Source organism: Gadus morhua, chromosome 20 (assembly GCF_902167405.1).
Source record: "Gadus morhua chromosome 20, gadMor3.0, whole genome shotgun sequence".
Lineage (NCBI taxonomy): Eukaryota > Metazoa > Chordata > Actinopteri > Gadiformes > Gadidae > Gadus > Gadus morhua.
The window spans coordinates 22,995,413-23,102,100 of NC_044067.1; the positions used below are offsets into that span (position 1 = coordinate 22,995,413).

The following is a 106,688-nucleotide window of genomic DNA, read 5'->3' on the forward strand; positions in this document are numbered from 1 at the left end:
GTGACAGAAAATGTAAGAGCCATTTTCCTGTTTTCCATTTATGTTGTAATGTCTGTGTTGACCACTGAGTGTTGCTGCCTTATTGCGGGCACAGGTATAAAGGTCCTTTGGGATAACTCTGTTGTTTGACCCGGATAGGCATACGGTTTTTGACCGCTAGAAGTACCATATTTACAGTTGTTATGTCACTGAGGATCTATCTGAATGTATTCCGTATTCACATGCAATTGGTGTCATGGTGAGGAAATAAACGAGTTGCAAACCGGAGACGATTGCACGGATCATTCATTGCTTCACGCAGCTGCATAGTACTGTAATGACCTCGCCGGTGACATAACAATGTCCAGTCATAAGTACTTGCAGGAACTTTAATGTCACAAATCTGGTCACTGTAACCCGTAACCAACGGCAAAAATCCACACCAACAACAACCGGTTACCCGGGCAACCCTCAACCCGGTCCCTTCAACGTGCAAGCCCCCACCATCCTGTTCTCCCAAGCCCCTCCCCCAGCTGACCTGATGATTCGCCCCCCACACTGGTTGACAAATAGAACATTCCAATTCATGCACATAGAACAACTGGCATAACGGACAACGAAATACAATGCAACACATGATACACAAACTCTTTAAAGGGACACTAATATTTTAAGTAATTTATTACCTCAAATCAACGTATTCATTCATAAATAAGTCCTCATTGGTTTAAAATTATCCCTGCCAAAAATCTCACTTATCCTCCTGAGCGAAGAATAATTAATATGTAGTTACATAGGACGGGTAAGCTTCATGGAGGCTTCCATGTTCTTCCGGTCTATGAACTGCCGAGAGGGACAAAAAGCACTACGTGGTACAGGAAATGCAAACGCATTTTCACTCTGAGCCAGCGTGAATGATGACTGAAATAATTCACTATCTTGCTCGAGGAATAATTACTCATGCATCATTAGCTTACACTAAGGATTCAATGCAGTTTGAAATTTGTTTGAAATAACAAACCTCATCATCACTCGAATGACTCGATGAGGTAGTATTGGATGTCATGACACAGCTTCTTGGAACATACTGCCGACCGTATTTTTTGAACAAGCGAGCACTAGGCCCCGTCCACACGAAGCCGATTTCATGGCGAAACCGCAAAGGTCTTGTACGGTTCGGCCTTCCGTCCACACGAAGCCGGCGAATCCGCTGACCGAAACCGCAAACTTCTGAAACCCCCCTCGGAGGTGGTTTCAAATCTATCCGGTTTCGTTTTGGTTTCGTGTGGACGCCTGAAACCGACTGAAACCGCCAACCATGACGTCATCGCCCCACCCCTCGACCTCCTAGCCAATGGCTCTTAAGCCCGCAGAGTCTCAGAAATCACAACAAAAATGATGATGGCGGACTACAAGCTTGTAATCGTTCTGCAGCATATCATGTCCCTTGTTGGGTTGCTAAGCCATTATTTATTGAGAATCTAGTTCGCCATCGTAGAAAAGCTGTTTGTTTGTGTTGCTAGTGGTTCGGGGGGCAGCCTTTATGCGCATGCTCGCCTCTTCTTCTTCTGGATTTGTGTACCAGAAGCAGCGCCCCTTATGGGCCTGGAATGTTTACTACAGCGTTTCTACAGATCTATCCGGTTTCGCTTGGCTTCGTCTTTACGGAGATACTTCGAAACCGGATAGATCGAAACCGTAACGGTTTCGCCCGTTTCGGCTTCGTGTGGACGGGGCCTTAGTTTGAATGCAATATACAATTGTACCACCTTTAAATGTCCCAGGGTCGCTACATTACCTCCCCCCTTCAAAGTTCCTCGTCCTCGAGGAAACAAACAAAGTCCCGGAAGTGACCCGGCGCTCTCCCCTCCCTACGAGGCCGTGTTGGGCCTCCGGGGGGCTGGGGAGAAGCGCCTGGAGGCGAGAGGGGCCCACGAGTGTCTGGCCCGGGGGAGGGTAGGGGAAAAGGAAGGGGCGGGGCTGGGGGCCAAGTTGCTGACTGTGGTGATTGACAGGGAGGGAAGACAGGGATAGGGTTAGGTTGGGGCCTAGGGCCAGAACACTGAGGTGTGCGTGTCTGGAGCCCATTCGCACTGGTGCGGGGAGCCACAGGGCTCGCTGGAGCAGGTTGCGGGCTGTAGGACCAGACCAGCTCCCCAGCCTCAAAGTGCCTGCCATGAGGACGCACATCATAGTTCCTTTTCTGCCTCACCCCTACCCTCAGCAGCTGTCCCCTGGCAAAGGAGTGAGCCGTCTCCAGGCGGTCCTGGAGTCTCCTGGCATACTCTGGGCTGGGAGGAACAGGGGGAGAATCGGGCGGCCGGCCAAACGCCAGGTCAGCTTGGGTGCGAAGCTCCCTGCCCAACATCAGCAGAGCAGGCATGCAGGACGTCGACTCCTGTACAGCTGACCTGTAGGCCATGAGCACTAGAGGCAGATTAGTGTCCCAGTCCAGCTGATGCTCAGCCGAGACAATGGCCAGCTGCTGCTCCATACAGCGATGAGATCGCTCCACCAAGCCGCCACTCTGTGGGTGCAGGGGGGTAGTACGGGGCTTCTGCATGTCCAGCCTGCTACATAAAGCCGCAAAGACACGGTATTCTAAATTTATAACCTGGTCGCTGTGGATGAACTCCGCTGCCCCAAAATGGCTAATCATCCCCCCGACTAAAGCGCCCACTATGGTCTGTGCCCCCTGGTCAGGCAGGGGGCAGAGACCCCTGGTCAGGCAGAGCGGTCACTCTGTAAAATAGTCCATGGCCGTGAGGACATACTTGTTTCCCATCTCTGTACAGGGTAGCGGGCCCTCCACATCCACCCCAACCCTCTTCATAGGGAACCCCACAGCGCACTGCTGTAACTGGGCATGGGACCTTTCAGCGGGGCATTTGCGAGCTGTGCAGCCATCACAGTGGCGACAGAAGTCCTCGACTTCCCTCTTTTGCTGCCCCCAGTAGAAGCCAAGGCGGAGGCGACGCAGGGTCTTTGTCACCCAAAATTGTCCCGAGCCCACAGCATCATGGACTGCAGCTCCTCGATCAACCGTACGACCTGCCCTTCTGGCTCCTTGAAAGTCATCAGCCACTGCAGCGTGGAGTGGTCAGTTCTTACGGGGAAGCGCAGGCATCAGAGGTAGTATTTGAAGTGCCGTACAGCTCTTACAATGGCCAGCAGCTCGCGACGAGTGACGCAGTAGTGGCGATCAGCCTTGTTAAATGTCCTGCTGTAATACGCCAACACCCGATTCCCTTCCGGCCCCTCCTGTGTCAGCACGGTGCCATTGCCGACGTTACTAGCGTCCATGTCCAGGATGAAGGGCAGGGCAGGATCAGGAGGGGAGAGCACCGGGGCTTTGGTGAGAGCTCCCTTGAGGGTCTCTCGAAGGCAGACTGGCAATCCTCTGCCCACACAAACTCCCTGTCCTTCTGGAGCAGGCGGAACAGGGGAGCAGCCACGCAGGAGAATCTCCTCACAAAGCGCCTGTAGTAAGACGCCAGTCCGAGGAAGCATTTCAGCTGTCTGGTGTCAGTGGGGGTGGGCCAGTCCTGGACAGCTTGCACTTTGTCCTCCATGGTGCTAATGCCTTCTCCCCCCACCTTGTGGCCAAGGAAAGGTACCTCTCTCCTCAGGAAATGGCACTTATAAGGAAGGAGCTTTAACTTTACCATGGGTTTCTGCAAGTTATATTTGGGTTCTAGGGATATTGTAAGACATATTTATTATATAAAAAGTCAATTGTTAGGCCTAATTTCTCTGATATAAAGGAAATTACAAAAATAAGCCAACGGCAAGAAACCATTGACGCGCCCAGGACACGAACTCCGGTAGCCCGTACTCCAGGGCAGATGCTAGACCACTCACCCAACTGCCGGTTGGCAAGTTTGATAGATTGCATAAATTTGTCAAAAAATGTGTTTAGAAAATATCCACGATTACAATAGATAGCAATTCATTCAATTATTTTATTTGCATAATTTAATCGTAGACCCTTAGTGAAAATATATGTTGTTTGTACTTCATATATGTACATTTATGACAAAATCGTGAGGACTAGGCTTGGTGGAACCTTCAGATGGTACACTTCTTTCCGACAGATGGAACTTCTCTGAAACATCGTTCAAGTAAGCCCGACAGTTAGCAAGGTTAATTTGGTCGGATAAATTGCCATGGTTACCTAGCGGAGATTCCCTTAAGTCACGTTGATGAACGCAACTCTAGCTTAAAGTAGAGCGGCTAAGCGAAATAAGCCCGGCTTTGCCTTTAGCTTGGTTGATGGAATACCCCCCAGGTCACCCGGGAGTCAAACCACACGGAGAATACACATCGGATGTGGCTCCTATAAGAATCAACCATCATATCTATCGTTGATTGACGTTGTAACCGTCTGTTGGCATCGACTTTGCTCAGTTGTAAACGTTGTATACTGGTAAACCAGCTCTAGATAAGGGCAAGTGTTGCCTTCCATACAGTGGCAATACTGTATGTGCTTCTCATAAATAAAAGCAAAAGGATAGTAAGTGATAGGCTTACTATCACTTACTAGTTTAGTAAGTTATAGTTCTGTTTAGTTCTGACTGTTTTTTATCGGATAAAAAAACCCTGCTGACTATGAAGAACTTTTAGATTCCCAAAGCATTGCACATCGCTGTCAGGAACATGCGTAAATGTGAGCGTCATCACTGTCGAGCCGTCTCGTTATCACCAGGACAGTGAACACGCCTTTTGTCCTCAGGGCTGATTGTCTTTGAGCCCATGACAATTCTGTGTGCAAAACGAGGCAGGTAACTTTTTAATCATTCCCTTCGTCTAATTGTGAAATCATCATCAAACAATCTACTCATTGAGCCAACAAGGCAAGTAATGTACAGGTTTATCCAGACAACAATGTCTGCATGTTACCTCAGCCCAAACCTAACTTCTGTTAGGTTCACAAAGAAAGTAACAGGGTAAAGTCATTGACATGAGCACACACTGCAGTATCATGACATAAGCTTTATTTTAGTACGAGCCAAGAGACAAAGAGACTGTGACAAGCCTCAGAGTGATAGTCGCAGCCTCTAAAATATAGGATATTGCATTAGTAGAATAATAAATAACATCATACAAAATAAGTGGTTTATTGCGTTAAGATCATTATGCTTACTATTCCTCTTGTTTAATATATTACCTATTAGAAGTTTATTCAATAATCAATGAAAGCCCAGCCATAATAATGCACAATTATTGTTAGGATATAATCCATGTATAAGTGTGAGTACGATAAGCACCACTAGAGGGCAGCCTCTGCATTCTAATGCAGGTTTAACTAAGATCTTGGCCCATCATGGGCATCTAATTAATGATGGAGAAACATGACTTATGTCAAGCAGAGATGCCTTCTGAGTGTGTGTTTCAGATCAATGTCGTATCTGGCTGCAGGATTCCTCTTGTTGTGATCGTAGATCAGCCCATTCAGTTCAGTGTGAATATCAACCAGATTGGTTTTCCTGTCAAAGAACAAAACGAGGGATTAGCGTGAACAATACAACGTTTATTTATATTTTTTATTTTTCCTTTATTTAACTAGGTGAAGTCCCATTGAGATATTGAAATCTCTTTAACAAGGGATTGGGGAATGTTTACATTTTATGATTGAGGTTGAGAACATGAAGCGACCCTCACAGACGTGTTATCAGATCCAATAACCAGCTGCTCTCTCTTACCTCCTCCTCCCCCTGAGCAGGCCGTCAGTGAGTGCCTCCAGGTAGACCGAACGGTGGTTCCCCTGCTCCAACTGACACTCGCTGGTCCAGCAGTGGCTCCAGAACACGTCCGCGTCCGTTGGGACCGCCGGCCCCCTGCCACACGCCACCCCGTCTGTCTCCAGGTCCGAGTCCCGGTGAGTGGGCGCGCCGCCGGGGCAGGCCCCGGGTTGCGGGACCGAGGGCTGCTGGATGCCGTACCTCTGGATGAAGAACAGCTTGGGTTTGCCAGCAAGCATGGGGCAGTTATTCCCTGAGAACAGGTGTCTGACGAGGTCCAGGTCCAGGCCAGCGCCTCGCTGGGCGGGGTCCGTGGCCAGCAGGCGGGTGGAGGTCCCCCGGCTGATGATGCAGCAGACGAAGGCGTCAGCGCAATGCTGCGCCCCCACCCGCAGGGACTCCTCCCTCAGAAGGGATTCCGTGGTGTGGGCGCTCAGCAACTGGTGGAGCTCCACCCGGAAATGGAGCTCTCTGAATGCTTGCTCCAACCTCTCTGAGCGGGTTGAGAGACCAACAGTTAGAGGGTTGGGATGGGATACTGGTACACTTTATTAGTTAGGGAGCGATGGTTCATGGATGGGGTGTTGACTCCCAGTCAAAGTTACTGGGTTTGATCCGAAAGTATCCACAATCCACTTTTAGGCATCCTGCTGCTTAATGACAGTGGATCACTTTGGACAAAAGTCCACATTTTGACCGTACAGAGCTATGCTTAGACAGGCATACTAGAAGCTGGTGTGATGCATAATATGGACACATCCAAAGGCCAAACTACAACTAGTATGAGAAACTATTGAGGGCCATTTTCACGGTCTTTATTGGAGGGGAAAAGCCTGCACATCCTCACCTCCGTCAGCTCCAACGCAGTCGATGATGAGACAGAATCCTCTCTGCTCCGCTTTCAGACTGTACTCCTCGATCACACTCTACAAGACAGTGAGGGGATTAACCCAGATGCACCTCACATCACTCTTCTTGTGTTATTTATATTTTATATATATATATATATATATATATATATATATATATATAATATATATATATATATATATATAATATATATATGTATATCAGTGGCGGCTGGTGGTTTTTAAAGTGAGGGAGGAAGGACTGCGCGCTTGGTTGCCATTGGCCTGCTTGCACTGTTGGTGTATGGTGGCATAAGAATGTGAGACTCAAGTTGTTTCAGGGTGTTTTGGTGAACTACAAAATAGCAGGGAGGGAGTTATGTGAACAAAATGTATACAAAGCCACCAGTGGCATCACTGTCATTTGAGAAGGAAAGGATGCAAAGCATATTATTCAAATCAGGCCTACTATTGATTTGTAAAAGTAAATTGAAAAATCTGGGCCTATTATTGGGCCTATTTTTGCCCTCACTGACTGAAGTTATTTAGCTATGTTTATTTTCAGTTACAATTGCTTGTAATGCTACCAGTAAGTCATGCGTACCTAGCAAACCATGTAGCACTCACAACACTGACGTTGCCATTACTTCTGATGACCTTGATTTTGGGAAGTGGTCTACCTCTTTCTGAATGAATGGAATGGTTTTTGTAATAAGACGTTAACAATGTCCTCCGTTTCCAATGTTTCCATTGTACATTTAGGATCTCGCTATCGCAGATTTCACTTGCTCTGCGTCTCTCAGACTGAGCACCGCGGCAATGCAGACCGGGTTTGTTATCGACAGCGTTGCCAGATTGGGCAGATTTCCCGCCCAATTATAATTTTTCCAGCCTAACATGGTTAAAAGTAGCCCAATTGGGTGGGAAATCGGACCAATCTGGCAACACTGCTCAACATCCAGGGATCCTGCTTATTGGTTCATAGCGCAGACGGATAGATTTTTGCGCGAATCAGACCCCTTAAGGTCCCACCCACTCAGAGGAGGATTTTCCTCCTCTCTCCCATTGAAACCCATGTTATCCACCGGCCGCCAGTACTTTCGGGAAAATGAATGGGAGTGGACGGCGGCGGAGGGAGGACGTTCCTCCCTGAAGTAATTGTCAATAGGCGATAGGGGGTGCTAATGTCCCTTTACCCAGGGAAACGAACATTATATATTCAAAGGCAATAAAGTAGTCATATTTAAGGGCATTAATTCATTACAATAGTCGGGGCAATCTACATTTTTTATTCTCAACAATGTTAGGGAGGATCTTCTTCCCTCTCCTCAATGGAGAAGCCTCCACTGATGTGTATATATATATATATATATATCAGGGGAGGCTTCTCCAGTGAGGAGAGGGAGGAAGATCCTCCTTAACATCGTTGTAGAATAAAAAAATGTAGATTGCCCTGACTACAAATTAATTAATGCCATTAAATATGACTACTTTAATGCCTTTGTATATGTAATGTTCGTTTCCCTCGGTAAAGGAACATTAGCATCCCCTATTGCCTATTGACAATTAGTAATTGAGTAATTGTAATGAGTAATTGTCAACAAGTCAAATAATCCCTGCCTCCATTGACTCCCATTAATTTCCCCGAAAGTGTTGGCGGCCGGTGAATAACATGGGGTTCAATGGGAGAGAGGAGGAAAGTCCTCCTCTGAGTGGGTGTGACTAGCTAAGGGATCTTGAACTCGCCTATGTCTGTTCATAGCGCATGGCTGTGCTATGAACCAATGAGCAGGAGCCCAGGCTGTGGAGCAGCCTGGAGGGAGGGGTTATCCCCTCAAGTTTAGGCTACGAGAATCAACGAACCCGCTCAGTCGTATGCCTCGCTCCCACAGAACGGTGTGCTACTGTTCGTTGCGGTACAGTGCGTCTCGGTTCGGTTATATTGGCGTTTCTGTAGCCTGCGGAAGGGCTGCGGAGCCCGCGGCCGGGCAGGGCTGCCCGCGGCCGGGATGCGGATCCCGCGGCCGGGCAGGGCTGCCCGCAGCCGGGCTGCGGAGCCTGCTGCCGGGCTGACCGTGACCGATCTGCGGAGCCCGCGGGGAGGATTGACTTGATGTATAATTGAAGTCCCTCAATCTTAATTGGCTTAACACCATGACCAAAATTCTGAAACATCCATTAACATCCGCTTTTGCCTCAAACAATGTTAGGCTTACAGCCCATGCAAATAGTGGTGAAATAAAGTTATTTGAATTGTTTGTTACTCTGACCATTCTGTTTGATATTGTGGAAAGGATGTTAGTGAATGATTCAGAGCATGATGCATTTTATACGGCATCACTTTTGGTCTTCTGTCTTCATTTTTCTTAAAACAATTGTAGCTGAAAATAAACATAGGCAAATTACGACCAATAGCTTCAGTTGTTGAAGGCAAAAATAGGCACAATGGTAGGCCCCGATTTTTTTATCGAGTTTTACAAATTAAGAGTAGGCCTGATTTGACTAATTGGCATTGCATCCTTTCCTTCTGCCCTTATAGTCCAAGATATGCTGCCCACCAGCTTTCAAAGTGCAATGCTGCCACTAGTGGATTTTATCAATAATTATCCCACCCTAATATTTTGTAGTTCCCCAAAACACCCTGAAACAACTTGAGCCTCACATACTTATGCCACCATACGCAGGCAAGCAGGCCAATGGCAATCAAGCACGCAGTCCTTTCTCCCTCACTTTAAAAACCACCAGCCGCCACTGATATATATATATATACAATTTGTCCTGTCTGGATGTTATTTAAAATCCTGTGCAGAAATAATGTTATTTAATTAACAGTATTGCACATGCAAGCAAAAAGATAACAATAGAGTTGTTTTGAATCTATCAGTATCAATGTATAGGTCGTCTGATGGTGGATGTTTTTCTCCATTATAACTGTGCCAAAAAGATGTGTCTTCACAGCAATTTGTATCCTCAAGATGAGATCGACCAATGCATGAAAGCAGATCCCACCTCACAACAAACGGTTCACAGTTGTGACACAAGTCAACGTGCATTTGTGGATATTCACAGATGTGAATAGGATTTGCTGTTCACAAAACTTAACTTACAAGTGTATCGTTTATGTATACACGTCACAAAACCATATTTAGATGTGTGGATTTCGGCACTAAATACACTCCATAAATTACCTCCTGGCTGACTGGCGTTGACACCGGTACTGTGGAGATTTGTGGAGCTGAAAACAAGAAGGGATGAGAAGATGAAAGTCAATGGAGATTAGTCAACGGACGGAGGTAGTGGGCACGGGGCGTTAAGGCCGATCCATACCTCCGGATCCTGACGAAAATCGTCCGTCGCCCCAAACGTTGCCCCCGGAACTACCCTTCATACCTCCGTCTGGTTTCAGCATTGTTATGGATGTTACGCAATAAATCCTCTAGAGGGCAGTGACTGTCATTTCACAAATGAACGGCATCGACAATCGCAAACATAACATCTGTAGAGATGATTTTGCTTTGCGTCATCCGAAATCGGCAAAAGAAAGTGCAAAAAGTGTGTGGTGGCATGTGACACCCCTCACCAACCCGCAGATTATCTCCTCAAAATGTTGTTAAATGACCAGTTACAACTCATTGCCAAAATAGGGGAAAAATGAAATAAAAAGGTCAGGTTTATAGTATAATATAAGTATAAAAAGTTAAATACAATATATACATATCAGATATTATACTGCTCTATCTGTTTTCGCGAATGGTCTGACTTTTGACTCTATACTGCTGCCTCGATTTCCGGTGGTATTGCTCCGGTTCTCCCGGAGCACTCCGGATTCGTAAGTTCAGAGGCGACGGACCCATTTACGGACGAAACACCTCCGGGACCGGACGAAACGGCCCGTATCCGTATTTACCGTAGGGTGTGAATGGGCCTTTACGCCTCGTGCCCACTGCCTCCGTCCGTTGACTGATCCCCATTCTTTGAATGGGGACGGACGCGCAATGCATTGTGGATCCGTGCGCTGAAGGCTCTGTCAAAACGGTGAAAAATTGTCTACTTTTTCGGCAGCGACGGATCCGTCATCCAATCAGATCACGTATGTAAATTTAAGCACTGTGACACTACTCGGGCTCTGACAACCCTGGAAACCTCCCCCATCCGTCAGCCACACCTTCCCAGTCCTTTGACTGACGGTGCAGTGGGCACGAGGCGTTACTCTTTTCATTTATAATAGATGACGGATGGCAATGGCATTTCTATCAAATAACACTGACCCCACCTTTCGTGCCCACTGCACCGTCAATCAAAGGACGTCGGAAGGCGTGGCTGACGGATGGGGGAGCTTTCCAGGGTCGTCAGAGCCCGAGTAGTGTCACAGTGCTAACATTTGAATACGCGATCTGATTTGATGACGGATCCGCCGCTGCCGAAAAAGTTTACACTTTTCAACTTTTTGATGGAGCCGAAGGCTCCAACGGGGCGCACGGATCCACAATGCATTGCGCGTCCGTCGATCAGTCAACGGACGTACTCGGTACGGTACAGATGGCCTAGTGTTAGTGCGCCCTAACAGTAAGGTATGCGTGTGTATGTCCAAGACCATTTTACATATAAACTTACCATTGTGTAAGGTCTGTGTGTGGTTTAGTTGTTGGAGAGGATAAGAATGAGTTTGAGTTGGACACTGAAAAGAGAGGTGAAAAAAAGGTAAAAAAATGGTTCGGTGGATTGAGATGAGGGTCCAAAAACAAGTTTCTTTCAAGCTTTCTACTTACATGAGCTGCAGTACTCTGCTGTGGAGCTGTCGGGTGAGGGAGTGACTGTATCTGAAGGGCTCCATCTATTTGGTTGTGATGCAAATATTAGCATTTATTTAAATATTCAGCGCTGTATCAATATGACAGGTGTATAGCAAGTTACACTAGCGCTTCACAGTGGCTTTGATAGTATATGGCGATATAAATATAAAACAATAATATATTTTGACATTACGACAGTCTTTTATTGGAACCATCTTATAGCAATATGTAACATACAAAAATACAACCCACAATTATTTGTTTGTTGCCGTTTAAAAAGCCAATTAAAAAAAACCTAGGAAAATTTATAGTTATAATTGAAATCCACTCCCACCTGATTGCTTATACAGACAAACTTTTTTTGCTAGATCAATCCTGTCAATATTTCTCAGACACTTTTCAATGAAGTCCAAGTGTTCAGGGGAACATTTATCCAGTTTCTCCAGTTCAACCACCACATCCAGGAAATACTATAAAGAAGAACAATAACATCCATGCATATGATTTGTCTATTTTGTATTTTTTTATAAGTGATCTAAAATGATGCATTATAAATCGAATGGTAATTCTACAATCGCTGGGGAAAATATTAAACCTCAAAGACTAATAGTCTTTGAGGCCATGCATGGTCGAGGCCAAACCTCAAAGAGTAATAGTCTTTGAGGTTTAACCACACTTTTATTATTCATACATTTGTGGAATCCTGTGCATCATTGGAATGTGAACAGCCATCAGATGTGCCATTATGCGGCATAGATCTGTTCCTAAAAATGTGATCCGAATGTAGGCCTACTGTATACATGGCAGTAACAAAAGTGTCTGTTATGTCTCTCGCGCACACCTGAGTCTGACACATCTCTGGACCGGCGGCGACATAATGGATGTCTTATCACTATCGGGGATTTTAAATTTGATTTTAATGAAAGCACAGCAGGAGAGAGCTTTTCTGTCTGCTCCTTCAATTAAGAAGGAGGAGGACAGCGCAGCTACGTCAATTTCTCGATAGATCTTTATATTTACCCCCAGCTCCGCCGCAAACAAGAGGAATTTGGATGGGAGTCCGCAGCCAAGACTGGTGGGAGAGAGTGGTCTCTCTAAGTTAAGAAGTATTTTAACGTTCAGCCTGCAAAAGTACTAGTAGTAGCCTACTCATTTACAGTTATCCCGGACGCGCGCGGACACTACGATACGCGTACACGTCATTAATAAACAAGCACCCATGTGCCGTCGCTTAGCAACCGGACACGCTTACCGGACTACTTTTACGGAGTGGTAACAAAGACGTGAATCAGGCAATAAATCCACTTTCCTTGACAGCGGTCGAGTTCGGTGTGCTTAAAAGTACCGACGGAGCTCAGTGGACCAATTGCGAACTAATGCAGCTGCAGCCTAATCTATTCGGAATAAGTGTATACATGGCGATTAAAACGGACTACACCACCTCTTCTATTCGGCATAGAATCTATGCCGAACAGCTAATTGTATTCCGAATGAGGCCTATATATTGTAGCGACCCTGGGACAGTTAAATAGTTTGTGTGTTATGTGTTGCATTGTATTTCGTTGTCCGTTATGCCAGTTGTTCCATGTGCATGTATTGTAATGTTCTTCTTGTCAATCAGTGTGGGGGCGAATCATTAGGTCAGCTGGGGGAGGGCCTTGGAAGAACAGGAAGGTGGGGGCCTGCACGTGAGTGAGACCGTGTTGGGGGTTGCCGGGGTAACCGGGTTTGTTTTGGTGTGGGTTCTCTTCTCTGCCGTTGTTTACGGGTTTCAGTGATCTGGTTTTGGTTCATTAAAAGTTCCTTCAATTACTAATGACTCGACATCGTTATGTCACCGGCGAGGTCATTACAATATGATCATTTTCTGTTCCGCATAGAAATCTATGCGGAACAGATGTGTCCATGTAAACGCGGCAGTGTCTTGGCCGATACTTCCTTCATTCCAGATATTGCCATTTCTACGTCGAATGTATAGCTTACCTTAACTTTGTCAATTTTTTCTCTTGGTACCGTTCTACTTAATAAGAATATTAAGTTTTTTATATCTCCATTTGTTATATTCTCATTTATGTTCACCATCAGCACCCTGTGCAAATCAAACACATTTAATTTGGTTTAAGCTTTAACACTTGACTGTGGTAACTTTCCATGGATCTAAAGAGAGGTAGGCTACTCAGTTCTCACCTGTATCGGGACAACACATGCCTGTTCCCCAGGGCGCTCTCGACGTCATGAGCTTTGGTGCTGAACAACTTCCACAGAATGTCAAAGCGTTTTACCTCAAACAATAGTTCGACCAGAAACAGGTCATTCATCTGCCCCTGAATGACCCCCGACCTCAGGAACTCTCCAAGGCCCTCTTCGTTACTGTCCAGATCGAGGCGTCCACAGAGGTACAGCATGGTCCTGCACTCCCCCGAATCCAGGGCTCCGGCCATCTCGTTCACGGTCTTGAGCAGCTGCATGGTCGAGGCCATGGTGAGGGTTTATCCAGAATCAAAAGCGCTGTGAAGCAGAGGCTACCATGAAGGTCTGCATGTAGTTGCGTTTTAACCCCTTGGCTAACGTTACGGGTTCAATTCCCGCTTCGGAGCGTTATTCAAATTAAATCACAAAATACGACACTGGCCTCACGATGCTCACATGTGTTTTTTTTAAGTTTGCAATATTTAGATGTTTCAGAAATTAAATTTCACTTTAATGTAGGCTATTGCATGCCTTGCGCCCCTCTGTCCCCGTCTCTATGAGTAAAGTATCGACTGAGTGGTAACGTTGCGTATTTTACATACTTCTCGGAACATTTAAAAAATCCCTGGCGGTTTCTACGCAGCGCCAGCGGCTATTGCGAAAGAGAAACGAAACTAAAGATATGTGATAACTTCTGATATGCGTCACAATTTCGTCCTGTATGTGTTCATCTGGATTCCTTAACACATTAACAACTCCGGCTTGTACTGATATAGCAATTTTCTGAATTGGTAAACTCACTCAAAGATACACAGGCCAACAATACAAACGGACAACTACACATCATCCTAAAATAGAGGCCTTAGGTTATAAAGCATACCTTACCCTGTCAGTAGCCTACATGTCCCCGTACACGACCAACTCCATCACTAATCACTCACAATTTACATCACTAATTACCTACTAATTACTTCTAGAAGCTCACTGTGAAACACGGGATTAGCCCACAGTGCTGTACAGATGAATCTACATTACTGAAGTGATCCGGGTGAGCTTCCTGGATCATCTAACCCCTCAGACACACCTCTATCCGAGCGCAGAAGGCGCACAGCGGCCAATAGCGGCGGCTCTCCACCAGTGGCTCACTGTTCTCCAGCAGTGGCTCTCTCCAGCCCCAGTGGTCGCAGTGTGTCGGGATACCACATGAAGAAGGTGCTCCCGGTCCAGGGATCTTCCTAAGGGAATAGTCCCACTCTTGTCTCTCGGACGTACCGATAGTCGTCCTGCGTTGTTGATGCAGTCCCTGGATGAGCGTTCACCGTTCAGCGACGTTCCTACAACGGGTGAGTGTCGGCTGTCCTAGCAGCCATCAGGGGTAATGCGTCTCCCAGGTAGTCGCAGTCCGGAACACCGCTACATGTGTGGCTGTGGATCCGAGTGTCCGATTCCCCGGTGTCCCAAATCACGACCCCCCCGGACTGCGACCACATGGGCGATACATAACGGAACGGATCGGCTCACTCACACCACAAACCGGTATTTGTAACGCACCGATTGACCATCGACGTGTCATCGATGAGCTAGAATCGGATGTGTGAGTGACCAGGCATGGAGGTAGCTAGGGCTGGGTGCAGGTTGCTAGCAGGCTGCTGTCGCTAGCCCTAGCTACCTCCATGCCTGCTGGAGCTACTTAGCTGCTAAAGCTAGCCGTGGTCGTGCTTAAGCCTTCGTGGCATCCCCGGTGTTTTGGTTTTAATGTGGTTCACGTTTTCATAACACCCAGGGTGAACGCCATCCGAGCGCCGATGGTGCTCGGAGGTGGGGTGCTGAAGTTAACGCACGGCACGACAGTCGATTGTCATGACTTTGGGTTGAATGATTGACCCAACGTCCTCGGATATCAGGGATAAACAGTGTAGGATTCAGTGGGTGGCCTGTGGGACCTGTGATTGTGATCAAAGGATGCCTTTATTGTTCTCTAAAGCAGCACCATCGTTTTGCCACACCGTGTGTTATGGTGGCGATCATATCACAGACAGATGAGCTATTCAAAATCCACATAATTCCATGCCATCTGCTGCCCATTTTCTATTATCATCATCCTCATCCCTCCACCTCCTCCCTCTTCATCGTTTCCACTGTGTGCTCAGGCTGTCCATCAGAACTACATTCTATTTTAGAAACTCTGCTTACCCACTCTGGGTCTCCTGCTCTCACAGAAGGGCCTTTTTAGTTTCTGCTTGCCTGTAAAGGCGTTTATTATGTTACACCTTCGTTTCTTGTCTGAAGGTTGTTGATAGCTGCGAGGCGCAAGCATTGAAATATGTTGCTGTGGATCATATGTATTGCTAAAAACATTCTTGTGAGTCAGAGCTCTTACGCAAGGGCTCCGAAGTAGTTTTTTTTTTTTATAATGCTGCATCTTTCGATGATCATTTGTACAGTATTATCTGATTGGAACATGCAATCAGGCGGTCAATGTATTATTGACGGTCTGTTATTGACTGTGTGTGCACTATGTGGAATATATGTTGACTATGCAGCCAAACAATATAATCCAGCTTTCACCCCCTTACTTCTGCTTTGAGCAGCTGGGGCTATGGTACTCTGATTGAACGTATTTACCAGGGGTCTGACATGAGTGCACAATGCCTGTCCACTGCTGTCTCTGTGCCCCATGGAGGGATTCACAGCCTGGAAGATCAGGGGCCAAAAATCCTAACTTCTCACCCTAACTCAAGTTAGGCACTCAAAGATAGGAAAAATCCTAACTTCCTATTACAGAAGCAGTCCCTAACCTGTTGGCCATTTCCTATCTTATCTTTGGCCTCCTATCTTATCTTAACTTGGGTAATCCTAACTGTTATGTAAATCAGATTTTTGATCTGCAATCGTCAGTTTCTATGCATGAGATTGATAGAACGAGTTACTTTTAACATTAACAGAGACTGTTGATAAAGGATCTTTGTTAATAACGGCAAGATAGTTGCACTAGTACGACGTCATGGCGGGTATCGAAACAGGGAACAAGAAGAGGAGTTATAAAGTAGTAAAGTAATTCTTCCACCAAATTCAAAATGTAATGTCTTTGCAGGCGTTTAAATTAAATTAAAATATTGTCAGGAAAATTTAAGAAATCATTATGCGGCCCCGGTAGCCTTTCAGACATCACGTTTCTGTTGTGTTGATCCTCGTCATCATTGTCAAGCAGACCCACTAGCAGTGCTGCTGCCATTTTTTTCAGTTATTGACAGTTATTTTGAATTTAGGACAGGGTGTATGGCCACCTAACTTAGGGATCCTAACTTAAGAAATTCCTCACTTAGGATAGTTCTGTAATCAATAAATTCCTATCTTAAGATAAGATAGGATTTCTTCCTAAGTTAAGTTAGGAAACCTCCTTCTGTAATACCAAAACCTCTAAATGCTTTCCTATATCAAGATAGGATAGGATTTCAGAGTTAGGAAGTTTCTGTAATACGGCCCCAGAGCTCTAATTAGCCTGACGTGGATTAGCAGCAGTGGGGACTGTCCTCCACGACGCTCGCTCCCTTAGCGCCCGTGTATCACACAAGCAGCTTTACACAACGTCGGCAGCAATAGGAAAACAGGTTTGCTGCATTTGTAGTTCCCCCCCTCCGCCATAGGCAATGGCAGGGGGGAGAGGGCCCACGGGCTCTTTGATGATGCTAATCCTGCAGAGGATTCATATTGACTCAAGGTATATGAATAACTGTAAAAACCTTGAGCATAGCCCTACTGTTACAGAGCAGTCTAACATGTTTCTGTACTTCACAGAGACTGAGGCTGGGCTGTGAGGCCGGGCAGGTGGGCTGCATGCTTTCGTCAAGTCAAAGACGATCTCATGTCAGACTTCAGGCTTGTTTAATCATGATACACACCTGGGGCCTCATTACAGAAACTTCCTAACTCTGAAATCCTATCCTATCGTAAGATAGGAAGACATTTAGGGGTTTTGATATTACAGAAGGAGGTTTCCTAACTTAACTTAGGATGAAAACCTATCTTATCTTAAGATAGGAATTTAACCATTACAGAACTATCCTAAATTAGGATTTTCTTAAATTAGGCTCCCTAAATTAGGTGGCCATACACCCTGTCCTAAATTCAAAATAACTGTCAATAACTGAAAAAAATGGCAGCAGCACTGCTAGTGGGTCTATGACAATGAAGACGAGGAACATCAACACAGAAATGTGATGGCTAAAAGGCTACCGAGAACGCATAATGATTTGTTACATTTGTATTTTAATTTCATTTTATCGCCTGCAAAGACATTTAATTTTGAATTTGGTGGAAGAATTACTTTACTACTTAATTACTACCTCTTCTTGTTCTCTCTACCAATACCCGCCATGACCGTAGTACTAGTACTGCTAGCTTGCCGTTATTAACAAAGATCCTCAACAGTCTTTGTTAACGTTAAAAGTAACTCATTCTATCAATCTCATGCCTCATGCACACTCTGAGTGCAGAAACTGACATAAACTGACGATTGCCGATCGAAAAATCGGATTGAAAGAACAGTTAGGATTGCCTAAATTAAGATAAAATAGGATGCCAAAAATAAGATGGGGAAACGGCCAACAGGTTAGGGACTGCTTCTGTAATAGGAAATTAGGATTTTTCCTATCTTTGAGTCTCAAATTTAAATTAGGTTGAGAAGTTAGGATTTTTCTGTAATGAGGGCCCTGGGGCCGTATTACAGAAACCTCCTAACTCGAAAATCCTAGTCCTATCGGGTTTGGTAACTATGGTAACAAGGCTTAGGACCGGATTTAGGAAAAAAGTCATTACAGAACGGCAGATCCTATAGTCAGTCCTTATCTTAACTCCAGATAGGAAATGTGTATTACAGAAATATCCTAAATTACCAAAATCCCAAATAAACGGTCCTATCTTTAGGATGACCCATCAGCTCTCCTAACTGTTATTTACGTTACAAATTAGCGAGATGGCAGCTCTTTTATTACATGTAGTGCTGCAAAAGTGTAGACGTAGGCCTAATGGTGATCGACGAAATATGTTTGTTGAAAGGCTTAATCCGTAATCCGACTCCGTAACTACGGAGACCCCTTGAGCATTCGAAGTTCTCCGTTGGGATGTCGGATACGCAATGCGATTCGCCGCACGATCTATCCTTTATGTTGACTACAAACCATGTAAATATACTTCCAAAGCTTTTCAAAACTTATTTGGTGTTTGATTAGTCCTTAATGTGCAAAGTAAACAATGTACGAAGTAAATAAGGTGCAAAGTCAAACCGGAGAAGTGATTCCGGAAATGATTGTGTTAGAGGACCAATCACAAGGCTGGCTGTCTCCGTTGCGTCGATGGATAGTAAAAAAATATTGGATGCGCACGTAAGCTTCATCTGTTGCTAGGTAACAGACATAAAAGCTGAATGTCGATGCTAGATCGACTACTTAGGATATCTTAACCTGAGATACACACACAATCATATCCTATCTTAATTTAGGAATCCCATCTTATCTCAGGTTAAGATATCCTAAGTAGGCGATCTAGCATCGACATTCTTGAAGCTTACGTGCACATTCAATATTTTTCAACTATCCGTCGACGCAACGGTGACGGTAAGCGCTGAGATTGGTCCTCTAACTAAATCATTTCCGGAATCACTTTTCCAGTTTGATTCCGGTTCCTGTTCGACTGAGAACTTTGAATGCCCAAGGGGTCTCTGTAGTTAGGGAATCTGATTACGGATTAAGCCTTTCAACAAACATATTTCGTGGATCACCATTATGCCTACGTCTACAATTTTGCTTCGCTACATGTAATAAAAGTGCTGCCATCTCGCTAATTTGTAACAGTAAAGACATTTAGGAGAGCTGATGGGTCATCCTAAAATTAGGACAGTTTATTTGGGATTTTGGTAATGTAGGATATTTCTGTAATACACATTTCCTATCTGGAGTTAAGTTAAGACCCTGACTTTAGGATTGGCCGTTCTGTAATGACTTTTTTCCTAAATCCGATCCTTAACCTTGTTACCATAGTTACCAAACCCGATAGGACTAGGATTTTCGAGTTAGGAAGTTTCTGTAATACGTTCCCATATCCCCAACTTTGCTCGGCGAAGAAGCGGTTCAGGAATATATTATCAAGGAGGTGCATGTGCACCAGCAGTATGTTGTACCACCCAGGATACGCTCTAGTTTACAGTCAGAATGCACACACTGGAAAATAATGAATTTACCGGTAGTTTATTTTGGTCAGCAGCAGAAGACTGGGGCTTGTTCTAGCGGTCTACTAGGCTTGCCATGTTCTTTTTGATAGCCTAAGTTTGGAATAGTGAAGGCTATCCGTTGTTTGTGCTGCAATTTTAGAGCAACTAAATACATTTTTTTTTCCATTGTGCAACAGACTAGAAGGTGACCAAGAAAGTGCTGTAGTAGTAACAGCTCTGTTAACATCGTGAAGGAGTCTAGCTCTAATCTGCTACCCTTGAACGGACAGATAAAGGTTAACCCCATTGCAAGTGTGGTCAGAGCCCTGGTTGATAATTAATAGTTTGAAGTTGGCCTCTTCCCTCTCGGCCAGTGTTACATGTATTGAATGGGGAATAGGGCCGCTATAAGGGCTCCTGCACACAATCAGCTGAGCTCATTTGCTGGGCGGATGGGAAAAATCGGGTCGCTGGATCTGTGATTGCCTTTAATGGGGATTTGTGAAGTCTATCTTAGATGCTGTAGTATCGACTGAATATGATCCCCACTATTGACGTGCACCTATGCTGCAGGGCTGATGACACACAGCCCACACCCCAGCTTCTCTTTCCATTGGACCCCTGTCCTGGACTTCTGTGTGTGTGTGTGTGTGTGTGTGTGTGTGTGTGTGTGTGTGTGTGTGTGTGTGTGTGTGTGTGTGTGTGTGTGTGTGTGTGTGTGTGTGTGTGTGTGTGCACACTCGTATCTGTGTGTGTGGCGTGTGTGTACTAAGCATGCCTTTGTGTGCACGTGAGGAACACACACAACATTAAATACAAGACTTAAGCACCACAGCTGTAGCACAAGTTGACTGGCTGGATTCAGAGTTTAGCACTAAGCAGGGATGCAGCATTGTCGTGCAGCGTCCCAAAAGCAAGCTAAACCTGGGCGTGCAGTGTCAGGCAATCTGACCCTTAGATCCATTCGATGTTGTTGAATGCATCTACAGGGAAACTGTTGGGATGACATGAAAACATCATCATCATCCTTATCTGCTAGACCCAAGGTGTGTGCAGATATTATACGTGTGTTGCGTTTCCTTTAAGCTGATCCATCAATAGTGCCTGTATGATTTCCCTTTGGGTGAATGTTGCTCCTACTGCCTAGTCTGCAGTGCAACTCACCAAAGCTTTGCACAATGTTCAAACCACCTTTCTGCTTTGTGATGATTGGAAGTAGGCCTTCTCTCCTTTTATGGAAATGTTAACCTCCACAGACTGATGCCTTAAAACAGCAATCCTTCCTGATATTGCTGTTTACGGTTAGCTTGATTAGTCCCATTAGAAGTGCAAAGAAAACTTAACAGTAATCGGCAGCTGGAAGGGATGATTTACCAGGGCCCACCCTGGGCCCACCCTGGTAGATGAACAACAAGCCAAATGTTGTTCACAGGCACCCCCTACCGCTTTTTGGAACGGAGATGGTAGCGTGTGAACACGGAGCTAATTTTGAGAGGGGGACTCAGCCGCAGCTCTGCCTGATGTTCAAAACCTTTTTGAATGTGGCTCATACATAGCTGGTCTGAGTGAGCAGTTCTCCAAAAAGAGAATAATTCTGCATAATTCTGGATTCATCCTCTACTACCTCGTCCCGTTTGCGGAATGGATACATGGTGTACAGGCCTTATTTTGCATGCTTAAAATGTTGGACCCATAATCTCTGTCAGGATTTTCATTTTCATCAACTATCAACAATTTGGGAGTTTGATTAAATTATTGGCCAAGTTATGTGGAAATCTAAATATTTAAATGAGCGAACAGTTTCAAACAACTCCACTTCAGCATGTGCCTGAACCTTGAAACCAGTTATGCTGGAGAAGGGCGGCAAAGCCAAATGGAGCAATACTTTTATTACATTTTATAGTAGTTGTAGTTTGATCTTTTTAATAGTTCACTTTTTGTATGAGACGTGACCAACTGTTGCTCTTCAACAAGAGGAAGTGACACATCCTGTTTTTTTTACCAGAGCTGTTGTTCCAAATGAATAACCAGTAACTAGTAGGTTATCCAGATGGTACGCCGACCTGAGCCTACCCTGAGCCGAGCCTACCCTGACCTGACCTGATCCTACCTTATCCTGACCTGGGCCTACCCTGAGCTGGGCCTACCCGTACCTGAACTGATCCTACCCTGACCTGAGGGTAGGCTAGAGTGAAAGTATCTGATGCCATAACCCAACAATGACTTTCTTTAAACCAGATTGTTTCTATGTCTGGTAGCACGAGCCCGACATGTCAGCATAATCTTCTTTGGTGTCATGGCTACTGTACAATTAGCGTTTTTTTGTGGAAACATACTACAGGGCTTCCAGCGTCCATCAATCCATGATGTGTGAGAACGGACTAATCACAATGGCTATGGACTGAACGCTGAACATTAGGGGCAAAACTGAACACAATGATATCTAAAGCAGCTGTTTTCCCTGCCCTCTTCAGCTTTTATTTGGTGTACGACAACATGTCGGACTCAAGGGGGGGGACAGAAAACAAGCTGTTCATCATTTACAACACACACGCATACACTCACACAGGAAGCTGCTTGACCGGGTGGTTGCCTGTGTGTCCAGGCCAAGCTAATTGTCCATTGTTATTCCCAGCCGTGCTGCAGTTACCTGCCAGTCTGTCTGTCCGTTCTCACCCTGCTCCCTTGTGGAACGAGCCACGGCTCACCCCTGCTACCAAGTTGAGCAGAGGCCACAGGCCGGCTCATTCCAGGAGCCACTATCTGGCTCATTCCAGGGGCTATGAGCTGGGCCCGGTGAATGATGGGAATCGGGCTCTGTGGTGATCTGAATGAGGAGGATCGGGAAGAAGAAGAGTGCCTTAAGCCAATTGGATGTTTGGTACAGAGAGGTTTGCTTGTGTTTGGAGCAGTGATGTTCTGACTGGGATGTCCAGAAAAAAGGCCATGTGACAGTAGGCATTTTTACACTGCCAAGCCGGTACGGTCGCGTCTTGGCACTCTCTGCAATTTCACTGTCTTGCCTGTGTAAAACCGAGGGGGTTAAATCCCCCGTTGTCGCTGAGCTGGCTTTCTTGGTTCGTTGGAGAAGGCGGGGCTACGCACAGAGATTAGACCTCTTTAGAATTATTTGCATACTACGAATGTTTTATGATTCAAGACACTTTCATGCAAGAATGAGTATACATCCGAGTTTAGGCTACAAACGCGATTAACTATTTACAAGTGCTAAAACCCCCACATATTCTTTATTTTGATGACCACTTTTTCATCCCGACAAAAGCCTCATGAGGAAATTCCCTCTGCCTTCCTGTTCCTCTCTTAATTCGCACCATCTTTCCCCGTCTTCGTTAAATGTGACTGCATGACCTTCTCTCACATGATCAGTAGCTGGCGGATTAAACCATCTCTCCAGTTAGAACTACTCATGTTGATATTGCTGCATTGCTCTGTTGTAGAGACACCGTAGCAATACCTCTAACACCCAAGTCCCGCCCCTGGAACCATGGAGCCATCTAATCGCATTTATATCAAAATGAAACCGCCAATATGTGTAGGGTCCGAGAGGGTAAATTGAGGTGCGAACTCAGAGCGGTATATAACCTCGTTCGTGCGGACCATGCCGAGAAAAAGGCGTGCATAAGACAGGCATATTTGGCAGTGTAAAAACGTTTAGTAATTCTGGAGAATATCACATTAGCATATTCGATTATTAATTTGGATAATCCTGCAATTTTTTCTAAATAATGGCATTTCAATTGAAGGGAAAACTGTGTGTGTGTGTGTGTGTGTCTCTCTCTCCTGGCTGTTGGAGGCCTCGCGGTCCCTCCACTCCACGGGCCATCGCTCTCCCCCGTGCTGGTGGCTGTTTGTTCATAGCGTTTTGTCTTATACTTGCACATAGCACAAACTGGGGTTGGGACAAAATATCGATACGCCGATATAACGTGGCCCTTCTTCGTGCGATACTAGAATCAATACACTGGTACCAAATATCAATATTATATTTGTATAATACAGTACGGGAGCAATACAGAAGGAATAAGGATACAACAGGGAGCCTTTTAATTCATATATTGAAAGCATGTCTCCTCAATCAATCAATGGCTCCCTTTAAAAGTGTGTGTGCCTGTGGTTATTGGGACATTATCACAGCATCGTGTTCCTTTAATACTATTATCATATTTTTTATATGACAATCCAAATCATCTCCATATCTTTAACTACTCTTCTGGAGCGCAGAACAAAGTTCTTGAGAGCAGCAGACATGTGGAGGCGGAGATGAAGGGTGTCAGATCCACAGAGATGGCTGGGTTGAACAGTTACTCCTGCTGGTGAGCAGGGACGGCTGCTCCACACGTGTGTGTGTGTGTGTGTGTGTGTGTGTGTGTGTGTGTGTGTGTGTGTGTGTGTGTGTGTGTGTGTGTGTGTGTGTGTGTGTGTGTGTGTGTGTGTGTGTGTGTGTGTGTGTGTGTGTGTGTGTGTGTGTGTGTGTGTGAGTGATCAGGACACTGTACCCCAGTCAGCCCCCCCCGTCTGGCCGCAGCCCTCGAGGTTGGCCTTCGTGGATGGATTTGAGAGCACTACATATAGTGCTCAGTGCACCATACCCCCCTTCTCCAGAGTCTTGATAAGTGCTTGGCCACACACACACACACACACTGTTGCATCCATCAGCGCTAAACACAGAGGAATTAGCGGTCATGTGTGTTATGTGTGACCCAGTGTTTCGTAACAATATAAATCATAAACCACTCCAACCCCTCTAGACCTTTGTATATGGCAGTCATTATGCGGTCAATGTTATGAGGCTGAAAGTAATTTCTCTTGTAATTTGTTGCTCGAAAAATGTGTTAATGCTGCGTTGCTTTAATGTGTATTCGGTATCGGTACTGAACCATAGGGGTGTTCCCACTGACTCTATCGTAAATGTTTATTTAAATCTGCTTAACAAAATACAAATGTACTCTTGTTTCCAGTTCACTGCTGTTATGTGAATATTAGTGGTTGGTTTATCTAAATAAGCAGTCGGGACCAATTCTGCAATCAGGGGCCATTATATCACCTCAGAAGAAGAGGGTCAACGAGATGACGGAATTAAAATGGTGGCGGTCAAGCGAAGGAAGCGGAGGCTTGATGGAGCGAGCGTCAGAGGAGTTCTGCTACGGCCCTGTGCGTACCAGCGGAGCTTCAATGACATTTTAGTCACCCGATTTCTGTAGCCTACCTCATTATTAATTCATATTTCTTGGCTGAATCTGTTTCAGTTGTACCTAGTCGCATTTACCTTTTATCGATACTCTAACGTTTCCACCTCGACCCTCATGGAGAAAACATTATTCTCGATTTTGATACATCTTTTCAAATGTTCAGTGTTTCCACTTCCAACGTTTTCTTTATGCAAATTGCAAATGCTGATAAAAGCAGCTGAATGGAAACACACCCGAGGCCTCACCAGAGCTCAGGGCTCATTTGTTTGTGGTGATCCCCGGCGGTGCTGTAGGAGAGATGGGAGGAAGGGAGGGGCGTAGGCTGGGCGCTAGAGAGATACTAGGCTGGGGATCTGCTGGCCCATCACCTGCAGCGCTCACCTGTCGGGCTGAAGCAGGCGGAGCAGCGTGGGGGACAATCTGTGTGCTGGCTCCGGGCTCCGGGCCCAACCCAACATGTCTGGCCCTGCAGCTGCGGCAGAGCTAATTTTAGCCTGTTCACCAGACCAACCATATATGAGAGAGGGAGACTCTCTCTCCCTTACCTCTGGTGTGCTGTGCTAACCAACTCTTATAATGGGGCCCACAAAACATAAAGTCCTGCATTATTGTTTGTGCTAAAGCAGTCAGCAGTGGTTTTGCTTGCGTCTCCATTTTGTTTGCCTCCCTGACCACAAGGGGGACAATAATTGTCTGTTACGTCTTGCCTCTAGCTTATCTAGTCCAGAAGACGACAGGTCTACTCTTTTCACCTTACCTCCTGGGTCCGAGGCCCCTGTGGACCATTGTCTCGTTGAGAACACAACATGTCATGTCTTGCTCGATGCTCGGGAACCCTAGTAACCAACCAACCGGAGCCGGAGGGATTCAAACCGCAGGTCTCCATAGCACACCACGCCCAACTGCCGTCGCCGTGCCGACCCCAACCACCAACACACCCGCGTCAAAACAAACGCTGATGTTGGTAGAATGGTTCCCGGGGACAGTCGGGACACGTCACCCGATCGGGGGCCGGAGCGGGCTGCGGTCCGTCCTCTCGGCCGACCCAGCCCGGTGTCACCCAGTAGACGATGATCGCCCCGCTACAGCAGCACTCTGTGTGTGTACAGGGGTGACTTTTCCTAACCAACATAAACGACTCTTTGGCTGTCGAGGAACATATTGTCATAATCACTGTTGTTGTAGTAGTTTCCATGGCTGGTGCTTACTGCTCGGAATAGTCAGAAGATGTCCTGTCACAGGCTGGAGAGAGGGAGGGAGAGAGAGGGAGAGAGGGAGAGAGGGAGAGATAATTAATTTAGGGTTGGCTGAGCCGCGCTGACCTTGGAAAAAGGGCCGGACTGTTGGAATCTGCCACTGGTTATGTAGGACAGAGGGGGAAAAACACACGCGTATGCACGCTTATCTTATAGTTTTTTTTTTATTCATTAACTGATATTTTTTTTGTTTAACTGGCTGAGTTTCAATATAAGTCGCGGGGAGACGAAGCTCAGTTCGTTTGTATATTTTATTTACGTGACCATATTTTTGGTTTATGTTTAAAAAAAAGAATCAAAGAACCAGTTCTTCTTGTTTTGGGGAACCAGTTCTTGTCGTTCACGTTCGGGATTCGTTCGTTGTAACGAATCGGTCGCGACCGACACATCCCTTGTGTGTATGTGTTTTCAACAACAGATTAACATGTAATAGGCAAACCAGTGCTAATTTGTTGGTTTAACTGGACGAGTAAACATCTATGTTGATATTCATGCAGGTTTCTTCCTGAAAAGTAATTGAAGGAAGCCTTTTGCTAACGTTAAATTGGCAAAGAGCAGATGTTGGTCTGATCTTCCTCCTCGTGTGTGGGTGTGGGTGTGGGTGTCATGCTGTAATTCAGTTAATGAAGGTGGTTCAGTCAAGGGTACTAAAGCACTTGTGGGAAGCTGTTCAGCTGTCTACGGGCCACTACACAGACCGAACCAGTCCATGCTGGGGCCTCCATTCTGGGGCCTCCAGTCTCTTGGGCCTCCAGGCTATGGGGCTTCTGGGCTCTGGAGCATATGGGCTCTGGGGACGGGGCTTTGCCTGGCTTAAAGGCTGATGTTTCCAGGTTATAACCATGTAATGAGACGTTGGAGGCTGGAGGAGAAGAACCACTGGGACAAACGTGACCCGACTCTTTTTCCAGTGTGGTCTCAATAGGTGTATTTCAAAACAATGGCCAGAGGAACATGAATGTCTCTCTTGGATTATGTGAATTCACATAATCCCAGTGTCGTGTACATTCTCCACAGCATATCATCTTTTACTAATCTTTATTATTATTTTTCACCTCAATGGAGTCAACACCAGGGAAAGCCCTGTGTTAACCCAGAACGCCGCTATTATTAAGGCTAGGTGTCACTTCTGAGCTAAAACGTGTCACCTTTCAGAGAGGAGAGACACCCGTCTGTCCTTTCTGCTCAGCCGACAGGTGTGTTTGTGTGTGTGTGTGTGTTCCTCTGTGCAGTACTTCCCTGTTGTGGGCGCGGTTCTATCAGGGTTGGAACCTGTGGGTTTGTTTGCATGAGGTCATAAATGCTGCTGGTCTGACTCATCCTACCACGAGGGATGAATGTTCCCTCATCCCAGGAAAAACACTAACGCCTCTTGAAGACAGCTCTAGTACCCAGTGGTACATAAGGCGAGCAGACGGGTACCGAGTGTAATGAACACTGTTTGTCCTGGGATGCCTCTGTCAAAGGATGTTATCGGGTCAGCACTACGTGTTGAACGCAGTGTGTTTAGAGGTTTACCTACAGCCGCTTGGGAAGGAAGAGGACCCCCCCCCCCCCTCCTTACTGCAGTAATCATTATTGAGACCCTTAAAGTGGAGCCGCCGCTTAAATGGATTCAGTCCAGAAGGCCAAAGGAGCTGCAATGATGATACGTACACGAGGCAGGCACAAACAGACACACACGTACATTCAACAGCATACAGGCACACACGAAGCAGGCAAAAACAGACACACACAGCAACAAAACAGGCATGCACACATCAGAAACCAGCAGCAGGCAGGGGATTCGGCCTTGAGTGTGTTGCCAGCAGCTTGTTTGATCTGACGGCGTGTTGTCGTTGTGAGAGGAATGCTATGTTGTAACGTAGCGTGTGGGGTGTAACGGTACACAAAAGTCACGGTTCGGTTCGTACCTCGGTTTTTAAGTCACGGTATGGTACGGTTCATAGGGGAAAATTAAAAAAAAACTGCTTGTTTGTCAACAACAGAGAATGGCCGTAGATCGGCAGCAATGAAAACACCAATAAACTTGGTTATGGCATTTGCATTTCTGAGTTGCCAGACAGGGGTTGTTGAAATAGTGTCGTGAGCTGGGTTTGCACAACTCGTTTTTTTTTCCACAGCAACAGTGATAGTAACAGCTGGATGGTCCCTTTCAAATGCATGTGCTAGGGATGTGCATTTCTGGCAAAAATACTATTTGATAGTATTCGAAAATCGCTCAATCAAGAATCCCCCACGCACGCACGCACCTCGGATACAAATACGTGTACAGTTACACCCCTAGTAGCGTGCAATGCTGCCAGTGTTCCACGTCCCAGCATGCTTTGGGATGCAGGCAAGAACAACACTCGTCAGTCCCCACAGCAGGAAGACCCAAATATGGCGGTGGACATCACCCCACCTGCATATCATGTCACCGAAAGACAAACAAGCTCTGTCGTCTTCTATACACAGATAGCGCGTTAGGGCTTGAATGAGACGTCCTGTTCACGGTGGTCACCACAGAACCCCCTGTAGCGGCTAGGCATTCCAACTATGTTGCGAAACCAGTATAGTTCAAAGAATTAAGTTCCACTTCTTGTATGTGTTTGATCCTTTATTCTTTCTCTTCGTAAACACGTTGGAATACAAACTTGTGCCAGTGACCGAATCTTTAATTGTCGTACGTAAGTGCAGTCAACGGAAATGAATCCCTCCCTAGCTCGCTCTCGCTCTCTCTCTCCCTCTCTCTGTCTCTGTCTATATGAACAGGAGAATGCAATCACACATAACCACCATTACTACGGCCAAACCCTCGGTGAACACGGCCACCACCTACAGTGAGAGTGCGGTGTAAAACCACAGGACGTACAGAACGCAGGAGACCCATGTGGCTCCCGCACCCGCTATGATGTTCCAGGCGTCCTTCTGCTTTTTCCTGAAGCATCATGTTAGTGATGGGCTTCATGGTTTGAGGTTTCCCTCCTAATCATAACATGATGACGGCGCGTCATGTGGCTCAGGAGGTAGAGTGGGTTGGCTGCTGGTAACCGGAAGGTTGGCTGGTAACCGGGAAGATTGGCTGGTAACCGGGAAGGTTGGCTGGTAACCGGGAAGGTTGGCTGGTAACCGGGAAGGTTGGCTGGTTACCGGAAAGGTTGCCAGTTCGAGTGTCAAGGTGTCCCTGAGCGAGACACCTCATCCTGACTGCTCCTGACGTGCTGTCTGTCGCCTTGCATGGTCGACAACGCAGCCGGTCGTGTGAATGGGTGCATGAATGGGTGAATGTTAGAGAATATTGTGAAGCGCTTTGAGGTGCAACTGGTTAAATAGAGACCATTTACCATGTTTCCTTTGTGATCATAACACTGACACAGGCAGCTGGAGAAAAGCTGATGGAAAACATGGATTCATGTTGGTCGTCATGGTCCTATCATTTAATACGTGGAGATTCAGGCCTTCCTTGGCGCCCGTGGGCAGGGAGGGCTGTGTATCAGAAAGGATATCTATTACAATACAGAATTCAAAATTGCAATCGATAAGGAAAAGTGGGTATATCTTCAAACAAGAGGCGGAGGATTAAAAAAGATTGGACACAACACTGCATTGTTTGTTGTGCAATACTGCAGGGTTGAAACTGAGACGATAATCCACAACTTTTCTACCCCATAGTGTTACGGTTGTTCTAAGAACAAATTAAGTTGAATGTCTGCCAGAATGTGTAGCGCCAGACGTTGTGCGCTGTGCCTTGTCCACAGTGCACACCCAGTCTCCTCACCTGGGCAGGGAAACTACAAGGTTGGCTAAAAACTTCAGATGGATTCTTGAGGACTGCGTCTTAAATTTATCATCCTGTATACTTTGCATTTTTATATTAATCACCTGGCTGATTTATCTTTCTCTTTATAGGGGTCCTACGAAATCCGTAAGACAATGACGTTCGCCTTCTTAATGATATGAACAAACTCATAACGCATCAATCAACATATATTTTGTACAATTTCCAACAGTTGGAAGCAATTCAATATATTCGGTATTCTTTACTTATTTTACATAATATGCACAATCAGAACAGTTTTATTTCACTACGATGGTGCTCATGACGTCTTCTATCTGGCGGCACTGGATGGCAATCCTGCGGCCCTCGTTGGCATGTCATCTCGGGTCTTTTATCTTGCAGAATGGGCGCTCTCGCCTTCTTTACCGCAAGTCGTTTTCGGACAGGTTGGAGAGGATACACAGACTTGGCAGGCCGATGTAAAGCATTTTTCAGAAACAACACTGCCTCAAAAGGCTATTAGCTTAAGCAACGCCAGTAGAGGGCTATAGGCATATACTTTTCCCTGAACATTTAAAGGTTGCAAATGTGCAAAAACATTCAGTCCAATGCTTAAAATATATCTGTGACATTCAGTAGGCCAATGCTGTGTAAAGTGTGTAAAGTAGTGTTTCTTTCTGTTCAATAGATAGAACTTTATCAATCCCCTGTAGGAGATATTTGTTAATGTTTGTCCCTATAAAACAATAATGGTAGAAAATAAATACAAAGCAGACTGACTGTACAAAATGTCGACTGAAAAATTTATCGCGGCTGTAACTGGGCACCCGGTGTTGTACGATCCTTGCCTTTTTCATTTCCGAGATCGCAACAAAAAAGCTCTGGCCTGGGCGGAGGTGTCACGCGTGGTTGTTTGGTCTGGTGTGTGAGTTAATGAAACGTTTGAGATTATTGTCAAATAGGCGCGATACATGCCTGCTAACCGAGATCCTAGCATATTAATCTTCCTTGCTCTGAATGGGACGATGTCGTTTTCAAATATCGAAAATGCATACGTTGTGCAAAAGAATAATGCGCGCATGATAATGCAATAATAATGCAAATGACTAATGCACGGAACAAACGTGTCACTACGTGGCAGTTTAATTGAGGATAGACAGCTGACAAATGACCATTTAGCAGACGCTTTTATCCAAAGCGACTTACAATAAGTACATTTGTCATAAGAAGTGAAACAATATATCGCTGTCAGTGACAGTGATAATGACAGCTGTGTTTTCTGTTTTGTGTTCAATAGTTAATGAGTGCAACATCCATAGTGATTTTGATAGGGTTAGTGATGATAAGCGGGAGTATTTATGGAAAATATTTGCGATCTAGAACGTTTGTATTTAAGCGGGAATCATTTGCTCTCCATGCCACCAATCTATGGAAGTATATCTGTGCCATCGGATTTTGAAAATAAAAAGCCATTGAATTTTAAGCACTGAATATTTATGCATTGAAATAATGCATCTGGATTTTTTACCTCTGAACTTAAAGGTTGGGTATTGGATTTGCGGAACGCCAGCAGATTTAGAAAATACACAACTCAAATGGTCCTACCCCCTCTCCTTCAACGGGACTCTCTAAATCGACGCCACTTGTCCCGGGGTGGGCCTTTACGTCCTACGTCACTCGCTATGGGTGTGCATGTGTGCGCGTAGCCGTTTGTCTCAGGGATCTGTGCACGAACTCCCTTACACTACAGGATTACGAGCGTCAGTGTCGTTCGCGATGGAGGGTGGGTGACATTCCTACAGTCTGTGATGATAGGCTATATTTCTACAAATGACTTACTATTACTCAAGGTAGGGCTGGGCGATATGGACAAAATCTTATATCACGATATGAGTAATTTTATATCACGATATGGATATATATCACGATATGGTATGTTTGAAGTAAATTAAAATAATAAATGGCTTAAAATAACCATACTTCACATTTGATCAGTTTTTTATTTTATTTTGAACTTGAATTTCCATGCTTACAAAGGAGTAAGTAGCGAACAATCTCTCAGACAGATTAATATAAAATAAAAATCACAGCATCACACAAATATTTTAAATACTAATTATACACTTATAAAATAAAGTTATGTGCTGTGCAAATAGCTGGTGGTAAAAATATAACTGTTTCTTCAATACAAATGAGATTTTTTTTCAAGTGAGTCTCACACCTGCCTTGCTTCAGTCAGTGCAGTGCAATATAAAAAAAAATTATTTTTTTTTTTTTTTTTTCTCTCTCAGTATAAACGATATGGCCAAATCTCTCCCGGTAGACACTTTCATATCGTCCACGGTATGATATCGTCATATCGCCCAGCCCTAACTCAAGGTATCTTAAGTTTCCTACTGGAGTCATCAAAACTTTGGACTTTGTGTAATTTGTAAGAAATATTGTGTTGCAAAAAACACTTTGTGTCTTACCCTTACCGTTACCCTAACCTTAACCCCAGTAACATTTCTTCATCATAAACTACAAGTTACGCAAAAGGGCATACAAACATCCAGTCCAATATGAAAGAAAAAAGCTAGCTTCATTAAGGAATCGAACCACTTAACCCCCGCGTTAATGAGTTGTTCTCTGACCACTAACCCATCAGGTCTTAGTACATGTGATTCAAGAGTTAACCACTTGACAATCTTTAAACTTCGGTTGCCTACAAATTGTAAAGACAGTGATGTGTGTACAATACATTGTGCGCATATCCGTCACTCGCGATGTGTGTGCAGTCCAAAATGAAAGAAAAAACCTTGCATCACTAGGGAATCGAACCCCCAATCATCAGTCTTTAAACGTTGGTCGTTGGTAACTGTAAACAAAGAGATCGCATTTTGTTTAACTGCTAACTAACAAACGGGTTTATGCGTTCACTGAACAAAGATTATGGAAATAAAAGACCACTTTTCCATCAGAAAAATCCTCAGAACCGTTATTACCAACCCATAGACACTAAAAGCCAAAACCTTTCTCACATGCGCACCCATCGCGAGTGACGGCTACGCACACACATGCACACCCATAGCGAGTGACGTAGGACGTAAATTCCCGCCCCGGGCGAAGTGGTGTCGATTTAGAGAGTCCCCTCCTTCAACGCAGACTCTGACTCCACCCATACCAAGTACATGGACGCGCAATCATGCACGAGCGCGAACACAGATGCGCGAGAGCGAACACAGATGCGCGAGAGCGAACACAGATGCGCGAGAGCGAACACAGATGCGCGAGAGCGAGCCAGGCTAGCTAGGTTGGAGTTTAGGGTTGTCTACTAGTGCTAGGTCCAAATTAGGGATGGGCGTGAGGAATCGATTACTCGAGTACTTCTCGTTACTAGGGGTGGGAAAAATAATCGATTCTTTGATGCATCGCGATTCTCGCTAGAACGATTCTGTCTCGATGCAGATAAATTAATAATCGGAATAAAAAATAAATAGAAAAAAACATTTTTTTTTTTTTTCTTTTTTGCCTGCTGTAACATTCTGTTCGCCAGAGAGGGATCATTTTTGTCATTTTAAAATCATTGAATTCATCTTCAGTTTGTATTGGCCAATCTGATTTGTCGTGACACGATTGCGATTCAGCCTACGCATAGCATGCGTGCAAACTCACAGCCAGACACAAGAACTCCTTCTAATTCAAGAGCAGCTTTTCCTTTAATGACATGGAAAAGAAAGATTAGAAATAAAATAAAACTGAAACCTGTTTTTTGCATGCTTCCATATTCTGTTATAATGCAAGCTGCATTGATTATTGCATTGTTCATAGAAAGTCATATTTGTGACAAAGCTTTCTCTCTTATGGACTATTAGATAAGTTAATTCATCTGTTGATGTCTTTAATGATCATCACAAAAGTAGGAAGTGATTAGACAACTCTGAGTAGCAAACCCAGATGTATAGATATTTTTTTGAAAATCACGCATGGAAATGTACATAAAAAAAATTGTTGCATCGAGATGCATCGATAATCGCTTCAGAATCGAATCGTTGACCTCCATAATCGGAATCTAATCTAATCGTGAGGTGCCAAGAGATTCCCACCCCTACTCGTTACAAATGAACTCGGTTGTTGGACAGGCAAACTCGAGTTTGCATATACACACACAAACAAAGTTTTCTGAAGCTAATGTATATATTTTCTGTGCGGCGCCACTAACGCATGCCGTGGGCACAAAGCAAATGAAATGCACGGCGCGTGCCGTTCCGTGTGCAGGCACGCCAGATTTAAAAAAGTTAAGAGATGGCGGTTAAAGCAAAGCGCAGCGAAGAATTTAAATATTTTAAGAAATAGTAGATCATAAGGTGAAATGTAAAATATGCCAAGCGAAATCGAGCTACCAGAGTACTACAAGTACTATACGGCAACATATGCTCCTGAAACACAACGGTGAGTTCGGGAAAGAAAACCCGCAGCAACCAAGTGTGTCGGCTATTTTCACCGCCGCAAGACGCAGCTGTAATCCCGGTCGTGTAGAGAAGATCACAACGCTGAGTATTTCCATAGTCCATTTGCTGCCGTTTTATTTGCAGCTTTCAATTATTTGCAATGGTTAGGCTACTTGTTTAGTTTTTGTTTTTTTTAAACCGTTACAGGCCTTGGTTCGACGTGATTTAAATTGTGAGACGCATATTTATCTTTGTAAGGGAAATGTGTTTTGAACGTTTGCAAAAATAAAAATGAATACTCTGATAACTCTGACTGTTTTGATGGAGAATAAGCATTACATGTTTGGTTGGTAATAAAATTTGCAGTTCATCATTAGGCCTATTCCTGCTGCAGTTGCGTTGCATTCTAAAAGTAGATTCGATTAAACAAGTACTCGATTGATCCTCGAGGAATTCCTTCGATCACTCGAGTTTGGAATTTACTACTCGTGCCCATCCCTAGTCCAAATGTGGATTAGCTAGTTAGCTAGCTCCAGTAGCTACCGCAGGATAACAACAAACAGAAGCTTGCTCTGGGTCACGAGCTTTGAGTACATGCACGAAGGGGTCATGTGTGGGGAGTGGGGGAGGGGGAGTGCAGTACGACCGTTTGATTGACGTACTTACTGTCCAATGCCACTCGGTGGTTCTGGAGGTGGTTCTGGAGTTTTTCGAGCCCTGCCCGTTCCACAGATGATTGACTTGTTTAATTTTCATGTCAGTACTTCTAACTCAGTGGCTGTAAGTGGGTTATGATAAGGATTTCAAGTAATTTTGCAAAAATGGCCAAAAAAGAAAATTCCATACCCAACCTTTAACTCTTACATTTTTCAATAAATCATTTTCAGCTTTATTTTTCAATGTTAAAATATTCAAAATCAAATATTCAACATTAAAAAATTCCACTTAAATATTTTCAACATCCCCAATTCAACATGCCAAATTCACCTGCAAAATTCAATGTCTGAAATTTCAGTATTAACATCCGGGGACCCAAGAAAGCAATCGATCCTAGATGCTAGATCACGGTCATCAAGCTACAGATAGCTGTAATGTTTTTTCCTTCGATGAGAGCAAGGAAAAGTTTTACCTTTTCATCGGTCCGCACGTAGGCTATCTATTATTCACAGGTATGGACGAATTTAAAGGATACATTGTACATATTTTTTATTCGAAATTCGTCCCAGCCTTTATACCACAGATACTCTAGGGTCTAAAGCAGATAACCTTGTTGTCTGATTACAGTTTAATTCATTTTTCACAACCTACCAGCTCTCGTTCTGAAAAGTAGTCACCGTGCCATTAGTTTCAATGGGAATCGCGACGGTCCATACTTTCAACATAAAGTGTACATATTTGTAATTTGAAATTCGTACCAGCCTTTACAATATACTTGAGTCCACATCTCTGATGGTTGTTGTTGGTCGACTTTAAGGTCTTGGGTATTGTCTATAAGTAGCACCGGTGCCAAGACAAATCCAACTGTGTGTTTTAGTGCTTGGTTCTGGCCCTGTTGTAACGGAGCTCAGAGTCTGTGTGCATTCCTCTGCTCCTCATGTTTTTGCCTCTTGAGGGACTCTCTGATCTGGGGAAGCAAAGCTAGACCCAGACCTCAGTCCCCTCTCTGACCTGGGGACACGAAGCTAGACCCAGACCTCAGTCCCCTCTCTGTCTGACCTGGGGACTCGAAGCTAGACCCAGACCTCAGTCCCCTCTCTGACCTGGGGACACGAAGCTAGACCCAGACCTTAGTCCCCTCTCTCACCTGGGGACACAAGGCTAGACCCGGACCTCAGTCCCCTCTCTGACCTGGCGACACAAGGCTAGACCCGGACCTCAGTCCCCTCTCTGACCTGGGGACACAAGGCTAGAAGGGGCCCTCAGTCTCCTCTCTGACCTGGGGACATGAGGCTAGACCTGGCCCTCAGTCCCTTATCGCTCTCTAACCTGGGGACACAAGGCTAGAAGGGGCCCTCAGTCCCTTATTGCTCTCTGACCTGGGGACACAAGTCTAGAAGGGGCCCTGAGTCCCTTATCGCTCTCTGACATGGGGACACAAGGCTAGATGGGGCCCTCAGTCCCCTCTCTGACCTGGGGATACGAGGCTAAACGGGGCCCCCCACGCAGGAGGAGGGGCCCCAGCTCATAGCTTATCCAGAGACCATCATCGCTGTTTTTCTCCAGATGGTTGCTCACACAGCAAAATGTATTTATGACTGTACGATAGGGGTGTGACGAGATCTCGTGCCACGAGATCTCGCGAGATTAAACTCGACGATATTACCCGTCGCGTTAAAAATCTGTCTCGCGAGATTTGTGATTTATCCAAACTTCTATTTGTCGCCTGTGGGGGCAGTAATGCGCCTTTGCTACATCTAGGCTGCCATAACCTAAAGAAGGAGAAGGAAAAGAAGAGGAGGAGAAGGAGAAGGAGGGAAAGCACGGGAAGCATCGAAAGCAGCCATAAGCTGTGTTCGAAATCGTTCCCTATCACGGATATAGTGTACTATATAGGGTGCTCGCTTTTGTAGTGGTGTTCGAATTCTCAGTGGTTAATTTCATGCACTATATAGTGCACTTAAAATACCCAAAATTTGAGTGTACATACGATGTAGCCTACATGTTACGCCCGTATACCACAATGCAATGTGGCCGTGTTTTCCAGAGGAGAAGAAGAGGCTGAATAACCGCGAAAACGAATACATTTAATCAAAGTACATTTTGGGTACTTTGATTTGGTTTTGCACATAATATTGTTTGCAAAAAAAAAAGAAGAGAATTATTTAATTTAATTTATTTTAATTTAACTTTTATAAATTGTAGTTTTAGTTTCAATTTCATGCATGTAAAGAGTTATAATAAAACATTTCAAAATGCATGCGCGTCTTGGTTAAATAAAAGTCTGTTGGTCCAGTCATATAATTTGTCATTGGAGTTTTCTTAAAATCTCGTCTCGTCTCGTTCTCGTGACACACCGAAATGTTGACTATACCTCAGGTATTTGGCTCATTTCGATTCGCCCCTGCCTGCTTCAGAATGTCTGGCTTTGGGCATTCACAAAACTGTCCTTAAAACAACCCTAAATGTTCGTTTTCAGAAATGTGCAACTTACCGAGTGGTTAGTGGTGTTCGTTGATGTTCCTAATCAAGTATCGTAGCGAAATACAGTTTCTGTCGTCTTTTATTTGGCGTTTCGTAAATCCCATTGAAACGGAAACCGGACCGGAACCGGAGGCGGAATGGGGCTGTTGTTTTGTTGTAGTCTTTTCGCTCGGTTCTCCGTGTCAACAGTAGGGCTTGAACCAAGCGAGAAGACTACAACCAGCCCCCCTTTCTGTTTCCGGTCAACGAGCAATGCATTCATTTCTTTCCAACAGAAATCAATGGATTTACAAAATGCCAAATAAAACAAGACAGAAACTGCATTTCGCTACCATACTTTATGAAAAAAAAAAAGAAGACGCGGATGTCTGCATTGCCTTGGGAGAGTGTAGACTCTAAACTCTCCCCAGGCAATGTAGACATCCTGAATTTAAAGTTGTAAATTCAGGTCTGCTGTGCTTCCTTTGCTTCCTTCTGCTTCCTTTGGACACAGTTTTTATTTTATTTTATTTACTATCTTTTTTTGTTGATTGATCCGAAAATGATCCAACCCGTGACTCAAAAACCTTGAAATGATCCGAACCATGAGTTTTGTGATCCGTAGCACCCCTACACACTATTAAGTTATTTTTATTGCAATTATATTATATTTATTTTTTCTGTTATTGACACAAACAGGTTTAAGTGACGGTAAGAGGACTTACAAGCTTCTAAAAAGGGCCAAGTAGCTTTATAATTTAAAGTTGAAGTGATGTTATGTTGAACTTGTTCATTCAGCTGTTGTAATCTTGAATGTCCTGGTTGTATCAGAAGAGCTTGTCTGAGGGGAGGGGATCCCTCCACTGTCGAGGTGTAGGGGGTTGTAATACTGTCCTCTTCTTACTAGAAGAAATGGTTGACCTCCTGTGAAGCTTGTGAACGTAATGATCAAGATGACCTGTTGGAGTCCGTTTGTTTCTTCCTCTCCCTCTGAGCCTGATTTTACAAGTTTGTAGTTCAACTTAATGCATAAAGAGGAAGGCCTATTTATTATAATAATAATAATAATAATAATAATAATAATATTATTATTATTTTATTTAAAGGCGCCTTTGCGGAACCCTACGGAACCCGTAAAGGGACATGGAAAAAAAAAAAAAGTAAACGTTTCTCGTGAGCACGAGATAGTATTGATTGATCAGCATGATGCAGTGTCCCTACCAAAGCTGAGACAAAACTTACGCCCATGGAATAAAGTACCGAGCCTGTCAAGAATCGGCGGCCGCTTTATTCCGACCATATTCCGACCTATACGGCACACTAACCATCTCGTAGTTGGAGGTAAAAGAGTATACGCGCTCCAATAGTGCGAGATAAAAATATAGCACATTCATTTTAATGATTTTAGCTTGTGTGTGCCCGTGCCCGCGATAAATCACACACAAGCTAAAATCATTCAAATTAATGTGCTTTATTATCATCTCCAATTATTGAATCACGTATACTCCCTTGCGCTCCACCTCCAACTACGGTTAGTTACATATTTCCTGCTGTCGGCTCCCAGACCGAGGAGCACAGGTGATACGTTCCCTCCAGGGCCGATGCGCTCTCGGGGGCAACACCCTTCACTTTGACCGACAGTGAGTCTGCTTATAGGTCGGAATATGATGGAATGAAGCGGCCACCGATTCTTGACAGGCTGGGTACTTTATTCTTACACACAACCAGACTCGTTCATTACTTCACTAGACTGACACGCACGCTATCGCTCACTCTCCTCGCTCGTCCACCTACTCGCTGACGTCACACATTAACACACACACAGACACAGACACAGACAGCACACAGACACAGACATACACACACTGCCAGTGATATGCGCACGATATTTCCCGGTGCTCATGAGCTACTTTCTCGTGCTCATGAGCTACTTTCTCGTGCGCACAAGATACTTTCTCGTGCGCACGAGAAACGTTTTTATTTAATTTTTTTCATGTCCCTTTACGGGTTCCGTACACGGTGACATAGAGCCCTCACCCCATGGCCCTCACACACCACACATGTCTGTAAGACCAATACTTCCTTGTTTACAAGCCTTACGCCCCGTGCCCACTACATGCGTCCGTCGACTGATCCCCATTGACTTTCAATGGGGACGGACACGCAATGCATTGTGGATCCGTCCGTTCCGTTGGAGCCGGTCATGGCTCAGTCAAAAAGTTGAAAAATGTTCAACTTTTTCGGCAGCGACGGTTCCGTCATCCAATCAGATCGCGTATGCAAATTTAAGCACTGTGACGCGACTCGGGCTCTTGCATCGCAAAAAGCAGGAAGTAGCGGGAAGAACCCGGCGAAGCGATTTGATTGGCTGACGGATGCCTCTGCAAAGACTACTCCCCCATCAGTCAGCCACGCCTTCCCACATCAGTCAACGGACGCATGTAGTGGGCATGTAGGGTTACGCCTCGTGCCCACTGCACCGTCAGTCAACGGACGTGGGAAGGGCGTGGCTTTCGGATGGGGGAGTAGTCTTTGCAGAGGCGTCAGCCAATCAAATCGCTTCGCCGGGTTCTTCCCGCTTCTTCCTGCTTGTTGCGATGCAAGATTATCCGCTTTCCCGCTTTCCAGTATCGTCAGAGCCCGAGTCGCGTCGCAGTGCTTACATTTGCATACGCGATCTGATTGGATGACGGAACCGTCGCTGCCGAAAAAGTTGAACATTTTTCAACTTTCTGACGGTGGCGAACGCTCCAACTGAACGGACGGATCCACAATGCATTGCGCGTCCGTCCCCATTCAAAGTCAATGGGCAACGGTCAACTGACGGAGGTAGTGGGCACGGGGCGATCCAATAAGGCGATCCCTATCAAAACGGGGCATGTATACTTTGATTGACAGCTACACCAGCAGACAGCGAGGGTCGGGACGGGCCTTCTAATAGCCAATGAAAATACCTTTCTGACGATATCCAGCATGTCAAACACCGTCTCACGTGTGGTTGAGAAAACAAATGCGCAAGGGGTGTGCGTAAACTAGCAGGCTCTTCCCCAGAGTGCGAGTGTGAAGCAAGTGGTTGATTTGCGCGCTCGTGTGTGGTTTTATTTTTATTTACTTTTGTGAGTTTGGTTTTATGAACATTTTGAAACATGCCTAAACGCCCGGAGAAGGAGGGAGGGAGGGAGGGAGGGGGGGAGGGAGGGAGGGAATCATATAAATAGTTATCTTTGTTTATTTTCACATTGTTATTGTAATTTAACTTATTTTTGTTTATTTGTACATACTTATTTATAGAATTTTTACTATTTCAGTTTTGGTGTTTATACCGTTGCAGTTTTCACTTTTTAGTTAAAGATAATAGCCAAAACACTTTGTTTTTGCTTTTTTTTGTCCGTCGTGGCTCTGCGTGTAACCAGAGCGTGTAACCAATCAGATGGTGCTGTGGGTTGGACAATGCTGGAGGCAGCGTAGTGACGGCAGACAGAGAGGCGCGGCTGCATCAGAATAACCCAGTTTTAAATTGATCTATTATCGGCCGTCGGATCAAAAAAAAAGGCTGGTGCCGATATGCGTCAAAATGCCGAATATCGGCGCCGATAATCGGTCGATCCCTAGCAATTAGTGTGGGAGGAGGGCGGAAAAGTGGACGAGGGTTTAGTGGTGAGGTAAAGCTGGGTGTCGTCAGCATAACAGTGGAATTGAATCTTAAATTTACGGAAGATATTGCCGAGAGGAAGGAGTTAGATGATGAAGAGGAGGGGTCCCAGGACAGAGCCCTGGGGCCCACCTGAAGTGACGGAGGAGGAGATGGATTTGAACGACTTCAGTTGGATGAACTGAGTGCGGCCAGATAAGTATGATTTGAACCACTCTAACGGAGTGTGGGTGATGGCAATGGAAGCTAGTCTGTTGAGGAGGATGGTGTGACAGAGTGTATCAAAGGCTGAACTGAGGTCGAGGAGGATGAGGATGGTGAGGAGTCCAGAATCAGCTGCCATTAGGAGGTTGTCGGTTATCTTGATGAGTGCTGTTTCAGTGCTATGGAGTGGGCGGAAACCGGACTGGAACTGATCATATAGGTTATTGTCGGATAAGTGAAAATGGAGTTGGGAGGCAACTGTTTTTTCAAGGATTTTAGAGATGAATGGAAGATTGGAAATTGGACGGAAGTTGTTGAAGTTGGAGGGGTCGGCACCAGGTTTTTTCAGTTTTGGTGTAATAGCCGCGGTTTTGAAGGTTGTAGGGAAAGTTCCAGTGGTGAGAGAGGAGTGGATGATGGCAGAAATGAGGGGGGCCAGAGAAGGGAGGCAGGCTTTAGCTAGTTGTGTTGGGAGGGGGTCCAGTTGACAAGTGGATGGTTTGGATTTATGGATGAGTTCTGTGATTTCTGAGAGCGTGGGGAGCTGGAAGGAGGAGAGTGAGAGTGACGAAGGGTGAAAGTCTGTCGAGAGGCTGAGGTGAGGGATTAATTCAAGGTGCTGGTGGATATTCTTGATTTTAGAAGTGAAAAAGGACATAATGGAGTTGCAGAAGGAGGTTGTGTACAGGTGAGGGGGGAGAGAGTCCTGGGGTTTAGTGATATTATTGAGTAGGGAGAACAGTGACTTGGAGTTTCCTTTATTGGCAGTGATTATGCTGGAGTAGTAGTGGGTTTTAGTGCTGGCAATGGAGTCCTTATAGTCTAAGATGTGGCTATTGTACATTTCTTTGTGAATGGTTAGGCCGGTTTTTTCATGGAGCCGTTCAAGTGGCCGACCTTTGGCTTTCATCAGACGAATGTTGGGGGTGAACCAAGGGGCGGAGACAGAGAAAGAAACAGATCTGTTTTTCAACGGAGCAAGAGAATTGAGAATATTGTGGAGACGAGTGTTGTAATGAGAGACCAGATCATCAGGGCTGGATAGATTGTGGATGCAATTCAAATATTGAGCAATTGCCGCAAGGCACCAAGGAACCATTAAAGGGAAACTTCACCCATTTCGATTAAGCTTTGTATCGTTAGAAATCCACTCATATTTTTGAATGGTCGTGCATCATTCCCTTATTTTCTGGAGAGACTGGAGAGATCCGTATCGATCTCCAACACTTCCTGTTTAAGATGACGCAATATGACGATTTTTGCGTAGAAGTAAATAGGAAGTGTGAGAGGGGAGGATTCTCGTAGGACTACAAGCACAAGGGGGTGGGACCCGCTCTAGATCAGCGGGAGTGGCCAGCAAAGCTGTGCATCGTGGTGTAGGGCTGGGCGATACGACGATATCATACCGTGGACGATATGAAAGTGTCCACCGGGAGAGATTTGGCCATATCGTTTATACCGAGAGAGAAAAAAAAAATATATATTTTTTTTTATATTGCACTGCACTGCACTGCACTGACTGAAGCAAGGCACGTGTGAGACTCACCTGTTAACTTGAAAAAAAATCTCATTTGTATTGAAGGAACAGTTCTATTTTTACCACCAGCTATTTGCACAGCACATAACTTTATTTTATGAGTGTATAATTAGTATTTAAAATATTTGTGTGATGCTGTGATTTTTATTTTATATTACACTGCACTGACTGACAGCCAGGCAGGTGTGAAGCACACCTTTAAAAAAAAAATGTTATTTGTATTGAAAAAACAGTTAAATGTTTACAAGATGTTTGCACTATATGACACTGCAGTTAATGACAGATTTTTCGCTACTTACTCCTTTGTAAGCATGGAAATTCAAGTTGAAAATAAAATAAAAAACGGATCAAATGTGAAGTATGGTTATTTTAAGCCATTAATTATTTTAATTTACTTCAAAAATACCATATTGTGATATAAAATTACTCATATCGTGATATAAGATTTTGTCCATATCGCCCAGCCCTATTGTGGTGCATGGTGGGAGTTGTTGTCTTCAATCCACAAGCGCCAAAAAGTCACTTTCTGCCTTTTATCGGTCAAGACGGCACCAAATTAGAATTCATTTTATTATTCGCCTACATAAAGGACCCAATTTCAATACATATTCATGACTCCACCGGTGAAATGCTCCTTTAAACCAGGATCATTTCAACCTCTTGGTTATTTCTAAAATCTTTACCACCTTTTCGATGTTCTTCAGCTTAACTTTGCGTGACTCTTTGCCCCATGGTGTGTACGGGCGGAGTTATCACCACATGATCAGTACATGATGTGTACAGGCCTGTTATCAGGCGAAGGAAAGGGCAATCGTGGCGCCAATGAGCTTGACAGATAGCGCTGGTTGTTCCTGGCCGATGGGCGCAATGTGAGACGATTTCCTTGATAAACTGCTAATTCGAAGCGTCCCTTAAGATAAATGCAACAAGGACGCGCCCAACATTATCTGGCTCATTCAGCGACCTCATAAAGGTTACTCACCCTGCCTACGCTCTGGCTTTCGTTAGTTCTCCATATAACATTGAATTCTTAAGAAGACTTCTGGAGTCAAAAAGAATGTGGAACCAAAGTCATGGGGAATGCCGCAATCTGTATCAAAGTGCTGTGTATTTTTCTTTTAAAAAGCCACATATTTCCTGGGTTGATGTCAGGGGATTAACCTGTTGCTACATCAGTACACACATGAGTGAATTTATCACTTTCAGGGTGTCATAGTCGACCTTACCCGAACCCAGCTTCTACAGGGTCTTAAGCAGGGTACACCCTCTTCTCTCCTAACCTCCCTAAGGACACCTCCTCCTATCCTAGCCTCCATATGTACACCTCCTCCTCCTAGCCTCCATAAGTAATAATAATAATAATACATTTAATTTAGAGGCGCCTTTCAAGACACCCAAGGTCACCTTACAGAGCATATAGTCATCATAAATCATTTAAAAAACAAGACATTGTGGAAAAAATAAATAAATAAACATAATAAATAAAACAAAAACAAGACAAAACAAAACAAACAAACAATCAAAACAGTGATCAGTTAGACGTTGTGTGCGAGTTTGAACAGGTGAGTTTTGAGTTGTGACTTGAAGGTTGTAATGGTGTCTGACTGTTTTACGTGTGGGGGGAGGGAGTTCCAGAGCCTGGGTGCTGAACAGCTGAATGACCGGGCACCCATTGTAGTGAGTCGTGATGTGGGGATACATAGTAGTCCAGCAGAGGTTGAGCGGAGGGAGCAGGAGGGAGTGTATTCTTGGAGGAGGTCGCAGAGGTAACTGGGGGCTAGGTTGTGGAGAGCTTTGTAGGTGAGGAGTAGGGTTTTGTATTGGATGCGGTAGTGTACTGGGAGCCAGTGAAGTTGGATGAGGACAGGGGTGATTTGGTCAGATGATTTGGTGCGGGTGATGATCCGGGCGGCTGAGTTCTGAATGATCTGCAGTCTGTTGATGAGTTTGGTGGGGAGTCCGGTGAGGAGGGCGTTGCAGTAGTCTATGCGTGATGTGACAAATGAGTGAACTAGGATTTCAGTGCTGGATTGGGTCAGTGATGGGCGGAGTCTGGCGATGTTGCGGAGGTGGAAGAATGCAGTCCGGGTGATGTTGTGAATATGGGGTGCGAATGAGAGGGTGTTGAGAGCCTAAGTACACCTCCTAGGCTCCATAAGTACAACTCCTAGCCTCCATAAGTACACCTCCTCCTCTCCTAGCTTCCATAAGTACACCCTCTTCCCCTCATAGCCCGCCATAAGGTCACCCTCTCCTCTCCCAGCCTCTGTAGGCCCATGAGTATACCTCCTCCTCCTCACAAACCAGCCTCATGCCTGGCTCTTGCCTTGTTCAGGTGAGGCCATTGGTTGACCGATGAGCAGCAGCAGACGTCCTTCTCCCATTGAGGATTTGACTGCTGGGTCAGCCAGGTGAGAACATGGCAGGGAAACACTCACTCCCAGTGGTCTTTCTGGTTTCTGTTGGTGAGAGGATGTTGCAATAATCCATAGATATTTCAATAATTTACAGATGAAAACAAACACATTTGTGTTTGGGAATGGCTAAACATTGTATTTGCTGTAAGAGTGCACAAGGCGTAAGCAATATCGCATCACATAGTCCAGAAGTTTCAGTCAATGTTCTTTACAAGCAGTTTATTTCATGTTATTAGTCCTTAGATTTTTAGTGCTAGCACTTCTAATACAGGATAGTATTTCCCCATTATTTTAAATGATTATATCTACTTTCAGCACAAAATTTCACAGTGGCATATGCCATTCAGGCCTTTGAACAATATATAGCTGTAAAGAATAAATGTCCAGAGGATGAAGCAGGGACATTGTCTAGAATTCATGAGAGCAGTTACGGTAAAAAGTGACCTTTTAAGTTCAGGTTTTAACTAAGCTTAAGTTTTTAAAGCCTCAGAATTTACATATCTATGAAAGCATACTCCTGATATGACTAGGACTTGCCGTCATCTTTCGCTTTAGCTTGAAGGGGATTGCCTGTGACTGTTGGACAGTTAGACAGGGGAAAGGAGAACAGATTTTTGTTTTCCGAGGCAAACGGGGCCACGGTAGTGACGCAAGGAGCTGGTTAATTTATCACCTTAACTCACACACACACGTTTCATGTTCTTGAATGCTTGTATCGGCGGAAGTGGCTGCGTAGGAAACGTACACACAGACACACCCACACAGCGTTTTTTTATTCAGTCTGTGAATATGCTGCCTCACCATGGAAAATATTGTCTTTGCATGGTATTATTGCGTCATTAAATGAAGATATAAACTTACCATTATACCACTTTAATAGTCTACATTATACCATTAAAATAATATTTAATATGATTTCCATATTATACTTTACATTTCCATACTCTTCAATTGAATGGCCCACAGTTAGAATGTTTAGAATGGCATTTTGAATTTGTAAGCAAATCTGGATATTTATTGGAATTCCCCATAAATATCTTGACAATAAATCGTTCCATATTATTGCAGAGGCCTAGAGCTGGACGTGTCAGAAGTAATGTTTCATGCAAACCACGTCAGCGATTTCTCATCCCTCGCTAATTTTAGCTGTTGTCATGATGCTGTAGTGTGATGAATTGGGCGTTTCTAAATGTGTTCTGCAGTGCCTCTGAAGGGGCTGTAGTATAAACACAAGGCTGGGTCTTCAATCCTACAAAGGCTGACTTTGCGCTCATTGGGCAGAGCTGCTAATAGCTTGCTGCGGATCAGCACAATTTCATAAGGGGGATTTGGATAATGATCACATGCTCATAAGCAGTGTGTACTACGAGCTGATCCTGCTCGGACTCTTGTGGACGTTCGTAACTCCAGAACCCTGGGCCGTGGTGTTCTCCATGGCTAGGTTTGGGACCCATCAGCGTGCTAAGACCGGAGGCAGGTCTGCTGTCTGTCAGGGCGGCTGGGCGCTGTTGAACGTGTGCTGCTCTTTAAATTGCCCAGTAACCTGCTCTGGGATTATACCTGACACTGCTAACACGCCCGAATGGAAATATATGCATTCATCTTCTAAATCCCTAATCCTATCAAGTGAAAACCACAACAAGCTGCCGAGTTGTTTTTGGAGGGCGAGGGGCTCAGTGGCTTAGCATATGAGAACCCCCCGCACCTCAGCCCAGCAAACATGTGCCTGTGATGGAAGGCAAAACATATCTTAGGTCTTCTTCTACTTCAGTTGTTCCAGAGGAGCATCGAAACCCTTGGAAGGAGCTGGCAGAAAGGCTTTGATCTGCAGACCAGCCTCCAGGCCTGTGGTGTGTTTGTAAGACCTTCTAGATCTGCTGGTTTGGTTTCAGGGACCACTTGGTCACGTTGTTGTTGCCGGGCAATTCTTGAAGGTAAATTAAATGTCGACACTGAGTGGTCCAACCAAATGCATTTCTTGCCTTTGGATTATGACATTTTTACGGTGATAATTTTTGCTTTTCTACATCATCGAGAGGATTCTATAGTTCTCTAGAATGGTTGTCTGCTAAATTAAATCAGAGAGGCGTGTGTTTCTCTGTCCGGCGTAATGCTCCTTGATCAATACTCCATACCTCCAGATGGATTCTGTATGAATGTGATGATGAAGACACTCCTTCTGAATTATGTAGGCTTCAATAAAGGAAGAAAAACATTTCTATACTTGTGAAGATATAGACTCACCCTGGTATGTATGGTATGGGTTCACGACACAGTATATCTGTTTATAGAGCAGACAGACTCCAGGACATCAAACACAACTGCAGTTTTACGAGGACCAGCTAACTATAGTTGGTTGCTAAGGAACCAGCTATCGGGATAGGCCTATCTTTATCAAAAATAAAGTACTAATTAAACTATTAAAATAGTTATCTTCTGTTAACTTTCTCTCTATGCCAAGACAACGTTTGCTATTTTTATTTTTTTTTTGAAAAGTGAGAACATTCTTGAGCGTGCCTCCCCATGTCTAGTGAGTTTACCTGTCGAATGCCCCGCAGTCATGCATTCTCAGTTACACTGTCAGGGAAGGGTTAATAATTAGGGGACAGTGGAGCTCTTGTGTTCCGATAACCTACAGTCCCAATATTTGCCATGTTTGGTAACTTGTTTGAGTGCACAAACACTCCATTGTGCCCAGTACAATCGACACACACATTCACACAACTCTAACTTCTCAAATACTGTCATTCTTTGATGAGTAGAGAGAGACACATGCTCTTTGATAGCAGCTCGTATAAACATGGTCTATTATGGTAGAGTTAATGATCAATCAGTTCTGTTGGAGAAAATTTTGCTTTTCACTCTCTCTAAACTGCTGATTTTAATTTCCACACTCAGAATTAGTCAGAATTAGCAATTTGTGACACGCGCATCTCTTAACGTCTAATATCCTTAAGCAAGGTGGCATTGGAATAGATAACATGTGTATTAAGAAAAAATATATACAGAATATACAGTATGTTAATCCTATAAATTCATCATCTATACACATTCAATGTCATCATTTCTGGATTGACGGTGTGGGCGGCCATCTTGAGAAAGACAGAGCATTCTTTGGCCAGTGTTGTGGCGTCCATACCCTTGAGCACTTAATGACTGTTGCCCGTTAGTAAAGACCCGAGGTTGATGGTTGACCTTGTCTATGTTGAGATGTGAATCAGCCATGATGTTTGGTCACTCACCCCCTCACCAGGAGGACTCGCTAATCCTTCCTTAGCAAGGCATAGGAACCACCCTGTCGATTTCTCCATAAAAAAATCGACTGTTTGGATTCTGTGTTTGCATCCCACTGTGTATGCTCAGAATTTGAAAAGCTATACTGTACGTACGTTCATACAAACGGATCCAAGGTCTTTATTTATATTCAGAAGAAGTGAGCTGCCCTTCCTGCACCGACCAGAGCTTCTTATTCAGAGAACATCTCCATTCCGATGTGGATCTGAGTCCTGAGTCCTGAGCCTCCCAGTGGCCTGTCATCCCGACATCCAACGCAAGGTTTTGTTGGTTGGCGGGAACAATTTGAGAGAGAGACCTAGCGAGGGTGGTTTGTGTGCGCCCACTTGTGTTGGACAAACCAAGATACAGCTCTGGGAGAAGCTAAACACAAGTTTGAAATAGGCCGTGAATGTCTCGCCAGCTCCCCAATTTGGAAATGCATGTCCACTGGATGAGTTACATCTCCAACAGGGTCAGCATTAGCCTGGGGTCTGAACTATACAAATCCTTTCACGATTTCACTGTCTCAGGAACGTCAGGTGGCCAGATAATGACACATGTTGTCGGTTGCTCCTGGTACTTCAAGCAACCATTTTATTCCCTCTCTCTGTCCCTCTCTCCCTGTCCCTCTGTCTTTCTCCAGGAGGCTGCGGGAAGGGGGTATTCTGAGAAAGATGCTGGGGTCAGAGCGCGGCGTCGTGGAGGAGTGGCTCTCAGAATTCAAGGTAACCTGTCAAAATTATAATCCAGTGTGAACAATACATTTATTTGAGTGGAGATTTGACAATATGCCAATTTTTCTGTATACGTTACAGCTGTTGTTATAACTGCTGGCTGGCTGCCATACCAATCTGTCCAATGGACTTTCATTGTTGTCAACTATTTATATGAAACCTGGGATGCAGGAGGAAGGGAACTGCAGCATAGACATGATGACACACCAGGAGGAGAGGTGTGTGTGTGTGTGTGTGTGTGTGTGTGTGTGTGTGTGTGTGTGTGTGTGTGTGTGTGTGTGTGTGTGTGTGTGTGTGTGTGTGTGTGTGTGTGTGTGTGTGTGTGTGTGTGTGTGTGTGTGTGTTGCTCTGACCGAGCACACAGTGCTCACCCCTAAGCCAATAGGAGTTCACGTTTGTATTTTTAGGCAAGGGATGACATCCAATGAACACAACAGTTTGCGTTGTCTGGATCCTACTGTGATTACATCCCGGTCATAAGCTGCTCTTCAGAAGAGGATCTTTCCTAATGTGTGACTCAAAATTGCAATTGTCCACAATGTATATTATCACATCACAACGCACTCCTACTCTTTCCCCTTGAGTGGGGGACTCTTCTGTCTACAGTGACTGGACTGGAGTGTAGTGTGTGGAAGGCTGAGGAGGCCTCTGGGACCCACAACCTACCAGCTGTGTGTTGACTGCAGTGTCGTGATGCTGTTGTCATCCTTTCAGACCTTACCAGAAACCCGCATCCCCAGCTACGCAGGCAGCCTGCACCTGAAGAAGACCCTGGTGCCAGCGCTGTACCGGGTCATCCAAGACCCCAACAATGAGGTGGCACACACAAGCACACATTCATCAACATTCGAACACACACAAACACATTCATACCCATGCACATGCACACACATCCACATGCACTGTTGGCTCAGGAAAGAGGTTTGTGATTGAGGGGATATCCCGGTCCAGGCCATCCAAGTCCTCCCCGGTGTTTCCATCAAAAGTGATTGGCTGATGCTAACCCTATCCTATGCATGGGTTGAGCCAACACGGGAGGGACTCTTGAGTCCGTCATCATTGGTTATGTGGCCGTGTCCACATGTGGGCATGTGTGTCTTTGTGTATGTGTGAGTCACTAAACAATGAAGGATGCTTGTAGGCCCTGACTTTATCTGCGAGTCGTGTGACGCCGGTCTGCGTGTCGTGTGACGTCGACCTGCGAGTCATGTGACGCTGGGCTGGGGTAAGGGTCAAAGCAAGTTAACGTAACTGCACACAATGAGGTCGGTTTTGTGTATCGCCAAACGTTAAAAACATGCAGACAGACTTTCCATCCAGACGGGGGAGGGGAGGGCAGCATCATGTTGCCTGCATCTCGCCCGCTGTCTGCCTATTTCCCCGGCAAACATGTTTCCATGCTCTCCAGTGACTGGATTATTTTAGTCCAAGGGAAAAATAAATAAAAGGTCACAGCGTCTGCGCCGCCAGCCTTTAGGCGCCCAATGAAACGCCACTTCAATTGCTGTCTTGTGTGTGTGTCTTGTCCTCTCCCCAAGCTAAATGAGAGTGTGTGCTGTTAATCATCGCAGGTCAACAGTGTTGTGGGCGGCAGTAGCTCAGGAGGTAGAGCGTGTTAGGACCACTTGGCTCGAGTAGAGCTGACATAAGAAAGGGAGGCCACGCTGATTATAAAGATGGAACAATTATTTATTTAAAGTGCTAAATGCAAAACCTTATCAGTAAGGGGAAGCCAAACCAAAAGTGTAGTGCATATCAGTAGATGTAATATAAAGCAAAGTGAGGTAAAGATGAGGAGCGAAGCTGCAGCCAGCCCTTCCCCATCTGGCCATAGCAGTAGTGAGAGAGTCCGAGCCGACGGGAAAGGCGTCTTTTATCTCCAGCTCAATCAGCCCAGTCATTAGCCTGGCACGGCCCATAGAGACAGCTCCCCCTAGTGGCGATAGAAGGAACACGGACACGGAACACGGATAATCATGACACGCCAAGCAAGGCAGGTAGAGAGGCACATCCAGCACGGCAAAGCTGGGCGTGACATCACTCCCCCCTAAAATACAGAGGCCCATATTAACGGGACTCTGTAACTACCCAACGATCCCAAATCACCAAAACACAATGAGTGAATTCTAACCAAATAATAAATTCACACTGGAAGACTCATACACTCTATTGTGCACATTCACCCATTTAACCGTGCGGTCACAACTGTTACAACCCATCACCAACACCGGCCATTCTCACCACCCGATCGTCACCCCATCATACCACCAAGCAGAACCTGCGGAAGCTACTTAAGGGGGACAGACAAGACAAAGAAACGGATGGAACAATATTGCATTGACTCATCCGGTGCCCGACAAACTCAGAAATTAAAGACTTCAACTCAACACTTTGCCCCTTGTCCAAATTTCTGTCCAATTGTTCATTGGCTGTCCAACTTAGCCAATGTCTCTGTGTTGTTTAACCGAGCCCGTAGGACCGCATCATCTGGACCTCGCACCCCATCCTCAGCTGCCACCTGCGAAACATCAGGCACGCCCACCCCAAAAGCGCGCGCCACAGGACTAGCCGCAGTTATCTCACCCACCACCTGCAATGGCGAGGAATAATACGGCTCTAGTAGGTTGACATGACAGTGTTGTTTTTTCTTCCTGCGCTCAGGAGTAGACACCACATAGTTACTCTCCGAGATTTTACGCAGGCCAGTGAAAGGACCGGAGTATTTCGCCCCAAATGGCGAACCCAGATTGGGCAGCAGTGCAAGCACTTGTTCACCAGGGCTGAACACTCTATATGATCGTAGCCACCGCCTTACGATCATACAATCGTTTCATTTTTGTTTGAGCCACACACACATGTTCAGTAGCCAATTTCCCAGCCAACAACAATCTCCGGCGAAAACCATATACATAGTCAGCCAAATTCCCAGGTGGCTCCTCACCACCATCCAAATCACTGCCCAACACTGACAAAAATGTGCGTACTTTGTGACCAAAAACCAATTCATGTGGGCTAAAACCCGTGCTGTCCTGTACGAGTGCACGCACCGCCAGTAACAACCAAGGCAACCCATCCTCCCAATCAATCTCGTTTAAGTTCCACACAATAAGCGCGCAACAACGCTTTCAGGGTGCCATGGAAACGTTCACGAACCCCCTGGCTTTGGGCATGATACGCGCTACTCAGATTGTGCTCTATGCGCAGTTGTTTTAATGCCGCTCGGAACGTCTGGGAAGTAAAGTTTGACCCTCGATCACTTTGAATTACTTTGGGTAACCCAAAAATGGATATGAACTGAGACAAAGATTTAACAACTGATCTCGTTGTTATTGTTCGTAAAGCATAGGCCGCAGGGTAACGCGTGGCTTGGCACATCACAGTGAACAGATACACATTTCCAGACTTAGACGGGGGCAACTGACCCACACAATCGATAACCAAGTGTTCAAACGGCGTGCCCACGGACTGGATGGGTTGTAGCGGCACAGGTTTAATTGACACATTTGGTTTACCTGCCAGTTGACAAGCATGACAAGCTTTAACGTACCCCGCTACATCTCTTTTAATACGTGGCCAATATAAATGCTGTAACACACGATTGTAGGTCTTTCTCACCCCAAAATGTCCAGACGCGTCCCCGTGCGCAGTTTTCAACACTACATCACGGTACTCTACAGGCATCACCACCTGCAACACCTGATCTGCCACACCCGTGTCTCCATGAGGTGACCACCTACGCACCAATAATCCCTTCTGGATCGAATACCCATGCTTGGCTTGATCAGTACCAGAGACGAATGCAAAATACTTCTCAAGACTTGAATCATTCTTCTGTGCTCCAATTATCTCACTGGAAGACAATGGTGCTGGTAACTCTGGGACAAACACTTTACCTGCACCAGTCTTGGACACATCAGACGACTTCTCTGTCTGCGCACGAGCCATCGCTCGCGTCACAGCGCAGGCAGTGAACACCTCTGGGAAATCCAGAAGACATTAGTCCGGCTTTGCTGATGCTGTAGTTACTGATTTTACCACCGGAAAAGGACATGACTCCTCAGGCCATACGCAATCCCCCCCCAAATTATTTCCAATAATCAGGTCAATATCATCTACAGGCAGTCGGACGTACAGCGATAATCACTTCGCCATTCACAAATCCAGAATGTAACTTAATTTTGTGCAATGGCACTGGAAACGGATGAAAGCCAATTCCCCGAATCAAAACACGGCTCCCAGTGTCTGATAAAGAGGAGTAAGGCAAAGACGATTGACATATAAAACTCTCAGATGATCCTGTGTCACGCAGTATTTTTACTGGCACTATACGATCATCTCCCATCATTGACACAAACCCTTCTGTAATGAAAGGAGCATAGTTAGACATGGTTGTTCCTTTAGGTTTATCATCCATCCTTTTTACATCCTGTACATTAGACTGCTCGTGAACAGTCTTCGTAGCCTTCAACTGAACCACATTTGCCTTTCGTTCATTTCCCAAATGCGCAGCATGAATCGAAGCCACACAGCCGACGTCCTTGACTTCCCTATTAATTTCTGTAAGCCTACTCTTTCTGTGAGCAAGCAAAGCTGGACAATCCATTTTCCAATGGCCCAATTGCCAACAATAATTACATTTATTGTCTTCTTCACTTTTGCTATCGGTTCTGCTATGAGGCACCGAATCCAACCTTCCAGGAGGACCCACATTTCCACGAACCACTTGTGCATCAACGTCGCGGTGATCTCTGCTGTGGTCGCGGTCATCTCTCCGATTGTCATACCGTTGCGAGTAGTCTCGTACATAGGCTAATTGATTCTTATGAGTCAACCCATAGCCATCAGCGAGGACAGCAGCCTTGGCTGCTGTCTTCACTTTATGCTCGTTAAGATATGTAACAATGCGTTCTGGCACTATGTTTTTGAACTGTTCCAACATCACTAAATTACGCAAGCCATCGAATTCAACAACACCCTCTGCAGTGAGCCAGCGATTGAAAAAATTTGCGAGCTCCCTGGCTACCTCCGAATGAGTTTGCCTTTCGAATTTTCTTAAATTTCGAAAACGTTGTCTGTATGCTTCTGGAACAAGTTCATAGCACTTCAGCACAGCCTCTTTTACTTTCTCATAACTTCTCCTTTCTTCAAAAGACAAAGCCACAAACGCTTCTTGTGCGCGGCCAATTAGAACAGTCTGTAACAGCAGAGTTTTATTCTCGCTACTCCAATTTTGATTTGCAGCAACATTTTCAAATAATGAAAAGAAGACATCAGGATCACGCTCATTGAACTTTGGAAGGAACTTAATCATACTTCCCAAGCCTGAATGCTGGCCGGCACTGCCTCTACCCTCAGCTTCCAACTTAAGCCTGGTGCGCTCAAGCTCTTGAGCTTGTTCTTGTTCATGCTCGGTATGCTTAAGCCGTTCCATCTCAAGCAATCGATCTTTCTCTCTTTCGAAAGCCTTGATTCTCCTCCGCTCTAACTCTTGCACCACCACCCATTTCTTATGTTCCCTCTCTTGTTCGATATCTAATCTCTTTTGTTCTAACTGCATTTGCAAAAGTTCTTTTTGCTCATCAAACGTTAGTTGACTCATGTTGGACAATGGTTGGTCAGGCACCGTCAATGGCGTTGGCTCTACAGGTGTACCCCCAGACAATACCTGTTTCTCCTTTAAACGCTCCCGAATGAAATCCACTAACTGATCTTTATTAGACCTCTTTGGAATGGTCACCTCAATCAAATAATAATCTGCTATACAAAACAACTGCTCTTTTGTCAACTTTACCAGTAAACTCTCTGATGGAGCAACCAAAAAGTCATCATATCCACTGATGATCAATGTACACGATCCAAAAGCAGAACTAACCATCGGTCTTCCAGTACTTATCCAATAATCTAACCACATAGCCCACACAAAAGAAAAGATATAGGCCTAATGCAAAGTGAAATCAAATTCACGCAGAAGAACAGACCAATCAGAGCCCTCCCCCTAAACATTTACCCCCCACTACTATAAACTATCTTCGCGCTGAGTCCGAGGACCAGGATGATTACATAATTTACTCACCAAACGCTGCTAAAGCCCGTACCGTCCCGACAGAAGCCAATAAGGTCGGTTCTCCACAGCGGTGCCCTGGCCCAGAAACAGTGACAAGGCAGCCTATAAACCCAGCGCGGAAGCGCTCTAGAATGGGGATGACAATGGCTCCAAATGACTGGTCGCTCCACTACGAGAAAAGCATTCACCCTTCCAAAAAAACAACAATATGTGGCTAAATGAAAGCTCCCCAATTTTCCTCAAAACCAAGCTTAACCAAAGGATAATCAGCGCTGATCTCCCCAAATCAAACAATCGGCGTTCAGAAGCCGGTAGACCCAAACTACGCCTACCACGACTTGAATCACAAAAAGTAATCGCCGATCACGTGAGTCACTACACCGCACTCGGCTGTTGAGTGGGAATTACAGTAAACCTACCAAATTAAAACCAAATTCAGGGTTACAATACGGCTGGACGAGCCCCCATTATGTCAGGACCACTTGGCTCGAGTAGAGCTGACATAACAAAGGGAGGCCACGCTGATTATAAAGATGGAACAATTATTTATTTAAAGTGCTAAATGCAAAACCTTAGCAGTAAGTGGAAGCCAAACCAAAAGTGTAGTGCATATCAGTAGATGTAATATAAAGCAAAGTGACGTAAAGATGAGGAGCTGCAGCCAGCCCTTCCCCGTCAGGCCATAGCAGTAGTGAGAGAGTCCGAGCCGACGGGAAAGGCGTCTTTTATCTCCAGCTCAATCAGCCCAGTCATTAGCCTGGCACGGCCCATAGAGACAGCTCCCCCTAGTGGCGATAGAAGGAACACGGACACGGAACACGGATAATCATGACACGCCAAGCAAGGCAGGTAGAGAGGCACATATAGCACGGCAAAGCTGGGCGTGACAAGCGGGTTGGCTGGTAACCTGAAGGTTGTTGGTTCGATCCCTGGCTCCTCCTAGCTGAGTGTCGAGGTGTCCTTGAGCAAGGCACCTAACCCTGACTGTTGGCTCCAGACGAGCTGGCTGTCGCCTTGCATGGTTGACTCCGCCGTTTGTGTGTGAATGTGTGCGTGAATGGTGAATGTGAGGCAATATTGTAAAGCGCTTTGGGTGGCCAATGGTTAGAAAAGCGCCATATAAATGCAGTCCATTTACATTTATTTATTTGTGTGGGCCGACCCAATACTGCCTGTTCACCCCCTCAGTCAGACCTCCACCATAATGCTAACTGCTCTCTTGCTCTCTCACTCCATTGCTGTCTGTCTTTCGGTCCCCCTCAATGGCTCTCCTCTGCGTCTCCCCATCTGTTATCTCGCTCTCTTTCCACCCACTCTCCCTCTTCTCCACTTCTTTCACTCTCTCTCTGACTCCACCTCACTCTCTATCTCTCCCTCCACTCTCCCCCCAATGTGTCTCTATTTATCTTCCTCTCTGATGTACACATAAGTAGGGCCCGACCGATATTGATTTTTGAGTGCCGATGCCGATGCAGATTATTTTCAGAGAAAAATTACGATTACGATTTAATCGGCCGATTAAAAAAAAAAAAGCAAAAAAAAAGCAAATAAAACTTAGTTTTTGATGCCTTAAATATACTTTAAACACTTTTGACGAATATGTGAATTGAATGCAGAACCTTTGAGTGTTTTAGAATACATTGACAGTAGTGGTGAAACGGATCAGTGTGTCCACGGTTCGGTTCAGATAACCGTTTTGGGCCTCGGTTTCGGATACGGTTCGGATTAGGATCATGTCCGTGATAGTAAAAAGGCAGACTTTTTTTTTGACGGAGGGTCGCTGACAGGCTGAAGGGAGGGGCGGGAAAATTGGCTCGGGCAGCACTGGAGAGAATGCATTCCGCTGGGTCCTAAACACCCTTTTGTATCGGACGTAGGCTACAGTAGGCAAAATACGCTACATAAGGCAATGCCTTCATGAAACCGAAATCCGCGGATCTCCAGAATGCTCCGAACTGTGGTAAACGAACCGAACGGATTCGGATACAATTCGAATCCGCTGCAGGCCTAATTGACAGTCAAAAATGAGTGTAATGTAAAATGTAAAATAAATAACTAACAACCAATGTGCTGCGCTCGTGAGCAGTGACTAACACGTGCGTGCTGAGCAGTATGGTCTCACCGTTAGAGTCTATAGTATAACAAATTAACATTGCCTGGGACCTAAAGAAAAACAGGCACAACATGCTCAAACAACACGTCTTGTGTACATTGGTGAGGTGAGCGCGCAGCTGCCTGAGCGAGCGTGCTTTCATGTTGTAAGGTAAAATTCAATCTGCAGGATACTAAGCGCAATAACATTTAAAGAAAAAAAAAAAAAATCGGTTGTAATCGGCGTCTTTTTGGCCGATGCCGATTATTTTCGAAAAGGCTATAATCAGCCGATTAAATCGGCAGGCCGATGAATCGGTCGGGCCCTACACATAAGTCATTAGCAGACGGCCTACCTACCACACACACACACACACACACACACACACACACACACACACACACACACACACACACACACACACACCCGTCCACCGTTACGCAGGTCTGTGAACCCACACCAGCTTCTGTGTTATGAAGTCAACACAAGTCACAGCACATTACTGCTGGTCAACTGGAAACTTGAAGTGATGGAGAGTCACTGACTGCTGGTCTACTTGAAACCAGCAGTGATGCAGAGTCACTCACTGCTGGAGACGGGGAGGGAGTCAGGGAGGGAGGGAGTCGGGGAGGGAGGGAGATGGGGAGGGAGACTGGGTGGGAAGGAGTCGGGAGGGAGGGAGACTGGGAGGGAGGGAGTCGGAGAAGGAGGAAGACGGGGAGGGAGGATGTCTGGGACGGGGACCACACTGGTGGTCTGTACACAATCACAAACTAACTCCTGTGTAAACAATGTGCAGTGGCCTGAGCTCAGTGTCATTCTCCTTCTCATTCATTGCAAACATATTCATTACTATTGCCTCCAGTGACTGACCACACACACCTTTTACTATGACTTTGGCCTTGCCCTCATTAAACCTCCATGAGCCTCTATATATTGTAATTTCCACACACACCGTTGACGTTCTTCAATGTACGATCCCCCCCCCCCAGCTGCTGGAGCCCGTGTGCCATCAGCTGTTTGAGCTATACCGGAGCACCGAGGACCGCCTTCGCCGCTTCACCCTGCAGTTCCTGCCCGAGCTGGTCTGGGTGTACCTGCGCGTCACGGCCAGCAGGGACCGCCAGAGCAACGGCTGCATCGAGGCCCTCCTGCTGGGAATGTACAACCTGGTGGGTGCCCCCCCTGGGACCTGGGTCAGAACTCATTGAAAAGGCCTTTGTTAAGGAGAAAAGCTGGTCCTCTAAGGGAAGGGGGCTGAAGGCCTTTGTTAAAGGTCCCATGGCATGAAATTTTCACTTTGAGGTTTTCTAACATTAATGAGTTCCCCTAGCCTGCCTATGGTCCCCAAGTAGATAGAAATTGTGTTAGGTGCAAAACAAGCACTAGGTATCCTGCTCTGCCTTTGAAAAAACAAAGCTCAGACGCGCCGATTTGGAATTTTCCCCGTTACCTCCCCTTCTATGCTTTGCCCGCCCAGAGAATTTTGCCCGACGATGAGCTATGACTGTTATACACTTCTGCTGTTGGTGTTATGGCGCATAACACGTCGGGTTCTCTGACGTCTCTGGTATTTCAACGACTCGTAGTGGGGGTTCCGATAAGGGGGAGGGGGCTGAGGGTGATGATGGCACTTCGTCATCATCAATAATCCAAGCAGTAAAAAGGCTCCTGGGTAGCAATACAGGTAAGGCTGAACGATTAATCAAATTCAAACCGAAATCGCGAAAGGCTGCGATACTGACGCTTACCGTTACTGAAAGATTTATATTTATTTTTCTTTTACAATTCAATAGTTAAATAAAGACGTTATATCAATTCATCTCAACCCATCGGCCTGGCCTAAAGGAAGGAGCAGTTTATATGTTGACTAATTCCAATGTTGTGTTGGTCATACTAAAGAATGATTTATTGCTTCTTCAGTGAATAATAGGGGTGTGACGATACACTCAGCTCACGAGACGAGACGAGACACGATATTGGGTTCACGAGAACGAGACGAGATTTTAAGAAAACTCCAATGACAAATTATGACTGGACCAACAGACTTTTATTTAACCAAGTCGCGCATGCATTTTGAAATGTTTTATTATAACTCTTTACATGCATGAAATTGAAACTAAAACTAACATTTATAAAAGTTAAATTAAAATAAATTCAATTAAATAATTCTCTTCTTTTTTTTTTGCAAACAATATTATGTGCAAAACCAAATCAAAGTACACAAAATGTACTTTGATTAAATGTATTCGTTTTCGCGGTTATTCAGCCTCTTCTTCTCCTCTGGAAAAACACGGCCGCATTGCATTGTGGTATACGGGCGTAACATGTAGGCTACATCGTATGTGCACTCAAATTTTGGGTATTTTAAGTGCACTATATAGTGCATGAAATGAACCACTGAGAATTCGAACACCACTACAAAAGCGAGCACCCTATATAGTACACTATATCCGTGATAGGGAACGATTTCGAACACAGCTTATGGCTGCTTTCGATGCTTCCCGTGCTTTCCCTCCTTCTCCTTCTCCTCCTCTTCTTTTCCTTCTCCTTCTTTAGGTTCTGGCAGCCTAGCGCATTACTGCCCCCACAGGCGACAAATAGAAGTTTAGATGAATCACAAATCTCGCGAGGCAGATTTTTAACGCGACGGGTAATATCGTCAAGTTTACTCTCGCGAGATCTCGTGGCACGAGATCTCGTCACACCCCTAGTGAATAATATAGATCATAAGTGTTACGGTATCCAACAAACATAAAATCAGCAGCCTTTGGACAACTCAACATAAAGACAGACGACATGGTTTTTGGGGAAAACATTGCTTAATGGTTGACAGTGATCGTAAGGTTTCGCACAAGTGAAACCAGTACCAGCAACCAAAAAAAAAACCCGTCGGCAGAAAAGGCCTAGGGTATTACCACATAACAGAAGGGGGAAAATGCAAAGGAAAAACCTCCCTTTAACTGCCTGGGATGTTCAGCTTATCTAGCTTCCTTGCCCGACAGCGGACAAAATACAACTATATAGCTACGCTTGCTCTTGCCTTAACGTGCAGAAAGTAACAACCAAGAACAACAAATATGATATTTTAAACAGAATTTACAAAAGGTACAAGTGTGCCAGCGTCTGCTCAGTTGAGAGAGAGAGTCAGCCGCCATCTTCCACTTGGCTTTATATGCGTGGGGGTGGCGCCAACAATCAGGGCGAGCCAAACAGCAACCTGCAGCCACAATGCTCCGCCTCCAGGAGGTGATTGAAATGATTGAGTGCAGGAGGCAAAAGCAAGACATTAGTGCAAAACAAACAAAAACAGCACAAGACCCAGCACTACCACGTAACACCCCCAACCTTAAAGAAATGATTGGAGGGTTGCCTTAGGCAAAATTTAAACCAGCGACCAAACATATTTCCCAATGTATACAGGAATGCGTAAACATTTAAATATACTCCTCAACTTCAGCTGACTACTCTGCTGCAGTTCAACTGGAAAGGAAAATAATTTAGAAAAGAAAACAATAAACCCACAATTAATTTACATAATTTTCTACCTGCTACAACATTTTCGCGTAGTAGCTGGGGCATTCCGCATACCAAATGGCATGACCGTGTATTGTAGAAGGCCATCAGGTGTAACGAAGGCAGATATCTCCTTAGCACGTTCGGTCAGCGGAATTTGCCAGTAGCCTTTGAGGAGGTCAATCTTGCTAACGTAAACAGCCGAACCAAGACGATCTATGCAATCGTCCATGCGTGGTAGTGGAAAACTATCCGGCTTGGTTACAGTGTTAAGCTTCCTAAAATCCGTGCAAAATCTAGCAGTGCCATCTGATTTTTGGCACGAGGAGGCATGGGGAACTCCATGGGCTGAAACTTGGTTCTGCAATGCCATTGTCTACCATAAACTTGACTTCTTTTTGAAGCTTGGGGCGTTTAAGTGGGTTGGCATAAGCGTGTTGTTTAATTGGCCTACTATCCCCAACATCAACATCATGAGTAATAGCTGAGGTACGACCTGGAACATCAGTAAACAAATTCAGATAAGAAAAAGAACGGCTAAATCTTCATGCTTTGAATAAGATAATGGTGAAAAAAAAAAATCAGATCAGAGAGGATTTCTGAATTTTTCAATCTGCCCTCAACCACCTTAGCAGCCGGGTAATGAACACCCACCTCACCAAGCAGCAACGCGACAGGTCCACGCTGCGTTGGTGCTGAGGTAAAGTGCGCAGCACTAGCTGTACTGGACAGCGCAACCGCTGAAACGATCCCTTCAACGGGGACCATAACTTTGGCAGCAGCATCTCGCTCACAATAGCGTTTGAGCATGTTGATATGACACAAGCGAGATGTCTTCCTCCTGTCTGGTGTGGCTATGACGTAATTAACCTCACCAACACGTCTTTCGACACGATATGGACCGGTGTAGCGCGGTTGAGGAGCGGAGCCGAGAATGGGAAAAAATACCATGCTTATCACCAGGTTTAAGCTCACGCAGGACAGTTTTTCGATCGTAACGCTGTTTCATTCGTTTATGGCTAAAGCCAAAGTTTTTCTTAGCCAATTCGCAAGCTCGGTGAAGCCTTACACGAATTTTGGACACATAGTCAGACACACTGCGAGGAGGAGATGTGTTCTCAGTCAACATCGATTCTCTGAGCACCTTCACGGGCCGCGGACAGTATGCCCGAAAACAAGCTCCGATGGGCTAAAACCCAGCGACTCCTGAACCACTTCACTCACAGCAAACAAGGCAAAAGGAATGCCTTCGTCTCAATCGCGCTTGAACTCGAGACAGAATGCGCGAGGCATTGATTTTAACGTTCTAGTGCGCCTTGAGTCGGGTGATAACGGCTAGATGTGATGTGTATAATACATAGTTGTCGCATGGCTTGTTTAAATAACAGTGCAGCCAACGCTCACATAACAGAAAGGGTAAAACATCCTCCATTGAAAAAACTATCGGTGGAGAACGAAATCCCGGACAAGCCCCCATTTTTATGTTACGGTGTCCAAACATAAAATCAACACCCTTTGGACAACCCAACATAAAGACAGACGACATGGTTTTTGGGGAAAACATTGCTTAATGGTTGACAGTGATCGTAAGGTTTTGCACAAGTGAAACCAGTAACAGCAATAAAAAATAAAAACCCGTCGGCAGAAAAGGCCTAGCTGATTACCACTTAACAGAAAGGGAAAAATGCAAAGGAAAAACCTCAATTTAACTGCCTGGGAGGTTCAGCTTATCTAGCTTCCGTGCCCAAGAGCAACAACAAATATGATATTTTTAACAGAATTGACAAAAGGTACAAGTGTGCCAGCGTCTGTGCTCAGATGAGAGAGAGAGTGAGCCGCCATCTTCCACTTGGCTTTATATGTGTGGGGGCTGTGCCAACAATCAGGGCGAGCCAAACGGCAACCTGCAGCCACAATGCTCCGCCTCCAGGAGGTGATTGAAATGATTGAGTGCAGGAGGCAAAAGCAAGACATTAGTTCAAAACAAACAAAAACAGCACAAGACCCAGCACTACCAGGTAACAATAAGGAACTTAATAAATTAAAAAAAAAAAAATGTTAAATTGCAATCGCAATATTGGTCAAAATAATCGCAATTAGATTCTTTCCCCAAATCGTTCAGCCCTAACTACAGGCTAGTGGCAGTGGAAACGCAACCTCGGAACTGAGCTGGGCTATACCGCCCCCTCCCTACCGCACCTTTGCAAACCGAACCGTTCCGCACCCTGCAGTGGAAACGCGGCACTAAAGGGTACCACTACTGGGTAGGGTGCCGCTATAGGGTAGGGTGCCGGTACAGGGTACCTCTACAGCAGTGGTGGGCAATTCATTTAAAACAGGGACTGTTATGGAGGGCCGGACCAATAGGCTAAATTCAATTCAGCTCAATATTAATTTGATCTCTTTATAAAAAGCAATAAAATGTAGGGTATTTGATAAGCTGTGACTGGTAAGAGTAAATGTTATGATACCGAATATGACACATAAAGCAGAAAAAAAAAAAAATAAAGCAGACATGGTACAAAATGCAGTTATGTTAGTATTTAAAAACCATTTATTTTTCAGAACAGCAATAAATTAACTTTACACAAATTGTTATCTTTTTGTTTTTAGTTTTACTACTCCATTAGCTGTATTTCAGTTCTTTTTTTCTTGTTCAGTGAGAGAAATCTAGTCTGTGCTTGGCTTGAACAAGTGCACGGAAGTCAGGTTAAATGTTTGAGGTGGATATGCGCAGGACAGCTGACAGGTGATCATCAGTGATAGATCTGCATCCTGGTTTGTTAAACTTCATCACTGAAAATGTTTGTTCACATTCACCAGAGAAAGGTAGGGCAATCCTTTTTGGATCAACCTACCTTTCTCGGGGCATATTAGCGCAGCAGAGTGCACCAAACACTCTTTCCCCTTCAGAAAATGGCTTACTTTTTTGGCGATTTTGTGGGATATCACAAAGCTGGTCTTGGCTGCTGCATCCCTGGATGTGCAACGCTTGGTAAAACAGCCTTGTTGCTTTTGCAGTTTAGCTAGCAAAGCTTCAGATGTCCATGCCCGATGTGCATCAGTCAAGTTGCCGTATTTCTCTGCGTGTTTAGTATTGTAGTGGCGATTCAAATTATAATCCTTTAACACAGCGACCTGTTCTCCACAAAGCACACGGCTTTACATTTGACTTCAGTGAAAAAAATACTTAGAAGTCCATGTTTTGTTAAAAACGCCGCCCCCCCCCCTGTGAAATATTCACTTGAATTTATCTGCCAACTATGAATCAACTATTATAAATACAAAGTAAATCGACAAAACTACATAGCGTCTATCCTCGTTTATTTGTGTGATAGACCGTACTTGCCACTGCCAGCAACCATTTAAATGCGTCTGAACGTCAATGATTTGGGCTAGGCTAGTTATTGGTCATTCGAAATAAAGCCCTCCTCCAAGTCAGGGGCGCCGGCCACGTTGAAGTCCATGTAAGCTTGCAAACTTTTTGCTGTCTATCAAGCAGAGACAGCTTTTCATTTGCCCTCGGGTTACACCAGTGTGCGCCCCAGGCAAATGGTATCGCTTTTCTTTTTTGTTATCACCACATGATCAGACAATTCAGCGAATCAATCAAATAGGCTACCTCCCTCAGCAGCGTTTGCTCAACACGACTACATGTAGAGAAGAGGTAGAACGCTAACTAGCACAGAGTTGCACTTTCCTGCCATTTCAGTGGAGGAATTGGACTCCCAAAGCAATGTTATTCTTAAAAGGAGCAATCACGAAACTGAGGTTCATCCTTTCAAAGTATTGTATTGGATTAAAACTAACAAATGTAACAGGATTTAATTTAAACTAGAGAGTCGACTGTTCCCTTAATATTTATTTATTTATTTTCGTTTAAATAAATATTGATCTAATAATCTAAATAAATAAATAAATTAGTATTTTTTTCTTTTTTTTTTTACTTATATCTGTATGTCATTGCGGGCTGCCAGGAATGTTTCTGCGGGCCGCCATTGGCCCGCGGGTCGCACTTTGAGAACCAATGCTCTACAGCAGTCATACTCAAGTAGCGGCCCGCGGGCCTTTTGTGGCCCGCGGGGTGTCTATCAATGGCCCTCGAGCTGTTTTGAAAAGTTTTTTTAATTATTAAAAAGAAAATAATAATAAAATAAAAATAAGCCGCGATCTCAATACGAGGCTGGGGGTTGCAACGATAAACAGATAGCACTCCAGCCCACAGACCGCTCCAGCCCTCCCAAACTCGAGCCAGACAGTCCATCTCAGCAGCAGTCAAGGCCGATTTAGGGTCGTTTTAGACGCAGAGACGTAAGCACGTAATATACACAAGGGACTTGTTTTAGACAAGTTTTGATTTACGGTTCCTTTAAGGTTCCTTAAGGATTGCGCGTGTTGCAAGGGGATTTTCCGCCAGAACAATAGGGGGAGCAACGAACGAATCTGTGGGCGTGGAAGTGGAAATTGCTGGCTTGTTTATATTTATAATTATCATAATTCGTTCTTGTGTTTTCTTCTTCTCCTTCTTCAAAATTCGTCATTCGCTTCTGTCACAGCCTTTTAAAAATGGCGCTATTGTGCTGTAAAACCGGAAATGTGAGACTCCTGAAAGGATGTGGTTAGCTGGCCAATCACAGTCTTTGCGAGCTGCGTAGGGCCGTAGTGTTTTAGTCGCATAGTCAGGAATTTTGGCCGACGCACTTAAGCACGTAAGGGGGGATATTTTACCGCGCAAGGGGGGGTTATGTATCTTACGTGCTTACGCGTTACGTCTAAAACAGAGCATATATCGGCCTCAGTCACACGTATACCGACCGGCCCCTTGAGTCACTGAAAAAAATTTTTGTGGCCCCTCATCATTTCTACTTGAGTACCCCTGCTCTACAGGGTAGGGTACCGCATCAGGGTACCGCTACAGGGTAGCACTACAGGGTAGCAGAAGGACCCAGGCAGCAGGCAGGTGATGGTGCGAGCAGGTTCCTCCTCAGGCCCTGTGAGGGGAGATGAGGAGCAGCAGGAAGAGAGCTGGCTCATGCATGATTGATGTTTCCATACTATTCCATTTTAACCCAGATCTCTTTACCTTGGTGATGCACCATTGCAGTGTCTAAAGGACTGTTCAAATAGGCTGGCCCACAGTGGTCACCATCAGGGGCGTTTCTAAGTTTCTGAAACATCCGGGGCTTAGCCCAACAGGGAATAAGACAGTGCGCGCGCGGCAAATTTTGTTGTATACTTTTTTTTTTACTTTATTGCGCATGCACATTTTTTTTCATAATGCTTTCCCTAAATAAACCAAATAGGCAGGTAATTATAGCTTTGCTACCTGACTGCTGCTTATCCCCAGACATCTAAAGTTCCATTCAAGTTATTTCAGAGTAAAATGAATACAAGTGAGACAGACCTTACATTACCTATATCAGGGGTGTCAAACTCATTTTCACAAAGGGCCACTCTATGATGAAATGATAATCACACTAAGGGCCGACACGGAGTTTACTGACATGCCTTCTTTTTAATCCAAAAAGTAAAGACAACATATCTATGAATATATTGGATACAACCTGCGTACAGGGTCATATAGGCTAGGTTCATTTCAACATTTTCGGGGACAAATTATAGGTGGGGGGTATGGGGGTGCTCCCCAAAATCTTTTGAGCGTCAAACATTTAATATCCTGCATTCTGGTGGATTTTTATTCATCTATCTGTGCCTTTTCTGCATCATTTTATGGTGGAAATATTTTTTTTTCTGTGTAGGAAAAGACAACATTCAGGTTCCTAAAGAAACAACTATTATGGAATATAATGCAGTAAGGCTCTCAGGCATCCTGGATTTTTCAAAACTTTCTGCAAATTGAAAACATATCACATGTTTTGGGTATTTCCTTTTTAGGAATCATGACTCAGCACCAGTGTTAACTATTTATGACACTTAATTGGTAATGAAATGACAGCCACCATTGGAAGGGTGGGCAGCTAGCTAGTTAGCTAAATTATAACTTAAGGCAAAAGTTAGAAACAAATCATGTTAGCATTCATCCTTGGACACTTCACACAATCAGTCATCAATATTGGCATGCTATTTAGCCTCATAGATTGGCCTACTTACAGCCCACAGAAAACTGACATATTTTCTTCAATGCAAGTTCATCAATTCATGGCTTAAAATCTTGAGCAGTAGAACAGAAATTTCTAGCAGTAAATTACGCAAGAGTCATAACAAATGGGAGAATGTGCGACGTGCGGATATGGCACAGGCTCTGCATGCAGCAAAATATCAAAAAAAATTATTATTATTATTTTTTTAACAGAAAAGATTCGGGGCTAATCAAATTAGATCCGGGGCTTTAGCCCCGAATAAAACAGCCTAGTGACGCCACTGGTCACCATATGGTTCAGTGATGAGACGCTGGAGTTATTTTCCTGAAAGGCAATACTGATGAATTCATATGTTGATGATGGCACTTTGTCATCATCAAGAGGTAATAATTCAAATTCAATCTTTCTGTGGTAATGGGTTTGTGCATGACATCACAGATCACATCACCTCATCCCTCACTCTCCACCTCAAGCTGGTGTGTGGTGAGCGTTCTGGCGCCGATTGGCTGCCGTGCATCACCCAAATGGGTGCTACATACTGGTGGTGGTTAGTGAGGTCCCCCCCCCCCCTTCACTGTAGGCGTCTTTGAGTGTCTAGAAAAGCGCTAAATAAATTCAATGAATTATTATTATTATTATTAGATGATATCTCAACTGTGCACAGATTTACAACAAGATTAAGAAAATCAATACCAACTCATTGATTTTTAAAATGCTGGATCCCTGGATCTCTGGATTAACACTGGTCTCAGACAGGTATCATTAGGTACTTCATTAGGGTTCAGACTGGGACTACGACCAGGGGAAGTAACCTGACAGCTCCCATCTCCAAACACCATGCAGCAGAACATGTCAACACACAACCTGGCAACCTGCAGTCCTGACTCCTCTCCTCCCAGTCTGGTACACTTTACTTCAGACCTGACTCCTCTCCTCCCAGTCTGGTAGACTTTATTTCAGTCCTGACTCCTGTCCTCCTAGTCTGGTAGACTTTACTTCAGTTCTGACTCCTCTCCTCCCAGTCTGGTAGACATTATTTCAGTCCTGACTCCTCTCCTCCTAGTCTGGTAGACTTAACTTCAGTCCTTACTCCTCCCACCCGGGCCACGCCTCCACTCTCAAAAACCCTCCAGAACTGAAGATCCCCGATCATCAATATAAATGAATGTGATGCGATGCAAAGAGCATTCACTTACTCTGATTAGACTTTTTCCTCCTGCTCCTCTCCCCTTTCCTCTCTCCCCTCTCCTTCCTCATTCACATCAATTTCCTGTTTTTTGTGTTTCAGGAGATTGTGGACAAAGATGGCAACAGCAGGCTCCTCTCCTTCACCATCCCGTCTCTGTCCAAGCCCTCGGTGTACCACGAGGTGAGTCTCCCGTCCGTCCCTCCGTCTGTCCGCTCCTCTGAATCACAAACTCAAAGGAAGATTTTTGGGTTTTCTGTCAACATGGTTTGCAAGTAGAGATGTCCGATATTATCGGCCCACCGATATTATCGGCCCGATATTAGCATAAAAATGTAATATCTGTCAATATCGGTATCGGATTTTTTTTGCCTTAAAACCGATTTTTTTTTTTTTTTTTTTTTTATAGCTCAAATAAATGTTTTCAAAATTGTGCAGTACAGTGCACATTGTAATTGACTCATATTTGTGCATTTATTCAATTAAGGTTATTGAGTTTTAGTTAAAGAAACATACTGCAATGTTGCACATAGTTGTTCAGGTACAATGTTTTATCATTTGTGAAGTCAAGTTTGCCCTATTTGTTGTGGGCATTGTCAAGATTATCTCAGGGAGAGTGTAATCCAAACTGTTGTCTGAGACCATTAAAAAAATAAAAATAAACATGGCACTTTTCCCTTAAATTAAGTTGAAGTACTTTTCTTATTTTGCACAGACAATGTTAACATTTGGAAAGCCTTGTTGCATTCAAGAATGCATCCAGTGGGGCATCACAATAACATTAAGCATGTTGTGTTAATTCCACAACAGGAGATATGTAATGTTACCTAAATTAGGTTTGAGGAAAAATAACCCAAATATCGACATCGGTATCGGCTGATATCGGAATCGAAAATCTAGAGTTGGACAATATCGCATATCGGATATCGGCAAAAAAGCCAATATCGGACATCCCTATTTGCAAGCATGATGGTTATTTTAAGCGTACAAAGTAGAAGAGGCTCTTACCTTGCCAAGGTGCAATGTTCCACATCAATGGAAACTATTATGCAAGTCGTTCTCTCTTAACGCCCTTCTTGTCTTCCAGATTCTCTCTTCGCTGTCTTGCTGAGGTTTCCCTAATCTTTTCAGCCATGTATCAGTCTTCATATCTTCTGCATTGCTGCAGACAGTGTCTGTATCTAATTATCCCACTCTTCTAACCTCATTCATTCCTCACCCTTCATCTCGATGACCATCAAGGGAATGAGCTCCTCATCAAGGGAATAAGCTCATCATCAAGGGTTAGGGTCTGCCCCCGCTGGGACATGGCTCTGTGTCTGTCCGTCTCTCAGTCTCTGTGTCCATCTGTCCGTCTCTGTGCCCTTTTGTCTATCTCGGAGTCCTTCTTTCTGTCTCTCTCTCTGTCCGTTTGTCCGTCTCTGGGTCCGTCTGTCTGTCTCTGTGTCCATCTCTACGTCCGTCTCTGTGTCTGTCCATCCGTCTTGGTGCCTGGGCTTTGGTGTCCAGTCGCTCTGGATTTGGTCAAACCCATCCAAGTGGCTTTGGTCCCTCTTCAATTATTCACTGAACAGACAAAGCCTCTCTCCCTCCATTAAAAAGAACCACCGGTTCCACCGCAGACATCAAATTGCAGAATCTTAATGTGCCTTTCATCTCGTCAAGGGAAGGGAACCTGGGGAATAAGCACATATCCTAATTGGTTTGTGTATGTGTGCAGCCCTCCAGCCTGGGCCCCATGGCGCTGACGGAGGGGGCCCTGTGTCAGCATGACCTGATCCGGGTGGTGTACAGTGGAGTCCATCCACAGAGAGAGACCTTCACTGCACAGAACAGGTACCCCCACCCCAAGAGAGAGACCTTCACCGCACAGGACAGAAACCTTTAAGAAGATAGAATCCCAGCCCTCACCTATAAAAGCTTTTCTGGCTCGACATCTGTCCACCCCGGAGCGATCCTCAGCTCAACCTTCAAGGGGAATCAGACGGCCTGCTGGGGGACGCACCAGGACACACACACAGTCAGATAGACACATGACCTGTGTGGTAAAATCAGAGGAGATCCTGAAGCCAGGGGGGCCTGGGCTGCTGCCCCCCACCCTCTGGTGCGTTGCTGTGATCTAGAGCAGGATCGTTCCTCTGCACAGCGTCATTAACGGATGTTACCCTGGAGGTGGTAGGCCCTCAGACACAGAGTATTGACACAGGGGGAAGATGGAGTGGAAGCTCGGACTATTACAGGACAGGATGAGGCCCTGACTAGAGGTGAAGGTAGTTAGTCCTGAAGTCCAGGGTTGGTCAGAGTGGAGTCTGGTTCTCAGAGTCAACCTCAGGAAGGAAGGTTTGTGTGAAGCTCTAGCCTTAGGACGATTCATATAATGGTAATCACACACATTATTCCACTTTCAATTTCAATTATGAGTTGTATATACCTTATAGAATGCAAAAGTAAATATATATGATTAATAAGTTAAAGAAGTAAGTCAAATTCATAGTGGGTTTTGCTAGTATTCTTTACAAGTATTGTGCTAGTAGCAGCGGACTGGTCGGCTCTCCTGAACAGAGCCATCCAACATCTCACAGTTAATAAATTGCCAAAACGATTCTGGATAATTTTGTAGAGTGCTCATGCTCCGGCTGCTACAATTTCATCTGATTAGAAGTATTGACAGAGGAAACTGCTGACCGGGCCTCACGGTGGATCTCAGATAAACACCTCGGACATGCACGGTAAAAAGCTTTCACGTCACGTGACCATGCAGTCTTCCTTTGGAACAATTTAGTTTACTATTGCTGTTTAGAAGTTATTCAGCAGACTCATCTCAGTGCCACTCTGATGTGAATTCAGATCAGTAAGCAGCAGGTTGAGCTAGCGATGTTTCCCAAAGCTTCAGACCCCAGGGATCAAACCAACAACCCTGGGTCTGTAAACGAGGTAGCTCGGTGTGTCCTGGCTCCGGGGTGTGGGAGTTGGAGACTTGTGTGCTGGACATATTACCAAAACCTTTTGGGATGAAAAGTGATGAAAAGGTCTTCTAAATGCCTGTTTTTCCCAGCAATCTGCCTGATGATTTGTAGATTGTCCATCCCTGACGTCAGACTTCCCCCAGCCCTCCCTGCCGGTTGCATGGTGTGTGACTGTGTCTCTGTCTCCAGGTTCGAGGTGCTGTGTTTCCTCATGCTCTGCTACAACTCGGCCGTGGTGTACATGCCCCTGTCCTCCTACCAGTCAGCCTGCCGCATGACCTCACGGTACGTACAACACGCACACGCGCACATGCACACACATACACACGCACACGTATGTAAGGGCCAAGGCTTCTGGGTAATGTCGTTTCAGTCGAATCAGTAATTTCATTGATTATTAGAATTTTGTCGACTTCCGCCTATCTGAAATATATAGATATTTTTTCGAAAGAGACGCTAACGTCAACATCGATATAGTTAAATTTGCGTTGAAAGTACAGCATATTTTATCCCAATAACAGCAGTTTCAAACCGCGACTGCCGCCTGCTATTTCGTAACTCTGCTTATCTCTCTCCCGCTCTGCCTCCGGCTCACACACACACATGCCCCAGCCCCCTTCCATTGACGTCACTGTTTTAAATCCCCTACGGTGCGAAACATGGAGTCCGCCGGCAAATGCGGCGCAGAGGTGCTTGTATGTAAGCAGAAGACAAATGGCTCCATAGTTTGGAAATGTTTTGGGTACAAGGTGTCTGACGAATTACAGAATCCGATTTTTTGTAGAGAGTGCTTCAAATCTGTCACTAAAGGGTCGAGTACGACCAACCTCTTCCATCACTTGCAGCAGCACAACGTGCTCCAAAATGCGTGCAGCGACCCAAAATCTTAAGCTGTCTCGACATTAATTATTTTTTATTCAGATAAAGTTAGTACAGCAATTGTCCCAAAATGATTCCGGACTCCCGGACACCTGCCGGAGTGTCCGGCGGCTGTCCGCTTCGGCGAAGCTCAGCTCCGGCGGGTGTTGCTCCATGTCGCGATTCAATTCTGTGCTTCAGATTGATGAGGAAGTGGAAGAACCAGAGATGTCGGATTTATATTGATAATATAATTATTATTAATATATAATAAGATTCATAATATTCCGGAGGCGCACACAGCTTTTGGCCATGATATTATATATTATAATGTAATGTTCTCAAATACGAGGCGGAGGTAGTGTCTAGTCCACAGTTTATTCAACCATCAAACTGTATTCAATTCCGAACGGTAGGAATAGTTACGGTAAATCCAAACGGTAGGTTGGTAGGCTGTAGTAATAACGGTAACTCCCCCCTCCCCCCCATCAGCAAGGCAGGTTAACGAGCACAGCGACGCAGGCAGGCTGGAAATGAGAGCACAGCGGCGCCACCGAAGTAGAATGATAAGTTGGAGCGCGGCAACGGCAACTATGTTATTGAGTCAACAAATATCGATATTTATCTTATATCGATATTCTGCTTGAAGATATCGAGATATGACTTTTGGTCCATATCGCCCAGCCCTACTTCCGCCCCGCCTCATGCTCTCCTCTTCAGCGAGACAAATGACTAGTATCCCTCTGTCTACCCCAGAGTCGCGCTGAGCTCTAGTGAAGGCCTCTTAATGATGAGCTATTTGAACAATGCCTTCCTCAACTGTCAAAAGGGGGCCAGACCACACATGCTCTGTAGGTCTGGTGCTGTTGTCTGGGACCACCTGCAGACAGTTATGTCGAGACAGATGCACAGACACCCACCGAGCGTTCAGCGCCCCACTGTTGGAGAGCAGAGCCCCCCCCCTAAAGGAATTCTGGTGTTTGATCTCATTAGGATTTGGGGATCTCGGCCCCCCTGCGTCTCATCTGATCCTCCCTGTTCCTCTCGGGTGTTGCTGTGTTTCCCGCTGTGGTTTGCATTATTCCTGCTCGCTCTCAATGGACTCTTCATCTACAGCATTTCCTGTTCCTGTTTTTAATAGATTCCTCCTGTATGACCGTATATGGAAGTTGTTGTCTTTTGTAAACTATGTGACATTGTCTGACCTCACTCGATCTCCGCTTTTACTATGAAATGTACTTCTTCTCTGAGCATGTGTGTTTGGTATGTGCACATTGACCAATGGAAGCCGTTCTCATTGTGTGTGTGTGTGTGTGTGTGTGTGTGTGTGTGTGTGTGTGTGTGTGTGTGTGTGTGTGTGTGTGTGTGTGTGTGTGTGTGTGTGTCCTTAGGTTGTGTGTGTGTGGGTTCCCACGGCAGCAGCAGAAGTCGTGGAGAGAGCCGTGTAACCGTGTGCTGCTAGACCCGGAGTTCATGGTTCAGATGCTGACCGCCGTCTACCACGCAATGTACGTATCTATCCCATAATATTATACAGCTCCATCTACGTATCTATCCCATAATACTATTTAACACCATCTACGTATCTATATGAACAAAAGACAATTCCAACCCAAAGCAAAATAAAAAGCATGTGAAGAAGCAAGTTTAGTAAATTGTCTTCAATCAGAGCAGATATCCTTCATCGCCATGTGGTGGCCATATGGTGCAATTGCGACTGTTTGGCTTGGTGTCATTCAATTATATTTGCCCAGACCTTTTAATAGAGGTGTCAATTGTCAAAATACAATGAGATCTCAAAATATCTACCTGTTTGCCTCATAAAGGTTTTATTGTCAATTTTCCATTAGATTTATGCTTTATTGAGATTTCGCCTGAACCTACCTCCATCTTTAACTTTGTTTGTCATCAAATATTGACCCAGGTACTCACCCAGATGTTGTGCTTTGGCCATATTGGGCTACTATAGGCACTATATGACTAACAACCAATGATGCACGAGGTGGTATTCACTTTAAACATGACATTTATTTCAAGAGGAAATTCAATCTTAAAGCTATATTCACTCTATCCAAGTAATATCCACATTGAATATTTCACTTCACAACCATCTTTCTTTCGGCTCCAACATGACATATTATCGCCCTTGCAGTTGTGGAGATTTTCTCTATTTACGTTGTGTGGGGGTGTGGCCCTGAGCAGCTTGCTGCCACGGTACTATGCGCTCTGTTTACAGTGGATGTATTACCTACTATATAGGCGAGCAGGATACCTAGTGCTCGTTTTACACCGAACTAAAGTTTTAGCCACTGGGGGACCATAGACAGGCTAGGGGAACTCATATTTATGGTAGAAAACCTCTCAAAGGGAGATTTTCATGCCATGGGACCTTTAAAGAAATAGGCCTAGTGATGAAGAGGTTAATTCAAATCTAAATGGTATGCCCTCAATTTTGTGCCAAGTTCTCGCCCCCCCCCCCTGTCTTAAAAATAGTGTTGAATATCGATATTTTCAAGGTATTGTATGGAAGTTATAAAGTGTGGTATGGTGACACTGTCTGGACCAACAGCCTCTCTTTGGTCCTACTGATGAGGAGTTGCAAGGGGTTTAGCTCACAAAGTCCTCGAGGTGTGCACCACAGCCCGGTCCTCCACCAGGCGTTCACCGCAGCCCCGTCCTCCCTGAGGCGTCCCCCACAGGCCTGTCCTCTCTAAGGTGACCCCAAGAGCCCTGTCCTCCCTGAGGCGTCCCCCACAGCCCTGTCATTCCTCTGCTGTCAGGGGTGTCCACCATAGCCACGTCCTTCATCTGTCTCCTCAACACCCTGGGGCGTCCAGCTGCTGCAGTCCTCAGAGACTGCAGGTGGCAGATGCTGTGCGGTGGACTAGGTCTTGGATGTACAGGGGGAAGTGCAACCTGTGGTCGACACGCATCTCTGCGGATGGACGGCAGACCTCCAGTCAGGGAGTCCACGGTCCAGGACCCTGCAGACCTCCAGTCGGGTAGATCCAGGACACCGGTGGAGCGTCTGCCTGCAACGCCAGGAGTTTCCACCATCTCAGTCCTGCTGGGATCCCCTCGTCCTTCTTACATCTCCATGAAAATAATCCAACCAGTGGTCTCAGTCATCTGGATGTGACCATGTAACCGACCATGTGCTCGGCCAGCACATGGTCGGTTTGTGCACCTGGGGCCGTATTCACAAAGGATCTTAGGGCTGAAAGTAGGTCCTAACTGGCGAATTTAGGAGTAACTCCTAAAAATAATGGGCGTGTCACTCTTAAATTTAGGACTCCTAACTTTTTTCACTAAGAGCAATTCACAAAGTATTTTAGGCCTAAAAATAGCACCTAAGTCTAGGAGAGCTTAAAAGTCCTCAAGAGGACTCCTAACTCAGTAAGACCTATTCACAAAGAATCGTAAATGCCTTTGAGACGAAATGTTAGGGTATTAAACTTGTTGTGGAGTTAATGCGCGATGCAATAACATCCCCGACTAACAGGAATAATCAGATTAGTCCCGAAATAAAATGTTTGGCCACACTACGTTATTTAGCAACAGGGGAAATGCAACTTTGCAATGCCGACGATTTAAAAATATCGCAACCATCAGTCAGCCGTGTCATAAACTTTCCTTTGGACATTCAACAATTACACAGGATCAAAGCCAACTTCATGGCAATTGCAGGTATGCCCGGTGCGGTCGGTGCTATTGTGTACGCTATACGCACATAAAAATAATTGCGCCATCAAAAGACGAGGACGTGTTCGTCAATAGGAAGAAAGTGCATTCCATCAACACTCAGGTTGTTTTTGATGCAAATTTTAACATAGCCTACTGGATGTTGTTGCAAAGTGGCCTGGATCTTCAGCTACCCATGATTCGCGCATTTTAATGGTAGGCGGTCTGAGGCAGCTTTTGAGATGTATCAGTTGGGTGTCACTTGCTGGGAGACAGTGACTATCCATGCAAGACGTGGCTCTAGACACCCTACCTCAATCCACAACCGGGAGCACAGTTAAAGTATAACAAGTAAGTGATACGCAGATTACGCTTACTATGCGTAAAACACATCATATTGGCTCTTTGACGCCTTTTAATTGTTGAATCCATATTTATTATTGTTTACTGATTTCTTCCATATATGCTAGAGCACACAAACATACACGAAATGTTGTGGAGAGAGGAATTGGGCAGATGAAACGTCGGTTTCATGTCCTCCACGTCAAAATACGCCTCACCCCCGAGAGGGCAAGCACAGTAATCACTGTATGTGCCATTCTACACAACCTCTGCAAGCGGAGGAACATTCCACAGCCAGACGATGATGATGATGATGATCATGATGATGATGATGATGGCGATCAACATGACAATGAATTTGGCCGTGTGGAACCGAGTGGACTGGCATTTAGGGATCACTTTGAAAACACATTTTAGGTAAACACCTTGGCACAAATCAGTCAACACTTGTGTAGTTCATAACATTTATTTTCTTTTAAATTTTACGTATTTTTATTGTTTGCTTTCTCTCTCTCTTGAACGTGCAGGCTATACGTCATTATCGTGGTCTGCACAAAATCATGCGTGTATTCTGCTAACTGCACTATAACTACTTAATAGGAATTCATTTCTAGCCTAGGCTATTTCCTTGTTTTTCGGTGATTCAGTGGGCTCGTCTGAACAACCAATCACCGAACTGACTAACGGCGCGTCACTCTTAGTTCACTCTTTGTGATTTATCCTTAGTAAGAGTAGGTCTCAGCGGCTTTGTGAATAACTTTTAAGAAAAACTCTACGTAAAATGTTTTAGTGCGAGTTAGGAGCACTCCTAGCGGTAAGATGAAATGCTTTGTGAATACGGCCCCTGGTCTGTACAGCAGACACATGCCTCAAACTTGTAAATAGTTGGGAAATAATGTTCTTGTTGTTCTTTTAATTGTTTATTACTCTAATCGTTCTATTTGATATTGTGGAAAGGATGTTAGTGAATGATTCAGAGCATGATGCATTTTAAATGGCATCACTTTTGGTCTTGTGTCTTCATTTTTCTTAAAACCATTGTAGCTGAAAATAAACGTAGCCAAATTACAATCAATAGCTTCAGTCATTGAGGGCAAAAATAGGCCCAATGATGTTGTGTTCTGATAATAAATATGCGTTAGTCACTTGTTGCGTTTCAAAACATGCCAGTTCCTTTATCTTTGTTCCTCCCTTCCAGTAGTATCAGCGCATCTTATATCCACAGCGCCCCCCACGGGGCAATGACAATAACCAATAACCAATTATAACTAATTAGCATTATACCACATCTCCCTTTCCTAATTAGCAGAGGGTAGACTGCCTCTGTCTCAGCAGACCTTGGGGGTTAGTGGATGAAAGGCCTGTTCCTATCGGAACTATTATGAAAGACCTATTTAACATTATACTAACCCTAACCTATTAGGTTTAACGATGGTCCTCCCAAATCTGGTTTGGACAGAGGGAGTCCCTGCTGTTTAGGCCTGTGGTGCCACAGCAGGTGACAAAGGTGGCCAAGCAGCAGGCGTCTTAGGCTCAGGTGTCTTCTCCTGCAGTGGGGCCCCTCCATCCTGCGCTGGTGTTTGCAGAGATATCAGGTGCTGGCGGTTTCGTCAAACCACCCCCTGAGGTAGATCGACCAGGTAAGACCTCGGAGTTAAGTGGTTCCCGTGCACTGTCCCTTGCATCTTTGCATTTGTCACCCACCCTCATCACCTTGGGACTCGTTTGAGGGTGCTCTAGCACGGTGACACCTGTTGTAATTTTCAGCATCTGTAATCCCCTTCACCTTTTCCTTCTGAAAAAAACTGATGCTGTCTGGCAATACAGGGTCCAGCTGCGAAGGATTAGACGGCACAGTAGTATGGAGACACCGACCCATAAGGAGTTGGGCTGGGCTGGGCTGTAACCACTCTGGAGAGGTGTAGCCCTATAGGAAAGTAGAGCCAAATAGGAGTCCCTCTGCCTTTTTCAGAAGGCTTTTCAACGTCTGGACAGCCCGTTCTGCTATAACATTGCTTTGCGGAAATGCTAGACTGCTGGTTACTTGCCATAGGAAACCCCAAAGGAAGTGAAGGCTTGTCCTGCCATCTGCGGTCCATTATCTGACTTCAAAACCTCTGGGATGCCATGACGGGCAAACATTGACTTTCAGTGAGTAATGGTGTCAGTGGAACTGGTGTGACATAACAGGGCAATTTCGACAAACCTGGAAAAGTAGTCAACGACCAGCAGGTTTGTTTTGAACTCCAGGATGAATGAAGTCTGTCCGTAACTTTTGCCACGGCCTTTGAGGACATTCTGTTGGCCTAAGTGGCTCTTTATTGTTGCGCCGCTCTAGTATGCAGGTCCGGCATTTAAGCACCATGTCATTCACTATCTGTCATGAGTCCTGGCCACCATACAGACTCCCGAGCACATGCTTTGCACTTCACTATATCGAGTTGGCCCTCATGTATTTTAGCAAGCACGTCATTCCGTATTGCAGATGGAATAAAGAGTTGCATGCCTTTAAGTAGCAGGCCATCTCATGGTAAGTGTAGCTTGCTCAGGCCATTCGTTTTTTTAGCACATGCTCCTGTTTTGCGAGAGGCAGTCATCCTTTTAACTGTTCTTTTAGGTTTTTCACATAGGAAGAGACTGTTAGGTTATTTATGACACAGTCCACATGAATGTTTGTGCTCTCCATAAGTTCCATGTCTTCAGTGGATGTGCATGATGTCACAGGTGAGCATGAGAGGGTATCTGCTGTCCCAAATGACTTGCCCGGCACGTACACAATAGAATATGTGTAGCGCATCAGCCACCTCCTGAAGCGCTCAATTCTTGGTGGAAATAGATCTAGAGCTTGGGCTCCGAGTATGCTCAGAAGAGGTTTGTGATCGGTTTGCAGTACTGCTTCCAACTAGGAACATTTTGAATCGCTCACAAGCCCAGGTGAGCCCCAGGGATTCTTTCTCCACCTGCCTATAATGCTGTTCTGTCATGGTAAGCGACCGTGATTCGTATGCCACAGGCTTCCATTCTTCCCCCCATTTCTGAAGAAGAAAGCCTCCCATGCCATATGATGAGGCATCAGCTGACACTTTGGTTTCTATGTTTGGGTCGTACATGGCCAGCACTGGAGGAGAAGACGGAGCTTTTTTTAGCTCTTTAAATGCTGTCACCTGGTCCACGTCCCAGACCCAGGAGTTCTTCATTGACAAGAGGTCACAAAGTGATTTATCTTTGTCTGCTAGCTGGGGAATGAATCTTCCCAACTGATTTACCATCCCATGAAAGCTCCTTAATTCTGTCACAATTGTGGGTGCCTTCATCTCTGTGATGGCCTCAATTTTCCTCAGGTCAAGTTGGATGCCCTCGATTGTGATGATATGGCCTAAAAAGACAACCCTGTCCTTTAAGAGTTTGCACTGGTCTACAATCAGGGTAATGCCTGCTTTTTCCAATCTTTGAAGCACGGCATGGAGTCTAATGTCATGCTGCTCCTGGTCTTTCCCCAACACCAAAAAGTCGTCTATGTGGACAATCACACCTTCCAACCCTTCAATGATCTCAGCCATCCTACACTGAAAATGCCCTGGGGTCGAAGCAATACCCAAAAAGGCGATTAAAGTGGGGTTAGCTGGGGTTCCGCTATGGTCGGGAGTCGGTCGTTGTTACTGGTGGTTGCATTGCATTTGTCTGCTGGGCTCATCAGGAGTATTATGCAGATCATGGTAGGGGTGGTCCATCCGAGTCGTTGGTGCTTTCCTCTTCCGGAGGTGCTGGGCGGCATCGGCTTGCATGGATCCATTCTGGTTTTCCTTGGAGTTTGACTGCAGTCCTCGTGGTCAGTAACACCTGGATTGGTCCTTGCCATCGTTATTGTCACCTTAGCGTCCCGTTTTGATGAATGGGCGTCCATTTTACTCTTCCTTATGATTGAGTCAGACGTTCTCTTGGAAAGAAAGCATAAACAAATTAATACAAATAAAGGAATACACACACAGCTGATACAACAGATATGGATATATAAACAAAACACAATCACTTGGGTTATAGTTTTACGTCATGAATTCTTTAAGGCTAAAAGTAGGCTATGTTAATGTTATTTAATAATTTTAAAACATGTGGAACTCAACGTAAATGGAGACCACAGATCTGTTTGATAAAGAAACAAAGAAATGTTACCTAACTGAATGATATTAATATATTTTGCACAAATTTGTAAATCAGAGTAAAGTCAATGTCTCAAAGGAGCCCGATTTATTTATTTCTATTTTAGTTTCAGGGTACTCACTCGTGGTTTGTCAATGAAACCTGTTTGAAGAATAAACTTCTGTGGAGTTGAATTGTCCTCTGGCTCTGGATCAGTGTCCTGAACTGCTAAGTTTTTCGGGCAATCGTTCCTTGGACATTGCTATTTATCTGAAAAAAATCTATACGATCCCTCAGATCATATTAATACAACTCAGCAGTAAATCTATTACAATCGCATTCAAATACATTTAGAATTTCGGCGTAAAACTCCCAACCTAAAGACGACGCGTTGGTGTCTTTAGGTTGGGAGGCTCCTCTATTTTGTGTATATTTCATTCAGGCTCAAACAACATGAGGCCACTCAATTCATCCTACTTGGTCTTCCCGTGGGTGCAATCATCGCCCCTATTTGAAATAGATCTCTTGTCTATATTCATCATACCAGTGAAAGGTCTGCTAGTGCAAAATCGGCGTTCAAAGGTCCTGGTCAGAATTGCATAACTTCCGAGGGACATACGCTACCCATTCATCTGAGGTCCAAGACTGGTTGGCCGTATGTGGGGTCCCGAACTGTTTTATTACTGGGCTACTTACTGAATGGGCTTTACTTGGGATGCACAGTTTTGCACACCAACGTAACTCTTGTAATGTACGTAGTTCTTTGGAGGGTTATTACCCTTAATGAGAGTAATCAAAACGTCCTCCGCCAATACGTCACATAACAAGAGAGAGTCTGCAGTGCGGAATCTTTCTAATGATACACAAGGCACAAGCTTTCCATTCGTAGGAACAAACAGTCTACTACCGGCCAATCCTTGATGCCTATGTAGTACGGATTATCAATTCGTAGGGATTCCTAATTCTTGGATATTTTAGCAAAAAATATCAGACAGAGCCTCCGCCTAAATAAGAATTTAAATGAAACCTCATGCTTTTAGATCGGTCTTCCCGAGGGCGTTATCTTAACCCTTATATAAAATAAACCACTAGTTTACATTCATCATACCAGAGGCAGGCAACTATGTCCACTTATCCCCTCTTCTTTTTTTAATGTACAAAGTTTCTGGAGGGATTATTACTAGAGCTGTCAAGCGATTAAAATATTTAATCGTGATTAATCGCATTAATGTCATAGTTAACTCACGATTAATCGCAATTAATCACAAATTATTTTTCTATGCTAAATATCCCTTGATTTTTTTGTCCCATAATTCTTCTCATTTTAATTCTCTTATCAACATGGTGAAGTGCATCGGCTTGCCTTGTGCAAATTATTTTTTATTGATAACAACATTGGCATATACTGATCAAAACAGGACGATACAAAAAAAGAGCCTATAGTGCAATTAAACGACTGCTTTGAACAAATGTCATTTGAACATAGCAGTCAGGCTACTGCTTCTTTGTTTTGAGCCAAAGAAAAAAAAGAAAAAAAAAATCTTTTTTTTTAAATATAATAATTTCGTTAATCGCGCGAAAAAATGTAACGCCGTTAAAATTGGTTTTCGTTAACGCCGTTAATAACGCGTTTAACTGACAGCTCTAATTATTACCCTTAATAAGAGTTGTATTTTAGCGAGTAGAGTCAATACAAAGGAGTTACCAATAGTATTGTACATCTGCTCATAGGAATCTCAAAACGTTGCAGTCCAAGGTCGTTATAAACCTCCGCCAACACCCCTGCATTCGTCCGTATTAAGAAGTGAGCTGAATAGTTGTTTTAGTGCTAATCGCCTCCAAAGTTCCAGGTCAGATACTAATCGCATGTGTTTATCTATTTCCCAAATTCCGGATCCCGTCAGAGGGTCAGAATGGCAAGATAGTCAATTAAAAAAAACATAACTTCCCAGTCTGATGATCTCATATTGGGATCCTGCCGATAACGCCCTTTGATGAAGAGAAAGTTCTCTCACGTACACGTCGGACAGCGAAATATTTGATTTAATCTTAAGGCATTATCATGGGAAAAGTATTGGCAGCAAAGGTTACCAAGAACACATTCCGCGAGACAATAGGTGAACAAGATTCTTATAGGCAAACGTTTTCATTGTGGGTAGGGAGTGGGAGTGACCTAAGGCCAAGTAAATTTGTAATACAATGGGTGGATATTGGACATGTCTGCAGGTTTGTAAGACATGGCTGTAAACAGTTTACACAACAAAGAAGTGAGTCGATTGGCCTGGTCTCAATACCAGACTGACTGGCTCCAGTGGGAACTCAAATACGAATTAACTTAACCTCTCTCAGTTAAAAGAGGGAAAGGGATTTGTTTTTAGTTACAGGGAGAATGTATACAGTTCCTTCTAATGTAATAATTATATAAACAAGGTTAATATAATTTGTATGTGATTGTATATTTATAGTTATGATCGATATTTCCACGACACTCTCCAGTCGATGTTCATCGATGTTGATGACTGTTTGATTCCCTCTCCTTGGTTTCCTTGTCACTGCCTTATGAGAATAGGAGATGTCCTTGACTCACAAGACCTCAACAAACCCAGAGTTTGAATGAGTCATATCTGTCCGATCTGATTATTTCTCCCATGCATCACAAAGAATTTCCCCTCGGCTCAAAACGGCCGCCAACATCATTTTAGACGAACCCCTCTGATCCTTGTAATAAGAACATAATCATCAGGAGGATGATTGATCAACCCTGACCGTTTATCGACCTCTTTGCTGTAAATACTCACTTTTTCTGGACTTGTCAATGAAAAGTTTGCTGATATACACTCTTTTATACCCTATGATTTGAGCTCATAATGCGGACATCTGAGTGTTCACACCTGCTCATACTTTCAATGATAGACCAGCGACGTGTCTCACAGTCTCATGTTTATCTGTGTGTGTGTGTGTGTGTGCGTGTGTGGGTGTGGGTGTTGGTGTGTGTGCAGATACAATGGAGAGTGGGAGCTGGGTCGAGAGGCTCTAGAGGACATCCTATACAGATCCCAGTTAGAGCTCTACTCCCAGCCGCTACTGGTAAGACCAAAACACCTACTATAGACCTACTATAGCCCCAAAGACCTACTATAGACCCTAAGACCTACTATAGACCCAAAGACCTACTATGGACCTACTATAGACTCAAATACCAACTATATACCAAAATACATACAATAGACCAAAATACCTACCTTATGGCGCATTTCCACTGCAGGGTGCGGAACGGATCGGATCGCAAAGGTGCGGGTCGGATCGCGTTTCCACCGCCAAAAGTGGGCGTGACCCGGACTTTGCCGTACCCGTTCCGACCCCATTTTAGGGACTCCTCCGTTGCGGTACCCAAAACGAGACCAGACGCCTGAAAGGGTACCCTGGAATTCTAGCTACACCCCCCCTCCGTTGATTGGTCGACAGAATCGTCACTTCCGGGTGACGCGGGGATAAAAACAAACAAACAGTAGCCTCGAGGTATTATTCTTTACAATTAACATGTCGCGTAAAAAGCTTGCTTGGGCGAACAAGGAGGTGGAGACGTTCGTCTGCATTCTTGCGGAGGAAGACGTTGTTTACGATGTTTACGTAGCTGCCGCGGCGATCGACATCCGGCCTACCACAAAGGGTACTGTCGGCGGTGGAAACGCGACCTCGGAACTGAGCTGGGCTATACCGCCCCCTCCCTACCGCCCCTTTGCGATCCGATCCGTTCCGCACCCTGCAGTGGAAACGCGGCATAAGACGTACTGTAGACCCAAATACCTACTATAGAACTACTATAGACCCAAAGACCTACTATGGACTTACCATAGACTCAAATACCTACTATAGACCAAATACCTACAATATACCAAAATACCTACTATAGACGTACTGCAGACCCAAATACCTACTATAGACCCAAAGACCTGCTATCGACCCAAATGCCTACTATAGACCCAAATACCTAGTATAAACCTACTATAGACCCAAAGACCTATTATAAACCAAAAGACCTCCTGTAGACCCAAATACCTACTTAGGACCTACTATAGACCCAATTACCTACTATAGACCTCCTATAGACCCAAAGACCTAATATAGAGCCAAAGACCTACTATAGACCCAAAGACCTACTATCGACCCGAATACCTACTATAGACCAAAAGAGCTTCTATGGACCTACTATAGACCCAAAGACGTACTGATAAAGCTGTGATCCTAATGAAATGTTGAATGTAGCAGCTGCTCCATCACTCTGTACGTAGGCTAGGTTTCGACCTCCTGGTCTCCTTAGAGAGCTTCTCGCTCCGAAAGGTCTTCTATGTTGTAGGTCTGGAGCTAGGTTGTGTACCACAGGGGTTCCCAACCTTTTTTCGGAAGATCGGTAGTAAATTTGAATGCATCATTTTAGGATGCATCATTTTTCAACAAATAATGTGGCTGTTTTTCAAGATGGTGTCATATTCACGACAATTAAAGCAACAGCAATGAAATGCTTGAGTCTCAGGCTCACTTCAACAATGCAATAATACAAAATAATAACATTTTAGAAGAGAATCACAAGGAAAGCCTGGTTTTAACATGTTCGGGTACCAGGGGTTGTGATTCGCTGTTGTAACAGAGTTATTCTGACTCCCCAGTTGTGGATGTTCTGCTGTGACGTTGTGACGTTGTCAGGCAGATCCAGAGCTCAGCTGACTCAGTGAGGGCATGAGTAGTGATGGGCTGACAATGTCCCTGCTCTCCTCAGGTGGGGGACGCCATGAGGAACTCCCTGCCGGCCAGCGCCCCTGACGAGCCCCGGGCCCGCCAGGTGCTCCAGGTGGAGGTCACGCCCACCGTCAGACGCATCTCCATCTCCGCCATCACCACCGCCTCCATCCGCCGCCACCGCTGGAAGAGAGAGGGTAAGGCCTGCTTCCAACAGCAGGGTGCTGGGTCCAGGGCGATAGGTGCAGCCCAACCCTTTAAGGGACAATTACCTCTCCTTGGGTTTCAGGGGGAGGGGAGAGAGTAATTTGCCTTTTGTCCTATTCGTTATTTAATACAGTATGTCTGTGTTTCTCTGTGTAGAGTGTTCAAACAACAGTCCTGTAGTGTGTGTTTAGGTCCCTGGTATATATTGGTGTACCTGGTATATACTAGTGTATACTGGTTTCTATATCATAAGCTCTATCCTACAGGCTTCATGATGAACCAGCACCATCCAGTGTGTGTTCCTGCTTTACACTCGCGTGTCCTGCTGCTCTGTGCTGCTTGCCTAGTTCCTCTTTCCTCGTAGTTATGATTTGTGATATAAAACATCTATGCATTTGAGAGTCACATTTTGGAGGAAATGGTCCAAATGCTTAGATTAGACATCCGCTGGTTGATTGCCTCTTGTCCACACAGTGCTGCTGTAGGGTAGGGGGGTTGAAGTCTTCAGATGGAGGGGCCCTTCAGTGAGGCCTGTCTCGAAGGGGGGGGGCACTAAAAGGCGTCAACCCATCTTGTCTTGTTGACTCCCAGATAATTTTGACCTCTCAAGTGACTCCGAGCTCAGAGTCCCCGCCCACCCTCCTAGCCACGCCCACCAGAACCACGCCCACCAGCAGGAGCCGTCGGGCACCGTCAAGGAAGGGGCATGGCCGCCCGGTCGCCCTAGCAACTACAGCAGCAGCGCCGTCCACACGGGGCCCCCGGCCATACTGGAGGGTAGGAACTCAGCGCGGGGCGGGTCGTGGTCTCTCGGAGCCAAGGGACCACACCCTGCTCCCTCCGGTTCCCCCCCCCCCACTGCCCGCTGCTGCACCTCCCCGGCCTCCTCCTGGGAGAGAGTCACCGCACCCCGATGCTGATCTTCATTTTCTGACTGCCCTCCTCCTCCTCCTCCCCAGAGTCTTACTCACCCTCGCCTTTTGGCTCCCCCGCCCCCCTCCCACGCCCGGGTGTTGTTCTGGGGGTGAAGGAGAGCTGGACCCCGGGCCGTTTTGCATGGGCCTGCTGTCATCACATCGCCTGGTCTCCGGTTGACCCCGCCCCCCAGGAGGCCCTGTCACTCACTGAGCATGTCCGGTACTAGTGTATGCAAGCGGAGTCTGAGCATGTGCAGCAGTTTTATCTGGCGCTTAACTTCTGCTGGCCAATTTGTTTTCCAAAACACTTCTTCAGAAGACTTCAGGTCTCTGATGCTCCTCTGTCGCCACACAGTGGTGGCTCGCAGTACTGCAGGGTTTGTGTCTATCTCCATTTTGTTCCTGTGTGCGGACGCTTGCCTGTATTGCTTGTGGTGTGTTCTGGAGAGACCTTTTCCCATATTGTGATCACCAGCGCAACGCTCAGTGAGAATCAGACCCTCCCTCCCCGTCTCCTCCAGCATGTGCATGAGAAACATTCAATTCAACCTTCCAGTCCGTGCAGGAGGGGAACGGGCATTGGCCATTCAAAATTTGCTTCCGTTCAATTATTTTATTAATAATTGCTAGTTGGTTTTAATAATTGATTTGTTCCTCTTTCTCGTTATCTAGTAGTTCAGTTTAGATACTTTGTTCCCAGTGTCTGCCTGGCATCCTATCCGATTTAACAGTTATTTCTGTATTATACTTTCATCCATGCCATCCCTCACATAACAGTTTCATCTCGCCGAAACTAGGAGCAAACTATTTTTCATAAGCCACCATTGGAATGAGCTGTAACTTTTGTCCAGACGGGACACATTAACCTGGTTACCCTTTGAACCTGGTCCAGGTTTACTTACCTGGTACACCTTAGTCCAGGTTTACACTCACCTGGTATACTTTGACCCTTTAGTCCAGGTTCCCATTCCCCTGGTTACCCTTTGAACCTGGTCCAGGTTATACTCACCTGGTACACCTTTGTCCAGGTTTACATTCACCTGGTACACTTTGGTCCAGATTCACACTCAGCTGGTATACCTTGGTCCAGGTTCACACTCACCTGGTACCAGTGTTTCCGCTAGAAGAAAATTGTGCCGGTCATGTGACCGGGAAGGTTTAATTTTACCGGTCAAATTGGAAAAAAATCGGCCGGATATTGTCTGTGTATATTGCGCTTAAAAAAATGTATAGGCAGGCTATATAAAGAAGAAGTGTGTGATCATATTTTGATTCGTCATGGTTGTTAAATACCGGTACTCCACAAAGCTTGCTGCCGGCTTTCGCTAGCTTGCCGCCGTTTTGTTCATAAACCTACGGTAGTCTATAGCGATCAATTTGAGCGAGATTTTGTTTAATTTATTTTATCACATAGGCTACGCTACATTGAAAACCCTCATTGTTTTACATGAATTAGCTAAACAAATGACCACTGTAGCATATTTAAGCACAATTCAAATGAACACATTCAAAAGTATTTCTGCTCAATTTTAAAGGTTGAATCTCCTCGTGACTGAATGTTTGTATACAGCACTCATGCTGAATGCGCATGGGTTGATGCGCTCCACTTTTTTCTGTGGAGAACCAGCGCCTTGAATATTCTGCGTTAAACGTTTGCGCTCGTTTCGGCTCCGTGTGGACGGGGCCTTATTTCCAATCGGTCATATTGACCGGAGACATTTAGAATTTTCGGTCCTCATTTTTTTACGGTCAAAGACCGGTAATTACCGGACAACTGGAACTCTGCCTGGTACACTTTGGTCCAGTATCACCCTCAACTGGTACACTTTGGTCCAAGTTTACACTCACCCTGGTACACCTTGGTTCAGCTTCACGTTCACCTGCCAACACTTTCAGTACGTTTACATGCACCGCTTAATCCGATTACAGCCCTAGTTCGACTATGCTCCTCAATTGGACAGCTGCAATTGTCCGAGTGTACATGGAGGTGAGAAAATCAATTCATTGGCCGAAGCATGTCATGCCCCTGTACGATAGGTGGCGCTGTACCCATTTCAACTAGTGGTAACTAGAAGGGTTGGCATGGCAGCGCGCACAGTCGCAGCGGCTCGGAGCTCTACCTCTAGTTGCTGGTTTTTAGTGTTTTCGTGTTTTTTTTGTAATGTTTACTTTTTGTACTGTGAGCCTTCCCCTCCAACTGGGAACGAACATAACCTACAGCCGGAATCACATCTTGAATATTCGGGATATAAACTACATTCCACCCCTTCCACCTGCTATACCGGAGGAGCTGCTCCGAACATCGGTGCCTGACTGGTTAACGAGCCGACGCAGCAAGCAGGGCAGACGGAGACGGGAGAGGAAGACAAAGCGGGGCAAGCGGGGCGGCATCCAAGCTAGGCTAAGGAGCTCACCGGATAGACCAGCTTTGCCCAGCCTGTTCATAGCGAACGCTCAGTCCATTGTCAACAAGATCGACGAACTCAGACTGAGGCTTCACTCAAACAGGATAAATAGCTGTGCTTTCTTCTTTACCGAAACCTGGCTGAATCCGAACATCCCTGACACTGCTATTGAGCTGGCAGGCCGGACTGTTTACCGAGCGGACCGAACAGCTGACTCCGGTAAGGATAAATGGGGCGGTGTCTGCAATATACGTGTGCAACTCATGGTGCAACACAACTGAGATTGTAGAGACTTTTTGCTCCCCGGATTTGGAGTTTATTACAGTTAAATGCAGACCGTTTTATCTGCCAAGGGAGTTTACAGTGGTGTTCTTAACTGCTGTTTACATACCACCGCAAGCTAACGCTAAGCTAGCACTGGCTAGTCTGCATGACACTATCCAACAGCTGATAAACAACCACCCAGATGGTGTGTTTATAATAGCAGGCGACTTTAACCACGCCAAGCTGAAGACTGTAATTCCAACATTTCACAAGTTGATTGACTTTCCGACCAGAGGCAATAATATCTTGGATCAGGTCTACTGCAACATTGCTAAAGGCTACAAAGCGTCCCCCTCTCCCCATCTGGGCCGATCCGATCACATCAGTCTGCACTTAACACCTGCATACAAACCCCTCATAACAAGGTCCAAACCAACAGTTCGCACCGTCACTGTCTGGCCAGACGGAGCCATGGACAGGCTACAGGACTGCTTTGAGTATACCGATTGGGACATCTTTAAACAGGCTGCCAATGACAACAACCACATAGACCTCAACACCTACACCTCATCAGTATTGGACTACATCACCTTCTGTATGAACAGTGTCACCACACAGAAGTCAATACTAACACTCCCCAACCATAAGCCATGGATGAATGGCGCTGTAACTGGTCTGCTGAAGGCCCGGGATGCAGCTTTCCACTCAGGTGATGCAGAGGCCTACAAAACAGCAAGGTCCATTCTGAGGAAGGGCATCAGGGAAGCAAAGCACCACTACACGAAGCGTATCGAGGAGCATTTCAACAGCTCAGACTCTCGACGCGTGTGGCAGGGCATCAGAACCGTGACCGGCTACAACAGCAGCAGCTCCACACACGCTCAAAGTCCATCCCTCCCTGACGACCTGAACTGCTTTTTTGCCAGGTTTGACCGCACTGACAACAGTGACAACACGCGGGCACAGCAGGAACCCTCACCACCGGTTCTGACTCTGAGCCCCCACGACGTGAGACGGACCCTGCAGCACATCAACCCCAACAAAGCTACTGGAACTGACGGAGTACCAGGGCGGGTTCTGAAGCACTGTGCAGCGGAGCTGACTGCGGTGCTCACGGACCTGTTTAACACCTCCCTGCTGCAGGCCTCCGTCCCCACATGTCTCAAGACGGCCACAATCATCCCTGTCCCAAAACAATCAGCCATCAGGTCCCTCAATGACTATCGGCCAGTGGCGCTGACACCAGTGGTGATGAAGTGCTTTGAACGTCTGGTACTGGGGCACTTGAAGAACAGCATCCCCCCCTCCTTAGACAACCATCAATTTGCCTACAGGGCAAACAGGTCGACGGAGGACGCAGTGTCACTAGCCCTCCACTCTACCCTGACACACCTTGACCAGCGTGACAGTTATGTGCGGATGCTATTCATAGACTATAGCTCCGCCTTCAATACCATCCCCCCCCATAAACTTGCCACCAAGCTGGACCACCTGGGCCTCAACACACACCTGAGCAGCTGGGTCCTGGACTACCTCACCGGCCGACCACAGACATCGGTGCACCACAGGGTTGTGTGTTGAGCCCCTTCCTCTTCTCCCTCTACACTCTCGACTGCAAACCCACCCACGAGGCCAACACCATGTTTAAATTTGCAGACGACACCATGGTGGTAGGCAGGATCTCAAGCAACAACGAGGCTGCCTACAGGACAGAGGTAGAGAACCTGGTGAGCTGGAGCCGAGAGAACAACCTGATCGTCAACGCAGCAAAAACAAAGGAGATGATCCTGGACTTCAGGAGGAAGACGAAGCCCTTCGTCCATCACCCCATCACCATCGACGGCGAGACAGTGGAGGTTGTGCAGAACATCAGGTACCTCGGGGTCAACATCAGCCACGACCTGACTTGGACCGTCAACACCACCGCGACGGCCAAGAAAGGACTTCAAAGGCTTTACTTCCTGAGGTGCTTGAAGAGGGCATGTCTCCCACAAAAGCTGCTGGTGAGCTTTTACAGGTCAGCCATCGAGTCAGTTTTCACATACTGCATCCCCGCATGGTACTCTGGCTGCACCACAGATAATAGGAAAGCTCTCCAGCGCATCATTAAGACGGCTGAGAGGATCACCGGCACCCAGCTCCCCAGACTGGAGGACATCTACCAGACCCGCTGTACTCGGAGGGTCATGGGCATCCTCAGAGACAGCACAAACCCTGGACACTGCCTCTTCACTCTCATGCCCTCAGGAAGACGATACAGGACACTGCCCGCCCGCACTACAAGACTGCAAAACAGTTTATATCATAGAGCTGTGACACTGCTAAACTCCACTCCCACTTTATTGCCACACTGATACTCCCCATCTCATCTCATACACACATGATTGCACTATTGCACTTCAGGACTTGGACTTTTTAAAACATTTTATTTATATACGTATTTTGTGTGTGTGTGTGTGTGTGTGTGTACCGGCAGGTACATACATATATGTAGGTAGGGCGGCAGTAGCTCAGGAGGTAGAGCGGGTTGGCTGGTGACCGGAAGGTTGCTGGTTCGATCCCCGGCTCCTCCTAGCTGAGTGTCGAGGCGTCCCTGAGCGAGACGCCCAACCCTGACTTCTCCGGGCAGAGAGGTGTGGCGTCCCCTGTCTGTATAAGCTATCGAAAGGAATGACGATGGTGACCCATCGTTACTCCAGAGTTGCTCCTGAGGAGACTCGATAAAATGAAAAAAAAAATGAAGTATGTGTATATATATATATGTATATATAGTCACACACCGGGTCAGGTAGTGGCAAAACAAAGGGAGTCCACACATGACATAAAGAGAAACTAGTTTATTAGTAACCCGTTTTTACTCGTTAAAGTAAACATAAGCAATTATATTTAAACAAAAGGGATGATACTTAAAACCACATGGCGGTTGGAAGACGGAGCCCAGCGCCCAGCCTAGAAGCAGCAAAAGAGTCTCAACACATGGCTACCGAGCCCTAAAATCAGCAACAAAGAGACTCAACACATGGCTACCCAGCCCTTAAATCTCTGGATCCCTAGGATCCACAGGTGAGGCCAATTGGCCTGACGCCCTTTCCCAATCTCCACCCACAACCAATAGGCAGAGAGAGGGGCAGGGCGTCACACCCCCCCCCTACAGAAAAGGGGCCCCACCACATTATCCCGTCCACTCCTCCCCATCTACCCCCGTTCTCCACTCAGCAACCTGGATCCTAGGAGCACATTAAGAGTAGTGAGAAGGTAGACATTTTCTTGGGGGTTGGAGGGGGACCAGAAGGTGGAGGGGGTGGAGGCGGAGGGAGGAGGAGGCGCTGACAGGAGACCAGGCCGGGCCAGTCGTGTTTCAGGTGGTCTTTGACGTCCTCCTCGTCAGTGTAATCCGAAGGCTCGTCCCCGGGCTTCAGCAACCGACCCACGTAGTCGTACTTCTCCATGAACTGCATCTCCCACTCGCGGACGCTCTCCATCTGCACGGCGTTGAGGTCCGACAGGTCGTCGTACTGGTCCAGCAGTGTGTCCTTCTCCAGGCAGAAGGTGTAATAAATGCACAAATTTCCTTTGCCCGCTTAGACAGGGGAAGCTGCCCATAACCTTTCAAAAGGTCAAACTTAGTCACATAAACGGCAGACCCCACCTGATCTATACAGTCTTCCATGCGGGGAAGAGGAAACACATCTGGCCTCGTAACGTTATTAACTTTACGAAAATCAGTACATGGCCTAAAAGTTGTGTCCGGCTTACTGACCAACAGACACGGCGATGCCCAACTTCCACTCCCAACTTCTCCCATACCGACCAACTCTTTACCATACCGACCAACTCATCTCCATACCAACCAACTCATCTCCATACCAACCAACTCATCTCCATACCAACCAACTCATCTCCATACCAACCAACTCATCTCCATACCAACCAACTCATCTTCATACCAACCAATTCATCGCCATACCAAACAACTCTACAACCAGACAAAGCTCTTCACAATCCCTGGTGTCTAGGACAATCATTTTTCCAGTGCCCTCGCTCATGGCATTAATTCCAGCAACCCTGCCATCAAACTTCCCTTAACAGACTCCTTTAACTTTTTATCCAATATCTCAATCTCATATTTCTCAGCAATTAGCAGTAATTGGTCTTTAGTACACTGATCCAGTAGTGCTACTGACGGTGAGACAACAAATGTATCCACTGTAGATGCCATACCTGGACTACCTACACTCACAAAATAGAATAGGAGAAAGAAAAAAACAAAAACAATATCAGATGGAACCACTAACAAAGTCTGGGACAGCCAAACCAAAATGGAACCTCCCCAGCCCTGACTAACTAAGACATTAGCGACCCCATAACTACCTTAACTCCATCCCTAGTCTTCGTGCCGCTACTGATGGGGGGTATTTATGCACTTTAGCCCACCGGGAAGAAAAAGGCAACTGGCAATCAGCGACCCTCTCTTACACCGGGGATGTGCTCCCGAGAAAACCGCTCTACCCACTTTTGCAGCCACACTAAAATTCCCCAAGACCAGTCCCCCTATTGGAAACCAGTCTTCTTAGCCTCACAAGGGATTCATGGTTCCATACCACATTACAAGACTGTCCCCAATAACCAAACTCAAAGTTCCAATCTTGATTTTATTGACTACAACCAAAACACTAACCTTTCAGCAAAAAAACAAAACATAGGACACAATGCTCTACTTCTTCCAAACTCCACCGACCAAATCCCTCCTAAAACTGAAATCCAAAAGTCACATGTGGAACTCCCAACACTGGCAGCTACTGACTTGGCTTCAACAGGTGCTACCAATAAGCCAATCAATCCTTTGAAACCAAACAACTTTACTAATGCAATACTACAATTCCTAACAGGAACACAAAGCAAATGCCAGCACACAAACCATATTCAGACCATCCAGGCTGAATTTGACCAAATGACCCTTAATAAACTAAACATCCCGGACGAGCCCCCATTTTGTCACACACCGGGTCAGGTAGTGGCAAAACAAAGGGAGTCCACACATGACATAAAGAGAAACTAGTTTATTAGTAACCCGTTTTTACTCGTTAAAGTAAACATAAGCAATTATATTTAAACAAAAGGGATGATACTTAAAACCACATGGCGGGTGGAAGACGGAGCCCAGCGCCCAGCCTAGAAGCAGCAAAAGAGTCTCAACACATGGCTACCCAGCCCTTAAATCTCTGGATCCCTAGGATCGACAGGTGTGGCCAATTGGCCTGACGCCCTTTCCCAATCTCCACCCACAACCAATAGGCAGAGAGAGGGGCAGGGCGTCACAGTATGTATATATTTATTTTATTTATAGAACTGTGCAACTGGAGGAGGACTGCTCCAAACAAAATTTCGTTGTCTTGTACAATGACAATAAAGATTATTCTATTCTATTAAAGGTTGGGTATGGGATTTGCAAAACGCCAGCAGATTTTGAAAATACACAACTAAAATGGTCCTACCCCCTCTCCTTCAACGCTGACTCTGACTCCACCCATTCCAAGTACCTGGACGCGCAATCATGCACGAGCGCGAACAGATGCGCGAGAGCGAGCCAGGCTAGCGTAGGTTGTCGTTTAACAACATGGCACTACATTCAGCTGTAAATTGCACCCAGTACCGCGGGAAGTAGGGGTGCTGGGGGTGCTGCAACACCCCCTGTCCGAGGCCCTGTCTTATCACAGGAAACGATCATTTCTAAAAACTCCGGCCAAAGTGGAGATTTCTGAAAACGCCGGTTATGTGTTGCCGTGTCAACGGGGAGAAACGGGATTTTAGGTTCTGAAGCGTCACATTATGCACCAGGAAATGCTTAACGTCATGTGAGCGCCCGCTGTACCGTATTGGTCCGAATATAAACACAAACCCCATTGTAAGACGACCTATATTTGGAAAAAAGATTTGAGGACCAGATCTTGTTTTTATGAATAAATAAATTGTATTCATTGAAATAATATACGAAAATAAAAAGGCATAGAATAAAACACTGCATTGCCACTAAACAGTAGTGCAAATAGGCCGTACTGATGTGTACACCAAAGACTATTCCCGACACTCCTCTGCCCCGCTGTGTTCGCTCTGGCTGTGGTCGCTCCGAACTGTTTCGGCCCGTGGCAAAGCGAGTCATCCTCGCTGCTGTCCAAGGCATTTTGAGACGCAGCATATATTTAATGCTCATATGACCTAGTGCTGAAAAAAGGTTATATGAAAAAGTGTAAGGGGAGCGTTGGTGCGCTAAACTTGTTTTGTGAGCAGCTGGATGTGAACCATGGTGTGAATGAAGTGAACACAACGATCGATTTTCAACTGTGCGCGCATGCACTGGTGTAATTGAGCTGCGCTGCTATATATTTTTTTATCAATGTAACGAGTTGCGAGTCTAGTGCAGGCTGATTTTTTTTTTTCCAGCACATGAGAATACGTTCCAGCGGCTATGGTTGCACCAGATGTTATAAACATTCAACGGTCACATAAATCATTACTATTTTTAGAAAATGTTTGTTTGTTTCATATAATTGTATTGGAAGTCCTGGTTTTCACTAGGGTTGCCGCGGTGTGGACATTTTCACATCGAGTAATACACTCGCCTCAACACCGGTATTACCGAGTATAAACGGTATAAACTTTGAAACTAGGTCAACCGCCACACAAGCATCGGTTTTTAGACCCTTCTCGTCCTTCAGTTGCCGCCAACGTTCGAAAGCAGCGCCTAGGATTGTTCTTGATTTCAGTTTTTCTCTTTCAGTGTTTTTATTATCAATTACTCTCTGAAAAAGAGTTTTCCTTCTCTTTGCTGGTGGTGGTGGTGGTGGTGGGGATGGTGGCGTCTTGTCTGCCATGGAAAGTGTCTTCTACTGCTAGGTCCAAATGTGGATTAACTAGTTCCAGTAGCTACCGCAGGATAACAACAAACAGGAGCTTGCTCTGGGTCACGAGTACTGCACGAAGGGGTCGCGCGCGGGGGAGGGGGAGTGCAGTACGACCGTTTGATTGACGTACTTACTGTCCAATGCAACTCGGTGGCAATGGAAATGATTGGCTGGAGTTTTTCGAGCCCTGCCCGTTCCACAGATGATTGACTTGTTTAATTTTCATGTCAGTACTTCTAACTCAGTGGCTGTAAGCGGGTTATGATAAGGATTTCAAGTAATTTTGCAAAAATGGCCAAAAAAGCGAATTCCATACCCAACCTTTAATAGAGCCACTGGCTGACGTATTTACGTCACCAGCAACAACAAACTCAGGTGGCATACGAGAAAGCTGTTTTCATTAGACAGCTGTCAATTTGGCAGCGGCGCAATGAATGAATAGAGATCGTAAACACATTGGAAGAAAAAAACATTTGCTTTGACAGATGTGTCCGAAATTACTACTCTACAACCTTGTTGATGACCAACATTTAAATAAACATGTACTTGATTAAGCCTTGGATGAACGGGGCTGAATTCAAAGCGTGCATGCATTGGATGCATGCACGCTCCCGCGGCCGGGGATACACTTCTTATAGGGGGTAACTACACGAGCACGACACCGGCTTCCTTCATCTTTTTCGCCAGCTTTTTAAATAAATCGCTGTTTCTCATTTTCCGACGGCGACAACAACACAACTATCATCTCCTTCTACTTCCAGCTCATGGCCCTGGGAAAAAAACTCGAGCATGCGCAGAACACAAATTCTGATTCCAATCCGATTGAATGTATACATTCACGATTAATGCGACTATCAATCGAATAATCAAGGGGTCTTAATGAGAAACCCGATTCGGTCAGACTTCAGCCAGACTAAGGTGTATACATGCATCTTAAAAATCCAATCATAGTCGAATAACCCAATAATTTGGTTTTCTCAAGTGTGTGAAAGGAAGGGGGAAGGAGAAGAGAGATGTTGCTTCAGGCCATCCGCAGACTTTGTTGATGGGCAACAACATAGCATAGTTGGTAGCCTGACTGATAAAGGATTCAGGCTTGGTTCGGATCAAGAACTGAGGGGACAGAAGAGGGAGAGTGAGAAGGAGAGTGAGTGGGAGAGTGAGGTGGGTAGGGGGTGTGAGGTGAAGGGAGAGTGAGGTGGGGAGAGGAGTGAGCTAGGGATGGGGAGAACAAGAGGGAGTGAGCAGGAGAGGTTGGCCTAGTCCTGGCACACTGAGATACAGAGCATGCGTCCTCCACCCTTACGTCACCTGCATGTCTTCTTCTGTGTTGTCTGCTCTGACTGCATCTGGCGCCCCCTGGCGGCCTGCCTGTCCCACCGTCGCATGACAGGAGATGTGGAGTTCTTTAACCAAACCCTTTTATCTAACTTTATGTACAATGCAGCTTCATGGAATATTCTCCAGTTTCAGTGTTTGTAGCAATTATTATTATTTACATGTTAACATGGCACATTAAGTAAAATGCTGTCCAGCCTTGTAGCAAAATGCCCCCCAGCAGGTTGTGATTCATTTGAAGCGTTTTTCGCTTACTCAGACAACCTTGACAACCTTGTGTCATGATATATTCCAATGATCTAAAGCTCAAGGTGTTCAGTCATCTCTAGTGGCAATATTGTAGTAATGTATTCATTTGAGGAAATCTAAAACTATTGGCTGTGTATTGGAATGTCTTCATGGTTTTATTATTCAGATTTGATCTCATTATGACATGACCTCGCACGGGTTCACACAAGATGGCGGGTCTGTGGCTCCATGGTCCATGCTTGATGAGACACACTAGCTGTGTTTACCACCGTGTGTGTGTGTGTGTGTGTGTGTGTGTGTGTGTGTGTGTGTGTGTGTGTGTGTGTGTGTGTGTGTTTCCCTCCTTCAAACAGACGCTGACGGCATGAGCGGGGGCGAAGATTCGTTCAACCTCAATGACCCCGATGAGGGCTTCTCCTCGGGGGCGTCAAACAGCAGCCAGCCCAGCGCCACCAAGCCGGGCGTGGCCGGGGGCGTGGCCGGGCGCGCCAGCAGCCAGAAGGGCGGGGGGCTGGGCGGCGGCGGCAGCAGCATCAAGAAGGCGGTGACGGCCCGTCTGTCTCGGGACAAGGAGCGGGAGAGAGAGAGAGAGAGAGAGAGGGAGAGAGAGAGGGAGAAGGAGAAGGAGAAGGAGAGGGAGAAGGAGGTGGAAAAGCAGCAGCAGAAGGAGGTGGAGAAGCAGCAACAGAAGGAGGTGGAGAAGCAGCAGCAGAAGGAGGTGGAGAAGCAGCAGAAGGAGGCGTTCGAGCAGCAGCTGAGGCGCCAGTCTCCGCCCGCGGGCATCACGCTGGACACCATCCAGCTGAGCCCCATCAAGAAGCACCTGAGCTACCCGGCCGGCCCTGCCCTGGTCCGCACGGCCAGCACCTCCTCCAGCAAGTCCTTCGACTGCATGAAGCTCAGCCTGAACGGGGCGGGGCAGGCGGGGGAGGGGCCGTCCGGGGGTGGGGCTGGTGGGGCGAAGGCGGGGGGGTCCCGGCGACACTCCACCATCAGCCTGAAGGAGGAGCACCTTGTGCGGCCGGAGGAGAACCAGGACCTCCTGGTCGCCGGGGCGCCCCTCACGCCCCAGTCCCGCTCGCCCAGCTTCAACATGCAGATCATATCCCAGGTGTAACACACACACACACACACACACACACACACACACACACACACACACACACACACACACACACACACACACACACACACACAGACTCTGAGCTACCTGGTCCTGTCGCTTGAGGAATCGAACTGTGTGTTTAAGAGGTGTGTTGGAGAGAGTCTGTCTATGTGTGGATGTTTCTGTGTGTGGTTCTGTTTATATATTTGGGTGTGCCTGGATTGTGTATTTCTGTTTGCTGACAGAAGACATGCCCATCCCCAGGTGAAAGGGTGAACGTTGCCCATGGACACTGGTCAGTCTCCAACTGAAAACCATTCCTCATCTTCCTGCCGTCTGACTGGACGGCTCGCGGGGGTCATGGAGGGAGAGACACACACACACACACACCAGTCCAACATGTCCGTCATTATCCTCGTCGTGGGCGTGTGTATCACTGGTTTCTTCCCATTGTTCCGACTGGGGGGACAGGAGGCAGGGGTCATCATTCAGATACAGAGAGGAGGAGGAGCAAGCTGGATGATTCTGCTCTTGGTGTCCGAATTTTAAACGTTGCGGACTGAATCGGTGTTGGCCCAAAAGATTCAGCAATAAGGTGTGTGTGGACGTGTGCTCGTTCTCTCCTCCTACTCGCTCATTCCTGGACTCAAGTGCAATCTGTCCCTGTGACATCTTTAAAGTCTTCTGATTTTATGGGTGATTATACGTTTCATTTTCTTTTACCAGTGGCATAACCGCAGACAGATGTCATGTGGGAATTGAAACGATTAGGTCAAATAACTGAAATCCAAAGAACATAGTTCTGGTTGTTTCCTGTTTTTGTTTCAAATTATAACTTTCATTTGTGTAGAGAAACGACTGAAGTTTTTTTTGCTTTTAAGCATAAATGTTTTCTACTTATTTGATTTTTTGCTGTTAGGATGTGAAGTCCTGGTCCGAACAGATCTACACATGTATCTCTCTAGCTATTCTAAGGGAGACTGAGTTCCCTTTACTTTATTTCAAGGGGCAAATTTATCATTTGCTGTAATAAAATGCCTTGGTGGTTCAGGGTGGAAGTACACCGCCCCCTGCTGGCTCTGAACACTGGGTTCAGGGTGGCAGTATACCGACCCTGGTGGCTCTCAACAGTGGGTTCAGGGTGGCTCTGAAAATTGGGTTCAGGGTTGCAGTATACCGCCCCCTGGTGGCTCTGAACAGTGGGTTCACTCCAACGTCCATCCAGTGTTTTGTGCGCCCTGATTGGATGCTCATTGTTTTTGTTCTACCTCATCGTGCAACACATCACCTGCCACTCAGATCAGTGCTGTTCTGTCTGAGGTGGGACATGAGTTCAGATTAATCCACCATTAAACAGCCCCTTTATAGAGTAAACTGTAATGACGATGTTCAATAGGTTTGTGGAAAAATTCAGTTCATTTATTTTGTGCCTAGAGTTTAAATTCTGTTTGGATCCACTTAAAATACACAATCTAATAGCACGTCTGTCCTACTTGCTCTATCTTCAACTGTCTGCTTATAGGTGTAGATTTAATTTCTAGTTTAAATTGTGAACGATTACTATTTGTTTTTATTTGGTTATAAGACAAGTGCAATTTATTTAGGTTAATTTCAGAGCTCGTTGAAATGCCTCTTCTTGTGCGCAGCTTTGTTGTTCTGCTTGAGCGCGGAGCCAGGACGATGGCTGCTAGATTGAGACATGAAGTAGTTTCTCCTGGTCTCCAACAGATGTGCCAATTTACTCATTTACTCCTTAAATCTTTTCATTAGCTGTTCCAATGCGTGACTTATGAGTTTTGGTTTCTGTGCTGTTATGTGTCAGTTTATCTTCTCAATGTGTGAGGGTCACAAACGTCATTCACGGTCCTCAGATCAATATTCGATTCCACCGATCTGGAGGAATTGTTTTCGATGTACAATTTCCTTTTCTCAAAGCAATCATGTTCTCTTGCGGTAGTTTTTATTTTTGGGTGCTAAGAGGAACCTCAGTGAATACAAAGCGCTGGGGTCAGAGGTCACGCAGGATACACTGATACAATCCAAGGTCCAGTCCTCGTTAAACAGGCTTTAAACAGGCTCATTCTCTACGTAAACAAAAGTCAGCGGGGAAGAGTTACTGCAGTGAAGGGTCACTGCTGCTGCCACTGGGGTCCAGGGGGACAGTGTGCTCGGTGTGTTCATACGTTAGGGTGTGTTTATGCATTTGTGTGTGTGCGTGTGTTAGTGTGTGTTCTTATGTTGGGTTGTGTTTGTATGTAAGGGTGTGTGCGTGCGTGCGTTAGGGTGTGTGTGTGTGTGCATGTGTTAGGGTGTGTTTGTTCGTTAGGGTGTTTGTTTGTTAGGGTGTGCGTCAGGGTGTGTGCATGTGTTGGGCTGTGTTTGTGCGTTAGGGTGTGTGTGTGTGTGTGTGTTAGGGTGTGATTGTGCATGTGTTAGGGTGTGAGTGTGCCAGGGTGTGTGCATGTATTAGGGGGTGTGCATTAGGGTGTGTGCATCCATCCGGGTGTGGCTGCATTAGGATGTGTGCATGCGTTTTTATGTCTGTCTGCGTACGTTAAGGCTGCGTGCGTTAGAGTGTGGGTGGGCGTGCATGCGTTAGTTTGTAAGTGTGTGTGCTTGAGACACAAAGGCACGCGCTCCTCCTTTAGAGAGTTAGAGAATAGGAGGGAGAGAGCGATCAAATAATACCCTACATAGCTACATGCTGTGGTACACAAACACCTGCATCCTCAGTGTGTTCACGTGCTCCCCCCCCCCCCCGTTCCTGCTGTATTCTGCTGTAATCTGCTGTATTCTGCTGTGTTGTACCCCCTGGTCACCTGTCCCCCCCCCCCCCCCCCCCCCCCCCCTGCTCAATACTGTGGTCCAAGACCAGGACGCAACACATCATGGCGGACCAGGCCAGAGGCAGGGTTCCTAGGTGTTTGCTTGTGTTGCCCGCCTGACGCTGGTCGGACGGGGGGGTTTACCGTCCTGCATGTGTTTCTTCAAACGTGTGCTTTTGTTTCGCTATTTGGTATAATGCACTTTAATCCACCGTTCATCCACCTCCTCTGTCCCTCTGATCCATGTGATTAATATATAGATGTGCAGACACCCTCCATGCAGGGCTCAGTCTGAGTAGTACTTCAACACTGCTTTTATTTTCTTTAACAAAGTTTATATAAAGGTTTAGGGTACAGCTGTATATTTTTCTTTCAAATGTTAAAGATATTTAGAGATATATAGATACCATACATATATATATACGTGTGTGTGTGTGTGTGTATATATACATCTATATAGTTCTATATATAGATATATATATATATATATATTTATATATGTGTAATGATATATATATGTATGTAGATATGTATGTGTATATATGTATACATATATGTGTATATATATGTGTATAGATATAGATATACATAGATATATATGTATTCATATATAAGTGAGGGTCAGTAAGGTCTCAGGATTTCACCGTTTATTGAAGCTATACATGAACCACGTCGGCACCAATCAGATCTATTTTTGGGGGGGTGGGTTTCTGCTGGGCTCCCAGTGATTCTATGCAACACTCACTTGTTCTGCCAGGTTCGTTCAGCGTGGGAGATGAACCGCAGGAAGAAGCTCTCCCCCTCTCCTGCTCGTTAGTTTTCTCCCTTTATCCAGTGCACTCTGTCCTTTGTAGCTCCCCAATCCCACGGTGGAGCCTCTCCACCCCCGGTGTGATGTTTGTGTGTCATTCTGTACAACCATCCTGCATGTGGCTGTAATTAGAAGACGCCACCACTAGGGAGCGTCGTTTGAAACGGGCCTCGGTGGTGAGTGACGGGAGGAGGGAGGGGGAGGGTGTGAGGGTAACACAGGTCCATGTCGGTCACTCTGATATCAGAGACTTGATGGAATGAGAAAAAAAATGGTTTATTAAAAGATGAGTAGAGCACCATGTACTGTTGTCTGTTGTATAAATAGAAAGAATGACATATTTTAAATCTTGTAAATAACAAATGTACAAAAGAGATTAAAATCGAAAGGTATAAAAAAACAAATAAAAACGCAGAGCAGTCTGAAGATGAAAGAGACTAAATAATCGGTATATTGTTGAATAAATATTGTGCCGTATGGGAGTCAAGTGTCTGTGTTGATTTTTTCATGTGATTCAGACGAGCAATGCACTACTGCAAAGTACACATTACGACTTAGAACACTTTATTACATCCATGTTAACTACAGAATCTAACGCAGCCTCAGCATGCAACCAGCGTTGAAGGTGAGGCACTAGCCAGTGCTTTGAGATGCCTCAGACCCATGGACCTATTGCTGACCGCTGGGACATCACTGCAGTCCATCCACCATCACTCCCTCCTTCCTCCCGGCGTGGGGGAGACTGGAACCAGACAATGGCGCCTCATGAAGGGGATTGCAGAGGAGTCCTGTTTCGGTCTTATTGACCTGAATCAGATTCCACATGTACTGTGAGCGGGAATGTTAAGTAGGGTATCATTGTATGACCATTATCATTTGAGCTACTTTCCATTCTATCTTTATCGTCATGGAAGGAATCTCCGCTGGCTATTGCCCCGGGACCAGTGGCGTGCACAGGTAGACCCAAGGCGGTGCTATAGCACCTGTCCTTTGCCCCCTGGCCCAATCAAGTGCCCTTTTAAAAAAATAATAATAATCAGAAATATTTTTTATTTTTTTTAAACAGTGCATGTGGCCCATGCCGACATTATCATCTATAAAGGCTTGACAATTAAAAACGTGTGATAATAATGCCCCAAAATATATGCCCCCCCCCCTTCCTCGCACACACCTCTCTTCCTTTGTCAACGTGAACGCGCAGAGCGGACACAAACGATTGCAGCAGCAGTTCACAGCTGCTGCCCACACACACCTACTCCCCTGCCCTGCCCAACCAGCGATGTAACACATAAATTAATTGAGTGTAATTAATTAATTAATTAATCTAGAGTGTATTGTTTGCACCCTAAGCCTCCTTTCTGGATACTGTGACTGAGGAGCTAAACAGGAGATTCAACACTGGAAGTCTCACTGCTAGAATCATTCAGTCCTTCCACCCCTTAACGGTACATGCCAACTGGGTAAGCACGCCAAACTCAGAAGCCAAGGAAGCTGTACGCATCCTCTGTGATCTCTATGGAGAAGACGAGGACCAGCTGAAGACAGAACTAAAGGTGTTCCACTCCAGCTTTCCTGCAAAGGACCTCAAAGAAATCTTTGCCATACTGAGGGAAAACAGTGGCCAGCTCTGTGGAGAGATCATTTTCAAAGCTGAAAATTATCAAAACTAAACTAAGAAGTCTGTGTGGAGAAGAACGGCTCTCTGACCTTCTCCTGCTTGCTATAGAAAAATATATCAAGATCAATCATAGTGAGGTCATCAACATCTTTAAAGACATGGCACCGAGGAGGTTGCTTCTTTAGAAAGTGGTAAAAAAAATTATCTCACACTGCCATAATATGGCAGCCGGCAGTTCCACATGCTGCATGTTTCATTCCCATGTGTTCTAATGTGATTTTGTGTATGCTGCCTTTAGCTCGAGACCCTCGGCTCCACCCCTTCAGCTCCACCTCTAGACTGTGCACACCGGGAGCCCTGCCGCTGTCTGCTGTTGCCTGCTGTCGCCTGCTGCCCGGTATCCCTGTCCCGTCAACTGTTTAGCAGCTCTCTAGTCTTAGTTTTGTGTTGAGCCAGGAAGCCTGCCATTATGTTTGTTCCCACTTTTCTCCTGGTTCTGTGTTGCTAGGGAGGATTAGAACATGTACTTTTCTTTAATTTAGAATGTTGTCTTTTGTTTCTAGTCAGGGGTAGGCTACGTTTTGTTTGTTGTTTTTGCCCGTGGATCTCCCTGAAGACAAGCGCTTGAGTTTGGCAATAAACACCCTTAACTTGGACTACATGACTCCTACTGTTTTTGACATGGTACTATGTTACTCCCCTTACCCCTAGCCCACTTAGGGGACGTAACACGGCACAAAGTGCCCTTATTTTTCACTGAGCACCTGCCCCCCTAAAATGTCTGTGCACGCCACTGCCTGGGACCATTCAGAACGCTAATATTGGGTTTCCTGTGCGACCTCAGAGCGTGTAAACAGGAACGTCTGAACCGTAACACCACCACAGAATGAGACCAGTTCTAAAATAAAGGAGATTATCTATAATCTAAGGCTGGAAGAAAACATTTAGGTTTGGATATAATGTTGTGTTTCGGTGGTATGTAAGCTAACAGAAGATTGTTCATTTTATATTAATACTAGGTACACCAATCTTCATGGAGACGACTCTAAAAACAATATATATTGCTTTTCTTGGTCTTGTTTTCCCATTTGTCGGTGGACTGGTGCGGATAAAGGCAGTTGAATTGTTTGACTAAAACAATGATCTGGTACACATTAGTTCCCTTGATTACCCTTTTAAAGAGTTAAATAGTTAGGACAGAAAACAGAATCTTCAAAAAGTGTTTTGCTGTGAACCAATAAATCAGAACAGGGCTGAGGCTGAACAAATCAGAACAGAACTGAGACTGAATGATATTGCATGTGTGTATATCTATGTGTATGTCTATCTCATTCAGCCTCAGTCCTGTTCTGACTTTGAAAACAATGCATTTGTTTTCTGAGCATTCCAGCTGAGGTGATTCATTAATCCCATAACCATCTCCATGGAGAAACAGGATCCCTCGATGTATCGTCTCACGAGACGTCGTCTAGGCAACCGGAGCAGCGACGCCCAGTGTTAGTGTCGGGCAACGAGGTGCACGTTGGCTCACAACAGACCCTGGTCCTTCGTTGGAGGTTCAGCGGCCACGTAGTCGACACCGCTGGGCCGGGGAGGAGATGTCTGGAGGGCGGTTCACATGGTAAAGGTCGAACGCTTTCTAGGATTTGCTCTCTGTGATGTTTAGAAGTGTTTGTTTGTTTGCCAGATGTTTGTTCAATGATTAAAGGTTTTTATGAATACTTTTCTCCTTTTAAGATCTGAGAAGTAACAAATAATGGGACTAATTAGGATCAGAAAGATTGGAACTGAAAGTGGTAGAAGCTTCCCAATGTTAGTGGCTGGTGAGCCAACCTGTGAATAAAGAGCCTCTCTTGGTGCATCTCGGTACAGTGAACAGAGTAAAGGGCTTCCACAGGAGGAACTGGATGCCTGCTTACAGTGCTGGGTTACAGTGATGCTGGATTGGAAACTATTATAGTCTGGTATGGTTGTTGAGGAAAGCTATTATCTTGTTCACCACAATTCAATCATGGAAGGAAGGTCATAGTCACAGTGCTGAATGGCTTTGTTCAGCTCATCTCCTGAAGGGGCTCTGATGGACCCCTGAGCTCAGGTCCCTGGCCCTTGACTGGAGCACTTCAAAAACAATGGAGTGAAAGGGTGCACATTTTAAGGTGTGACTCCTACTGTACTTTTTGGAAGTTTTGATAACATTGCAAAGAAATGTATTGAGTAGCATTGGGTCGCATTTGCACTATACTTAAGGTACAACATGTAAAACGTTGACTTAAATAAATCACAAAATTACTGTAATGTGTCATTCTAATGAAACAAGTCAAAATACCATCTCCTCCGACATCAGTGCTGCTGCCAGTGTGTTCTCCCTTGACCTTTGACCTCTGTCACAGGTCGGAAACCTTTGTTATTGTTTTTCATGTGTTGTGACTCTCAGAGTACCCCGGGCCGGGGTTGCCAGATATGAATCAAATTGTCTGTGTAATTCGTAAACAATATCATTCTGTATTACCAATGTAGACATTAGCTGATCAAGTGGCTGATTGTCATTGTCTAAATAAAATAGTTGCCCTCGTCTCAAAATATAATGTTGCGCTCCACTTGCGCCCCTGTCCGTTCAGCGTCCTCAAACTGGAAACCTGTGTGAGCCTGACTCTAGGCGGGAGGGTGTATCCGATTTTGTGCCTGCGTTAAGGTGTGTGTGTGTTAGGGTATGTGCCTGCGTTAGGGTGTGTGTGTGTTAGAGTGTGTGCCTGTGTTAGGATGTGTTGGTGTGTGTTAGGGTGTGTGCCTGCTATAGGGTGTGTGGGTTTATTAGGGTCTGTGCCTGCGTAAGGGTGTGGTGTGTGCCTGCGTTAGGGTGTGTGTTAGGGTGTGTGTGTGTGTTAGGGTGTGTGCCTGTGTTAGGGTGTGTGTGTGTGTGTATTAGAGTGTGTGCCTGCGTTAGGATGTGTTAGGGTGTGTGCCTGCTATAGGGTGTGTGGGTTTATTAGGGTCTGTGCCTGCGTAAGGGTG

The 106,688-nt window shown here is 45.4% G+C and overlaps 2 protein-coding genes across 10 annotated transcripts; one reads left to right on the forward strand and one right to left on the reverse strand.

Annotated features, from left to right (window-relative positions):
- Positions 1-4,951: 4,951 nt before the first annotated feature.
- Positions 4,952-15,271, reverse strand: LOC115533714 (CASP8 and FADD-like apoptosis regulator). Of its 7 annotated transcripts, none has more exons than XM_030344353.1 (10): positions 14,824-15,271; positions 13,549-13,869; positions 13,345-13,450; positions 11,696-11,831; positions 11,338-11,402; positions 11,183-11,246; positions 9,757-9,803; positions 6,568-6,646; positions 5,682-6,213; positions 4,952-5,465 (listed from the first exon to the last, which is right to left on the reverse strand). In XM_030344353.1, exons 2-10 carry the CDS (start codon positions 13,839-13,841, stop codon positions 5,336-5,338), a joined length of 1,452 nt encoding a protein of 483 aa, XP_030200213.1. In that variant the 5' UTR covers positions 13,842-13,869; positions 14,824-15,271; the 3' UTR covers positions 4,952-5,335. The 7 variants fall into 7 exon arrangements, with proteins under 7 accessions (XP_030200213.1, XP_030200212.1, XP_030200214.1 ...); XM_030344352.1 differs by having other exon boundaries at positions 13,549-13,883; XM_030344354.1 differs by lacking the exon at positions 14,824-15,271 and adding an exon at positions 14,437-14,614 and having other exon boundaries at positions 13,549-13,823.
- Positions 14,629-102,540, forward strand: LOC115533713 (protein FAM126B). 3 transcript variants are annotated; one of them, XM_030344346.1, is made up of 12 exons: positions 14,629-14,894; positions 49,265-49,346; positions 50,070-50,171; positions 58,504-58,683; positions 68,417-68,497; positions 70,035-70,150; positions 71,470-71,565; positions 73,530-73,646; positions 83,298-83,385; positions 85,076-85,232; positions 85,834-86,019; positions 97,671-102,540. In XM_030344346.1, exons 2-12 carry the CDS (start codon positions 49,296-49,298, stop codon positions 98,432-98,434), a joined length of 1,938 nt encoding a protein of 645 aa, XP_030200206.1. In that variant the 5' UTR covers positions 14,629-14,894; positions 49,265-49,295; the 3' UTR covers positions 98,435-102,540. The 3 variants fall into 3 exon arrangements, with proteins under 3 accessions (XP_030200206.1, XP_030200208.1, XP_030200207.1); XM_030344347.1 differs by lacking the exon at positions 14,629-14,894 and adding an exon at positions 46,595-47,279; XM_030344348.1 differs by lacking the exon at positions 85,834-86,019.
- Positions 102,541-106,688: the final 4,148 nt, after the last annotated feature.

Bases quoted from the DNA above. Each gene is read 5' to 3' on its own strand.
- LOC115533714 (XM_030344353.1), bottom strand. From the start codon at position 13,841: ATGGCCTCGACCATGCAGCTGCTCAAGACCGTGAACGAGATGGCCGGA. The intron at 11,247-11,337 runs GTAAGTAGAAAG...CTCTCTTTTCAG, and splicing joins AGCAGAGTACTGCAGCTCAT to TGTCCAACTCAAACTCATTC. The intron at 5,466-5,681 runs GTAAGAGAGAGC...GTTCTTTGACAG, and splicing joins CTGCTCAGGGGGAGGAGGAG to GAAAACCAATCTGGTTGATA.
- LOC115533713 (XM_030344346.1), top strand. From the start codon at position 49,296: ATGCTGGGGTCAGAGCGCGGCGTCGTGGAGGAGTGGCTCTCAGAATTC. The intron at 50,172-58,503 runs GTGGCACACACA...CCCCCCCCCCAG, and splicing joins TCCAAGACCCCAACAATGAG to CTGCTGGAGCCCGTGTGCCA. The intron at 83,386-85,075 runs GTAAGACCAAAA...TGCTCTCCTCAG, and splicing joins TCTACTCCCAGCCGCTACTG to GTGGGGGACGCCATGAGGAA.